Source organism: Rhineura floridana, chromosome 4 (genome assembly GCF_030035675.1).
Source record: "Rhineura floridana isolate rRhiFlo1 chromosome 4, rRhiFlo1.hap2, whole genome shotgun sequence".
Classification (NCBI taxonomy): Eukaryota; Metazoa; Chordata; class Lepidosauria; order Squamata; family Rhineuridae; genus Rhineura; species Rhineura floridana.
This window is the reverse complement of record NC_084483.1, coordinates 75,938,344-76,040,243: the sequence shown is the minus strand read 5'-3', so window position 1 is coordinate 76,040,243 and position 101,900 is coordinate 75,938,344. Positions and strand designations below refer to the sequence as shown.

The window sequence follows — 101,900 nt, the reverse complement described above, 5'->3', positions numbered from 1 at the left end:
CAACTGATTATAAAGCATTTTCTGATGCACAGTAGAAATGGAAGATGTATTGTTTCCAAGCAAGTTTCTGTATATAGGGGTTTTGAGAGCAATGTTTTCTCCTTTAGCACAGCAAAACCCCACTGGCCACATAGCATTTGCTGTCCTGATTGACCGCCAGTCTGTTAGTCAAATGTGAGGAAGTAATACAAGCTCCTCCACTCCAAAGAAGTCAATGTTTTTGTTTAGGTTTCTTGTAACAATTTCTTATACTTCTAACTGTACATTAAAAATGTGGATATTTTACTGAATTCCCACGGCTCCCCCCAAAAAGCCACGAGGAAAGATGAAAGGGATAACTTAAGAGCAAACTCTTGCAGCAATTGCTCTTACAAAATGATCTTGATACGGATTTCTTGGGGTGGGTGGGACTCTACTATTTCATCGGCAGTGTTTCCAATGCACTACCATTCCTGTATTTAGGAGCATGTCTTAATGCATCTGCTTTGCATTGCAACAATCAAGGGAATTGCTACCATTCTTTTTCCAGCTCTAGTGCAAAACTACAATGCAACAGGAACCTCAACTTAATGTGAATGAAAACGGGAAAAGCTGACAAAATTGCCCAGAGCCAGATGCTCAATATACTATTTTAAATTATTCTTTAGGGCACACTTAAAGTAAGCAAATCTTTCCAGTACCATTTAAAATAAAATAACAGTTTTTAAATTTCAGAATGATGTTTAGACAAGAGTTTATTCTTCTTGAAGGTTTGCCAAATAACGATATTGGAATTAAAACAATCAACTTTCTCCCAAGTGTCTTTGGATACAAAGACAGACAAACTCAAAATTAACCAACAAGCTTCATTATGTGTAAGTTGCAACTTCTGATCTAATTCTATAGGGAACAATCTTGAACACTGCAGCAAGGCTTTACAATAACCCCTTCTGTTCATAGCACCACTTATCTCCCTTTTCTCCAGTATAAAGTAGTACAACTACATTACTTTTAATACAGTCTTTAGCCCTCCTCACCCCCATGAGAGGCATGCATGAGAAACATCCAGTTGTTCAGCGGCGAAGAGAGCACCTTTCTTACAACTGCAGATGAGAAGTGCTGAAATACACAGCCGTCATATTTTCCAAGAATTTTCCAAAACCAAGTACTCAAAGTAACTGCTTTTTTAAAAAATGAAGTCCAAACTCACTGCAGTTGTAGCCCACATTTTGAGAACTTCTGTTTTAAATGAAAAGCAGAATTCAATTTTGCACATGTCTAGATAAAATATGGTTTTGTTCTTGGTTCCCTTGACCATATCTAATGCTAGAAGCAGCAACCTGTGAAGTGAAACTAAATTAAGGATCCCTTTTACCAAAAATATTAAATTGCATATGTCATATTCTGTTGTCCTTGTTGACTTAATCACGTTCTTTTTTGCAAAGCACTTTGGGAAATCAATAAACTGGCAGATCCTTATGAGCAAGAAGCCAGATAAACTGGATAAAATGTTCTGAGAATACTTAATGAAGAATCATAATTAGCAAAGATGCCCATCCTTCTTGAAGGTGTAGGTGCAGGTGCAATTCTGGGCCTTTTGTTGATACTCTTTTTGGCTTCTAATGTATTTAATACAATAAGAATTTCACAATAATTCTTTCCTTTTGGTAGATTCAAAGATGAAATCAGGATGAATGAACTTTATCCTCTTGGCATTCATGTTCCTTTTTCACATAGTACCTATTTTGTGATGAGGCACTTGCAAAGGCTGCAGGTTTGGGCACATAGAGTAGGGTGCCGGAAGAAAGCAGGCTGCTATTCCATTAGAAGGAAAAGGCAAGGTAGGCCCATAGAAAACTTCTTCTTTTCCTTCTTTACTAACATCCAGCACCTAATAAGAGCCAAAAACAAGGTGGGTAAAGACTATGAAATATTTATCAGGATCAAACTGGGAGATAGTTTTATGTATTCCTGATCAACTGATCTATCTATTCTATACAATTAAAGTTACATGCCAGCCCTCCCCTTTTAAGTAGAAGAAAAAAGTTAGCAGTATTTCAGAACTGAGCACTGGCACCTGTGCACATATAGGTTGGTTCAGTATGGCTGAACTATTACCATATACTTTGACAAAAGACTGGCCTACACATTCAGCATAGTAAAACTACAATGGAGAGTACTATTTCAGCCTACAATGTGGGGGGGGGGAGGATGTCACTTTTTAACACTTTCAAATTAAGGACTCAGTGCTGAGAAAAATTTCCACAGTAAGCAACAAACCTCTTCCCCTGGTTCATCTGTTTTCTACAGCTACAGGGACATACCTGTTGTTTTTAAACAAATAAGCCACCTAAAAAAACTGGTCCTATCTGTACAATACAGTCCACTTTGCCACCTATTCTGCTTTCAGCCTCAGTGCCCTTATAGGCTAGATACTGAACCATACCAGCCTGCCTGTGTCTTAAGATCTTCTGCTGAGGCCCTGCTCCAAGTACCTTCTTTACTGGAAGTGCACTATGTAATTACAAAGGAGTGTTTTTCCAGTTGTGGTGTGCCAGCTTGGGAATGCCATTCCTACGGAGGTGTGCCTTGTGCCTAATTCTCAAGCATTTAGGTTAGGGTTGCCAAACCTTTTAGGCCCCTGGGTACATTTGGATTGCAAACCATCCCTTCAAGTAATTCTTTCCCACCCGCCCCAGGTACATAGAAAGAAAATGTATATACACATACACTTTGCTTTTTCAAAAGATCTGAATAAAAGCTGGATCCAGCAAAATTAATCTGAGCTTTGAAAAGCACGTAGAGCTAAAAGACCTACTGAAAAAGAGGCACTCTTCCAACTTCCTTCTTCAACTTTGTGCTTTCCCACCTTATGACCCAAGGGGAGCTCAGAGGCTTTGCAGGTGCCAGGGGAAGACCCCATGGGTACCTCACTAGCAACTGCTGTTTAAGGTGCTAGGACAAGACATCTTTATTCACCCTGGCATTTTACGTGTATATAATGTTTCTGTATTATTTCTGTGCTTTTAATAGCTATCTAATTATGGTATGATACCGTTTTATTGTACACCACCCTAAAACCTGAATTTGATGAAGGCCAGTATTAAAATGTTTTAAATAAATTAAAAATTCTACTGAATGCACCCAGGTATTCTCTGAAAGAGAAGCAGCATTGAAAAAAAAGTTAGCAGTACTGCATGTAGACCCAGTGCCGCAGCAGCAATAACAGCTGTTTTTTCTACTGATCCCTACAGCATTGTGCTGATCAGACTGGCAGTTCAATTATAGCTTCATGATGTGGAAAAACATCCAATTAAAAACAAGCACCAAACTTAGTTTCATTAACTATGCAAATATTGTCTGTCTTCAGAGGAAACAGCCACATTATCCTTTAAACTTTCTTTACTGGCAAAATGAGTTCCACCCCAATATACCAAGTGTAGAGTAAGCATAGCCTTAGCTGTATGCCATCTTGGAAAATGATAGGACAAACTGGAGAACCAAGGTTCAGATCAAATCATCAATAAAACAGCTGGCTTGGGCAAAGCGAAGCTAAAGTATGTGGTATGATCAGTCAAAAGAAACAAAACAAAGCTGAATAATTTTTAAAAGCAAAATAATAAGCAATTTGGGCTCAAATGACACTGCTAAAAATAATTGGGTACTGCAAAGCTTCTGGACAGAATGAAATTTAGGTTACAGATTCGAGACCAGCTACAATTGTAGTATTTAAATAGTGGGCTGGATTCTATGAGCAGAATACAATTTGACAGTTCCCCTTCCAGTGCAGGTCACTGCAGCCCCCAAAATGAATTTTAGGGGGGCCTCTAGATCGTCATGGGAAGTACACAGGGGGCAGACTGCACAAGAGTAAAATCTCTGAAGTCAAAAGTTATCCATAGCATGCTAGCAACACCTCTTCTATATGTTGCAGCAAATGCTCTTTTAGAATATGCATACATAACACGGGCTCTTACATTAAATACTGATCTCCAGTTCTTTCTAATTTGCTTATTCGAGCACAATACACTGAAGAAATATATAAAAGAGATGCAAGGATGACAGATTCATTCACGGAGCAACCATATGATGAAGAACCAGAAATTTTAGAATGTGAGGTGGAAGCTAGTCTTAAAATACTTGGAAGAAACAAATCACCAGGAACAGATGGCATACGAACAGAGTTGCTACAAGTTACTGAGACTAAATCTGTCCAAATTTTGTTCAACAAACATGGAAAACTAAATGGCCCACAGATTGGAAGTGTTCAATATATATCCCAATTCCAAAGAAAGGGGATCCCAGGAAATGCAGTATTTATTGAACTATTGCCTTAATATCCCATGCAAGTAAAGTAATGCTCAAGATTCTACAACAAAGACTCTTACCAAATATGGAACAAAAAATGCCAGACATCCAAGCTGGATTTAGAGATAAAAAAGGTACCAGAGATCATATCAAAAACATACGTTGGATAATAGAATGGATCAAAGAATTTCAGAAGAAAATCACCCTGTGCTTTATAGATTACAGCAAAGCCTTTGATTGTGTAGATCATGAAATACTATGGAATGCTTTAAAAGAAATTGGGGTGCCACAGCATCTAATTGTCCTGATGCACAACCTATACTCTGGGTAAGAGGCTACTGTAAGGACAAAATATGGAGAAACCGACTGGTTCACAATCGGAAAGGGTGTGAGACAGGGGTGTATTTTATCACCCTATTTGTTTAATCTATATGCAGAACATATACAGAAAGCAGGATTGGACCAAGATGAAGGAGATGTGAAAACTGGAGGGAGAAATATCAATAATTTAAGATATGCAGACGATACCATACTACTAGAAACCAATAATGATTTGAAACGAATGCTGTTGAAAGTTAAAGAAGGTTTGTGTGAAATCACAAAAGCAGGACTACAGCTGAACATGAAAAAACTAAAGTAATGACAACAGAAGATTTATGTAATTTTAAAGTTGACAATGAGGACACTGAACTTGTCAAGGATTAGCAATTACCTCGGCACAGTCATTAACCAAAATGGAGACAATAGACAAGAAATTAGAAGGCGGCTAGGACTGGGGAGGGCAGCTATGAGAGAACAAGAAAAGGTCCTTAAATGCAAAGATATATCACTGAACACTAAATTTAGGATCATTCAGACCATGCTATTCCCAATCTCTACGTATAGATGTGAAAGTTGGACAGTGAAAAAAATGGGTGAGGGAAAAATCAACTCATTTGAAATGTGGTGGCGGAGGAGAGCTTTGCGCATACCATGGACTGTGAAAAAGACAAATAATTGGGTGTTAGAAGAAATTAAACCAGAGCTATCATTAAAAGCTAATATAATGTAACTGAGGTTATCATACTTTGGACACATCATGAGAAGACACGATTCACTGGAGAAGACAATGCTGGGAAAAACAGAAGGGAGTAGAAAAAGAGGAAGGCCAAACAAGAGATGGATTGATTCCATAAAGGAAGCCGAAGATCTGAACAGGGTGGTTTATAACAGATGCTACTGGAAGTCGCTGATTCATAGGGTTGCCATAAGTCATAATCGACTTGAAGGAACATAGGAACAATACATATTTGCTTCCATCTTTTCTGATTTCCATTATTTAGTTATGTATTATTAAAGGCTTCCTTCTATTTCAAATATGTAGTAGAAAAGTATGATTCTAAATATTTGTTCTCAAAATCACTGATAACTTAAGGAAGAAATCAGTGTAAAGCAAACTTCCTGTTTACAGGCACAGCTTGGAGAATTTGTTATAACACAAGATCAATACTTGAGACAGTCTTAAAGGAATACCCTGAACAATGTGGCAATGAAAATAAAGTATTTTCTGCAAATCACCTAAACATACATTGAAACAATGTAAACCCATGCTAAAGCCTACTGCAGTGATCCTACCTAAGTTTTCATCAGGAAGCAGCACAGACGCACAACATAAACTCTGTCTCCTGCTGTTTCTGCTTAAGCACATGTATTAACACTTTATAAATGTTCAACCACAGCAATAGAAAACTATACAAGGTTGTACTACCGTGCGGCCTGCAGAACAGGATAGCACTTTTTACTTTTATCCAGAAGAGCTTCTTCAAACATAATGTGTAGTAGTCAACTTAGAAAGCTAACAATTTACTTCAAACAATTTGTGTTTCCTGTTTTCTTAGAAGTTGAAATCAACTGCAATGGCTGTTTCATCAAAAATATGTCCTAGTGTAACAGCAGTTCTGTACAAAGTAACACCACTCGGAGTTACTTCAAAAAAGAGCTTAAATCACTGACCTGGATACATGCCGAGGGTTCATTTGTCCAAAATGAGTAACCACCAACTAAATATATTCTGCCATTGTGGACAGCAACTCCTGATTCATTTTGGCCTGAAGTAGAAACAACAAATCGTGTGTGTGCAAATATTTCTTTACTACTGAAAGTCAGACTTCTATACTGTCAGATGCTGTACATAGATTCAAATGTAGCCAGCTGTTGAAATGGGAAGCATATGCTGTAATCCCTCTTCACATTCTACAACTGAGCCAACAGCCAGGCTCACTGGTATATTTCCAAATGTTTTGAATAATCTAAAACAGTAGAGCATGCACATATGGACAGTGTGTTCTATTGGCTGCAAATTTCTCCTACTGCACACATTTTTCTGAATATTTAAATTTATTCAAACAAGTATGCCACTCTTCAGTGCTTCTATTCCCACAATGCATACAAAAAATTACCATTGTGAGGTGAGAATAGGGATAACCTATAATCAGATGGGACTGTATAAGCTGTGTTCTTGCACAGTAAGATACAAGTAGTCTCACTGGTTGTGACAGCACTGCTCACTTTTGGGGAAGGATACAGGGGGCACCTGAACTTGTTTTAAGAGGTCCCCATCCTCTGTCCTTATAGATGATTATCAATAATCAGCCAGCTATGAGCAAAAGGCAACAGTAGTGAGTACTGTTGCAAGACAGACAGAGAAGGACTCGAGTAGGCAGCAACCTTTGACCTTGATACATTGTGGCCATCAGTTGTTTTTGCAGTCCCACACAAAAAGGAGGCTCTCGAGTCTCTAACACAGCCTTTCCCAACCAGTGTGCCTCCAGATGTTACTGGACTACAATTCCCATCTTTCCTGACCACTGGCAATGCTGGCTGAGGCTGATGGGAGTTGTGGCCCAACAACATCTGGAGGCACACTGGTTGGGAAAAGCTGCAGGTTCTCATACATGGCAGAAGGATGGCTTGACAGATCAGAAGTTGTGTATGTCTAGGGTAGAGCCGAGGAAGAGTATAGTGTTACTGTCACTCTGCCCTTTTAATTATATTAGATCCAGATATTTCCAGTTGCATTCTAAAGCATCCAGCAGTGGGCTCCTGTTGGACCACTGCTTTCATGCCAGAACTTCCATGAAACTGAAAGTGTTTTGGATCCCTTACAAATCAGCAAAATCCAAGGAGCAAGCTCAAACTGCAAATTAAGTGAATTACGTTTCTAAGATTTGGTGACTTCTCCTGAATGTTTCCTATACTGCCATATTCTGCTTTTTAAACAAAACACTTGCCTGTCAATAGACTGAAGCTGCAGCGTGTCCACTGGTCAGTGTCTATATTGTAGGAGTCTATATGGCGGACAAGAATCCTATCATTGTTATAATCCAGGTCATTGCCTCCTAAAACATACAGCTTCCTTTGAGCAGCTGCCATGGAATGGTAGACTCTTCTCTGTAACATGGGGCTGCGGCTAAGCCATTTATTCTGCAAATATAAACATAAGAACTGGGTCTCATTAATTTCTACATAATAGGGGGGCAAGGATTTTCCTACTTACTGGGGTTCAAGCTGGCTTATGTTATTCAAACATATATCCATAAAACCACATCAAGCTCTTGTTTAAAAATGAAATTTTAACTGCATTTTCGTAGTTTGATTACTAAAATCAACCAAACGAGATTTTAGCCAAATGCTCGCAGAAAAGCCTTTTCTCAAGTCTCCTTTTGTGACTTCTTAATGTGCTCCGTCAGTTCCATAAGTAATCGTGATATTTTTGTTCAGTATAAGAAGACATGAAACAAATTTGCTATTAAGAGGAATGGAGTTTGGTGAGCGTCAAACAGTGGAAGTCAGAAAACAATTGCACCATATAGCCCCCATAACGTATAGCTATCCATTTTACAGTGTAGTATTTGACAAGGAGGAATTAATATTTGCATTAGCAGTCCAGTCCCCTGACACAGAACTATAGACACCATCTGCTTTGCAAAGCCTGCCCGCATCCCCTGATTATATCTTAGCTTCCTCCACAGCAGCGACTGCCAGGTAAGCTGCTAAGCACTGCAAAGGCAAAGAAACAGAGGGGCCTGGTGGGGTCATTCCTAATAAGCCAGTGTGTGAATACTAATCAGCAGTGGAGAAGCAGAGGTCACCCCAGTCTGCCTGTTGGCAGGTAGCTATGTGCTCAGTGGCAGATGGTAGGCATTATCAGCACTCCACAAAGGCCTAGCACAGAGACAGGCACTAGCACCAAATTATAGAGTTATTGAGATTCTGTGCAAGACGCAAGCAGATGTGAGGTTCTTCCAGTGCCCACCGTATACAATATGCCAGCAGAATTTTTAAAAAGAGCATGTGTGTAAAAACATGAAGCAGACCTCATTGTAAGAATGCTAACACATACTCTCTACCTTTTAACTGTTTCTGTTTTAGCTTTGGCCCAATAGGAACCAAAGGATACTGAGGGCCATGGAGTGGGAGGATACGGCTCCTGAGCCTCAAAGGAAAAACATGATACACATGAAAAATGGGAGGGTTAAAAAATTAAATAAGCAGGATATCACTTTATTCATAGCAGAGCTGAAACTTACTGCTATTGACAAACATTTGCATACAAAATAAATCCTATCCAACACACTTCGTACTGAGACAAGTTAATTGGGCTAGATCTTGCTGCAAGAAATGTGTGTACTTATAAGGGCTTTAAGATGGCTCAACAGACTACTAGAATTCAAACCACTATTTATCCAGCAAATGGGAATGAAGGATACACTCTGTCTGTCTAAGGCTAGAATTAGAGATTACATAAAAGAGGTGGCTGCTGCTGAATAAGACAACTTCTGCGGCCATTTGGTGAAACTTCCACCCTGTTGTGTTTCTCCACCTACACCAGAGATGTGAAATGGGAGCACTGCCATAACATCACAAGGCAAGTTCACACAAATGTTATTCGTTTGCAATAAATATTTACTACATTTATATCCACCCTTTCCTCAAAGTTGTAAATATAGTTCTTCCCTCCCTCCCCACTCTCCATTTTATCCTCACCCTCCTGTGTGAGTAGGTTAGGCTGACAGAGACACACTGGCCCAAGGCCATCCAGTGAGTTTGAAACCAGGTCTCCCCAGTCCTAATCCAACACTTTAACCTAGTCTTCCCTAACCTGTTGGACTACGACTTTCACCAGTCCTGACCATTGGCCATTCTGGCTAGAGCTGGTGGGAGGTGGAGTCCAGAACATATGGAGGGCACAAGAGTGCTGAAGACTGTTCTAACCACTACACAAGAGGAGCGGTGCCTTCACCAAACATGCGTTTTGTGTCTTTTGCAGTTCCATCGCCAATTAGGTCTTCTTAACTGGCTTTATTTTATCAGAAGAATATTAACTGAATGATGAAGAATCTAGCCTACATGTTGCTCAGCAAGTTACACTGAAATAAACTAACAATACTCCAAAACACAGTTAAGCATACTTAACCTCACTAATTTGGGCATGGACTGTAGCTTAGTGGTAGAGCATCTACCTTGCATGCAGAAGGTAGAAGGTCCCAGGTTCAGTCCCCTACATCTCCAGGTAGGGGTGGAAGAATACCCTGCCTGAAACCCTGGACAGCCACTGCCACTCAGTGTAGACAATACTGAGTCAGATGGACCAGTGGTCTGACTCACTGCAAGTCAGTTTCATATGTTCCTATTATTTCAATGGCATTAAGGGCACTTAACACTAAATTGGACTGTGGACATTGTGTTTTAGAATGGCAGCTTTCCTAGAATATATTTTGGACACTTGTTATTTGATGTCTCTAGATTACAGATACAATGTGACAGCTGCAATGTATGTACAAACGCAACTCCATGTCTACCCAGAGAATTTACCTTTTCTATGTTCTACATGCACTCAGTTGAGAATCCCTATGCTTATACAAAGCATTTATAGGCTGTGTTAGGATGCAGTAGCTTAGCACAATGTGAACTAGTCTGGGACTCTGGTCCTTCTCTGGTACAGCCACAAGGAGGAGACTAGAAACTTGTTTCTCTTTTAACTAACCATGGTTACTTATGTCTGAACCCAAACTGTAGTTAGTGTATAGCACGATTTAGGAAAACAAAGTTCAAAACTAATTTACCCTCCTGCCTTGTTTCCCTAAACCATAGGTAAGATTAAGCACAGTTCCGGGTCCAGCCACAACAATAAATCACAGTTGAAAACAACAGGAAATGCTTCTGATCTCACTGAGGAAATGCTAGAGAAGAGGGGTGCCAGCAGCCAGAGCTGGTTTGTGATCTGGTTCCACTTACTTTCAGCACTGGGCATGCAGTGGGTCTTTGTAAAATTTCATTTTCCCCAAACTACCCATGCTTCTAAAATCCTGGAAAATGAGCCGTAATCATTCTGACCTATAATCATTCTTTTTTGACATGACAATATTATTCTGCTGTATATATATTTGACGCTTGAATTTCAGCTTGCTAAATAATGTTTAACTTGTCCTAAATTAGGCAGGTAAAAGATGAATAGGCAAAGTAAAACTAGCAGAGGAACCATAGCTCAGTGGAAGAGCAACTGTGTTGTATTCAGAAGAACCCCAGGTTTGATTCTTGGCATCACCAGTTCAAAAGCATCAAGTGATGGGAAAGACCTCTCTCTGCCTGAGATATCCTGGAGAGTTCCTGGCAGTCAGTGCAGGCAATACTGGGCTAGATGGTCAAATTATGCAACCTCGCTTATAATGCTGATTCCTATGACACTCACATTTAAATCTTCTGGTTGCAGCTTGTATCATGGGTAAGGTGTTGTTTTTCTAAGTATGTTTACTTATTTATAGGTGTACCAAGTGCTGCAACATACGCATAGTCCATGATGTTAAGAACTGCCTTTCTGGGTCAGATCAAAGGTCCATCTAGCACAGCACTCTCTTTCCAACAGTCACCTGCAAGATACCTCTGAAAGCTCAGCAGCAGAGCACAAAGCCAGCAACTATTCCTGTGGCTTGTTTCTACCATCTGATGCTCAGTGATACTGCCTCCAAACATGAAGTTAAATGTGTATTTCCTCAGCTTCTGCCTTGTTACACATTCTGTGGCACCTTATTAAACATTATTAAATTAATAGTTCTAAGTGTAAGAGCAGCCTTTCCCAACCAGTGTGCCTCCAGATGTTGTTGGACCACAACTCCCATCTTTCCTGACCATTGGCAATGCTGGCTGAGGCTGATGGGAATTGTGGTCCAACATCTGGAGGCACACTGGTTGGGAAAGGCTGTGTAAGAGGCTATAGCTCTGGGGTAGACTTATTTCCTTAAGTTATCCAAGGTTCGATTTTAGGATTTCTGGTTGAGAAATCCCAATAAGCTGGGCTGAAGAAAATTCTAATCTCAGCAGGAGCCCTTACGCTTCCAACTATTAATTTATATTTAAAAAGTCATGATCTTTGTGTCACCGTAAAAATGCAGCACCAACCTGTGGAGGAATCCCCGAGTTTCTCTCCTCAGTGCAAATCTGTGGAATACAAGTTATGCATACCCTTCTTGTATGTCCATCTAGCCTTATCAAGGCAGAAGTTACTTGAGCTTCAGAGCTCAAGTAACTTACAATACAGGGACAGAAACTGCTGGATGTGGATATCAAGGCATGTACAGACCACCTGTTTCCAGACTGTCCTGGTGAGCTGCTTGCTTGTATTAATTTTTAAGGGGTGGGGGAGGGAAAACAGGTCTGCCTTAAGGCCTGTGGGGATCCTCCAATGCACAGCAGCTGGCGTTTTATAGAGAGAAGGATTGTACCTCAATGCATTCACCTGAGGTAGAGTTGGGAATGAGATGCTTAATAATTTGACAGTGCCTTTAATTGCATGTTTGTTTTACATTAGCTTTGTGTAAATAAATACTTGTAGTACATAAACTTACTTGTGTAGGATCATACACCATCAGCCGGTTCTGATATTGTGCTGTGTTTGTTACTCCTCCTGGTAACAGATGTTTACAGTGTTACATGAACGTTAAACACAGTTGGGAATGCATTAAAGCAAATTACCTACCATCAGGAAACATTCTGTAAATTTTGCCATGGTATATGTAAAAAGATTATTATTTATGCCAGGTTTCACTTTCCAGCTTTCTTATTCATCTAGGTAACAATATACCCCATATTGATTCATTTGACTCAAACCACTACTAGGCAAAATAACTCATGCTCTTGTAAGACTGAAGCATACATGAAGGACACTTAGTCCTATTTCTTGTGCTGAGGCCCGTCCTCTGAACAACAATTAAAACAAGAAAGGCCTTTTACAGTTAAAGTAAGAATAGCAGTAATAAATAAGTTGCATTATGATACAAATATTTGCAAGACATCTGTCGGCAAGAATAAGGCTGTCCTAAGATTAAATTTGAGGTATATTATATTAGGACAGAGAGACAGTGTACACTTGGATAAATGGCAGGATAAAAATAAAGAATGATATATGCTGAAAACAGCATCATCTGTAACCAGCCACTCCACTACTTCTGTGATGTTGCAGAATGTTGATGAACATTCTAACATTGAGAGAAAAAGGTCAATTGCAGAAAGCCGACAAGGTGTGTATGGGAACGTGTTACTTTCTGCATGTAAATTAATTTTAAGAAGACCACAGCTTCTTCATGTATCAACATCAGTCACAAATATCCACTGAGATAAATTAGGTCTAGTAGTTCATTTGGTACACTTCTATGTCACCATTTTCCAGTAGATCCCATTGCTTAAAAGGCTACACTTAAGTTCCAGAGTTGGTTATTAAGTAACAGCAAAGAGGATGACAGACTAAAAATGTGGTTACAGGGAGTTAGGCAAAGGTGAAAGGAAAGGAAAAAGAGAAAAGGGGCTTTGTACTTTTACAGAAATGCTTAGAATGCAAGGGGAGTGAGAAGGGAATGGGATAAAGATTAGGCTTAAAATAGGTGAGATTTGATCAAGTTGGCAATGAGGGCAACACTGGAAGGGGGAGGGAGTTATTGTGAAAAGAAGAGCAGAATGTATTGGCATCTGGAAGATATTGCATTAGAAACTGGAAAAATGGTTGCTCAAGTCTTGTGTGTAACTGCTTTTCTACTTCACTATAACCTCAAAAGCCACCGTTGGGCCAAAAGAGATACATCAAAAGCTGCTCATGTTTTATATTAATTTTCATTTTAAAAAAATAGGTACAGAGAAGTGTGATCAGTAGTGGGACACAGAAAGGGGTGGCATTAACCCTTTCTCCCTGTATCACCGTCCCCTACTATGTACTCCAGGAGCTAAAGGGTCTTTGCTACCAATGGCAGTTTACCTCCTGGGATGGGGAAAGGGGAAACAGCCATTTCAGAGGGGAATTTTAATTGGCTTGCATTAAATCCTCCTCCCTACACACCACTGTCCTGCTCCTATTTTCCCCCTCTGCAGGATAACATGGAACAACAATCAGGTTTTGTCAGAAGAGAAGAGGATGTGCAGTTGCAAATTTCCAGCAGGGAAGGGCAGTGTTTTTCTTGCTTTGGGCCACTCATTCAAGGCTGAGGAGTTTAAAGCAAGGAAGCTGAAGAGGATCATCTTTCTTTTCTTTGGGTCCTCATATCCCAACAGAGTGCAAATCCTTATGACAAAAGCAAAGGGTGATTAGGGAAACTTTCACATAGAAACAGTGTTAGTAAAAGCAGGGTCCAGGAAGAAAAGAATCTGAAGGACAAGTTGGCTAAAGGGGAAGTATGAGATATTTTTTAAACTAAATTTAAAATATCGAAGAGTAAAATGCTTTTCTCTCCCAACCAAGAATGACCTCAACTAAATTTACGTGAAAGCATACAACATGCATTGATTTGTACCTGGGACACACTTCCTCTGCAGATTTCATTTTTATCCCACCCCCCCCCCTAAAATCCTTACATTCCTTTTGCCTCCTGCCCTTTAAAAGATTTATATGCCCAAATGAGATGCTATGGATTTACATACAGATTTGACTACCAAAAAAAAAAAAATAGAACTGGAATTAATAACACAGCTTCTATGTTTTAATCTTCCCTCCCCCCTCTAGATCAAATACCCTTGCCTCCAGAAGAATTCCTGGCTTTGAAAGCCATCAAGCTGATTTGTCTGCTCTTAGGTTAGGCTGCCACATGCTGCTACACTGCCCCCTGCAATCACCGCATTTGCAGGAAGATTCTATGCCTTCCTTACCAACAAGTACATTTTATAGATTGGCGTTTTGCTGTCTCCCCTCACTCTCCACCTTCTCCCCAGGGGAGGGTAATATGCATCTTAACAGCTTTCTATAGATTCATCTGCCATTAACTATGCCATTTCTTATCAGCATCAATTTTCAAAAACCAAGTTTATCCTAACTCTGAAGTGCTACAATGAAAGTTTCAATTTTTAAAAAACCCTACCAAAATTCAAATTTAACAAGCCCATAACGCCCCTGCAAGCGACCACTTTAAGAATACTCTAGGCAATGAAGGAATAGAAATAAAATGTCTCAAAAAATAGCAGAGAAATAAAAGTTTAAATGGTACCAGAAAAAGTGATGTTTTCCATCATAAAATGGGACAATCAATGGCAATTGCTTTTACTTCTCTGTACTGCTTTCCAAAAGGAGAAAGAGAGAATGATAATATCAGTAGAGATGATATACGGGCGCATTTAAAAATAAAATCTACAATGAAGTCTTTTAGAAGCCAAGCAACCTGTAAATAGCTCATATGCTTTCAAATGCAGAAGGAGAAAAAAAGTATCAGTAAATGATTGTAAAAATGTTGGCTTGCTGATTGCTGGCGGAATTTATATATAACTACTAGGATAAATAATGCACTACATAAGAACAACTACACTATGTTGGATTAGTAGACTATTCAGTCCAAAATCCTATCTCTGGTGCCGTGAAATGTGTTAACAGAGCACACCATTCCCTGCTATTCATTCCTAGCCTCTACAAGTAAAACATTAGGCTGGTTACCTTATCCCATTTCAGTTGTTGGCATTCCTTCATTTCTGAATGCCATTAAACCTTAACCATTATTATTTGATTACCGTAAACTTCCTCAAAGCAACCAAGTTATGTGTGGAAGGCGCGTTATGTTGCCCATTTTTAGACTTATCTTGTGCTGATTTTAATGGATGTCCTTTCATTTATATTTTATGAAAATGTCAGCAGCAGTTGTCTAATTTCATGTGGAAAGTCTTTCATACCTATGTTTTTTTTTAAAAAAAAGTTCATGAACTGTGCATTGTACAGCTAAAAAGGATATGGTATCTAGTGCTCCACTTGCGCTAGCACCATAGAGCAGACTGAAGAGAGGATGATGGGCAGAGAAGCTTTGTGCAGGAGAGGATAAGAATGTAATGAAGAGCTTTTCTAGATCAGGCCATGGTTCATCTAGTCCCACATTCTGTCCTCAGTACTGGCCAGCTTCATGCTGGGGAAGCTTGCAAGAATGCCCATGCTCTGTTGTCGCATCCCACAGTCAGAAACACACTGCCCGTAATCTGTTTCCAAAATGTGATAGAGTGGTGAGAGTGCTGGACTAGGACTAGGATTCAAATTCCCACTCAGCCATGAAGCTCACTGGATGACCTTGAGCCAATCACTGTCTCTACCTAACCCACCTCACAGGGTTGTTGTGAGAATAAGTTGGGGAAGGGAAGACTATGAACACTATTTTGTGCTCGTTGGAGGAAAGGTGGGATATAAATGTAATAATAAACTAAAAATAAAATTAACAATAACTTGAGCTGAAAGATCCACTCATGAAAGCCTTCTCTTGGCAATTTCACAAAATGGTTCATGAGATGGCAAGGGAGAAGTTATGGGGAAGAGAGAACAGATGTGTTGCTAGCCATTAGTGACATGACAGGCACTGGAATGTTACTCTGTCCCACAACTTCCAAAATTCCCACAACCCCAGCTAGGTGTCAAAAAAAGAACATTTTCCCATTGCAGGATGAGGCCTGGGAAAATGTGATCTCTTCATGGATGAAAAAGGGATTTCTTTGAGGGAACATGTCTGGATCCCATATAATAAGCAAAACTCAGCCGTTGTTAGGCGTTGTTAGCTGTTGTTAAGTATAAGGCAGCCTACCATGCGGAGTGAATCCAATGTGTCAGTCCTATATCTCCATGGTGAAACTGTTACAATTCTCTATGGCTCAGATATTGTGCCTGTTCCCCTTATTGCATGATGTGAGTAAGTGAGGAGAGGTATGTGTGCTCATGGTCTCAACCACAAATATATTCTTAAAAACTGCTCCTCTGACCAAATATGAGGAACAGAATTATCATTTCCGGTATGTCTATTAGCAAGATACTGGAAAGGAACTTCAAGGATATCACTGCCTGCCAGCTGATGGAGAGCAGCAGTAAGGAGAGGGTCCTTTCATATCATGCTCATGGGTTCCCTTGAAGCACATCTGGCTAACCACTTATGAAATGAGTTATTGGACCTGATGGACCTTTGGTCCAATACAGAATGGTTGTGCTTACATTCTTAGTATTACCTTTCTCCTTTTGTCTCATGTCTCTCAGACTGTAAGGCAACATTATAAAATGTAAAGCTTGAGTGTTTTGGCAAAAAGGTTGTGCTTAAATGCAACAAAGACCAAAGAAAATGAATCAGAAAGACCTGCTTGGACCTAGAATTTCATGAGATAATAATCTATTGATTATTTGGGGGTAAGTAGATCCTGCCACAGCCAAATCTATATGGCATTGACACACATCATCCAGCTATAACAACTATAAATTCCACTAAAATTATATTCACTAATGGGCAAAAAAACCCTTGTGATTTAAGAATGTACCTGTAGCCAACAGATATTTCTATCAAACTTTTAAAAGCATGGAAATTGGGCAGCTATAGTGAATGTACCAGGGGAGCAGGAGACCTGACCTCCTCTCTTGGATGTTCTACTGTCCTACAAAGTTGTAAACATGCAAACACAATTTGGGCTGGTCTTTCACAGTCCAATCCACTTGCTGTGTAGCTTGGAAGAATTTGGTAATGTGTGCCTCTGAGCATATGGTGAGTGGTGGCAACACCTGCCATCTCCAGAGATGGAGAATTATATTTTTGATATATGTTTGTTGGTGTTCCTCTCACTGTGCTTCTTTCCTGTGTTATTACTGTTTCTACAGAGAATCTAACCTAAAAAATTATAATTCTTTTATTCATCCTAGAAATCTGTGTCAAATTTATTTTTATTAATTTCAAAGCCTATTTATTGGTCAATGTCATATTATGGTGAAGACAGACTTTTGTGTTTCAAAACTCCAGTTAGGGTGCATTAACAGTTGAATCTGAAATTGCAGTTTGATGTAAAATGAGACTGATTACTATATGTCGCTACTTAAGCAATGAATCTAGCTGAAAAAAACAAACTTGGCTTGCCCAAGATGCATGTATTCAGTCTGCTATGCGTAAACCATTCCACTTAAGGAAAAGTGAGCATGGTCAATTAAAAACATAGAGCACACCTAGAATTTTGCTAGAATATATTTCACCTCCCACTGTTTTATCTTGTGCAAACTGAGACACTCCTCATGTCCACTGGAGTTATTCCAAAATTATTTTTGTAGCTTTTTTTAGTGGAAATTTTGCAAAGTGTTACTGTACTTCACATATTCATAGAAACAGAAAGAGAGGGGAAGAGGGGGTGGGAGCAGGCGGGAGGAGGAGGGGAGGGCAGGGCAGGTTTGATCATTTGCATGCTTATTGAGTTCAGTGGGATTTACTCCCATGCAATCATGCTTAGGATAGGTGAAACTGACCAGGGGGGAGGAGAAGGTGAAGGAAGGGAGGGCTGGAGTGGCCAGAGGAGGAGGAGGAAGAAGGAAGAGGGGAGAGGAGGAAGAAGAGAGAAGGAAGGGGGAAGGAGAGGGGGGGAGAAAAGCAGGTCTGATCATTTGCATGCTTATTGAGTTCAATGGGATTTACTTCCATGTAATCATGCTTAGAATAGGTAAAACTGACAGAGGAGGGGGAGGGGACAGGGAAAGAGGAAGGGAGGAGGAGGGGGAGGGAGAAGCAAAGGAAGGGGAAGGAAGGGGGAAAAGGGAGGGGATAGGAGGGGGGAAGCAGGTTTGATCATTAACATGCTTTTTGAGTTCAATGGGATTTACTTCTGTACAATCATACTTAGGATAGGTGAAACTGACTCGAGGGAGGGGCAGGGAGGGGGAGGAAGGAAGAGTGTGGGAAAGGGGAGGAGATTGGGTGTCTGGGCACTGGGCAGAAGGGAAGCCCCTCTCCTTTCCAAAAGGAAAACACTGTGAACAGTATCCATTGTTTTTCAAGGTTTTCCCCACCTTTTTATTCTACAGCAGACACATGTAGCCTCCCACCCAAATTTAAACCAAAGCTGTCCCTGGCCACATCCACACTAGACATTCATGGCTTCCCCCAAAGAATCCTGGGAAGTGTAGTTAGTGAAGGGTGCTGAGAGTTGCTAGGAGACGCCCTATTCTCCTCAGAGAGTTATAATCTCCAGAAGAGGGGCTGTTTGTTAAACCACTCTGGCCACTGGAGCTCTGTCAGGGGAATAGGAGTCTCCTAACAACACTCAGCACCCTTCACAAACTACACTTCCCAGGAATCTTTGGGAGAAGCCATGACTGTCTAAAGTGAAATAAAGGTCAGGCATGGGTGTAGCACCCTGATTAGCCAAGCCAAGCAGCTGAGCGTCTGGCTTTTAGAACTCTGACAAATGGTTCTTACTGAGCATGCCCGGCATTAGAAACTACTTCAATGTTAAATTTCTTAAATGAATTAAAAATCAGCCAGGCATTTTTTTTTAACTTTGAAACTGCAGAAGATGAAGGTCAGATATTGGGGCAAGGTCATTAACAGGATTACAGTACTCTGTGAACATGGCTGATTTTTAATTAATTTCAACAAATTATGAGACCACTGAGAGAAAAAAGTCCAAGAGGGGCCTGGATTTCTCTCCCTCGTTTTACACTTTGAATTCTGACGGTTGTGTGTATCGCCATGAAAACTTACGAGAGCTATTCAGAAAGAGTTTCTAAGTTCAGGACTATAGGTTTTGTAAGGTTTTGTTTTGAAATGGGCTTGTGGGAAGTAGCAGAATGGCATGGGGGTATTTTCAATTTAATATTGCGGAATGTGAAAAATCCGTGCTGGCTATAGTATACAGTCACTCTTGTGGCTGTATAATACCAACATTTGTGTCAGGTAACACAGTGCTGTTTAAAGAACAAAGAGGTTGTTCTGTTGGTATACAAGCAGTGTAGAGTGACTACTGATGCTGCAGAAGCTTCAGGAGACTTGGAAAATTCTTCAATTTAATTATACCAGAATGAGCTAACTTGACATACTTGGATTTAAGCCAATTTAGTCCCATTGACTTCATCTAAAGAATTCTCTCTCTCTCTCTCTCTCTCTCACACACACACACACACACACACACACACACACTCACACTCACACTCACACTCACACTCCCCCCCCAACCTTGGGTGGAACGTTAGATTAAGAGAAGCAAATAACAGGTTAACAATGGAACTTGCTGCCTTTAGACAGCTTGCCAAAGTGTAAAGACAGCAGTGAGAGAAGGAAAAACTGACTCCTGGAAAATATATTGATCAGGGCTAGAGTATTTTTTTTCCTTTCAAGTGTTAGGTATTATAGCTCATATTGTATTTCCTCATTCAGAAATAGATCATTAAACATGAAACCAGAATGGTCCAGGTGCATTTCAGGACTATTTTCTTGAAAACTTCATATTTAAAGTATGAAAAGTGGGCAGCTCTTTGCAACCAAACCAAATCAAATGCTTAGCAGGACCTGCAAAATTTAGCATTCAATAAAACCTCAAAATTACCAGTCAGGTGATAATCAACAGGTGCATAACTAAGGAGGCCTGAAAAATTCCACACAAGACAGCCACACCAAGAGTATCACCCCAACTCCAAATGTAAAATCAACCAACTTTATGGACATGGGCATCAGTTCCATATTCCATTTCTGTTAAATACTTAGAATAATGTATAAAACATTCTCACTTTTGGAAAATGGTACTCCTATTCCTAGGTTCACTTTTCTTCCCAGTACGAGTATGTTTTTAGTTCACTTTGTTGTTACCTACTTTCTCATTCTACTTCAATTTATTCTCTTTCCCAGTGCCACTCATTGCCATCATTCTTCTGCTGAACCCATTAACTGTATAGAAACACTTGCACTGTAAACCTATTTGCATCAGGGATCTAAGTATACATTCATTTTCTACCTACCTAAAATATAAAGCTTTTTCTTAAAAAAACCTGAGCTGTTTCTTTTATTTCAATTGTAATTGTTCTTTTAAATTTTATATATCTGCACAGCACCTTGTCTCCCTTTCTTTAGCTGTACTATTTCCCTCTGCTACTCGTTTCCTTGGTGTTTAATACTTAAGGCTCATAAGCATTATACTAACTCTCCCGCTCCTCTTTCCATCTTAACTTGGTTTCTTAAACCTTGATCTACAGTGAACGAAAGCTAGGTCCATCATTTCCCAGACATCTTCCCTAAAACCGATTCTGACAATACTTTGTCATTGCATGAAACTTTTCTACCTGATATCCAAAGAAGACCATCCACAACATATCCTGCATGACAGGAAAGGGATCTGTCAAAGGACTGAACAAAAGTCCATTTGTTCTTCTTGGGGCAGTAGCGCTCAACTGTAGGCAAAACCTGACGCAGTTCATTTCTGCCTCCTACTGCATAGAGGTATTCATCCACAGCTCCCAACACAAAATGTTCCCGGCAGTTCTTCATTGGACCTATTTCAGCCCAAGAATTATTACGAGGGTCATATCTACAAGCAGTCCGAACTGCACAAGTGCGGCCAGTAGCATGCTCTACTTCACCACCTGCTACAAAAAGGAAATCTCCCATTACAGCAACACAGTGGTGGCTTCTTCCTACCGTCATGGGAGCCAATTCACTCCAGTTTGCAATCCCCGCTATATAAACATTCTCCTGGTCTACAGGATTGAAGTATCGGAGTTCTTTAACTTTGCATATCTCCCGTTTTTTCCCACCAATGATATAAAGAGTGTCCGACTGGAAGCGAGGTTTTGTCCTTCGGGTCTGCCAAACTGGCTGTGCATAGATACTCTGGTGATACACCAAGGCCTCGTTGATAAGCGCTGTTGCAGTTTCACTAGCTTGGACAAGAGGGTGAGAGAGGGCTACTGTATGCAAAGTATCCATGTCCATAAGCCCAAATCGAACATGCTGGAGAAGTTCATCCACGTATTGAAAACGACAATTGTGTTCTAACCACCTTACAGCTAGCTAGAAGGAAAGAAAAAAGACAAATAAAAAATCAATTACCTGCATTAGCCACAATTCAGTGTGAAACTGCTTGCACTCCTAAAAGTACTGTATATTTGCATTACCTTATCAACAACAAATTATACTCCCAAATTTCATCTGCTGCATACAGAAAAACATTCCTTCATCTTTCATAAAATAATTATGACTATCTGTAGAATATATGTAAGGTAACAGGGCTGTTGGCTTGTAACTCAATGTGAACATGCAGGGGACAGCCACCTTGCATTAATGGTGACAATACATAGTAAATCTGGAGCTTTTTGTAATGACTAAGAAACATAGATCATATCAGAAACCAATCTGTTAAAGCAATACGGACAACAAAGACTGTGGCTGTGTTCCAAAGCTCTATAGGTCTTAGTTTGTGCAGGTACATCCTGTTCTCAGTTGTCATGGCCTGTGTGCAAAAGTCTTGTGCATGCATACACAGAGTACTCACTAAAGACAATGAACTAAACTACACATATCTAGTATCAGGAAAGTGAAAACTAGAATGTTTTGTGAGAAACACAAAGGATTGGAGAAGCAAAAATGTTTGGAATCATTACTATTTGCCATGATGAGCTAGACATGATTACTTCTTGGAATAGCTAACAACAGAAAAAGAGGTAGTAAAAAGTGACAGATTAGAGTATCTTCAACATTTGCATGCAGTATTAAGAGTGCACTTATATGAAAATATCAGCCATGAGATGTATCGTATGATCATCTAGAGGCTATAAAGGCAATGGGTTCCAGACTAAGTAGAACTCCGTTCCCACTGAAGTCAATGGAACAACCTAGTCATGACTTTAGTCCCACTGAAATCAATGGGACTAAAGTGCAACTAACTTGTTCAGTTGGTTCCAGACTGGAATTATGTGTAGCAGAGCAGTTATTATGAAAGACATACCTACTAATCAAGTTGAAAGTCACCTGCATCCTATTTTGTGAACAAGGCCAGGTTCCTTTGTGATTAACACATTATACCACATTACCCATATTGTACAGTATTATAAGCAATGACAAGGGTCAGCAACATATGCCAAACCATGGGTGCAATGTGTGAAGACAGATACCATACCATCTTGTTTGGCCTCTCAGCTGGCGTTTCTATATTACCTTCTATTTTTTAAAAGCGTGTGAGAGAGACAGAGTGTACACACTCAGCTTCAACAACATCCTATGAGACATGCTGCTCTTGAAGTAAATATGCTGCATAATAATTTTCTACATTCTTATTCTACAACTTAAAAAAAATTACTAAGTTAGACCCAGGTGATAAACAACATGCTAAGGTAAAGAGAAAATTAAAAGGAGTGTTCTCCTCGATCTGTTGTGCCTTTGAGCATAATCTGAGGGGAAGAAGGGAAGCAAAAATATAAAAAAAGGCAGAGAAAGCTAAAGCGAAGGTCACAGAGTGAAAGAACTTCCTCAGGGCACAGAATAAATTAAATCCCAACGAAAAAATAAAATGCGATTTCCTGAGTGCAAGGCACAAACTCAAAATGACAATGATTGACAGCCAAACTATATCCATGCAATATCGAAGGCTGCACGTTCTCATTTACCTCAGTGTAGCCAGCAAGCGCCCATTAAACATCCGTCTGATGCCCAAATTAACCTTCTTGGCAAACTGAAAGAGGCACAAACTATCATAATCAACCTTTCATTATCACAGCAGCCTCTAGTTAAGGGGTCAGAATAATTGTGCCATCAGAGCCCTGATTGTTTTCAATCAACAGACGGCTGGAGTGACAGCTCAGTGATGGAGTAGTTTGATGAAACTGCACCAGGCCTAATCAGAGCAGATGAAAGGAAGGCATGATTGGTGCAAATGAACAGTCGTGCCTCTCTTTTTCATTTACAATCTGAAATTACTCTTAAATTTACAGGTTTTCCCCCCTCCCTTATGAGTACCTCAGAAAGAATATTTGACTTATTATGAGTTCTGACAGTGCAGAGTTATAAAACACAGGTAGGATTTCTCCCACCCCCTTCATCTAAGTGGAGCCTTTAAGTGTGTATTCAGCATAATTTTGACAAAATTCACTCTTGAAAAGGTACAAAATGACTGAAGATTTTCAATGACCTCACCTTTCCGTACTGTTTGATTAGCAGGACAGTTTATTACAGCTAACATCATTCACAGAGACAGGAGATGGGTTTTTTTGGGGGGGAGGCATGGAATGACATCAGCAATAATTGATGGGCAAAAATCTCTTCTAAATATTTTCTCACCAAACTATTGCCATACCCAGTTTTCAAGGCTGCCGCTTTCATCCTGCTTTCCCTCTTTGGGAGAAATCAAGGCAAAGATTACTCATCAAATCCAGTAAGAAGTCGATTACTGCATTCAACATATTTAGTATGTAAGCTTTTGGTTGGGCTGCAGCCAGTCCAAGATTTACAGATTTGCTTACTATAATAGCTGATAGCAAGCAATAATTGCTTACGTTGTCTTTGCATGTGTTACCAGCTTTAAAAAGTCAAACTAGAACTAATTATTTTAAAAAGAGGACCAAAATATTCCAGTTATGCCTAAATCACTCCAGAGCCTTAACACCTAAAGTCTCTTACACAGCTCTGCATAATTCTAACAAGATATCCTGAGATTCCAGTAGCTATTGAAATAAAAGCATGAAAAACATAAATTAAAGAAACGCTTTTTGCACTGCTGAACAGAGTAGGTTTTTCAAGTGGCAAGCAGCAAGACCCTTTACTTTGTGTTCTTGAGCTTCGTCAGATACCTGGCCAATCATACACCTCTACAGTATATCAGTATTCAGGTCAATGCAGCAAAACAAAAGAAGCCTTAGCAGCAGAGATTAATTTGTATCGTTTGTATCCAAAGAAGGGCAAGCATAAGGAGAAAGCTGAAGCTAATTCAAAAGATCTCCACATCCCATAATTTCATATTCATTTTGTACACAGCCAATAAATTGAACCTATCTTTTTGTGTCCTTTTATATCCAAACAATTTTAATAGTAGCTATACCATATCAATGTGCCCTCAGACTCAATAGTTCTGACAGGAGTGTTAATGCAATGAAGCTATTATAAGGTGTGCATAGTTCAATCAAAGTTAAACATATTTTAAGTCCCATTGAGATTTCCATGGACAACACCATGTACTTCCCTCTCCCCCTATTGAAACCAGTGGGATTTAAAGATGTTCAACTGTGACTAGATTGCACCCAGTGGAAATTACTGTAGTACTGTATACAAAAGGGCATTTCTATAACCAAAAGTGTTCTAACTATTGAAAGAATAGATGTAGCAGCCGTAATAAATAGCTGTAAAAACTGGAGAGCATCAGAGCAAATTATCTTTTGTGAAATAGTCCTTACTCTCATCTCATATACTCAATTCTTAAACGGCTTGCAGTAATCACCTGCTGTACATTGCTGGGTAGAGTGTGAATTGGTCCAAAGGAGGTCTCTAGGAAGAGCTGTGTAATGGGTACTGAGGACCTGATGTCCTCCTCAGCATCCATCACTGTTTCCTTAATTTGGTATAGCAGAATCTTCTATATTAATCATGTTTTACATGTGTGCAAGTGTCTGTTCACCATCTCCTCCTGAACCATTTGTTTCCATCCCCTTAATCTCAACTTTCTGATATTGCTTCTCCTGCCTATATCAAGATATACTGCTTGGGGAAACTGCAGCTCTTCACCAAGAAGACAACTCCCTAGGTGCTTCTTCCTACTAGGAACACCACAAGCAAAATAGATATCTTTGTTGCATCAGCAGCCAACTACACCAACCATGACATTAATATCAGACCTATTTGCATGCCAACAATCAAGCACACCTCATGCTAAGGGGCAAAGACTTTAATTTTTAATAGGCATAAAAGTAAAAGGTCAATGAATGGGAACACACAACAAGTGAGCAGTACAGCTACTCCAACGCACATTCTCACTTTTTGCTAGTGTTAAAAAAACTGCGAGATTCTGCCTGGGAGCAACACAGCACAGACCAATCTCTGCAGACTTTATTGGTGCTGTCACCTTTGAGGACACAATATGAGAAGTTTTAAAAAGTTCATACCTTGTGATTTTAAGAAGTGGTGCTTGAGAGAGACATACAAGAATACAATTGCAGAATTAAAAATAGCTGCTCTATAAATACTTTCCCCCCACTTTTGTTTTTCCCTAAGAAGTCACCTATGAAATTTCAGAGAGAAATTGAGAAGCAGGCACTGGTGCAGCATGAGGTACTGCTGCCAGAAAATAAAAAGGAGAGGAAAGAAAACAATTTGTAAACACACACACACCAAGTGTTGATGTGCTTTACGGGTTATAGAGTTTCTTTCACTCAATAAACAAGGCCCTCAGTTCAAGCAAGAACTCCCTGTGATTTCTAGGACACGTGCAGGTTCTTGTCTGTAGAAGTATTCAATAGATGTTTCCTGTTTCAGTTCACAGACTGTCTATCTTGAAAAGCAGTGTGTTTCTATGTACCTGCATGATCTTATTCAGACGTCCTGCTCAAAGTACTCCCAACTTCTGGAGCAACAAGAATCTTCTCATCATGGCCCCTTGTGTATAGTATTTCTTCCCCTGCTCCTTTCTTTTGAGCTTCACAGAGAAACAGAAAATGCTGCTTGTCCTGTCAGCTTTAAATATACCTTGATGCTGTTTGCTAATTTTGAAATGCATTTTTGGTTGCTATACTTTTTTAAATAGTGATTTTATATTGATCTTTATATTTTAACTACCTCTGGAATCTGTGATTAAAGATCAGAATATTATTTAAATTACATACCTTACAAAAGTATTAATTCTCACACACAGTGAAATCAATAGTTAATAGTATTGTGTATTTTGGTAAAATTAACATTCATCTGGACATGTTAAAAATTATTATCCCAAATTCCATTCCAGCAGGTCTTTAAATTGTCTGTAGAATTCTCCAACTATCCCACCAGTTCCTGGGGAACCTTTTCATTCTATCTCAGTGGCAATCCAAGAAAATTCCTTAAAATGGGTTCATAAATGTTTTTTGCCACCACTCACGCTGGCCGACACTGAAGCACAGGGAATAACAACTGCTAGAAAGGTTGTGAACAACGAAGCACTTATATTCAATTCACATGGTCTGCCAATGTGGGAAGATGCATAAATACTGGGAAACCATTTTTTTTTAGGAATGATAAAAATAACAAAACAGGGTATTATCATGTCCCCAGTACTGATATTGTTAAACATATGGGAGGAGGAAACGGTTGGGGTTTTCCACAGGTCTTTGATTGGCTTCACAATGGCAGCAGCCAGGATCGAGATTGTGAAGAACTGGAAACAGGCTGATCAGGCAGAAAACTGAATCAACCACCTCTAGTATATTGCAATGGCTGAAAAACGGATTAGCAATGGAAAAATTGTCAGCACTGGACTGCAGTATGAGACCCGTTTGTACATAGGAACATAGAAAGCTGCCTCATACCACATCAGACCATTGGTCTATCTAGGCAAGTATTGGCTACACTGACTTAGCAGCAGCTCTCCAGGATTTCAGACAGCCCCTCCCAGCCCTACGTGGAGATGCCAGGGATGGAACATGGGGCCCTCTGCATGCAAGATCGAGAGGATTTTTGCAGAACTGAACATTCCTACTTTTCACATCTGGTTTGCAGGAATTATTAATGCTGTACTTGGCTGTATTCATGTGTAGTGCCATCCTGCTGCTTTTAAAAAATAAATTAAATTTTAAAAGGGGGAGGAAGAATAATCATCCCATACAGGCGAGTAACTTGCAACATCCAGAGAACACGTAAACTCTCCAGGGGCAGATTAACAATTCATGAATTTTGGGTCCAGAGGAGCCAGACACAAACATCAGAGCAGATGAAGGACCTCCACCTGGACCTAATTGCTCAGACTGCCATCAGCACGCCAGTTAAAGGGAAATCCCTCCTTTTCTAGTCATTGTCTTTCTGCAGTCCCTTAACAAGTTCTCATTTGTGGCTTTTGAGGGTTGGTACACAGGTTAATGACACCTGCAAGAGCCAGGTTTTTTTTAAATGACTAAAACGTATTGCATGTTTGGCTGGGGGAGTGAACTCCTGTGCAAACTACTACTTGGCTATGAATGCGCATTGGGCAGCCTTTGGCAAGTCACTATTTCTCAGCCTGACCTACCCCATAGACTTATTGTGAGGCTAAAATGGTGCGTCAAGCTCCTTGAAGAAAGGGCAGGATGCAAAATGTTATAAATGAACAGTTTATTATAAGACTACCCTTTCTTCTTGTCTACTCCATTTCAATAGCTACATAATAAGATATTCGATTGCAGTTGTACAGTTGAAGCACATTATGAGCTGCCAAGGCAAGGACTACAGCTCAGCACCACAGGAGATTAGAGCCAGTAATGGTAACTGCATGAACATTCATGCATTTCCTGATCAGCAGGTTGCAGCAGCCAATTTGGGTTCTCTTTTCCTCAAGGTCTTGGCAGATAGATGATTACTAAGGCTGTTTTGTAGAACTTTCCGTTTGGCACAAATGTGTTTTTCCTCCCTTGGGCTGCAACCTCCCTTCTCTATTAGAGCCCAAGTTCATAACAAAATAGTTTGTACTGCACGAGCCACAAAGTGTAAAGCCTAACTACACATGCACGCTCACACACACACACTTTTATTTGATATCCTCTGTTATCTACAGTTAATATTGCCAGAGTTTTTCCCCATCAATATCCAGTTTCAGAGTGGCTCACAAATTAACAAGCCTACTTTAAGAGTCTAGCTTTCCGAATTCTTCTCCTAGTCTCCAGTATTGCTCCAACATTCAGATTCTCTTAAATACTTCTTTCCAATTTGCTCACTAACTTTTCCCCTCCACTTCTTCAGTGTCATATATACAGTGATCTATGGAGAGGAAAAAAGTCAGCAATTATAAAATGGATGGTCAGCAGGAAAACCTAGTGTCAAATGTTGCCATCAATCAAAGTTGCTATGCTAGGCTTGTGATTTCCAACTATATATATATAGAAACTCAACATTTCCTACTGGTCTCTTGAAATCTTAAGAATGACCAGCACAGATAAACATTAACAGAATTTCTGACGTTTACCATGACACACATATGGGGAGATGTAAAGTGCAGAGGGGGAAAAATAGTTTTACAAGGTGAGACAAGGAGTCATAACAGAAATTAACAGAAGTTAGTCAATTCAAGAGCTCATCTGAGTCACCTTTTAAAGAATGAGTTTTCCCACAGTTTAAAAAAAGATAGCCCAAGTTTTATCCAACTGCAGGCATATCTCCTCAGAAGTAAGTTCCATTGATTTTAGTGGGATTTACGTCAAAGTAAATAGATTTAGGATTGCAGCCAATGCCACAGGACCAAACATATTTTTCAGAAAGACATTATACGACTCTGAGGCTTGTCAGATGAATTGTACTTATTTCCATGCTACATGTATATCCGGCCTTTTCTCCTCAAAGTAGAAAATGTACTTCTTCCCCTCATTTTGTCCCTCAATGTTGTAAGACATTAGGACAGAGGAAATACTGGTAGATCTCTGGATGACTTCCAACAGATCTCTAAGGGTCTCTGGCTTCTTTTTTTAACAATAGCAACAACAAAATAAAATTTCCAATCTAATTTAGGCTGCTGGAATGAAGAAAGCTAACCAGGAATGGATTATTATGCGAAAAGACTGTGAGCTCAGTTGCATTCTAGTACCCAAAAGAAATGCCAAGGCTCGGAATATGTCCAGAGACACCCTGTTCTAACTGTGACTTTTGCACCTGGCTCTGCATAGGAGATCTTGGGATTCCAGCAAAAATTAAAGTCATCTGACAAGCCTGAAGTCTGCCCATCCTGGGTTACATAGATAGCAATTGGTCCAAGGTCATACCAAGGCTTTTAATGGACATTCTGGAATGGTGTTCAATGACACAAAGAGATGCATCAGAAAGGAGATGCAGACCTGCGCACATTAGATTTCATGCCTCCTCCCTGATGGGTTTTCGCCGAGCCTTAAAAACCTGGCTATTCAGGCAGGCCTATGGGATTTCTGGGGTGGACTAGTTTTATGATGTATTAATTGAAGGATGGTTTTAGATTAATTGATGATTGTGGCTTGTTGTTTGTATATTGATTTGTATATTGTATTTTGTATTATTGTATGTCGCCTAGAGTGTCCGTTAGCTCGGACAGATAGGCGACTAACAAATAAAATTTTATTTTATTATTATTATATATATAGATCCAAGCCTTGGATTCTGGGCTTAAATTTTGAAATTGATATATGCTGGCTATTTAACCAAAATGATTACCTAAATTTTGGTGCCAGAGAACCAACAGCTGTTCTCATTTTCAGTTTCATTTCAAACACATTTCAAACTTTTAACTTGTTTATTCTTATGTATTCATTTCTATACCATAAGCTCATATAAAACATTTATGTGGTATTCCAGACCCAGGATAAATTAGGTGGGGGAATGTTTCTGTAGGGGGCTAGTGCACTCCAAAAATTCCTTTATTGCTCACAGTAGTCATGAAGATGATAGACATTAAATAATGAAAACAAGGGGCAGGGCTCCAAAGTATCACAATATAAAACTGCAGTTTAACATAAACCTATCTTTTTACTGAAGCAACAACTTATTGCCACAAGGTAAAGGAGGACAGCAATGTCATCCTGGGCTCCCTTGAGATGAAGGGTGGGATATACATTTAATAAATAAAATTTAATAGTCCATAATGCTAAGAAGGAAATAATGCACATTAAATCAGTGTAGAAAAGGCTCAGAAGGACTACATATATGCATGTATCCCAGTCCGCTATTGACCAAAGAAGACAGAGTGCAAGCTGTCCAAGCACCAGAGAAATTAGGTGTGTCTAAATCCCACTGAAATCAATGTGCTTAAAACCCATTGATTTCAACTCAGTTTAGTCCCCCAGTCCATTTCCAGTTGGGCTTAGCTCCCCCTAATTGTTTTCAGCATTGTGTATTGCTCATGTGTGGGGGCTTGTGGGGTGATTTACTAAAGTCAGAACACTGCATCAAAACAGAACACTGCATCAAAATTAGCTCATTGCACAAATGTTTGTAAGTTTAAAATACATTTGATAACTAAGTTCAAGCTGCAACCAAACCTAACATTAAGAATTTGAGTCCAAGATAACACTTAACTCAAATCCTTGGCTCTATGTAATAATCTCCCCCTGAAGTTCCCAAAGTAATTGTGCCTTGTACTAGGGTATCTGTCTGCTCAACTGTCCCCTCACCAATAGCTGTTTCCTTCCCTGAGAGGTGAAAGATAACTTGTTTAAAACAAAGGATGGATTCTATCTGTCAACATGAACTACACACATTCAGAGATAGTCCTGCTGCCTCTATTCTCTTCTACCACAGACTACAGTACTGCCTCAGACCTCCACCCTTATATGCTTCCTGTGCTGTTTGCTCCATGTATTATGATTTCTCTCACTCCTGTTTTTACGAGTGATACAATTGATATTCATTTAAAAATAAGGCTGTAATATTAGCAAGAGCTGTGGACATAATATCGTCAGATATGGTATCATTCCCCCAATGCAGAAGGAGCTTCTTGTCCTTACAGAACCACCCAAATGTAACTCCCAAATTACAAGAGGAACAGCTTTTGCCACCTAGGCTTCTGCCAGGTACAAAGCAGCATTCCTCAAGGTACTACGGATGGTTGAAACCCATGGCACCAGGTTATTAGCCTAGAGTTTGGCATTTCCAGCAACACAGGATGAAGAGAGGGAGGAAAGACTGGCACAATGCCACAGGACAAATAACTGAGGGAGACAGAATGAGCAAGAGAAAGTCAGTGAGAGCCAGGCTAGCAGTTGAAGCTTTAAGAGAGTTTTAAGTTGAGACCTATCTCAGTCTGCATCTGTGTTAGAATTGCTTTTAATATGTTTTCTTTAATAATATGTTTTTAACTTTTTTTAAAAAAAGATGTTTTTAAAGCTTTTTAACAATGTTTTTAACGCTGTTTTGTTTTAATGTATTTTAAGGTCTTTTTATGATGTTTTAAAGTGTTTTTAGTGTTTCTGTTTGTCGCCCTGGGCTCCTGCAGGGAGGAAGGGTGGGATATAAATCAAATAATAAATAAATAAAAATAAGAGAGAGGCTCATGCAAAGGATTCAGCTAAAATATGCTCCCAAATGACAATGAGATCTTATGCAAGTGTCTATTCCACAAAAGGCAATAATTTGTTTTTAAGCAGAGAGAGGAAGGGAGAGACAGCAGCACAAGTCTAAAGTGATGACATTCTGTCTGCCCTGTCTCCTCGCCTAGGATACTCAGGATACTAGGATACTAGTGGATACTCAGTGATAAGTAAAAAACATGCCAGACATGCTCAGACTCAGGGGCATGCTCTTCATTTCTTAAGTGAAACAAATCTGTCTTGTTTGTGCTTGATCAGTGTGTGGATTAGGAATCTTACTGATGCAAGTCGGTAGGAAGAGGGGGGGAAGCCAACTTGTGCTAGACCTATGATCTGTCACAACAGTCCTGACTATTACTGCTGCTTCAGTGGCAATATACCAGATGCCACTACATTGATGCACAACATACAGAAGTGCCTAAATGAGCATCACATCATTAGAAAAAGCCAAATGTATGTGTATGTCACCATCACCACCACCATTATATTATTATTTATATATCACCCCTTCTCAGTAGAGGCCAGGTTGTGATGATCTCACCACAGGTGGCAATGGAGTTTTTTGGGAGTGGGGGTCATTTTAGGTTTTGCGAAATGCTTTTCATATGGGGATTCACAGTAAGACCCAAAGGCCTGGTCATGCATATATTAATAATTAAATTTTATTTTTATTTTACAAAAAAACTGTGAATTTTAAGATCACTTCCATGTGGTTACTTTTAATTTTATTTATTTAGTTATTAATATCCCACACATGCACACAAATAGCCCACACTAAAACAGAACTAATAAAAATATATCAGCAGTAAAATCAACATAAGAGAGTTTGCCTATTGTTAGTGAACCAGGAAAAAAACATAATATGCCTTTCAAAATAAAAAAGGTCTTCAACAGCTGTTTAAAGTGTAAAGAGAATTTCTAAGTGCAGTATCACTGTCATGAAGCCCCCAGGCGTGATACATAGTGTACCAAGCAGATGTCCTCTAAAGATGGACCAAACACCAGGGGCTCTGAAGCTGATTTTAAGACTCTGATAAGTTTGTATGGGTGAAGATGGTCCTTAAAGAATATAGCCTAGGACCATATTAGGACTTTAAAAAGGTATCAAGTAGTATGAAAACAAAATCAGTAACCAATGTAATTGATGTAGCATTTTTCATTATACCTCATAACACCAGATATAGGTGCCATGAAGTAATGACCACACGTGGCCTTAAATACTGGGAGTGGGAGGTAGCAGAGAAAGCAACAAGTGTCCACTCCCATCCTCCTTAAATGGGTCCCCCAGGTTACAGACTTACTCAACCAAATAAATCACAATAGACTGGCTTTTACCCCATGGTTGCCAAGGACTGCAGCCTTAATATTTTCATTAGAAGCAAATATAATATAATCAATAAAATGCATTTAGCATTCTCATTTATTCAAATACACCCAAAGCATTTGGTTTAAAGGGTTTACTTGAACTTTTCAAAAGTGTTTATTAATTATCATCACTACTTGCAACAAGGGCATATTTCACAGCAACAAGAAAATGCAGAAGTATATACTGAAAGGCTGTTTACCCACAACTCACTGGTTAGTTGCAATAACTACTGTGAGTAGTCAGGCCTCACTAGTATCCAAAAAGTCAGATAAATATTTTTCTTCCAACTACCTAAAGCTGAATATACATTGGCTGTGAGTCATCATTTTAGTGACACAGTGGAGGAATTATTTATGCCTAGGCAATATTGCTATCCACTCCAGGGGTCCTGCCCTTGGGAAAAGAAAGGAGAAGAGACACCATTAAATTTGTGGTCGATGCTTATTGGAAGCTCAAACAGTGGATGATGCCTTGGGGGGGAATACTAAAGCAGAGTTATTCCTGTGCATGTACATACACAACATGGCTGCATATGGCATTGCCAGTGTCACACTGATTAATGTGCTATAGTAACCAAACAGTAATATTCCTAATAAGCTTTCTTAATACCTATCTTTCCCCCCCCCTCCCAATTTGGGACAATTTCTTCTTCCCTCCCTGGTACCTCTTGCTCTGTTGTTGTCCTTTAAGACACGGGATGGGGATTTGTCAAAGTCAATGAGCACTTTATTAAAGGGAGAGTGCTCAGTAATGAACAATTCAGCAATCTAATGAGATTCTGCAGCTCTGTCTCCAGCCTGTATATCAAGTTTCACTTCTATAAAGCACCCTGACACTAATCCTCTGGCATACCCAATCTTCACCCTGGGCTGAATATTAGATTCTTCCATGGTATATTGCATTACCAGTATAACCTTAGCAAAAATGATGAACTTAACTACACTTGAGGCAACAGAGCAGGACTGATTTGATTTTCCTCTACTGGGTTGACTATGAGAGAATTACTTATTTACTAAGATAAAGCAAAAACAGTTTCTTATTGCCCATTGAAAGCTTGAATTGGCAAATATTTATGTGTGTCTTAATTCATTCTGGAAGACCAGGAATGAAATATATATATTTTTGCCCACAGCAGTAAAATAGCTTAAATATTCTACATAACGGCATTAGTAACCGTTAGAGAGGCAATTATGATAAAACCTAAAGTGGTCAGCGTACAGTTTGCTGCCACTTAGAAAGCAGCACATTTAACCACTGCTAAACACAGTACTAGCTCCAAGTGTAAGAGCAATAGGAAAGACACACTTTTCTTCACTGGGCTTTTCCAAACAATAAAAAACACCCTATGTTTTTGTCCTTCAATACAGGAACAGTGACACATTTTATGAAAATATAGCATAGCATTTGCCTCACTGGGACATGGTTAAATTGTTCTCCTGGAGGCATGAATTTTATGCTCACCACTCTGAAAAAAATACTCATTATTCAGTTCCTTCAAAACAACAATAAAGCACCCAGACCAAGACCCTGGACACCAATCACCCCCTTGCTACAAGCAGTTTACACAAGTAGCCCTTCAACCTGGCCCAGTTTGGATTTCTCATTAAAGCACCGTTTAGCATGATGAGGATGAACTCCAGCATGTCCACTATGTGCCAAAACATTCTTCTTTGTATAGTCACCCCTTTGCCAATAGTTAAGTGGTTCTGCTTATGATACCGCCAAGGCACCTAGCAAGAGCTAAGAGCTCCTCGTGTCTAGACACTCTGGATGTTCCTACTAAAAAAATTCCAGCTTGCAGGCAGAGAATATTGCCACTTTAGCCTAGTTCAGAAAGTTGGTGACCCCACACAATTCTCAGTGATAGGATTCTATTTTTCCCTGTAGTGATCCCTCAGTGCACAGCTGCAGTCAGATTGCATGCCAATACTTTTCTTCTATTGTTTCCTCAGCATACATGGTTTGTTCCTAATCATTTTGTTCTCTGTAATGCCTATTTCTCATCCAGTTTAGCACATGCTCCAATTATCTTTGCTCTTTACCTGCCAGATTTGTTCTTCACTCAGTGACGTGAGTCGGTCACTCTTCAAGACCTCTCGGAGGAGGCAGTAGGGTAGCGCCAGGACTTCTTCAGGGTGGCTCTTCTGTAGCTCAGAGAGGTGTTTCACTAAAAAGTCAACTACCGCCTTTTCCAGCAAAGTGAGGTTAAATAGGTCAGCAAGTTTATATAGGTCCAAGTAATTAAAGCTATTTAATTCCTGGTCAGATAAAAACAAAAACATATTTTTAGAAAGTATACAAACTTCAAACAAAAGCATAAAAACTGTATCTGCAAAACTCTGCAGTATATTCACACAGTGCACATTTGGTATGGAAGAGATCCAAATGAATCCCAAATAGGTCCCCACCTGGTTCCCATATTAAATCATCCATTCACCTACAGTGCAGACAAAGAGACACAACATTTCCTATTCGCAGAAGAACAAATGAGGGACAGATTAGCCAGTGTCCAAGTCAACTGACTTGGTCCATTAGATTAGTTATTTCATTTCTAACAAGGAGATTTGGGAGAAAGCAGCAAGGGTTGTTACACCTTCTGAGGCAGCAAGAGCTGTGCTCTTTGGGGCAAAGAAGATGACTCAGGGGCTTTAACTGTGCATTAACAGAAGATTCCTTAGGAAAGATTGCCTGCCTTAGGGTGGTTTAGGGTAGAGATATAGGGGAGGAAATTCCACTTAGTCAATGGGATAGCATCTGGAAAATGAAATTGCTACAATCTGTTTCTGCGTATATCAGAAAAAATAGATTAAAAACAACCCACAGATGGTATTATACACAGTTGAAATTAATACATATGCTATGAACAATGTTCCCAGACCTTTGGAGAAGGTTTGAAGAGGTTGTGGCCAGCAGGGCACTTAACATTCATCTGTGATGGGAGTGTCCATGGATAGTGAGTTTTGGGGATAAGATACTCAAGGAGATGAATACCATAGCTGGGAAAACTGTTAAAACAACAACGTTAATGCTGCTTTCATTGTTACTTAAGAGGATGGGATTGTAGTATTTAAGGACCTGATTAGATTCATGTTATTTATAGCCAGACTTATTCAACTGTGGAAGAATAATAGGATCTATGGTACAGTAAACTTTAGGAAAATACCACTGTGGAGAATGTACACATCAAATCCAAGTCATCAAGGAATAAGAAAAACAGGACTTTTTTGCAGAATAGAATGTTTTATTTTTCATCGTTAGAAAACTGAAAGTACAAGGCCACAATTTAGTGTTCAGAGAGTTTATCATTAGTTGATGGTGTTTATGATGTCTTAAGTCCCTTTGTCTGGTGACAAAGATAACGGTGATTAGTTTAATAATGGGGAAAATATGTTACCCCAGTTGCCATGTCACTGTAGTTGTTGGGCCTTTTCTTTGGCCTAGAATTTCATTTGCTTACTGTTCGATACATGTAAATAACTGTGATTCTCAATAAAGTTATTTTTAAAGAAGAACTACAGTGGGGGAAATTACTTAAGCTAAAGAAGCCCTTCTCCTACTTAAAAGGTTGTCCATCCACTTACAACTACATTTTAAGGGATATGCTTAAATTACTTATTACATATGAATCCCTACAGATGCCCATCAACATCAGTGAGGTCACTAAAGGCACATACTAGATTAGATAGATAGACAGACAGACAGACTTGAGAGAATTTGTATTAGGAGAGTTAAATATAAAAGGAAATTGTTGGCAGAATGTTGCTGCTTTAAAACCCAGTCTTGCATTTAGGAACATAGGAAGTTGCCTTATACAACAGAGTCAGACCTCTGGTCCATCTAGCTCCGTATTGTCCACGCTGATTGGCAGTAGCTCTCCAGGGATTCAGGCAGTGGACATTCCGAGCAATACCTGGAGATTCCAGGGCTTGATCTTTGGACCTTTCACATGCAAAGCAGATGCTTTATCACTCAGCTATGGCTCCTCCCCCTTTAGGCACTAGCATGTTTGATAGCCATAGATGATCAGGAATTCTATTGAGGCAAATGCATAGAATTCCATGCTGGTGAGTGGTTGTCTGATCTCTCAATTTCTCCTGCACCTGTCTACTTGGTTTCTGTGCTTATCTTGGAAAAAGGGAGCTCATCCCTCAGCAATGACCCTCCTCTGCCAGGCTGTTTAGTAGAAGGTTATTTTCTTTTTTACTAACCTGCTAAAGGTCTAGTATCCTGAATTTTCGTTCTGGCAGTGGAGGATGGAGCTCCTCTACATTGTGGCCACTACGGAAACACAGGCTGCTAGCCTCTTAGCAGGCTCATAAAAAAAAACTTAAGGCTTCTAACTTTTGTGTGCTTATTCACAAGGCTGATAAAACCTATATCTCATTACTTTTCATTTCGGAATTCTATTTCCATAGAGAGCCGTTATTCCCCTCCTACTTCTGGAAAGGAGAGTCTAATCCAAACCACATCTCTGATTTGGTAGTCTGTTTTCTTCTGCCAAAAGAACTGAACCGGGAATCTGCAAAAGCAGCATGTGTCACATGAAAAACGGTAGCATCACATTAAAAATGGGCAACAATTGGCATGAGATATCTTCTGCGAAGTTTTTTTCCCCTTTTCTCAGAACTCCATGCCCTAGGCACACAATTCACAGTTAAGGTCTTAAACAAAACACCCATTCAACTAATTCTGTTTCTTTAACAGTGTACTCCACACTTCTGGAAATTCAGGGGAGTTTCAAAACCAGATTGTGATATGGTATGGGAATTTGCTGTTCAAAGTCAAAAAATCATATGGGGACAGCCAGGTCACCTGAAGCAACTATATAAATCCTGGTCAGTGTGAAAAGTTGTATCATCAACATTAGCTATCACAATCTTTCCCTACACTTTTTATCACATTTTATTCTTGCATTAAACCAGTAAGGCAAGTTAGACCATGAGAGAATGAGTTGGCTGTGTGGAGCTATGAATCTATACCCCTCCCAAGTTCAACAGTATTTATGTACCACACTGGCTTCTCTATGACCTAAGCTTTAACCACTGGTCCTTAACCACATGTTGTCCCTATTCTACATGTGGTCAATCTGATAAACAATATGGAGTTTTAAAATATCTCAAACTTTGTCTCACATTATTATTTTAAACAGCACTGAATCCTTGCCCACTCAGGATACAGAACTTCTGAATTCCACCAGCCATGGAAGCTAAGTATATCAGCCTCCTCCAACAAAATTCACCCCATTGTAATACCAATCACTTCTTCAGCTTAAAATTATACACTGCGATACACTGCTATCCAGTTGATGAAGCTGCATGCCAAAAAATGTCATGCTGAGATTGTGAGATGTATATTACTGATAAGATAACCCACCTTCCAATCAGCGATAGGGCTTTTGGAAGCATAATGACATGACAGAAGTATAGGAACTGACTGCAAGAGTTGAACTTTTTTTTAGTACTCCCCCCCAAAAAAATACATTAAGGCAGTTATTTGAAACATAATGATCTAATCTGCCCCCTTAAAATACATTTCAAAACGAAGTTATAGGAACAGGCATATTTTTAAGAAGTCTACTAAAAAGTCACTCAGTTTAGAAATTCAGTTATAGTTGTTAGGTACCATCCAGGACAGATAATAACTTGTGATAGCAATTTTACTTTTAAAAGCTTTATCATTAAGTATGTTGCACTGAAGTTAAGTGAATAGCAATATTCACATGGGAAGGTCTGGACTGTCAACTATTTTATTTATTTTTCTGTACACGATCAATATAGCTCCATTCCAATTTTGTGTATGACTGCAAATTCAGAGGGACACACTGTTTATTTATTTATTCTATTTCTATGCCGCCTTTTGGCCAAAGGCCCTCAAGGTGGCTCACAAAAAATTAAACACAAATACAAAATACACATCAGAAAAAAATACAGTGCACAAAAATTCAAACAAAATATTAACATTGTTTAAACTGTTGTTTAAACATTGTTTACACACTACTGAATAATGTTGACAATCACTTAAAATCTGATTGTCAGAATCCACCGATTTATATCCCAATCAGGGGAGGAGGGGATATATATCCGTCTTTGAAAATTCAAATGAAGTATATGGGATTGTAAGCATTCACCATATTTTGGTCATTCGCTGTAAGAAATAACAGGTTCAGTAGGGGCAATATTTACATTACTAGAGCATACATTACCACTTCTCTATTGCTGAAGGAGCTAGATCCCATAACTGGATACTATGCCTGTCCAATTACACCTGAAGGCAGAGCTTGGAAAAGTTACTTTTTTGAACTACAACTCCCATCAGCCCAATCCAGTGGCCATGCTGGCTGGGGCTGATGGGAGTTGTAGTTCAAAAAAGTAACTTTTCCAAGCTCTGCCTGAAGGAAACAACCAGGTGGTTGTAGTGACTGTGGTTCTTTTTCATACCAGTGCTGTCCATTTTTTTGCCATGGGAAGTAACCACATTAGTTACCCCACTCACAAGATTATTTCCAACAGGTATTACTGAAGTGGTACGGACTGCAACTGGCAACTATTCCCCTGACATCCATACCATGGCAGTACTTTTATTACACCAATCAAAATACCATAAAACAGTTTGTAAGCTTTTGGGTTCTCCAAAATAATATTGCCATAATGCAGATTTTGGCTTTTTTTTTATGGTCCAACATAGCTAAACTTTCGCTTTTTGTGTGACCTGGAAAATACTGGATTTAGCCATTTAATAATGGGATCTTAAACTAAAGGAAGACGGATCTTGTACCACCTGAAGATGTGACTTTGTTATCTGAGGGTCGCTACCCAATTTGGCTTTTTATCCAGCACATAATCTAAAATTAGTTTCCACCTCAGTTAATATGAAGATTTCCTAGATTCTCTTTATTCCTGTTTTCTACCTATCAAGGAACCCATGTTTTACCCAGGGATGGAGACAGACCCGGGCAACAGCTGTTTTTGTAGCTCCAGAGACAGGGAATCATACATCTTTTTGTTTCTTCCTCCCAGTAGGTAATTGGATTCCTGGATAGGAATCCTCCAGCATTCTGCATTAAGACTCTTACCAGATGCAGACAAATGGATGCAGCCAAGTTTTTTTTATCTGCACGCCATCGCACCCTAGCTGGGTTTACTATCTAACTCAATGAAGAGTTGGGGAGATCTCTAAAGACTGCACACTATTTTAATCGGCCTAATATAGGTACTGTCCTAATATGGTTTTTGGAATCTTTCTTATGGGCCATTACGGCTACAGGAGCTATCACAACTCCCAGCCAGGAGGCAGTAGGGCTGGATAGGGTGATGGAGCTACTGTCACATCCATAGCCCTGACACTCACACTGGCCACAGCAGAAGTAGGGCAGTATTTTACCTAATTTTTGCTGTGCCAGCTCCAAGCTGGCATAGCAGAGGCATCCTTGTGTGGCTACTGGACTGGCTTAGGGCCAGTCACACATCCATTAGACCCATCTCTGCCTCTTCCTTGTCCTATTTTGGGGGCTTACACCAGATATTGCCACTGGGAACGCCATAAGTAGCCTGCCAGAATACAAAACAGGGCCTATCACCAGCAGGAATGGGATGAGGGAAATCTCTGCTACATCCAAACACACAAAGAACACTATGCCCCTTTACTTTTTATAGTGATCTGGCAACCCATACAGGGTGGTCACTTATTTATCAGCAAAACAAGAAAATGCATCACCCAAAAAGAAGAAAAAAGACAAAACAGATTTCTTACTTTATATGTATAAATGCACATTTAGACATCTAACCATATTGGGGAAGACTGCAACTGTATGGCCTGTGTGCCTATCCAGGTGCTAACGTTTGGTGGCTGACTTCAAGGCTCCTAGTCTCCCTTCTTATGGCTCTTTATCATTAAAACAGACTTGGACTAGACAGCATTTCAAACAGAAGAGCGTCACCAGTAAAGTAGGACACATGACCATCTTACTGGGCCTATGGCTGCAGTTTTTTCCCCCCCACACACATGTAGATTATCTGTTTTAGATAATTCCATATCAACAGCCCCCTGCTTAAGATCCACATCTACCCATCACAGCATTCTACACTGTTTTCTTTCTTCAACCAGACCAAATGGTCAGCTTTCTCATCCCCATTTTTTTATGTTGTTACTCCCTTTGCCATCTCTCAGTTAGGTTTGTTATGCTAAAAAAAGCTCAGAGGGGAGCAATTTCCCTCAACTTGTCCTCAACTCTTGCACTAGCTCACCAGACTCCCAGATCTCCCTAGAGGGCCAGGCAGATAATTTATAGGCCCACTGCCAACCATCAATTCTCAGTCACCATTGGTAACTAGGATCCCTGCAGGCTGCAATTAATTATATCACTGATACCTATTGGGTATCATTGTAAGAAAACAGAGCATGTAAGAGAGAACGACAATACTAAATGTTGCTCTACTGTTGCCCATTCAAATGGCACAGCCAAAGCATGTTTAACCCTGCTCATTTCACACTGGAAAGTTAAGCATGTGTGTAAATCTGTACCATTTAAAAATCTGTGACACAACTGCTTGGCTTTGATTGGATTATGCCCCACTTCTTCATTTAGCGAGTTGGATTGAGACTTCAATTCTGCCAGGGAGAGCATCCTCTGAGTGGAATTCTGCTCAGAAGACATTCCCACTTGGAAGGTGGGAGAGGCAAGTCTTGGCAGTTCTCCCCACCTACTGAAGCTCCCAGCACCACCTTCTATACTGTACTGGAGTGTCCTGCAACACTCCAGAACAGTATGAAGGTGGCCCTGGAGGCTACAGAGGAATCGCAAGTTCTCTCCTGACAGTGGGATTCCTCCAATGGATCAAAAGACTTCGATGATCAGAAGGATCTTTTCCTGCCTACAGAAGGGAAAGTCTGGATCCAATGTACTGTTTGTATTACTATTTATTCATGCAATGAGTGGCATAGACAGTTAAAATATGAATGAGCTTACATAATTAAATTATGTTTTAATTAGCTGCTGTTTTTATCTGCTATACTCCGATTTATTTTTAAGATGCTGCTTATTTGTGACTTAGTTATTTTTACCTCTGGATTTCAGGGCTCAATGACACAGTGGTTTACTGTTTGGTGCTACTCACATCTCCTTTAAATTTGCATGGTTCACACAACATTACTGGCAAACAGAAACTATCACACAGTTTGGCCCCTGTAAATCCATACTAACCCAATCCACTGATAATACAAAAAGGGGAGGGGAAAAAAGTTCATTCCCTTTCTCTAGTGCTTACAGACACTTTACTGCAATGCTTTTAGGTGGGTGTGTCAATCGTTCCCTCTTCACACCCACTCCCTCCTCCTCCCTTTGTTCATTGTATTTCCTGTACGCTGACAAGCAACTTCCGGTTGCTCTCCTCCATTCTACTGGCCTTTTTTATGTTGCTGCAAATGGTGCCTTTATTTTATTTTCCCCCTAACTTGTACACAAAAGCACAACACTGCTCAAACAAAGATTTGTATTTCAGCTGTATCCCACCAGAAAAAACTCAATGTTCGCACTTCTGCATTTATTTGAAAGGAAACTACTGCAACTGGTAGAACAGACTGAGCATGCCTGGTCACCTAGCAACCAGAGGCAGTGGAAATATATAATTAGAGGGCAGGGCCACAAGGGAAAAGTGAGACTAATCCTAAGAATGCCAGCTTGTGTGAATGGGAAAAAGTGACTGGCAGCTAACTTTTGAGCAGGAACTGCAAACAATGCAAATGAAAAGCAAAGGTAAAAGAATTGTATTTCCTACAAAGAAATGCTCCCATGTAAATGAGCCCTTATTCTTAGTTGTCTTAGGCATTTTTTAAAAAAATGGAAAGGTGGAGTATAAATATAAAAAAGTGAATAAAAAAACTGAAAAAATTACACAGTGCTTTACAATTTTTGCTTTATGAAAATGCTCTCATACGTTATCTTGTGAATGTGCATTGATTGAATTAATGCTAAAATAGAGCTTGAAAACAATCACCTTTATGCTATAAGTCTTAATGAAAATATCATAGAAACTTTTTCACTACTACATCTACAACCCTCTGCATACTTACCTGGGAATATGTCATAGAATTCATAGAGCTGGAAAGTACCTCAAAGGCCATCTAGTCCAACCCACTGGTGATCAGAAAATGCTGCTAAACTCAGTGGAATTTAAAGGAAATATGCATAGGCATGAACTACAAAGATATTATTACACAAAAAAATCCTACACAAATCTCGTGCATTTGTAATGACTCATATAGCTGTAAATTATATTACATTATAGGTCTGAACATATAAATTATATATGGTAATCGAGACATAAATTACAGTGTATAAGAATACACTTTTCAACATTCTATTTTAGCATTATATTTTATATCCACTTGTTTTTCTTTATATGTTTAAGAAACTGCATGTGCCACAGAAAAGGATGTATGTAAGTAACAGCCTGATAAATGAGAGTTAATCACAAGCAAGTACACAGCAGAGTACAATATACCTCTGTTCCTGTGTGCTGTGCTATAAAAAGAAAAGAAAAACACAAGGAGAACTAAGGGGAGAGAATGCATTTCTTTATGACCTTATTTGAAAGATAAACTCCTTGGGGAAATACAATTTATTCAGATTATCAAGACCCTGCTGTGCAAATCTACAATCTGGGAGCACACTACAGAGATCAAAAAATATTTACTTTATTCTGTTGGGTATAAAAGCTTCTAATGAATGCATAATTAAGACAGGAAAAAGTGTATACAGCTTTAGAAATTCCATTGCTCAGCCAAGCCATTAATATCCAAGACATCATACCCAGTTGCTACTCCACCTGCTTTATTTTTGGATTACAGAATAATTATAAATCAGGCATTATGTGATTCGGGCCCCAAATACACACATGATGCACTAATGTTGGGTTTGGTGTCCCTCCCTCCCTCCCAACATTTCCAAGTAGAAATGATAATCAAATGCTTAATATCAAAATGTGTATATACTACAAACTACCGGCTAGAGATACAGAGTTTTTCTACATATCTGAATAACAAAAATGGCTTTATCTTAACTGATTGAATGGGATGACAATGAATATTTGCTAAGAAGGAGTAGGTAATTTATTACAATTATGTGAAAACCATTCATAAAATAGTATGAATAGATGTTAACTTTTACCTCCCCCAAATACACACACAGAGAAAGAGAGAATTCGGCAAACCAACCCTACCCCTGTTAAATGTCAGATATTTATTTGAATGTAAAATCAAACACCTTCTGAGTCTTAGATTGAATAAGATTTGGTGGAACAAGCATACATATCAGACAACCAGTTCTTTTCAAAATCATTACAATTCCCAATATTTCATATCCTTTGCCATATCATAGCTGTATCAACCCTGCAAAGGCTTAATTGCAAACTTGCATCTATTGAAACATTACATAGGTAAACACACTTCACAGGGCAAAAATCAACCATGCAGCTCTCATGCAAACCCCACTGACATAAATAGGATATATGTAAGAATTTAAAGTGCTCTTGGGTATCTTCCATACATTTCAACTGGTATTTAGGAAGATAATTTCCTAGGAGATTGTGTCTTGGAAGCAAAGGCAAACATCACAATAGCACTGTCACATCATCTATAAATAATACAATAATTTATGAGCCACTTGTTATCCTAGTCCAATAGGAGGCACATAACACTCCTTCTAGCAGAAAGGGTGGGATAAAAATTTAACAACACAAATCAAATTATACAATAAAATATCAAATCAGATAAAATAACACTAAATAAGCACATAAAGGGGGCTACAATAATCATATAGGGATAAAAATAAAATGCTCAAACCCTGTTAAAGTGTCAAATCAATATGGTCTTGACAATATAAAAAAGTGTTAAAGGGGTGGGTGCAAGGAAACGTCTTTGCCCAATGCCAACAAGATGTCACTATAGATGCCAGGTGGGCCTCTCTAGGGAGAGTGTTTCACAGCTGATGGGCATCACTGAAAAACGTCTCCCCCAGAAAGTGTTATGGTAATCATGGTTAACTGAAAATGGGACAAGATGAAAGGAGATGGGGTACAGGAGGGAGGAAGGCGGTGGCTGCAAACCCACAGAATACTCCTGATCTTTTAACTATGGTTCAGATTGAGAGAATCAATCCTGTCAAAATCATTACAATTCCCATTATTTCACATCCTTTGCCACATCTTCACTGGTTTACATCCTTTCCACATATAGCACCCTTTGCATGCTCCAGAATGCAACAAGAAAGGGCAATTCACAAGTGAAAATCTGTTTACACACACAGTTCCTGTTTGCTTCATTGAGGCAAGAGTCTTCTGAATTATTTTGAAAGCTTCTTGACTGTAGCAATACAATACAGTGTTGGTGTCCTCTAGATAGCTTTTATGATCTATTTCCTCATGTCTAATTGCCCGCTTCAAGTCATGCCTTGCCCTGCTCCCTACCAACTCAGCCCTTGCCTAAATATGCTAACAAGAGCAGATTATTCAAATTAAATATGAAATCTGCATTAATTCATTCTAAGTGTTGAACGTGTGTTGCTGTTTTTTGGTGCAGATGTGGGTTTTATTTTCTGTAGGCAGGAACATATATATATATAGCAAAGAAGTCCTATGGAGCACCTAATAAGTTCCCCACTTTACTAAAAGCAAAGCAGATTATCACTTCTATTTTAGGCTGCTGAAAAGAATAATCACTCAAAACCCAGCAAGCATCTGACAGACATCTGAAGATGAACTTATTCTTTTCCCATCTTAATCTTTCCAAGTAGCTCTTGGATGAGAAACAAGATTTAAAATATGAAGGCTACTCATTCTGCAGAGATGTCTATTAACATGGATAAAAACCAATTTAAAATTTTTGTGCATGTGGGTGGATAGGAGTGGGAAAGCTGAAATAAAATATTCCTCCATTTCCTTCCAAGAGCTAAAGGGGCTACATGCATCTGGTACTCATATTTCTATTCTCTCACATTAGAACAGCAAGTCTCCTCTTTCAGGTCACGTATCCCACATAAAAGTGCTAAACTAATGCCGTTTAATGACAAATTAATGTCCATGAATAAAAAATACACCTCTAATAGCATAGAGTAATTTGCCATTACAATATCATCATTGGACATGCCCCTGGTTTAATACGATGTATTTAATTCATAACTTAATGACTGATATATAAAAAGAGAGAGATGAACCCTGCAATTACATTTATGCGAGTCTGTCACCTTATTTGTAAAACCTTAGAGTCATTTACATTCAAATTAGAACAAATGAGTGATTTCACAAAGTGCAATGATAAATGACCATTGCTCCACAAGACAGGGCTGTATTTCCTGTGAAACCGTTAACAGTTTCCCATTATTTGTTAAAAATTACAATGCATATTGCCCAGTGTTGTGTGAATAATGACTTTTTTACTGATTAGGTCACAAGACTAATATGGAGCAAAATAAATAATTTCTTTTCATTTTTGTTCTTTCTGACGCTTTAATTTATTCAAACAAGTGGACTCACACTGCCACCTACTGCCTAGTGGTGAGCATTGTGGGAATGCCAGCGTCTTAAGACAAAAAAAGAGACATTTATAATACCTATTTTGTTGCTTTAAAATCTAAAACCTTCCCGCTTACACAAGTCACCTCCCTCCACTCAAATCCCAGCTGGTAATTTTAGGACACTTAATATTTGCACACACCAACCAGTTCCTTTTGCCAAAATAAACATAAATTAAGTTATAAGGTTGATGAAAATATATAGTGTACACTTCATCGTCATTCAGCAAAGATCTGAATAAAGGACATCAACAAGCAGTTCTTAGGTGAATGTCCAATGAATGTTTATCACTTAATGTGCCACAAGTCAAATACCACAGACAATGCAATGTGACTTCCCTGCCTTTGACTCCTTTTTAAAACAGACAAGGAGGAAAACTGTATATTATTTTATTATTATTATTTATTAAATTTATATACCGCCCGACTAGCAATAGCTCTCTGGGCGGTGAACATAAAAGTATAAAATCTGCCACTTTAAGCAACTGCTACCAGTCAAGACCTACCCTGCAGATTACTATCTGAAATATCACCCTAAACCTAGCACTTTTCAATCAGCAGCTGTTCGCAGGTTCAAGTGGATTAAACTGTTGTTCTTGATTTTTTAAAAAAATAGTTATTATATTTATAAATCAGCTCTGCTCACGGTCGGAGTTTGATTCCAACAGAAGGAGGAAGTCGAATCTCCGGTAAAAGGGGTCGAGGTCCACTCAGCCTTCCATCCATCCGTGGTCAGTAAAATGAGTACCTGGCATATGCTGGGAGGTAAAGAAAGGCCAGGGAAGGAACTGGCAATCCCACCCCATATATACGGTCTGCCTAGTAAACGTCACAAGACGTCACCCTAAGAGTCGGAAATGACTCGCACTATAAGTGTGGGGACACCTTTACTTTATAAATGCTGTAAATAAATAAATGAAATAAAGACCAACTTTTATGTTGTGGCCACCATGTGTAAGACACTGGAAATGTTTCTGTGTAATGGCCATAACTTAATAATTAGCCATGAATTAAAATATGTTGATGAAGCATACGTTGTCATGTTCTCTGGCCTCAATCCCTTGTCTGACTCAAAGGAAGATCCAGAACAGGAATTGCCTGGGGAGCCATCGCTCATCACTCCACGACCATCCAGGCCAGAGAACATCACTTTACCTAACTCCTGTGACTCAGAAGGCAATCCTCACCATCTCCATGCCATAGCAACCAGTGGCTGCAGAACTGGACAATGACCAGTTATGTTAAGAAACAGACAGTTCCTCAGAGGGGAGGTGATTAATAGAGGGTCCAGACCAGCCAACCTTCTTAAGGCCTCAGCATGTTAGTAAGCAAGTTCCAGCCAGCACCGCCCATAGTAACCTGTCCAGGGTCCTGACAGGCCAAGCTTTTCTCTGCTCTATCAAATTTGACTTTGACCTATTGGCTGTGACTCTGCACTTATAGTAAGTGCCATTGCTTCAACTCAGTCTCCCCTGGGAACCCAGACTAAGCTAGAATAGGCACATTTATTATGAGGTACATGCATGAATCGCCCCCAAAATAATAAAAATATAATAAAAATACTAGGTAAGGTACAATCCATGCTAGCTTTCTACAGCATTTCTGGCATGGGGAGGGTGGAAACAGGGCAAAAACTTGTATAACACAAATTCATATAAGTCTTTGGGTGCCTTTGAGTCAGTTCTATAAAGGAGAGATTCAGTTTTGTAGGCTTTAAATAGAGGAGGGGAGTTTTTCCTAATAATGTCTTAAGGTATGTTAATACTCTGAAAAATTAACCTGTTCCTTCCAGCAAGAAGTTGTAATAGAAGGGCAACAGACTCAGAAGAGTTTAGTTTCTGCTTGCTCTTTGTGAGTATCTGATAACCTCAGCATTTTGAAATTAAGAACCATGCTTCTCAGAATACAATATTTTTATATGTGCAGTGAAGCACAATAACTGCAAATGCATCTAGATTCTTGATTTAGGGAGCAATCCTAATTCTCCCCAGCCCAGAAGGTCTTTACAGAGCAGCAAGGCCACTGCTGTATCTAGCCCTGTAACGTACGGCAGCCAGGGTGGAAGGTAAGGAGGGGGGCAGGCAGATAGCTGTACCATTGGATGCTGGGGCAGTTCAGCATGCTCAGCACCACTCTCTTCCCACCCCTGGAAAGACTCATTCAGCAGGTCAGAGAGCTCTGTGCCAGCAGAGTAATGTGGCATCACTCAATGGGCAACAGTCAACAGGAGCCCCCACCATTAGATCAACAAGAAGGTAGTCAGGCATCTCATAATTTGTGAAGTTGTAGGCACCCACCAATGAGTGCTCAAGATGCTCTGTAAACCACATTTCACAAAGTATTCACTTGCTGGAGCACAGAAGAAAAATATTACAACTCAGTGATGCAGGTTTTTGCTGCAAAGGACAGTTTCCCAAAAATATTTGGGAAATATTTCCCAGATACTGGGCAGTATTCAACTAAATTCTTGTGCTAGCACAAGGATTCACACTAGTGCAACAGGATTTTTCCCCTTCTCCACCCATATGCGGCCCACACCGTCCCCAAATCTGCTCCGGAGGTTTGGACAGAACAGATTTAGACAGCTCACAGGGGGAGGAGAGAGGGGGAATGTACCACTGCACAAGGAGAAATCCTTGTGTTGACAGAATGTTTATCTTATCGCTACACTGAATATAACCCATAATTTTTAAGATGACTGCGAAAAGCATACATTCTTAGCACTGCTACTTTTGAAAAGACACTCTGCAGGATCCCAGTTAATATCCTTGTCTAGCTGTACAGAATGTATATAGCCAATACTGACCATCTTTAGCCTAAAGGAGTCTAGCTCTTGGAGTTCACAAGTAGGTTCCTACTGTTAAGCCACAGTAGTGGCCATGGATGTAGCCTATCCCCACTCCCAATTTATTTATTATAAGCATTTTTATACCTCCCTTCAAACCTATTCCCACGATGGATTACAAAAAGAACAGACAGTATGAATATAAATAAATTGAAAAGACCACAAAATAACAGAACTAGTAGAAGACAGTCATCAGGATTAAAAGTGAATCTAAAAAGCTTAGGAAATGGAAAATATATTTGCCCAGTGCCAAAAGGACAAACAGGTAGGCAGCAGGCAAACCTATCTAGAGAAGTGTTCCATAAGTGGGATGCCACCAAGAAGATGGCTCTGTCTCCGATAACTACCTGCATCAACTAGAATGTCAGGTGTCCTCTTAAGATCTTAATGGACAGGAAGGCACATAGATAGATAAAGAATCAGGGTACCTAAAGGGCCACCTAAGCTATGAAAGGTCAAACATAGCACTATGAATTGGGTCTCAAAACAGACTAGAAGCTAGTGCAGTTGGCACATTAACGGGCTCATAGGCCCAGCTCCAGTTAGTACAGGATATGGCTATTTAAATGACAAAATGAAGTGCCTAAACAATCTTCAAAGACAGCCACATTTATAGCACATTACATTAGTCTACTTTGAAGGTTACGAGGGCAGTGATCTGATTTCCACCCCTTCCTCAAAAAGATCTATGTTGCACAGGTTAAAAGGCTAAAAAAGATGACCTATTCATATTCAGCAATGAAGTCATAATCAAGGTATTTTGCAGTTTTCCATCTATTGTCATATAGCTGAAGGTGCTCGCCCTAACCTCTCAGCTAATCCCACATGTAACAGAATCTTTAGAATTAAGTTAAGAGTAACCAAATAAAGGGAAGTATCAGAAACCTTATGCTTACCTGGATAAGATAGTGAGAACATAACCTAAGCATTTCCAGCAACTGCAGATGACTCCCTGCAGCAAGCACATCCTGGATCACACCTGGTTCCAAGAGTACCTATATTGGGAAATACAAATAAATAAAACTTGGAAGGAATTTTTCTTTGAATGTGCTCTGAACACTATTCAATGCAGTATTTGTAGCTGTCAATTTTTTAAAAAAACTCCAGGTGAACAATGTAAAGTTTTGCATTTTGTTTGAAAACCCTTTGAAATAATTTTTTCTCACAACTTAGTAAACTCTATTGAGAAAATTTTTCACATTACATGCAATACACAGACAAAGTTAAAAGGGCAGCTGACACTGTTGTGTCTCCTCACAATAGGCAGAAGGAAAAGAGAACCACTGATACTTATTTCTATAGCCAGCAAAGGTAATTAAATTGTACATATTAAATCACTTTCCTTCCAGCCAATTCATACAACCATTATGCTGAATGGACTGTTTATTTCTTTACTCCAAGTTTTTTCAGCTGCCCATAGTGAGGGAAGTCATCTGATATTCACCTTGTGCAGAAGCTGCCAATTTTGCTTACTTACCATAAACCTGTAAAAATTTATCACACCTTTATTCCTCAACAAAAAAAGGTTTTTGATTGCATACATGCCCACCTTGTGTGGATATTCACCAGCATGTTCAACAGCATAATATGTTCATATTATTTGTTTTGTTTTGTACAGAGCCAGCTACTTCACAATGCCATGGAGATATCTCCAAGGTTTTTGGCATCTGCATGAAACTTTTCATGTTAGAAGCTTTGTGATCCGCAAGTGAACTAACGTGTACACACAAACAGAGTTGTCTGAACATATTTAACATAACAGCACATTCCAAACAGTTGTGAGAGAAAGAAGAGAGTAGACATAGGAAATATGCAAAGTATCCTATATTGAAGGAAAAGATATCAAAAACAAAAACCTAGCAATACATTGACATCTGCAGAACTGGGAGATGACCAGGATTTTCTGTCCAGTCTATGCAACCATACGTATTCCTAAACTCAGACACAGGTGAAATTCAGGCATATTCGCTATGGGCGGTTTAAAAATGAAATAAAATAAATAAATAAATAAATAAGTTCACACTACAAGAGAGTGTATGATCACTTCAGAGATTTTTCACTTGACTTCCACTTAGTGCTATTTCCTTGAAGTAGTAAGAGTCTGTAACATGACGTCAAAGGCCAACAGTTTCACATGCTCAGATTATTAAGGGAACTAATGTAAAATATGGACACTCTCGGTCCAGACTAAAAAGATTTAGGATCAGGATGCCATTATCAAGTACACATCATACATGACTCTTTTAGGAACAAATTACTAATCCAAAAAGCAGTGTATCCAGTGTTATATCCACTGAGAAACAAACAATGGTTATTTACATTTCAACATTATTTAGGGGGAAAGGGTTATTTCCATTCATATTAGTAGTTTGAAAGTTGTTTTAATTTATGTGCAAAGACATGTAAACTGCTACATACATTATTTAGATACACAGCTCATCTTTTGAGCAGAAATACAGTATAGAATTGTGTCGTGCAACAACCAATTCCATCAAATAAATGAAATGGACTGAAGTTAGGCAGGCAGGCAGGCCACCCTGCAGAAATATATTTTCAGAGCTACTAAAAAACAATAACCATTAAAAAACAGCAAAATACTATTTTAAAAACAAAAACACCCAACAAATATTAGAGGAACAAATCCAACTGATGCTTAAAAGGCCTTGGGAAAATACAATAGTCTTCACCTGTCACTGAAATATCAACATAAGTACCAGGTGAGCCTTCCTAGGGAGAAATACCAGAAATGAGAAGCCTGTATCACTGGCCTTAACCCACCTATGATAGAAGGTAGGGGCCTCTGATCTCAGTGCATGGGAAGATACATTTGGGTAAAACTTCTCCAGGCACCCAGATGCCAAGCCATATAAGACCAGTTCTGAATTGTGCTTAGAACCAAACGAAGAGCAAAGCAGTTTTAAAACTGGGAAGATATGCTTACTAACACTAGGAACCAAGCAGCTATGTTCTGAACTAAATGAGACATCAAAGGAAACCCTGCATATAATTCACTGCAGTACTCCACATAGAGTTAACAGGGTGCAGATAATTGACAAGCAATCTCCGTCCAGGAGAAGTCGTAGCTCAGGAGTAGTCAATGTGGTGTCTTCCAGATGTTGCTGGACTCCAACTCTCATCATCCCTGACCAGTGTGTCATGCCGGCTGGGGTTGATGGAAGTTGGAGTTCTACAACATATGGAGGGCACCACGTTGGCTACCCCTGTTGTAGCTGGTGAACAAGGTTTAGCTGGCAAAAGGTGCAACATGCCACAGGGGCCTTCAGTAGTGAGAATGGATCAACCAGTGGCAAGCTTGATCCTTTAAAGCTGATGTTTGGTCAGATGGAGCAGACATCAACAGTACCTTCTGAAAAGTCCTAGATGCATACACTAAGGTCAGGTTAAGGAAAGGACTGGCTAAATATAAAAGAAACACATGTAATCATACAGTGAAAAACTAAACATGAATTCAAAGCATAACCTAACATCTTAACTTAATATATTAAAACTTTAAAATATAACCTATGAGCTCTAGAATGTACTAAATATAAATACTAAAGATTATTATATAATCTGTACGGAGACTATTATTTTTGTAGTGAGAATTTCCCACAACCTGTAAATTTGTGTCTAACAAATTTGTTAATGCTTTTTTGGCAATCAATTCTAATGAATCTTGCTTCTGCTGAACGGGAATAATGAAGTATTTCCCCATGGATTTCCTGTTCCCATTTTTAATATCCAATCCCTGCAACACCAACTGTTTTCACTAGAGGTCTCAAGACACCCACTTTATACAGAAAGAGAATGTTTCACTTTCCTATTGTTGAAAGAAGTAAATGAAAATGAGAAATAGCTGACATATTTTAAAGAGAGATCAAAGTTTAAAGAGAAATACCTACCCATTTGATAAACTATTTCATGAACAACACAACCCAGCATGGACTGCTAACTGCTTGTAGACCATGAATAGGAGGGCTGACTCACAATGAATGAACTGAAGTGTGCCTGCAATAGCACACTGTGCATGGCATTAATAGGGATGGGGCATTTACAATACAATCCTATGCATGTCTACTCAGAAGTATACCCCATGGACTTTTTGGGACTTGTTATTCTGTATAGGACTGCAGCATTCTTTCTCACTCTTCCTGAATGGTTCCCCACACCATCAATAGTCCATCCCCATAAGAACTTGTCAGGTACATTAGCCTGAGCAAAAGTGACTTGTCCAAGCTCATCCAGTAAACTTTGTGGCCAAGTGGAGATGTGAATGTGAGTCTGTCTTCACTCACAGTAGCTCTCTGTAATGAACCTATGATGTTCACATATATATAGGGCCAGCCCTAGCCAAAAATGCACCCTAGATTAGTGTCTTCAGTGTCTCCATTTGTTCAGCTCTCACTACCTTATATTTATTGTATTTGTAACCCATTTCACAACTTTGATATACAGTATGTATGATTTACAACTATCATACAAGATGAGAAAATATGCATATAGAGAACTGATCACATTCACTCACATGCACACTGACTGTTCAACAAACACTGATGTTGAAAATTACCCCCATGATTTAAAAAGAAAAACCCACAAACATCAACACAACATGTAAGTCACTACTGGCAGCTAACAAGTGAAAACGAACTGTTTCTACTATGTTCAGCTGAACTGGTATTTTTAGCTGAGAGATCAGTTGGGAGTTGATGCAAGGAAGATTCTACCATGTGACGGGGTGGGGTGGACTGGATGACCTTTCTTTACATCTTTCATTTATTACAATAATGAATGTTTAATATTATTTTTTTGAATAGTGAAGAAACCCATCTTGTTATTATTTGATATATTTATACAGCAAAAGCACATTGAAAACAGAGTATAGGAGCCTACAAAAAAGATTCTCAAGAAGTTATTTACTGACAACATAAATCACAAAAAAATTCTACCTACCCATCTTTTAGCCAGACGAAGCCATTTTATTTACCTCTCATTTGTTTTATATTAGCCTGTCACTTGACTCAAGTTTGAACGATTTAATTTTTTTTTATATACTTATGATAACAATGGCCATTTCATTTTGTATCTGGGAGTCCTACATATCACTTGGGCACAAGTAACTAGGGATAGGGGAGAAATTTAATTCAGTTTACATTTAAAGCCAAAGCAATCAAATTCACATTTTCCAAAACAGTATGAGAACAGAAACACAGCCATCCTTCAAAATTTTCACTTATCTGAATTTCGCAATGCAGTTCTCCATCCAATCTTCACACAAAAATGCACATATTAGAGGAAAGCGTGCATAAAATAAATTTATTAGTGAAAATAATGTACAAATATGCATTTATGTTACAGGAAATTGCTTGCAAAATGTGTAGTTAGTAAAAACTGCATACAAAAAATAGGTGAAATGCTGAAGAATTTTCATAAGGATTTTTTTTAAAAAAAATCACAAATTACTGCAGAAATGTGGAAAACTGTATTTAAGATTGGAAAAGTGAAAAACCGAGAGTACCAAAATTGACAGATCCTTCCATCCCTACAAGCAACTAGAATGAGAGGTTTGCCATCACAAGCCAAATTATAGTTTGTGCTAATGATGAATTACTGAGACAGCCCATTCATCATCTAGGCTCACTAGGGGGAAGCAAGGGAAGACACAGTGGTTTTGTGAATAAGCATGGAGAAACTTGTTAACAGATAAAAGTAAATTTAGCTTCACAATTAGTCTTTGAAAATTCTCCAGAAGACAGCTGGCCAAACACTGTTCATTTGCAAGTTACAATACAATGGAATTTTCAGGTTGTTTCCGTAACATGTTTGGGTATGGACCGTTATTTTGGTTTTTCAGCCAATACGTATAAACTAACTTCGAAGCAAGTCCCATTAAATTTTCTTCCGGGTAAACCTAATGAAGACGGGGCTGCGTAATAGCTTCATCAGCATCAAAACAAAAACAAAACAGAGACAGTAACTGAGTCATCTCCCCCCAAGGCAGAAGAGTAGGCTATCGGACCATATGAGTCTCAGTTTTCCTTTGAGTAAAGCATTATTAACTTTTTGCCTCCATCAGGGCTGCTGTGTAGAGTTGCATTTTAATGGTGGAAGCATTGAAAAAGAAATGGACTGCCTTCAAGTCGATTCCGACTTATGGCGATCCTCTGAATAGGGTTTTCATGGTAAGTGGTATTCAGAGGTGATTTACCATAGCATTAGGCACTCAAAATTCTCTGTTTCAGAAAGAAAACATCCTATTCCCTTGGTAATACTGTACTGATGGACCAAAATTTACTGTGACTAAGAGTTTTCAGAGCAGTGTGTAGGAGGCACATGCACAAATCCAATTATTTGTTAATAGCATCTCTGGCTTACACCCACGCAATACTTTGAAATCTTCACCATTAACACTTCAATGGTTTTGAGTCACCTCATGGGCACAAGGCTTCTCACTGCTCTGACAGCAGCTACTAACATTTGAAAGAGCTGTCTCTCGGGGAAGGCATTCCAGCAAATGCAAAAACCTCCTAGGCTCTGGCACGCTTGGTTACAATAATGCAATCTATATCACTAACAAAAAAAAAGGATTTAAAAAGGCATGACTGAATCCAAAGGACTGTACACTTATGTCAAAATGTGCTCAAGCTGAGTATGATTATAACTGAACTTTCAAAGGCCAGCCTATATCACTAGTATTTTATTTCACTAGTAAAACTCCTATTGTTCACATAGTCCATACAACGCAAACGCATCATGTAACCATATTTTGAAAAAAGTACTTGGGTCAAGCCAGGAGTAGGAAACCTGTAGCCCTCTAGATATTGTTGAGCATCAACTTCCTTCAGCCCCAATCACCATTGGCAATGATCAGGATGATGCCAGCTGCAATCCAGTAACATCTGGACGGTCAAGGTTTCTCCACCCTTGACTGAAGCCAGTGGGGTCAAATCACCTTAGAATATAGAGAATTTTCGCTCTCAGTTGAGTTAGGAGTTCAAGACAACCCTATTACACTGATCTAGATAGCAACATTAAGGTTTATGTATTATTTATTTATTTTATTATTCTACTTAGATTCCACCTTTCCTCCAAGGAAGTCAAGGTGATGTACAAACATGGTTCTCTCCCTCCTAATTTTATCCTCACAACAACTTAAGGTAAATTAAGCTGAGACACAATGACTGGCCCAAGGTCACCCAGTGAGCTTCATGGCTGAGCAGGGATTTGAATCTTGGTCTCCCAGGTCCCATTCTAGCACTCTAACCACTACACCACATTGGCTCTCATTTATTTAGCAAATACATCAGCCTGAAGTCATAGCAACAAAATATACATTGGGTTGGATTCAGAAAGTACAAGAAGTTCACTTGTGCAATGCGTCTTTCCCCCCTCCCAGATCCCACTGCAGGTCCTTCCAAATTTGGTCCTTCCAAATTCCAGTCCTAAGGCTCAATTACATTGTGAAATAGTGTGGGATGTGGCAGAGCCTACAATAGGATGAAGTTGAAGATAATTGTGGATCCCCTTGCCCAAAATGTAAGTACTTTCTACTCATGCAAGTTATCCTTATGGATCCCAGCCCTAATGCCTTGCATGTAACATGACAAAAACAAGCAAATACAGTAACTACAAGCAAAAATTATGGCAACAAGCCACAGTTCTATTTCAGTTACCATTCATTTATACCCTTTTGGACATTTTAGTTCTACATTTTGATGCAGCCAGTGCCAAAGAGGCCGTTGCCACAGAAGCAATAAGTTATCTGTGGGTTACTAACTACTAGAGCAATCTTTCCCAACCTTTGGATCCCCAGATGTTGTTGGACTACTGTTTCCATTAGCCCCAGCCAGCATGGCCAATGGTCAGGAATGATGGGAATTGTAGTCTAGCAACATCTGGGGATCCAAAGATTGGGAAAGGTTGCAGTAGAGGAATCTTTTTTAAAAATAGCTCCAGAAACGTCATTCCACTTTAAACCCATTCTTTGAATTAACAAATAATAGTGTTAATTAACAAACTTACCTGATCTATTTAATATTTTTTGCCCTTATACAGCAATTTCTATTTGGGTTCCTGCAAATCCAAAGTGAAAAGGCTACAGGCAAGGCATTGTAACATTCTCTACAAATTTTGGTTATTCAGTCTTAGAAAAAGTCTTGTCCCCCCCCCCAGAACAACCAGAAATATAAACATAGGGCAGTGTTCAAGTAATGAGTCCCATCAGCACAAGGATATCCACTTGCACAACCAATTTCCCTCCTCTCTTTCCCCCGTGCACCCTGCACCCTCCCCAAATCTACTCTGGAGGATTGGGTGAACCCTAGAACAGATTTAGGGGACCTGTGGGGGAAGAGAGTGTGGGGAAAGTTCTGCTGTGCAAGCAGAAATCTTTGTGCTGATGTGACACTTAGCACTACACTGGATACAACCCATATATATCAAGTTTTGCTATGATCTCATTAATCAAGAGAAATTTCACATTACTGTGTCTTGGATTCAAAGAGCTATATGAAGCATAACCAAGATCTTGGGTATGCCTTGTGGCACTTTTGAATTTTCCTCCTTTGAAAAGGAGTCTTCCCACCAGCCATATACTATTTCAGCTGCTTTTGAAAGTCATTGCAGTTTCTCAAGTATTTTACAATGTGGCATGTAGGACTGCTCTTTCAAAGCACGCACACATACACACACATACAAGCAGAGGGTGATAGATGTGCAGTTCTTTGAATCCTGGCCAATGTGTTTTTACATCTTCCCTGAAAGAGAAGTTTTATTATTTTATTATTTTATTTATTTATCAAATTTGCATTCTGCCCTTTGAAATGAAATGTATACTTTTGTTTAAAGTATGCACACCAGCCTCAAGGGCAAGTAGTATCACTTTACACTGCAACATTTTGTTGCCGGGGCCCCTTGTAGAGTGCTTCTCTTCTGGGTTCCAGCCACTCCATTCCATCCCTCCCCCCAGCAGTCAAGATCCTGTGTCTGCTGAGAAAGTTCAGTCCTCATTGGGCTATTATGGGGATTCTGCAGTAATGTGTCCACTTTTTACAATCTATCAATTTGGTTGTATGAACTTGCCCTCACGCTTCTTTCCTAATTCTAAAGTGGCCACGTATGTTTTGTATGCTTGTTAAGGGTTTTAGTACAATACCTGTCCAGTGTATGCGAAGTCCAGAGCTTGCTTTAAACCTATGCTTGTGATGCCATGTAAATTCACCTCATCTGCGCCACTTTCAATCATACAAAGGCTGAACATTGCCTAAGAAAAGAAATAAAACATTTGTCTATGTTACATTTATCAAACTTGGATTTCCTATTAAATATCACGGACTACTGTTGCTAACAGAGCTTGGAAGATTACTTTTCCAAAGTAATAAATTACAGTTACAATTGCATGGCCCAAAAAAGTAGTAATTACTGTTACAATTACAACTGCTCTGAAAGTAACTGATTACTTTTTCTCAAAATTAATCACTACAATTACATTTAGTTACTTTTTTAAAAAAAAATGCCTGCAAGGTGCTAGTTTTGGCTGCTGCACATCTAAGTAGCCTGAAACAACATTAAAAATAAACACACATATACAGAGGTAGTAGAATAATTCTTTTTATCCATAAGATAGCAATGGTGGTCTCTCCGCTGGGAAGGGAGGTGGGGAGGGAGGCAGAGGTTAAGATTAAACTGAAGATACATAATTGCCATATATTAGCTAGTTCTTTCAACGTCAAACCAAGTACAACACCACCACCACCCTCAGCCAGCAAGCATAATCTCTCTCACTTAACCACCTCCCGGACCCTGCCCGGCCACCAACTAAGGGACACTCACCCAAGCAAACCTTTTCCTGAGATGCAAAAAAAGTTAAAATACTGCAAATGCAGCACAGTAGCCAGAGAGGGTGATGGAGGCCACTTTGTGTGCCAAGTGCAAACACAGTATTCACACACACACGTTGTCATCTTTCACCTCCACAGTTCTTTATCTCCATTCTGCTGCTGCCTCCTTCTTCTCCTTTATCACTGTTCTTGCCCTCCGGCTCCTTTTTCCCTCCACTCCATTCTTCACCACGTCCATCCATTTTTTAAAACAATTATTTTCTCCACTCCACCCCGTCTCACTCTCCACCTCCTCCCTCGTTGCTTCCTACCCAGCCAAGGAGCATGAGGGAAGAACGATGCTGCACTCCTCGTTCTATTACAATCAAAATGGAAAGGAATTACCCACTCATTCCTCAAAAAAGCAATAAATTACTTGTAATGAATTACTTCCAAGCTCTGGTTGCTTGTTTGCTAGTTTCATTTATTTATTGTATTTATATACCGCCCCATAGCTGAAGCTCTCTGGGCAGTTTACAGTAACTAAAAACATTAAAAACAAATATACAATTTTAAAACACATCTTTTAAAAACAATTTAAAACACAATTTAAAACACAATTTAAAAATTTAAAACAATTTAAAAACACATGCTAAAATGCCTGGGAGAAGAGGAAAGTCTTGACCTGGCGCCGAAAAGATAACAGTGTTGGCACCAGGTGCACCTCGTCAAGAAGATCATTCCATAATTTCCCTAATTAAGACACAAAGTGTGTGTCTTACTGGCTGGCTGAGGTGGCTTGGAATACCCAGTGACTGCAGGAGGAAGGGGAACACCACCATCCCTTCCAGGAAAAGAGAGCCATTTGCTGCTGCTGTCTGCCTGCCTGCCTGCTTGCTGCTGCTGCTCGGCAACCACCACCACCACCCTTTCCTGGTTGGACTTCTGCTCTGCAGGAGTCACACCTTGCAGGACCAGGCCCCAGGTACTCAGCCAGCTGTGGCTGATTTTTTCCACCTGTCCCTTCTCTGGAGGGGATACATAAGCCTGCTGGCTGAGGTGGCTTGGGAGACCCAGTGCCTGCAGGAGGAAGGGGAACACCACCATCCCTTCCAGGGAAAGGGAGCCATTTGCTTTTGCTGCCGGGCTGCCTGCCGGGCTGCCTGCCGGGCTGCCTGCCGGGCTGCCTGCCGGGCTGCCTGCCGGGCTGCCTGCCGGGCTGCCTGCCGGGCTGCCTGCCGGGCTGCCTGCCGGGCTGCCTGCCGGGCTGCCTGCCGGGCTGCCTGCCGGGCTGCCTGCCGGGCTGCCTGCCGGGCTGCCTGCCGGGCTGCCTGCCGGGCTGCCTGCCGGGCTGCCTGCCGGGCTGCCTGCCGGGCTGCCTGCCGGGCTGCCGCCACCACCACCACCACCACCACCCTTTCCTGCTTGGACTTCTGCTCTAGGGGGGCCATGCCTTGCAGGACCAGGCCCCAGGTACTCAGCCAGCTGTGGCTGATTTTTTCCACCTGTCCCTTCTGTGGAGAGGATACATAAGCCGGCTGGCTGAGGTGGCTCCTGCTTTGTCTGTCTTTTTCTGGGTCTTCAGTTATGTGCCTGGGAGAGAGGACTCAGAACCAAGTGGGGACATTTGAGGGGGGCCCAATTAGTGTAGTGATGGGTAGAGGGAGATATGCCGTTGTGAGGACTTGCCAGGTAAGGGGAATGCGGCCCAGGCAATTAATGGCTGTGCCTTGTTCCGGTCCTCCCCACACCCGCAGGTTTGTTGGTTGCCCTATCAGCCAGCTCTCAGGCCTCCGGATGCTGCTCCTAAATGCCAGATCGGTGCATAATAAGATCTCCCTCATTAATTGTGGATGAGGCAGCCGATCTGGCATGTATAACAGACCTGGGTGGGTGAGGAGGGGGGGAGTCAGTCTCTCCCAGCTATGTCCACCAGGGTACCTGGTCCAGCATCAGGGTAGACCTGAGGGTCGGGGAGGGGGGTTGCTGTGGTCTATAGGAGCTCCATCTTGCTCTGCAGGCACCCTGTCCATGTGACTACTGGTCTGGAGTGTTTGCACCTTATGTTGGGTCAGCGGGACAGATTGAGCATTGTTGGTGTATGTGATGTTCCTGCTTATAGTGTAAATATGGTAAGTGCTGTTTATATAGAAGACGTATGGTAAGTGGAGTGAAAGAGGAGGGGGGAGTACATGAGCAGTAAAATGCTGGATGATTGGCTGAGCGTTTGAATGGCTGGGAGTATAAAGGGAAGAATGACAGTTGAATCTGGGTGGATGTTGGGAGTGTGGAGAAAGAGGTGTTTGAGGGTGGAGGTCAGGAGTGTGGAGAAAGAGAGAGTTGGAGTTCTGATTAATAATAAGTCAAGTACAAAAGAGGAATAGATGAAACCATACGCTTGTGAAACATTCTAAAACTAATCTTGTTATTTCTGATATTTAATAAATACTTATTTGGTTTACCAAAGGCCTGATCCTTGGCTGGGGGATATACATACCAGAAGGGAGGGCAAGGTAATTACCAAGGCTGAACAGAAACAGTATCTAATGGTGGCAGCGGTGAAGGGAGGAATAATAACAATTCAAGTATCCAGAGCAACCCAGAGTTGTATGCGTTATCTATAAAGATACAAGGGGGTTGGGAACAGCATAAGCACGCAGTCACAAAAGTAACCAGCTAGAGAGAGACTCAGGCAAAGTCTCTGGGAGTATTGGTTATAGGACGTGACTGGTGGTGCTGCCTAGCAGGGGGATCTAGTGAGATCTGTGCTAGAGCGGAGTGAGAAACCATATAAAGGACGGTCCGGAGTGGTGGTATCCCTGGTGGTGCCTAGTGAAAGGCAGTAGCCACAAGCAGGTGGGAACCTGACAGGGAGAACCAGGGGAGGGCGTCACAGTGTACCGCCCACCCCGCTGCCCAACAGACTCCCTAGCTTAGCTGATGGAGGTGGTCTCGGGTGTACTGTTGAGATCCCCCAGACTGTTGGTTCTGGGGGATGTCAACATCCATGCCGAGGCCACCTTATCTGGGGTGGCTCAGGATTTCATGGTTTCCATGACAACCATGGGACTGTCCCAATATGCCATTGGCCCAACACATGTAGCAGGGCATACTCTAGATTTGGTTTTTGCATCTGGACATGGACAGATCACTGCTTGCTGAAGTTTAGACTTACAGTGGCTTTTCCCCTCTGCAAGGGTGGGGGACCTATTAAGTTGGTCCACCCCCAGAGACTAATGGATCCGAATAGTTTCCAAAGGAGTTTTCCGGCTGATAGGGCTGGCACTCCTGTCGAAACCCTGGTTGAACTGTGGAATACAGAAATGACCTGGGCAGTTGACACGACTGCTCCTGAGCGCCCTCTCCTGTGTAGAGCTCGTACGGCTCCATGGTATACCCCAGAGCTGAGAGCGATGAAACAATATAGGAGACGGTTTGAGTGCAGATGGAGACGAACTCCTAGTGGATGCAATTATACACTGGGAAGTGCCTATGGTAAGCTGTATTTAGGGGCAGTGAGGGCAGCAAAAAAACAATATTTTGCTGCCACTCAAATCATCAATTTACCGCCCAGAGCTCTTCAGAATTGTCCAGGGGCTATTACACTCTGGCCCCAGGGACATGGTAGAACCATCTGAGGCCCGCTGTAATGAATTTGCTAGCCACTTCCAGGATAAAATCTTTAGCATCTGCCAGGACTTAGACTCCAGTGTTATAGCAGGTGAATCAAGCGAGGTATCCAGAGCGCAGCCTTGTCCTGATTTCTTGGATGAGTTTCAGTTGGTACAGCTTGAGGACGTTGACAAGGTGCTTGGACAGGTTCGTGCAACCACTTCTGTACTGGATCCTTGCCCTTCTTGGCTAATAAAAGCTAGCAGGGATGAAACAGCCAGCTGGGCCAGGGAAGTGATTAATGCCTCTCTGTGAGAGGGGGTGGTCCCTGGCTGCCTGAAAGAGGCAGTAGTGAGACCACTCCTGAAAAGACCCAGAAAATCTTAATAATTATAGGCCGGTAGCAAATGTTCCATTCCTGGGCAAGGTCCTGGAATGAGTGGTTGCAGGCCAGCTCCAGACACTCTTGGATGAGACTGATTATCTGGATCCATTTCAGTCAGGTTTCAGGCCTGGTTTTGGCACGGAAACAGCCTTGGTCGCCCTGCATGATGACCTTTGTTGGGAGAGAGACAGGGGGGGTGTGACTCTGTTGATTCTCCTTGATCTCTCAGCAGCTTTCGATACCATCGACCATGGTATCCTTCTGGGGAGACTAGCTGAGTTGGGAGTGGGAGGTACTGCATTGCGGTGGTTCCACTCCTACTTGGCAGGTTGCCTCCAGAAGGTGGTGCTTGGGGAACATTACTCGGCACCCTGGACTCTCCAGTATGGGGTTCCGCAGGGGTCAGTTCTGTCCCCCATGCTATTCAACATGTACATGAAACACCTGGGTGCGGTCATCCGGGGCTTTGGAGTGCGTTGCCATCAGTATGCTGATGACACGCAGCTCTATTTCTCCTTTTCATCTTCTTCAGGTGAGGCTGTCAATGTGCTGAACCGGTGCCTGGCTGCGACAATGGACTAGATGAGGGCTAATAAACTGAGGCTCAATCCAGACAAGACTGAGATGCTGCTAGTGGGTGGTTCTTCTGACCAGATGGTGGATGTCCAACCTGTCCTGGATGGGGTTGCACTCCCCCTGAAGGAGCAGGTTCGTAGCTTGGGGGTTCTCCTAGAACCATCTCTATCACTTGAGGCTCAGGTAGCCTCAGTGGCACGGAGTGCCTTCTACCAACTTCGGTTGGTGGCCCAACTACGTCCCTATCTGGACAGGGATAACCTGGCTTCAGTTGTCCAAGCTCTGGTAACCTCCAAGATTACTGCAATGCACTCGACGTGGGCTGCCTTTGAAGACGGTTCAGAAACTGCAGCTGTGCAAAATGCAGCAGCCAGATTGGTAACAGGGACCAGACGGTCCGAACATATAAAACCGATTCTGGCCCGCTTGCATTGGCTGCCTGTATGTTTCCGAGCTCAATTCAAGGTGCTGGTTTTGACCACAATACCTGATGGAACGCCTCTCCCGATACGAACTCACCCGTACACTACGTTCAAGATCAGAGGCCCTCCTCTGGGTGCCTACTCCAAGGGAAGCTCGGAGGGTGGCAACAAGAGAGAGGGCCTTCTCAGTGGTGGCCCCCAAATTATGGAATGATGCATGTGACGAGGTGCGCCTGGTGCCAACACTGTTGTCTTTTCAGCACCAGGTCAAGACTTTTCTTTTCTCCCAGGCATTTTAGCATGTGTTTTAAATTGTTTTTATATTGTTTTAAATTTTAAAATTGTGTTTTAAATTGTTTTTAAAATATGTGTTTTAAATTGTATATTTGTTTTAATGTTTTTGATTGCTGTAAACCGCCCAGAGAGCTTCAGCTATGGGGCGGTATACAAGTGCAATAAATAAATAAATAAATAAATAAGTGTGTTAATATTGTGGTTATTAATCAGAATGCTATCTATTCTAAAGGTAATGTATACTGGTTTCACTTTATATCACAAATGTCTGATCATTCAGAAAGGCTACTGGATTTGGACTTCCGGGAAGGGTGACTTAGCCTGTGCCTGCTTTTGAGACGGGCTCCTGCCTCAAAAGAAGCTTATTCAGATATATCAGTCAGTTTTTTCTTTTTTTTTTGACTGATTAAACTTCTCCCGGGTAGGGAGAAACGAAGAGATTAACCTCAAAGCCTATTTTTGTTGGGACGACCAGATCTCATTAATTTATGGGACGAGGTCCAGCCGACGAAGGTGGGACGGATTTTCAACAGCAAGCTCTATCTGTTAAGGTGAACGTTCATCTTATCTTCTAAGAGAGAACGCACTAACAGGCAAGCACCCTTCTTTCTATATTTTTCTTTTACTTGACTTAAATTGTTGCTGTTTAAAAGAGATTTGCCAGATTGATCAGTTTTTGACATCTCACTGGGGAGCCATAACTTCTCTCTGCTACGCACTAATTAATAGCTTATCTCTGTTTTTGTTGCAAAAAGCTGTCCTGGATTTGCATTCTAAAGATATACACAGAAGAGGGATTTCTATTCCAGATTTTTATTTTGAAAAATATTATACTGTTTTGAGACTACTCTCTTTTTGGTCTATTTTATTTTGACGAATCTGTTTCTTGACGATTGCCATTAATTGTTTCGATCCTGGGAACTGCATTTTGTTTACTTAACTATTGGAGAGATAAGGCTGTCTGCTCTGTTTATACTGTGATGTCACCAAGTTTGGAGTATTAACCCAATTGTTGCTGAAATAAGAAGTGGTTTTCCTATATTTTTCTTTTAAAATGGCAATTAAGAAAGTGGCTGAAAATCTGGAAATAACTATGTTTCAGAAAATAATGGATGAGATTGAGATAATGAAAATTGAATTGAGTAAAATGAAGCAGGAGATTAAAGATATAAGGGTCCCTGTGAGAGAGGTGACCCTGGAAGGGGTCCCTGTGAGAGAGGAGACCCCGGAGATTGGAACAGGGGTCCCTGTGAGAGAGGAGACCCTGGAGACTGGAATAGGGGTCCCTGTGAGAGAGGAGATCCCGGAGATTGGAACCAACGTGGAACAGGAACAAGATTTGGAGTCTATGGACTTTAGAAATAAAATCTATTGTTTGGAACTCAATGTTATCTCTGAAGAAATGAATGAAGATTCTAGAGATAAAGTTATCAATGGCATGGATAATCTTCTGGACTGGAATGATGTGATGGAGCCCAATATAGAGAAAATCTATGGAATTAACTGCAGCCATGTGACAATGGAAAAACTTTTAAGAGATGACCCAGTGTATTTTGAAAAAAAGAACAGAGATATGATTTTACAGCAGTATTTCAGCAACCTATTCAGAATGGATGGCAAGAAAATATTTGGGATAGAGGTAATTCCCATCAGACTCTTACTATATGACTATGGCTTTGACAGCAAGATTATTATGGAATACTGATAATGGAAGATTGGATATTGAAATTACTGGACTTAACAAGACTACTGAAGATGGAAGATGGAAAATGGAACTAATAGAGATAATAGAACAATGGCTACTGAAATTATTGAACCTAACAGATTCTGATGTGATGGATTAATTGAAATGTTTATTTTGACTATGGTTATGACAATAAGATTATCATAATTAGTAATGAGATGGATTAATCGATATGCTTATCTGGAAAAAAAAATTGATAGATATATTTCTTAAAGAATTGAAACCTCTCTTTGACTTTTTGTGGAAAGAATAAAGTAATGTTTATGAGATTTGATGATTAAGTAAGATAACTACTGGAGGAAAGTGATTTTATAATATGACTTAAGAGACAGGATTGTTATATATTATAGACTTATAACTGATTTGATCTTTGACAAATGGGAAGTCAATATTTTACTCTTTATTTTTTATTTTTGTTTTTTCTTTTCTTTTTTTCTTTTTGTTTAACTATTTTTGATTTTGTTTTTTGTCTTCGAATGTTTTATGATTTTGTCTTGTATGTTTTATGAAAATCTGAATAAAAATTATTGAAAAAAAAAAAAAAAAGAAAGGCTACTGGATTTGGATGGTCAAACTGAAAAGTAGTCCCTTACTCCCTTAGCCACGAAATCACTGTGTGGTCTCAGGCAAGCCTCTCTCCATCTCTCAGCCTCAACCTCCCCAACCCCACATCAGCTCCAATGGGATAACAAAGCAATATTTCTAAGAGTATATATGAAATGCTTTGAACACTTAAAATATACTATATAAATGCTAAGCATTACTATTTCCATTATTCAGTTAAATAAAATAATACTTGTAAAAGGGCCATTGTTGTCTTGCAAACCACAGCTGCTGCATATGCAAGTGAACACAGAAACATAAGAAGAAGCTGAATCAGACCATTGGTCCATCTAGCTCAGTATTGTCTACACTGACTGGAAGTAGGTGTCCAGGGTTTGAGGCAGCAAGTTTCTTCCAGCCCTACCTGGAGATGCCGGGTTTTGAACCTGGGATCTTCTACATGTGAGGCAGATGCTCTACCACTGAGCTATGGCCCGTCCCCATAGCTGATGGGAAGCCCTACTGATCCCTGCTGGATTGCAAGCCTGTCAGCAGCTCCCTACACTCCTACAGATAACCACATGCAGTTATAGCCGAAATGCAAGCTATATCTGCTGAAATTCCCTCTTCTCCAAACAACTATTAAAGGTGCAGCAGCCCAGTTCTCTTTTTCATTACGCCACCCTAAATGGGACTCGTGACAGTATGAATTGGGCAGAAGCGTTTAAAAGTCTTACAATTACAACTACTCTGTGAGCCTAATTTGCAATTGTACCGCAACTGGTAGTTACTAATTAAATTCTATGCCATTTAAGCTTGAATGAAAACAGTCATTCTTTTCTATTTGTAGTATAAAATAGTAGATACAGTACAAAAGAGGTTACGCTTTTAATTCACTGAAAACTCAACTACTTATAATCCATCAACTTAATATATAAAGCAATGCTTTAAAAACCACAACTGAAAACACAATTTAATGACTTCATAACCTCGAATAACATGTATTCAGTTACCTCTTTTTGTCCTTTGCACATTATTGAAGTCACCATTGTCAATTACAGCCTAACAGTTCTTTCAATTATATACACAGAGAAATGTCCGATTAGCCATGCTACAACATGAAGATAGGTGAACTTTTCAACACTAGAATATACTGCAGATAAAACAGACCATTTTTGCTTAAAAAAATAAATGGCATGTAAAAGTTTTAAATACTACTTCATTTTCTTTCAGCCTTATCCATTTAATTTTCTCCTTCCCCAGCCCAGTTGGATTTATTGGGCTTAGAAATCTCATCTCTCTCAAGATATTAGAGAGTAATTCCCATCATCCCTGACCACTCACCATGCTGGGGCTGATGGATAACGTCAAACAGTGTTTGGATGGCCAAAGCTCCCCATTTCTGCTTTAAGACATTAGGTCTAGCATATTTATGCTCAATCAGAAAACATTTCAATGAATGGTATCATGCTCTTCACATTCAGATGCTTCCCTTACCAATTTTGCCATTAGAAAGACATTAGAAATGCATCCTATGCATTTATACACATGAAGCTGAGCTGATACAATTACTTGCCCTTTGTTTTGTTAAGTTCTTTCAGGACTTGGACAACTGTCTGCTCACTCCATATTGTTCACTCTTGAACAATTTGTGTCCCAGTTCTGTTTTTCAGAATTTGTTTTAGTTAAACTATATCTAGTCATAGGTTACAGGAGAAAAGCGCAGAGTCAAGGTAAACTGAGGACAAAACTGGGCAGAGATCAAAGGGTCACTACAATGAACATCCCAAAAGATGGTGACATAAAAGAAGGCATATAAAAGACAGATGTAAAAGGGTGGGGTGAATATCAGAAAACAAAAGAGTTTTGGTGGCCTTGTTGGCACCAAAACAAGAAAAGGCTACCTGAAACATGTATCAGAATGATGAAAAGCCAGGGAACAAAGGTTGGAATTGAGGAAGGTAGCAAAGGAAAGAACTAGGCATGTTTAGCTTTCAGAAGAGGAGACTGAGGGGGGATAGGATAGCAATCTTCAAGGACTTCAAAGGTTGCCACACTGAGGAGGGCCAGGATCTCTTCTCAATTGTCCAGAATGCAGGACACGGAATAATCAGCTCAAGGACACCAAATTTCCACTGAACGTCAGGAAAAACATCTTAACTGTTAGAGCCAGAGGTCTGTAGTCATCCAAGGTCTCAAGGGGGGGTCTTAGACCCTTTACTTTTTTGGGAACACGGTCCTGGCAGGGTCCCTATGTCTCCAGTGTCTTATGAGCCAATCAGCATAAAGGGGGAATATGTAGGCCACTGAGAAGAATCTTCTAACTTGCTTCCTTGTCCTTTCCTGCTGATTGGAGCCAATCAGAGTGAAAAGGACGCGAGTCAGCCACTGAGAAGACTGTTATCAGTAGTTAACACTCTCCCCTTTCATGCTGCTTGGCTCCTGTTCATATCTGTTGTTGTGGGGGGGAAGCATTAACAAAGATCTCATTCTCAAGCCAGCAGCAAAAAGAAAAAGGGGGAGGAGATGGTGTGGCTGTGACTATCATTAAGGGACCCCGTACTTCTGAATTTGCCACTACATTACTGATTAGAGCGGTACAACAATGGAACCAATTACTTAGGGAGGTGGTGGGCTCTTTAACACTGGAGGCATTCAAGAGACAACTGGACAACCACCTATCGGGTATGCTTTCATTTGGATTCCTGCACTGAGCAGGCGGTTGGACTTGATAGCCTTATAGGCCCATTCTAATTCTACTCTTCTACGTTTCTATGAAAAGTAATTTAGAGAGAACTGGGTCAGAGTGAGAGTCCACATAAGATATGGAAAACTGCAAAGGCGAGGAAAGAAAGAGTATCAGAGAGAAAACAAGGAGGAGCCAGGCATTCATATTAGCAAAAAGAAGACAAGAGATAGAACTAGGACAACAATAGATACTAAATACTCAGTGGTGGTGAAAAGAAGAAAGGAGACAGGGGAGTAGGAAGGAGAAAGAAGAGCAGCTTTTTAAGAAGTAGAGGAGCAACAGTTGCAAAGAAGTCAGCTGAAATGGATGCAAGAAGTTGTGAGGAAGGCAGACAACAGGGACAGAATCAGGAGGAAGGTGATGAATAGTGCGTGGAGCCTGAGATTTATTTCCAAAGTGAAGGAAAAGCAAGTAAAAATGAAAGTGATGTAACACATAATGTAAACAGGGAATCGCAATGAGTAAATGAAAGAGTATCAAAAAAGATGTTTGCAAAGTGAAATCTATACACAATATTAGTGTTCCAGCATAAATAAAACAATACGAAGGCAGATCAAATTACTAAGGACACTGCATTTTTTCCATTTTCAATTATAAAGCCATACAAAGAAGTATGATCAACCTTCAAATAGGTCTTCATTTCTTGATGCACAATAAGCATTAAATTTCTAGTAAGAATTAGAGAATGCAATGAAACTCAACTGAAAACAGCAGCAGCATGTCACAAGGACTATTCCCACATCATTGCTGTTAAGTGAATGGTCAGTATTGAGGCAGAAGTTGGGTTTAGGCAAGCATTTAACACACATGCCTCCAGCAAAGCGTGCTGTCACCTGAGCATGTGCTTTTAGCATTGTGGCAACAGTTATCTGTAATTCTCTTCCCTTAGAGGTGAAGCAAGTCCCAATTTTGTTATTTTTTCAACATTTGTTGAAAACTGTTCTCCCACTCCACGCTGAAAACAAGCAGTTCTGGAGGGAGGTTGCAAAGCCCACCCTATACTGATCTTTTTTTAATGTTGAAGGGATCAGCATGGGGCAAGCTTTCTGAGATGGTCCCACACACTAGCTGACATCATCAGTGACATCAGCTGATAGGTGGGTGGGTGTAGTTTTGGAAAAATCATCTCAGTGGGTAAATTGGACCCCCTGGCGGGCCAAGATTGGCCCACAAATCAGAAGTTCCCCACCCACTTCTGTACTTCATTTTTTATATTTTATTGTCAGGTGGAGTTGTTTATTATTAAAGATTGTAAGCTGTTTTGTAGAGAAAGATCCTCAAAAGCAGGGTATACATTTTTAAATTAAATAAATAAAAACTTGCATCACCTTCAGTTTGTAAGCAGCAGAGCACACTTTTTAACAGAACAACAAAATCAAAACGTAATTAATTCCCATAAGATGTCCCTGCAAGCTCAGAACCTTGACCTTTTGCAGAGAAGTGACAGAGACATTAGTAAAAGCCACATTCTATTCATTCTCCCCACAACCCTGGGCAATAAGTTCAGCAATACACACTCACAGGTAAGCAGTCCTTCAAGGCTTCTACCCTCAGGAAGGAAACATGTGGTCAGGTCACTGATATGATTTCTTCCTATGCTAACATTCTCCTTTGTACTTGCCAGACAATAGTTTCCAAGAGGAAGTCTTCATCCACACCCACAAATTCACTCATGCACCCAGTTCTCGAACAGCTGGTGAAGAAACCACAGTGGAACTACTCCCACACCACTGCTGGTAAGTGAAAGATCAGCACTGAGGCATGGGCTGAGTTCAAGCAAATGTTTAAAATGCTAAATGGTATGATGAAGGCAACATATGGTGATTTTGCCTGCCAGGACGATGACTAGTCATTTGAGTGCTCTGACATTCTTGGCAAGATCACAGCTCATTGCCTCAACTCAAGATTTCATACTTTTCCAGGATGGAGTATTACTGTGAGTTTTGCCCCACCTTTCTACAAAACTATTCAACTGTGAAATCAATAGTCACAACTTAAAGAAAGATCAGACTAGAACAAGAAACTAACACAATGGTAGCTGTAATTACTCTTGGTTAAAAAAAAACAGGTTGAAGAATACCCATTTTTATCTTCACCACACACCTAAGAACAAGCAGCAATGGGAATGGTGTACCAATCTTGTGGGTGCCACTGATGAAAAGACCATCTCACAGGTACCCACCCACCACACAGCTGATGACAGTGGAATCTGAAGAAGAAGAAGAAAAGTTGCTGGGCAGCCTCATAGGAAGGAAGGAGGGAGGGAGATTCTTAAAATAGTCTGATCCCTGGCTATGTAGGACTTTAAAGAGTCAAAAACAGTACCCTGAATTGAGCCCAGATTGGTTATAACCAGTGAAAAATGTTTTTACAAAATTGTAACCAGAACCCTTGCAGCTGTATTTTGAACCAAATGAAACCAAGTGTTCTTCAACAGCAGCACCAAGCAGATCACATTACAATAGTCTAGATTGAGGTGACGAGAGTCTGAATGAATGATACCAGGTCTGGTTTCCCTGGTTTCTCCAGGAAACGATTGGCATACAAGATGCAGTTGGTAGAACACATTCCCAGCCACCACTGCTAGCAGGCCATCCAGGAAAATAGCCAGATCTGGAATTACTGCTGCTTCAGGGACAGTGCAAATCCACCCTGTCTCCCTTATAGTAAGCTGCAATCTTGTTAACAGTCTCTAACCATATCCACCACCCTTCTAAAGGTATTTTTTTCAAAGAAAGTTTTTACTCAATTTTTTAACACGTATACCACCTAAAATTAGCTTTGCTAATATGAAGTCTACAACATTCCTCTTTCCTTCTGCTTTCTGCTTCACAAGAAATCTGTGTGCTGGAGAAAGCTCCCTTAAATTTATATAGACAGTTTTGAAAGCAACAAACAGAACTTCACTCAAGCTTGCTCTGGATCCTGTTAGTCACCTAAAAATATATGAAAGTAATTGTGATTAAACAAACAGAGGTTTTTATTGTATTAACAAAACGTTTCAGCTTCCGCCTTCATCAGCTGCTAACATACAAATGCTGTTACCAAGGTGGCAGTTATAGAGCTTTGAGGATGGAATGCTCAGAGGGGCTTCATGTGCAGAGGCTAAGTAGTGGTGGTACTGTCCTCCAGGTTCAGGCCATGTGGTGCCAATGTGTCCAGGGAGTATATCCAAAAGTTCTCCCTTTTAGTCAATGCTGCTGGATCTGTTGGCATCTCTATCACTATTATAGAAAAGTCCAACAGGCTGTGATCCTCAATGTTCAAATGTTTTGCAACTGGTTGCTCCACTTTTTTTTGTTAAGATTGCCAATTTGTGGTTTCTGAAGCGTGTGTGTAGGTCAGTTGTGGTTTCTCCTACGTATTGGATATGACATACTGGTCTTTTGCATTCGATGACATAAAATATATTGCAGGAACTGCAGGTGATGTTCTGTTTTATGTAATAGGTCCCCTGTCCTAGTGATTGTAAAAGTAGCTGTCTCCCTGAGGCACACAGGTGATACAGCATTTGGAGTGACATGGATGAGACCCAGGATTGGTGACAGGTGACTTAAGTACAGCTCTCACTAACAGTCTGCGCAAATTAGGAGGCTGGCAAAATGCTACAACAGAAGGCCTGCTGATGGCTCTAGCAAGATTTTCAGAGTTTGCCAGCAATGGGTAGCTCTCCCTGATTGCTCGGTGATAGTTAGGAGATGCTGGATGGAAATCTACCACAAACAGAATCCGTTGCTCTCTGCTCTGTGACACCACAGTATGATGGATGAGGTTTTCTCTGGACAGAATGGAGGCTCAGTGGATGTTGCAATCAATAATATGTGGAGGATATCCTCTTAGAAAAAGGTGTTCTTTAAGTTCACTGATCTTTCTCTGGTATTTATCTTCAGTGTTGCAAATAAGTTTGATTCTCAGAGCTAAGCTATACACAATGCTTTTCTTTATATGCTTAGGATGGGAGGATTTCCAGTTTAAATAGGTGTGGGTATCAGTGGGTTTGCTGTAGAGATCAATGGCTAATTTGTTGTTTTCAATGGTGAGAAGAACATCCAGTAAAGGGATGTCATTTGAACTATTAAATGTAAACTTAATAGATGGATGGATAGAGCTGATGTAATTTTTAAATTGTTCTAAACTCTCTTTACCATTTGTCCAGACCATAAAGATGTCATCAATGTATCACCACCACATAAGTGGTTTGTTGATGGCCTTTTTGAGGATCTCCTGTTCCAGTTTACCCATAAAGAGATTCGCATATGATGGAGCCATGGAAGTCCCCACAGCTGTGCCTTGTAGTTGCAGGTAGTTTTCTCCATTGAATGTAAAGTTGTTGCAAGTCAGGACTAGTGTAGCTAAAGTTGTGAGAACCTCTGTTGGAGGATTGTTCATATCTCTAGTGTTAAGGAACTCATTCACACACACACACACACACACACACACTCCTCTCTCTCTCTCTCTCTCCCTCTCTCTCCCTCTCTCTCTCTCTCTCTCTCCCTCCCTCCCTCCCTCCCTCTCTCCCCCTCCCTCCCTCCCTCTCTCTCTCCCCCTCCCTCCCTCCCTCTCTCCCTCTCTCCCTCTCTCTGTCCAAGTGCCCACTGGCACAATCTGACATCTGTCAACAATCTAGCAGAGATCAATACAATTAAGTCTACTACACAACACATCTTACAGTCCTGTATTAGCACTGTTACAGCTGCGGCTTTAACATATCAGCATTTCACATCCCTTCCCCCTGCAATTCATAAAGACTGATTATGAGCTCTAGAGCACATGAAAGCTTGCATGTGATATTATAGTTGGTTTTAATAAACATAGTACCATACTATACATTTTGGATTTTTTCCCTAATGGACTAAAACAGTAATCTATGCTTTTTGTGTGTTCAATTTACAGTTTACTTGAGGAAGTTATTTTCCTAAATAAAACTAGAAAGACAACTACACGTTTTCTTCCAGATCAAGTCACAGTTATGCTAAATTCCTAGAACACTTGTCTTTTCAGACCTTACGGCAATTTAAAAATAATAATAATCCATAAGTTCCTCTTACTGAAAAACTACTATTAATTCAACACTGAACAAAGCATACATTGTAAGTATTATCTCAAAGAGCTACAAAGTAGTTAATATAGTTCAGTCACATTGTTTTTAAGTATGGAACAGATGTCCTAGGCTCACACCCACTGCCAGTAACTGCATACACATCATATTTAGTAAATACATGCATACATATCTACAAACATGTAAATGCCTACCCATGAATACTATGTATTTGTCAAACCACTGAAAAATAAATCCTCCCATTGAAGCTATAATCCTATATTCACTTATCTGTTACTAAGTCCCACTGAACCCAAGGGGGCTTACTTTTGAGTAAACAAAGAATTGAACATTGGCAAAAAAAATAGAAATATATCAAATCCTAAAATAACTCAATGATTTATGATCTAAAAACATACCTGCAGGTACATAAACATAGTAATATATTAACTTACTCTGAAGTAGTCACTGCATGCTGCTAGGACTGCCTTGTGAGCATGGAATTTCTGCTCTTCTGCTATTAAAGTTATATCACAGAGTATCCTGTCACTTCTTTGTTGGTTCAGAGCAGCCAAGACAGTATCATTATGAGAACTGGACTGGCAAAGCCTCTGGCCCGTCAGCATATCTTGAAAACTGCAAAAGATGAAGAAAGAGTTACATCAAAATACCAACAGTGAAACCAAAACCTTGGGTCAACATGTGCAGCCCTGTAGTTCTCACTGCTCAGAGAACTGGGGCATGAATTCATATAATTACTTATACAGCATCATCTATGTACATGGTGCTTTACATGGAACACATATGGCAGGGACAAGTTAACAAAGGAAGGGGTGAAATGCAGCAGGAGGAAAATGTGTTTATTTTAATTACGCATACTTTGGTTTAGTTATCCTAAGGTACAGAGACTGAAGTTGTGGTGATGCAAACACTTCTTGGGAAATGTGAGTTTTGAGGAAGAACTACAAGGAAAAAAGGGAGATCACACAGAGGTGTTCAAGGAGGCAGTGCCAGCCAAAAGGGACATCAAGGGGAAATGGGCGGACCCACTTCAGGGAGCAGGAAACCTTGCTGAGGGTGATAGAACTATCATAGCAAAGGTTATAGGACGGAACATGTTGGTGGATATAAGAGCAGAGAGACAAGGCCATGGAAAGTTTTTCAGTCAAGGACAAGAGGCTTGTATAACATCTGGGAATGGGTGCCACTACTGCAAAGATGAAAAAATAAGCAAATTTGTTTCCTGAATTTTGGGCTAGGGAGACCTACAAATTTATAAACAAACCAAATATCCCCACTAGATTGACAGATGCTCTATTATCTAATCAGAAAATAAAACACCCAACTGGCTTTAAAAACTAATGAGAGTTAACACACTTAATTATGTAACTATGTAATCATTTCCCTCTGACCTCACTGTTTACAATCCCCTCCCCCCACCCCCAGACAATTGTAACTCAGAATATCTCTTAACACATCTGGAAAATGGGCCACAAAAGCCTATGCCACAATAAATTCATTTGTCTTTTAGTGTGCCATAGAACTATTTATTTTGCTCCAACAGACTAAGGCTGCAATCCAATACATGTCTACACAGAAGTAAGCTCTATTGGGTTTAATGGGACATACTCCCAGGTTAAGTGCTTATTCCTCACTTACCTGGGAATTAAAGGAACAGACATGGTTAGGATTGCAACTTAATCCCCCTGGAGACTGATATAATGAAGGAAAACACAGCAGTCACTGCACATGCTCAAATGTTTTGATTTGTATCATTTTTCAAAAGACAAATGGTTTGAGAACAAAATCAGAATCCAATTCTCTAGCAGCCGTGAACAGCTAACAGGTTATGCAATCTTAAATCTGTTTATGCAGAAGAAAACCACATTACTTTTGTTGGAACTTACCTCCAAGTTTTCATAATTAAGACTAAATGCTTTGACAGGTGCTTGTTAGACCACACTTCCTATCTAATTCTTTTGCGCAAAAAAAGGCCCTTCACAAATATATCAGTGTGAAGGGCCGCCAGGGACCACCCCACTGCCCCCCTGGAGTTCTCTCCTGTATGGATGCAGGATTGGGTACTGGGTCAGCAGGGCTTGCTGATGAAGAATAGCTGGGAGATAAGCCAGAAAAGGGGAGAGACACAGCTGTTGACAGTGAGGCTTCAGAGTTCCATATAACTGAGGAGGAAGGGAAGGGACAGAGACAGCTTGACAGGTGTTCCAGTTGAGCCAAAGCATAGCAGAGTAAAGGTGCTGGGAGGTAACTTGAGAGTCTGGCAGGCTACAGGGAAAGGTGTGAGGCCTCACCCTAGGCCTAACAAGGAACTGCTGGAAAGTATTCACTGTGGGAAGTGTTGTGCGATTTAAAGATAAACTGAACAGTCCTGTGGTCGTAGCTATTTGTGTGCGGAAAGAGAAGGACCAGGGGCATGGGTACCCGGCCTTTTGATATCCCTCTGCCCATGCAAGTTGAACAGTCAGTGTGGTCATACAGCCCCCCCGCAACTAAATTAAAAAAAAATAAAAAGCAAACTAACACACAGTGGTATGAGCTTAACAATTATTCTAAAGTACTGTAAAAATATGAAATTTACTTAATAATTATTTTATAGTACAAGGATGGAGAGATGGTATCTGGAGCCAGTGAATATATTAAGAGCATAGACCCTGGATACCTTACTTTCCCCACCTGAAAATTTCCATGAGGTATGGGGCCGAGAAATCTATCCTGAAAGCTTAATAGGAACAAACCTTGACCTACAGCTCATAGAACTTTGCAGAAGGCTGTTGCCTGCTATATAATCTTCTTCAGGTTAAGGAGAATACAGCCCTTCTTTTCATGTGCTTTGCTTATAAAGGAGGAGAAGGTCTTTCCACAGAAATCTTGTATTTGGGAACTAAGGGATAATGAGAAATGGGATCTCATCACACAATTCTGCAGCACATCTCTGTTGTTCTTATAGTACAATTATTGCCAAAGACCCAGGGAATTTTTAAAAGATGAAAAAGATTTAATTAAGGATGAGAGATGATGAAATCCCACTCATTCATCACAAGAGATATGCTCGTTACATCACCCTAACCCAACATAGCGGACTTGGGCAAAAAAAGAAAATGGACTACAGCTGTGTGAGCAGAATGAAGCAAGGCAAATATGCTGCATGTAATGAGAATAATAATAAGGCAAATAATAATGATGATGATTGATAACCTTCAGTTATTGATATTATTCTTAATACTTTTGTACTGACTATGCAATTTTAGTATCTTATCTTATATTCAGTATTTTACATTGTAAGCTGGCTTGAATATTAATTTTAGAAAAGCAGGGTATAAATATTAAATCTAACCTAAATCTAATCTAATATGTCATCACAAAATTGTTACTTATATTTGGAGTTATTTAGATACCAGTACATGGGATGTGCAATGATTTTGTTTTTTCTTCCATTCATTTTATAGTTTCAATTGTTTCCAATAACTTTCATAGAAATTCTTAAATAAAAAGGGCAAGTTGGAGGGGTTGAAACATTACTATTATTACTACTACTACTATTATTACTACTAGAATTTATTACCTGGCCTTCACTCAGAGGTCCCAGGGCAGGTTACAACAGTTTAAACGCTTAATTAAAAATAGTGAAAAACAACCTAAACATCACAGAACATAGAGTGAGCCCTAACAATACACATCTCAGGTGTCGAAAGCCAGGGTAAAGAGGTGCATCTTCAGCATTCACTGAAAGTTGTACAATGAAGTTGCCAGACACACCTCGGTGGGAAGAGAGTTCCACAACTTAGGGACTGCCTTGCTGTAGGAAAATTCATGGACAGGTATGATTTGGGGGAAAAGTTTTACATAGTTTGGCAATCAGAAGTCCGGTAAAACCTCCCAACACAAAAAATGTTAAAGTGTTAAAGTACTAGAATATCTTTCTAAATATAATACTGCCTTCTTCATCTGTTAAATTACTATTGCCAGTTTCTGGCAACACTTTTTGCTGAAATATAAATATGAACAAGCCATATAAGATGATTTGAAAAAAAGAACCTCCCAAAACTATTTCATAAGCAAAGGGCGTATTGGCCCCAAAAACATATTTTGAATTTCTCTTGTCTGTCATTCAGATGTAAAGCCTACAATGGAACATACATTCAAATGAAATGACTCTTCTGCTTTCTATTCCATGTTAACACATGTACACAACAGGTCACGTATAATTTTCTTAGTTTAAATCTGAGCCTAGTTCTGTGAATTTAATAGTTTCTGCTAAGCATGACTGTATTTGATAATGAAGTTGAACTGGGGGGAAGGAGGATGTTTCAGATCTCCTCTCTCCACCTCTCTGTTTGTTTTTAAGAAGCATGCTTAGAACTGCATATGAAATACATAAAGGCACAGTTATCAGACATATGATATGTGTAAACACAGTTATCAGATATATACGTAAATGCACAGTTATTAGACCAACCATCCTGTAAAAATGACCTCCTGCTATTTTCTACATTATTCCCATCACAGTAACTTTCCCAACAAAATTAATTGCCTTAATCAAATCAATTTGGGAAGGGGTGGAGAATCTCACTGTCCCTTCTCTTTCATTGTTCTTCACCTACAATAAAGACAATATTTAAGTTTAAATGGTAATAAGCTGGCTGGTCCCATGAAGATCAATACAATGCAGCTCAGTAATCTGCCTTTTTTTCCATTCCAGCATTAACAGGAAGCCAAATCCTTTTTGTGTTATATGTTCAATGTGCAAATGAGCTGAGAAAAAAAGGAACAATCTTACAGCATAAGTAAATATTTCGAAGGGGAAAAGTTACAGTGAAAAATCATGGAAACCTATCACAACAGCAAAAATAAATCCTCATGGTCATGTCTCTGTAGAGTCATTTTGATGCAATATTAATGGATGCAATTTGCCATGCTGCCATCCTGTAAGGTAGTATTCAGTAAGAACATAAGAAGAGCCTGCTGGATCAGGCCAGTGGCCCATCTAGTCCAGCATCCTGTTCTCACTGTGGCCAACCAGGTGCGTGGGGGAAGCCCGCAAGCAGGACCCGAGTGCAAGAACACTCTCCCCTCCTGAGGACCCACGCTAAAGGAAAACTGGCAGGACAGCTCCCATGAACCATACCTGAGGCACACCTCAGACGGCATCCTTCAGCTTTGCCCTTCTGAACCTCTTGCTTCTTAATAACTTGCAAAGAAGGCAGCACACATTCCAGCTACAGAGAAAAGAAAGAAAAACAACCGTTCAGTTAGAAATAAAAGGCAAATTGTCGTCCAGGTCATACAGAAAATTTACCACTTCAAAAACAACCAGTATACAGATTTGGGGCAAAGAATACTAATGTATTCACAGAACAGATTTGCTGCAACAATTGGAAGAAGTGATGGAGCCATGCTAAGTAATACAAACTCCATATCTTTTTTGTGTGTCTGTAAATTAAGATACAGACAACAGCATAAATAGAATACTTCACTGACTGATGGTTGCATAGCTTTCGGTTTGTCAATATCAGCTTTATTTGTATACTACCTTTCTGTATATACTGAAGATGCTTTACATCAAACTGACAAAGTATCAAAATAAAAAATTAGAAACAATTAGTCTGCAGTAGTTCAATAGTTAGAACACAACAAATACATAATAAAATGACACATAATTAATTCAATAACAACATTCCATTAAACAATGAAGCAAAACATACAATTTATAATTATTAGATCAACATTTGGAAATGCAAAACAGTTTGGAAATGCAACAGCAAAAATATTCCAACAGGCACAGAAATAACCAATTAATACACATTACAGAAAAATGAATGATTATTAAAAGAATCCACAAATCAAAGTGCATAATTAAGAGCCAACAAGACTGTATTAAAAAACTTGTCCCATTCACAAACTTCATTGATACTCTACCTCATTAAATATGCCTTCACATTCTCATGTCTCTCTTGCTCTCACCAGGCGAAAAGACAACCAACTTTCCCTGTCCTCTCAGGGGAAATTAACAGATTGAGAGATTAAATGCTAGGCTATCCCTACTCTCACCAGGGTCCAGTTCATGCTACACTGAGAAATTATTATGTATTATATGTAGCTGAAACAAGGACTCTGAGAAACAAGATTTATTCCATGCAAGGTACTATACAATTTTGCATCATCTGTACAGCATCGTTTCCATGATGCTCCCACAACTGCATCTTTTCCATGATACTCCCACAAATTATTTCAGTACATTGCTAATCTCTTCCAATCATTCTGAATCTTTTGGAGTCCAAATTGAGCAAGAAGTGTGAAAGTTATAGCTTCAAATTCTTTAAATTTGATTTTAGAACTGTTTAACTGAAAAACTGGAAGGTTTATTGCAGAGATTACATAGTCCTCAGTGGGTTCCAATGAAATTCATTTTCTGAATGCTCTTCTGTTTCTTCCAGTTCACCTCACAATCCATATCAGTTTATTTATTATTTATTTATTTATTATTTGATTTATATCCCACCCTTCCTCCCAGTAGGAGCCTAGGGCGGCAATAAAAACCCCACTTTAAAACATCATAAAAACAGACTTTAAAATATATTAAAACATCTTTTAAAACATTTTTAAAAGCTTTAAAAACATATTTTTTAAAAAAGTTTAAAAACATTAAAAAGCAATTCCAACACAGACGCAGCCTGGGATAAGTATGTATGTACTGCCTTCAGGTCGATTCCGACTTATGGCGACCCCATGAATAGGGTTTTCATGAGGCTGAGAGGCAGTGACTGGCCCAAGGTCACCCAGTGAGCTCCATGGCTATGTGGGGATTCGAACCCTGGTCTCCTAGGTCGTAGTCCAACATCTTAACCACTACACCACACTGGCAAAGGGCTCTACTTAAAAGACTTGTTGAAAGAAGAAGGTCTTCAGTAGGCCCTGAAAAGATAACAGAGATGGCACCTCTCTAATATTTAAGGGGAGGAAATTCCACAGGGTAGGTGCAGCCACACTTTCCGTTTCCTATGTTGTGCAGAACAGACCTCCTGATAAGATGGTATCTTTAGGAGGCCCTCACCTGCAGAGCACAGTGATCAACTGGGTATATAAGGGATATGACGGTCTTTCAGGTATCCTGGTCCCAAGCTGTATAGGACTTTGTACACCAAAACTAGAACCTTGAACTTGGCCCGGTAGCTAATGGGTAGCCAGTGCAATTCTTTCAGCAGTGGGGTGATATGTTGGCGACACTCTGCTCCAGTGAACAGTATCGCTGCCACATTTTGCACCAGATGCAGCTTCCAGACCAACCTCAAGGGCAGCCCCACATACAGCGCATTACAGTAATCCAGCCTGGAGGGTACCAGTGCATGGACAACAGTGGTCAGGCCTAAAAGTCCAAGAACCAGACTCAAATAGAGGAAGACTGTATGCAACAAGGAGGGGGCAACAAAGAGATGGAGCTGAAAAGCCAGATGATGCAAGTCTATCAGTAATTATTCCCAGATGAGTCTTACTAATCAAGGAACATCTGCAGGTGCTATTTTGAAGTTTCCTTTCAGAGTGCTGGTGAAACAGTCATTCCAACCCCCCTTGTTTTCCACATTCCAGAACAGAAGTCTTTCAACAACAGGATGTTTAGAAATCATCCATCAAGTACCCCACTCTGCAAATTCCAAAAAGATTTGTTTCCAGAGACTTTAAAAAAAATCTCTAGAAACATTCAAAATGACATGATTATTTACTGCATGTGAAATGTTTCCAAATTCATCCCATGCAGAAGTGGCTGAATTAATTGTAACCTCTACTCTCACAGTGAACAGAGCATTATTTCCCATCCTGTTACCTAGATTTATGAGCCAGTATAGGGAGGGACTCAATAAAGCTTGATACAAACATTAGTGAATAGCCCAAAACGAACACACAGGTAGTCCCAAAATTTTACTAAAACAATAGTAAATGCGCTGCACATTTTGAGTACAGGGTGAATCTATATAACCCTTTCATTTCTAACTTAAGAAGACTCTGTCAAATCTTTGAATAATTATGTAGATTTGTGTCTGGTGTTTTTCAAGGGCACAGAGAAAGCCCTCATGTGAGGATTTTTCAGAGGTTACAATGAATGTATGTACGTTAGGGGGAAATTGAGTTTTTCATTATAATGACACTTCTGTAGATCTATTCATAACATGTGTGAAGAATGTCTAAATGGGCTCAAGCCTCAAATGAAGAGAAACCAAGTGATAAATAGGCATGTGTGTGCCAGCCCTAAGGCTCAGCTTACCATGTGACTTGAGGCTATGGACAATCAGCAATATGCACAACTGATACATTTAAATAAACTTTTTACATAAATATACTTCTTAATTGCAATTTATGTCAGAAATAAAACAGGCCCTTCACTGTCATTCTAGTTCTCATATCGGAGTATGGTTTATATATGCAGCACAGTGGCAGAATGAACTAAACCAGAGGTAGCCATCTGGTGCCTTGAGATGTTGCTGGGCTACAACCCCCATCAAGGCCAGACTGGTGGGAATTTAGTCCATCATCATCACCATCATCTGGAGGGCACCATATTGGCTACTGCTTATTAAACCATGGACAGATTTCTCTTCTGAATAACAGAAATTCAGCACAGTAGCAAAATGGCTGAGCTAGAATCTCTTTACCTTTGTGCTTAGCTTCATTTATGTAAGAAGTTGTATTTGATTTTAATGTGGCGTAACATTCAAAATTGTGGCCCTTGCTATTAGCTATACACTTCAACCCACCATCTCGGGAAATCTACCACTTCATTCTACTGCATATGTAGACCCAACCTAACAGGAATTAGCAAAGAGAAAAGCAGAGCTGACAACATAAAGCATTATGAACACAACTTATTTTTTCCCTTTCAGAAGGGATTGTTGCCTGGGAGATGAGGTGGTCATTCATATTTACACCATAATTGTGTGGCCCTTGTCATCCATCTCCCCATCACCTGTATTATTCTATTAGACAAGCTATTCTAATACATTATGCTGCAGCGCAAATGTAAATAGGGTCTGTCCTAAAAACAGCTTTATGTACTATGTGCCAGCACTTTAAAAACCTAGTTCTGGGACTTCCAGGAAGGGTGATTCGCCTGTGCTGCCTCTGAGACAAGCTCTTGTCTTAGATGAAGTTTTTTCAGCTTTAATCAGTCAGAATGTTTTTTTTTTTTGACTGGTTAAGATTTTCTCCTGGTCAGGGAGAAACATGAGATTAACCACAAAGCCTGTTTTTGTTGGGAGGACTGGATTTCATTAATTTATGAGAGAAAGTTCAGCCAGCGAATGCCGGACGGACTTCCATCAAAGCTCTTGCTGATTAAGCGACACGTTTATCTTTTCTTCAAAGAAAAACGAACTAACAGGCAAGCATCCTTCTTTCCATTTTTTTTTACTTGGTTTAAATTGTTGCACCAAAAAGAGATTTGTCAATGAATCAGCTATAAGGAACTGGGTGAGTTAAAAAATTTCTCTTTCACTCACGAAACTAAGGAGGAAAGAAATCGAAAAAAGCTTATCTTTGTTTTTATTGCAAAAAGCGGGCCTGGAAGTGCATTCTAAAGATATTAACGGAAGAGGGATTTTTATTTCGAGGAGGGGAAAAAAATAAACAAATTTGATTTATGAACTTTGGAGTATTTTTTTTTTTGTCTATTTCATTTTGACGAATCTGCTTACTCACGACGCCACTAACTGCTTGAAGCTGGGAACTAAACTTGTTTTGTTTTCCTGAATATATAAGAGATAAGACAGGCTGTATTGATGTCTGCAAGCCTGAAACATTAACCCAATTGTGGCTGAAATAATTTTTTGTTTTTGTGGTTTTAAGAATGACAACCAGGAAAGTGACTGAGACCATGGAAGAAATTATGTTTCAGAAAATAATGAGTGAGATTGAGATAATGAAACAAACCCTGAGACAGGGCAGACAGGAGATGAAAATTGAACTTAGCAAAATGATGCAGGAGTTTAAAAAAATAGGGGATTCTGTGAAAGAGGATTTTGATGGGATTAGAGATGAGAAAAGAAAAATTAAAGGGAAGATACAAGCCATGGAGACTGGAACAAATGAGGAATTGGAAAAAGATCTGGAGTTTACGGATGTTAGAAATAAAGTTTACTGTTTGGAATTCAACGTTGTCTCTGAAGAAACTAATGAAGATATTAGTGATAAAGTTATCAACGTCTTGGATAATTTTCTTGACTGGAATGATGTGATGGAGCTTGACATAGAAAAAATCTATGGAATTAATTACAAATATGTGACAATGGAAAAACTCTTAAGAGATGAGCCAGTGCATTTTGTAAAAAAGAAGAGCAGAGAAGTGACTTTACAACAATATTTCAGCAACATATTTAGAATTGATGGCAAGAACATATTTGTGAAGGGGGAAATTCCCATCAGACTCTTGTTATATGACTATGGCTATGACAGCAAGATCATCATGAGATACTGATAATGGATGAGTGGATACTGAAACCACTGGATTTAACAGGACTATTGAAGATGGAAGATGGAATTAATATTGATAATGGAAGTATGGTTATGGAAATTAATGGACCTAATAGATTCGACGAGATGGATTAATCGATATGTTTATTTGGATTATGGCTATGACAACAAGATTATTATGGGATACTGATAATGGAAGAATGGCTACTGAAATTACTGGATTTAACAGGATTATTGAAGATGGAAGATGGAATTAATATAGATAATGGAGGAATGGCTATTGAAATTACTGGACCTAATAGATTTGAATCAAGATGGATTAAGCGACATGTTTATTTGGAGAAAAATTGAAAGATATATCTCTCAAGGAATTGAAATCTCTTTTGGACTTTTTGTGGAAAGAATAAAGTAATGTTTATGAGATTTGATGATTAATTAAGATAACTACTGGAGGAAAGTGATTTTGTAATATAATTTTAGAGACAGGATTGTTATATATTGTAGACCTATGGTTGATCTGCGACAAATCGGAAGTCAACATTTTATTTTTTTTGTATAATTGTTTTTGTTTTGTGTTGTTTTTTTGTTTTTGAAAATTTGAATAAAAATTAATAAAAAAAAAACCTAGAAAGTTCTGAGGTAATATCTTCAGAGTTGCACTCTAATGCTTACTATTGATAGTGTCAGTATGACCAGCAATTACTGCCTTAATAAGTCCAAGCTTTCCCGTGTAGGATATTTGATTCCAGCTGCTTTGATCTACTACCCAGCAGTGAGCGAACACTGCCACGGAAAGGGCAGGCTGACTTGAAAAGCACATTCCACTCCAGGAAGGACGTTATGACCAGATTAAAGCTATAATCTCACCGGCACAGCACATTCCATGAAACAACACTGAGCAATTTCAGTCTTTCAAAACCACTAGGAGACATAGTGTTGTGATTTGTCAGGAAATGAAAATATTGCTTTTTTGTTGCAGAGGGAGGAAAATCTGCTTCGTGCTAACAAAGTATCTTTCTTTTTTAAGCCTGAATTATGTTATCCCCTAAAAGTCATACAGGTGATAGCTACTTTATGATCTCAGCCACACCATGGAAAAGAATTAAAAGTGAAGTGGAGGGGAAGGTGGAGAGAGAGAGATGAGAAAGAGGTTAAATTTATTTTGGTATTATTCTTAAGTGTGTGATCATTGTTGTTTCAAAAGATTAGGGAGCATAACATCGCACAAGGGTTTTTTTAAAGGATTATAGGATTGGGGGTGGTTTGGATGCCATCTGTAAGCACCCTCCAATCCTGTAATTCTGTAGTAGAGAAACGTGTTAAACTAGTCAAGCCAGTTTCTTTGTTAAGTTGATGGGCCTGGTTTACATGTCTGAAGACTTGGTGGAAAACAGAAGTGTTGCCATTGGAACTAAGGTAGCCTTCCTCCCTCACCTGGCTGGAGGCCACCCACCCCTCATCAGATGTTGTCTGGGAGATGAGGTGGCTGGAAAGAGTTACAAAGGCTTGCCTTGCTCTCTGTGCTGAATCCAAAGCTAGGGCTTTTGAAAGCTGCCCTAGAAGCCTAATGGGAAAGCAAGATCTGCTGGAGTGCTAATGCTGTCAGTCCCTTCCATCTTATGCTCAGGTTGTATATAGGTGTAAATATAACCATGTAGCCTAAAGACATCACAGCCTCTGCTGACCTTCACTCCAGGGAAACCAAACCCTGGGTAAGAGCTTGAACCTTGGAAATCTCTCACCCCAACAGTATGTTCAAAACTATATTGTGAACAAATGAAAGGGTATTTAAACCCCATGAATTTAAACATTTACTAAAGTTCAAGCTGGATACACTTGCTCATTTTATTGTCAAAAATTAGTAAAGAGCCAGGAATCTGGCCACATTTATTGGCCACATTTATTGCATGTAAAGCAGACTGTGATGGAAAATGTTTCAGACATAGTGACATCAACCTGCTCGCAAATGTTGAGAATTATGTTTATACAACTTCAATCATAGAATCATAGAGTTGGAAGGGGCCTATAAAGCCATCAAGTCCAACCCCCTGCTCAATGCAGGAATCCAAATTAAAGCAGTCCCAACAGATGGCTGTCCAGCTGCCTCTTGAATGCCTCCAGTGTCGGAGAGCCCACTACCTCTCTAGGCAATTGGTTCCATTGTTGTATGGCTCTAACAGTTAGGAAGTTTTTCCTGATGTTCAGATGAAATCTGGCTTCCTGCAACTTGAGCCCATTATTCCGTGTCCTGCACTCTGGGACGATCGAGAAGAGATCCTGGCCCTCCTCTGTGTGACAACCTTTCATGTACTTGAAGAGTGCTATCATATCTCCCCTCAGTCTTCTCTTCTCCAGGCTAAACATGCCCAGTTCTTTCAGTCTCTCCTCATAGGACTTTGTTTCCAGTCCCCTGATCATCGTTGCCCTTCTCTGAACCTGTTCCAGTTTGTCTGCATCCTTCTTGAAGTGCAGAGACCAGAACTGGACGCAGTACTCAAGATGAGGCCTAACCAGTGCTGAATAGAGGGGAACTAATACTTCACGCGATTTGGAAACTATACTTCTGTTAATGCAGCCTGATATAGCATTTGCCTTTTTAGCAGCCACATCGCACTATTGACTCAACATCATTGTTTTTGATCATAAAGTTCAAAAATGTGTATTACTGCTCACAAAGACTAGGAAACACCAAGTGGCTTTCCAAAGTAGAAATAGAGTGGATAAAGCAAACATTATTTTTGTGCTCTTATATACTTGCTGTCAAACCAGATCTCAAGTATAGGTGGAGAGAGCTCAAGGACTTTTTCCATCTTCCCAACTTCAAATAATCCTACAAGCCAATGATTTTTATGGTCAAACATGGTATTAAGTATTGTTTGGGGGTATGTAGATTAAAATTTCCTGTTAATTACCCATGAAAAGTCCATATATACCACCATCCATTATCAAATTCCAGGGCAGTTTACAATATATATTAGAACAGCATATATTCTAGCAACATTAACTCAACATCAATACAACAACCATAGTATGAAAATCTAAAAATATCTGTCTACTAAGACAATCAAAGATAGCCAGTGTGGTGTAGTGGTTAGAGTGTTGGACTATGACCTGGGAGACCAGTGTTCGAATCTGAATGCCGCTTACCACCCTATTCATAGGGTTCCCATAAGTCAGAATTGACTTGGCTGTCCATTTTCCCCCCCAAGATAATCAAAGAATCCCTGGAATTCCCACTTTAATAATGTAGGTGTAGTTTTTCTCCATGCAGAGGATTGCTACTTACCCCTCTCATTATTTTTTTTTAAAACAAATCTTGCTCCTGTGCTTTTGTGGCACCTGGCCCAATTAGCACATGATGCTTTTCTTACACACACACACCCATTATCTTCATGTCAAGAAAAGTGTTACCTGCTAAATTTCTGTATGCCCAGCTACTGTTAAAGGAACCAGAGTAAGACCAGGAAAAATATGGCAGACCAAGCAACATTAGCAATCTCATATGGAAGACATGCACTACTATGGGAGGCCGACTATCCTCAGCAGCAAGAATACAACAGAGAAGTGAAGAAAGTGGAAGGAGACACAACAAATAGAGTAGGGAGTGGTCAATAGCCTCCTGACCTATTACTTGCATGGCTGCTTCAATTCCTGTTATTGTCAAAATTAGAAGTTAACATTCCCAGATATCTCCACTTAAAAGGGTAGCAGGTAACGGAAAAGGCCCCTGTCTGAGACTCTGGAGAGCCTCTGTCAGTAAAAGTAAGAAAGAATTTGACTACATGGACAACTGGGAAGCTGCCATATACCAGGTCAGACGCTCTTAAGTTTTGTCTGTGAAGAGGGAACAGGAGTATGGACCTCCCTCTGTTCCTGTACTCCTTTTTTAAGTTATCAGATCACAGCAAGAACCACCACAAAAGCGCCACTGCTCATCACAGAGCAGCCACCTATTTCTATCTAAAAAGCACAGCATGAAAGTAGCATGAAAAAGAAGTTGGGAAAGTGTACTTCTGCACTCAGGATGTTTTGAAAAATATAGAAGGAAGGAGAAATCCCTAGAGAAGCAGTGAGGACTGCTTGGCTTTGTTTACTATAGGAAGCTGCCTTAGGCCAGGTCAGACTATTTGTCTTTCTAGTGTCTATTCCATCTGGTGGCAGCTCTCCTGGGTCTCTGGCAGAGAGAAATCTTTCCCATCACCAGCTAACTCTGGAGTCACCCGTGTGCCAATGTCAGGGTGGCTGCCATTCTATTAGCTTCCCTCCATGCCCCATGGCTGACCAAATGATCTCTGTGGCTGCTCTGATAACTGCTGAGACCTAGTTCCTTTCTGCTGGGCCTTCTAGGAACATAGGAAGCTGCCTTATACTAAGTCAGACCATTGGTTTATCTAGATTATTGTTTACACTGACTGGCAACTACTCTCCAAGTTTTCAGACAGGGTTGTCTCCCAGTCCTACCTGGAGATGCCCAGGATGGAGCCTGGGACTTTCTGCACGCCAATCAAGTGGTCTAACACTGAGCTATGGTCTTTCCTTGTCTGCACCAGCTCCCCTTCTATGCTGTTTGGACAAGCAACAGAAGTGATGTTTGGGACTGGTGCAAGAGAAAGAAGAGATGAGGAGACAAGAGCACACTGACCACTGCAAAGTTGGCCATTGTGACAATGGAACTAAAGGTAAGACAGGGCAGCTGCTAATGGAAGTGCCACGAGGGGAGAATAAAAACAGCAAGACCTGAGCAAAGTAGATGGGGGATAAAACCAAGTGGGGTTAGGTTGAGGGGAGGAGGATGTGTTGTGCATGGGGAGGGGCTGAGAGAGAGAACAGGTTTGGAGGGCAAGCTTGTCAGAGAGACCAATAAGAGAAATTTGGGGAGGGTAATCCTGAGAGAGTGTACATTTGAGTGGTGATCTTCCGAGAGAAAGGATGTGCATATGTGTATGGGGAATGATCCTAAAAGAAAAAAGATGTTCCTGTTGTTATAGGTGGTTCCAGAGAGACAAAGGATGCAAGTGTGCATATGTGGATCAGTTGGGGGGAAGAGAGATTGGGAGTGGCACTAAATTGGCTGGCAGCGGTGAAATGAGTAAATCAAGAGTTAATTGAACAGGAATGTATTGGGATAATGAATTGGGGGGGGGGGAGTGAGCAGCCTGGTCCCCATGGCAGCTAATTGCGACCAACCAGGCCCAACAATGACAGACATTTTATGTTTCTCAAATTTCCAAATAGGTCTATTAGCCCAAAAAGGCTAGCAACCCCTATTTTAACTGGAATTGCCAGGGAATGAACCTGGGACATACTGCATGCAATGCATGTACTTTACCACTAAGTTATGTCTCCCTTCCTCCTCATGTTAATGAATGTAATGTCTTGTACTCAATGTCAAATAGTGTATACAAAGTGCGCACTGTAAAAAGAGGGATTTATTCACAGTAAGTACAACATCCTATGCACTTCTGCACAAGACCGTCAAAAAGTGAGGAACTAGTCCTATAATACAGAACATTTAAGGCAAAACTAGTTGTGGCAGAGGCAGGGCACAGGTGAGGGACATTTAGCCCTCCTTCCTTCCCACCATCCCTCTCCAAGTGCTTTTCTACCAGTCAAGTTAATCTCTGGTACTGGAGTTTTGGTAAGGAAAAAAAAGGACTGGGGAGATCGACAGGGAAGTAAACTAAACTGTGGGCAGGAAAGTGTTCAGCTGTGTGTGCCCCATTTGTTGTTAAAATCAGACACAGCTCTAATTTTTTTTTCCTATATAATTGAGACGTACATGTTTATGTAACAGGACATGCATTTTATTTGGTATTTTGTACTGAGCAAGAAGAAGAGATTATCTGTGGCTGGGAAAGCCTATGGTAACTCCCTTAACAGAGAGTTACCTACATAATAATTACCTGCATAATAATTACAGCATGTATTGGTGTCTCAACTGAAGGTATATCTGGATGAAACCAATTGTGTCAATCCTTTTCAGTCAGGGCTTTTGCCTGATTTGGGGGCTGAAACAGACAAGAAGACTATCACAGCTGGAGTCTCAGCAACTTTAGAGACCAGCCGTCACAGTATCCTTCTGGGTTGCTTGCCATGGTTGAACTGGAATGCAACTTTGCAGTGACTCCAGTTGTTCCTGGAGGTGCTGGGGAACTATTGTTCCACTTTGTACCTTTTGGTTTACAGGGTGCTACATAGATCCATACTGGATCCCATTCCACACTCAGAACAAAAACATGACAACAGAAGATTTATGTAACATTAAAGTTGACAATGAGGACATTGAACTTGTCAAGGATTATCAATACCTCGGCACAGTCATTAACCAAAATGGAGACAATAGTCAAGAAATCAGAAGAAGGCTAGGACTGGAGAGGGCAGCTGTGAGAGAACTAGAAAAGGTCCTCAAATGTAAAGATGTATCACTAAACACTAAAGTCAGGATCATTTAGACCATGGTATTCCCGATCTCTATCTATGGATATGAAAGTTGGACAGTGAAAAAAGCGGATAGGAGAAAAATCAACTCATTTGAAATGTGGTGTTGGAGGAGAGCTTTGCAGATACCATGACTGCGAAAAAGACAAATAATTGGGTGTTAGAACAAATTAAACCAGAACTATCACTAGAAGCTAAAATGATGAAATTGAGGTTATCATACTTTGGACACATAATGAGAAGACATGATTCATTAGGAAAGACAATAATGCTGGGAAAAACAGAAGGGAGTAGAAAAAGAGGAAAGCCAAACAAGAGGTGGATTGATTCCATAAATGAAGCCACAGACATGAATTTCAACGATCTGAAGAGGGTGGTTCACGACAGATGCAGTTGGAGGTCGCTGATTCATAGTGTCACCATAAGTCGTAGTAGATTTTAAGGCACATAACAAATGACAAGGCTCCTTCTCCCTCCTCTGATGAGAAATGTTTATAATTGTGAAACTTAAAAACAGTGTCAAAAAAAGTAAAACATGCGCTGAACAGGCAAATTTACAACTTTCAGAGAGAGTTTCGACAGCTGATTACACAGAGGCAGGTTGATGATCTCTCCATACTCAGTAAAAGAGGGCAGGAGAGAAACACAGGGCACCTCCAGATGACCTATTCACTGAGCATTCATTCTGATTTGTTTGTGAGACAGTTATATGACAATGAACATTCATCTTGATTTGCTTGTGTCTTCCCATTGGTCATTCATTCATCCCACACTTTTCAATGCATTTCCCTATCACCAAACCATAAAAAAATCCATTGTTAAGTGGATTTTTTTTCCACTACAGCAACAGAATGCTTTACTCCACTTTAAATATGGAAACCTAAAGTTGTGGAATGTGATTGAATCACTTCCACAAAATCTTGACAGCCTGGAAGCACCCAGCGATAGCTATTGGGGAGGGACAACCAAAGTAGTTCTCTTCTATGACGGTCCAACTGTTGAATTTCTAACTGCAGGCATCAACTTGGTGGGATCATAGCATGTATACCCTAACCAAAGGATGCTCCATCTTTGAAGGCGCAGAACAAAAATGTATATCACAATTCCTACCTAATCTAGAAGGAGAGCCAATGTTATCCAAAAGAGGCAACAGCAAATGGAATGGATAATTTACTGGGCAATAACTTTTATATGGAACCATGAGAATACAAACCATCCCCTAAAAGGATGAAATTATTAACATCTTCATGCTTAACTTCTCCAGGAAGTGTCAGGGGAGAAGGGGAGACAGAGACAGACAGATTACCAGTACTTAATACTAGTTAAGTAATTAGCATGGGCATCTGTAAAATTAAAGTGCATGCAACTAACCCTGGCTGATAGGAGGCTCAGCTTTCAATCCCATACAGTATTAATTCACACAGAGCATAGTTAAACTATGGAATTAGTTCCCACAAGAGGCAGTGCTGGCCACCAACTTGGATAGCTTTAAAAGAGGATTAGACAAATTCATGAAGAATACGGCTACAAGTAGCTACTAACCCTGATGGCTATGTTCTACCACTACTGCCAGAGGCAGTATGCTTCTTCTGAATGCCAGTTGCTGAAAACCACAGGAGGGGAGAGTCCTGTTGCACTCAGGTCCTGCATACATGCTTTCCATAAGTATCTAGTTGGCCACTATGAGAACAGGATGCAGGACTAGACAGACCAATGGCCTGATACAGCAGGCTTTTCTTATGTTCCTGAACTGGCTAAATCAATACATTTGTGGTTTTTTGTTTTTTTTAATATCTTCCCTAAGTAGCCCAAGTCCAGGAGTTGATTAATACAACTGTTTTGACCAGGCAGAATCAGAGTTAATGTCAACTTAAATTGAATATTTTAGGCAGGAGACTATTCTGAAAGGTTCACCTTGTGTCCAGATTGGTAGGTAACTAGTTGACCCATATTTTAAACACCCTTCAATTTAAAAATTGGGTCAGCTGATTATGGGCTGGCTAGTGATCTAGTGTGCAATGACCCACTCATACAACTATTTCTGCATGTGTGAAAAAGTCACTGTAGGCTAACTTCATCCCAGACTGAATTTGTGTTTCACACAACTGTAAAAGGCACAGGAGCTTTGCCAAGGAAAAAAAGGTGGGCAGCAAACCCTGTTAGGGGATCAGCGACTAGAAACAACTGGGCCAATTCAGACTCCTTGAAAGATGTTGTTCCTCTCCTCCACTGTCAACCTGGAGGTCAAAGAAGTACAGAGAAAGTACTGTCTGGAGCAACACAACTTACAGACACCATTGGCCCACAATCTTTACTTTTCAAAGTGGCTTTCCAGAAAACACTATTGATACACACTCAAGCTAGTGCTGTAGCATATTTGGAACTCTCTGGGAAAGATCTAACAATTCTATGGAGGCTGGGAAAAGATAGTAAAGTTGTAACAAATGAGAGATTAAAGAAATATTCAAACACCACCAAGTGTCACATACATGGAGAAGGTTCCCAAAACATGGTTTGAAGCTAAGCAGGTCTTGGTGCCTGGGCAAGACCAGTTTGGACCACCCCCACCCAACAAACAACTGGCCTTTTAGAACTGTAATACACTGAATAAACAGTCCCTTGGCTGTTCAGATTTCATACTTTAAATCAAACTGACATATGAATATTCAAATAAAGTAAATTTCACTTCTCAAAACTTATAGGAGTCAATTAACACACAGGTGTTCATCTCCACCACGTGAAGAGCATCAGCTTTCATTTCTGCACCCCAAGCAGTTTAAAGGCACAAGTCATAACTCACCTAACAATGGGATCTATTTTCCTATTAGCCAGCCTGAGAGCTGCAAGCTACAAATTGCTTACAGCAGAATTTAAAACAGGAATGAGCAGCATGTGACCCTCTAGATTTTTTTAGACTCCAGCTTCCATCCCTCCCAGCCACCAGTCAATCATCAAGGATTATTGGAGCTGTAGTCATACAATATCTGGAGGATGACACAAGCTCCATCTCTCATCTGAAAGGTTTCAGTGCAAAAAACCACTTGTGGATTGTAACACACACTCCAGAGCATCCTGCTTCCGCTACTAAGCAATCTTGTTTTCTTATGTGTGGGGAGCAAGATGCCTAGATTATGGATATCAGAGTGATCACAAGCTAAGTAAGAGGAGGCCTCTATACCTTTACTAGTTGTACAGAGGAGACAATGACAGCAGAGTGCGACTTTTCTCACCTCCTGCCCCTCAAGTGCACAAGCCGCACCTGCCAAAATTCCCATTCCTTCCCAGCAGTCTTCCTTTGCTTGTCAGGTTACCTGCTGAAGAAAAAGACAAGCAAAGGCCCCATTCCCAAACGCGCTTACTTAAAAGTACCTCCCTTTCTTATTTCAGTAGTAGTGTGCTTCACGGGAGACTGCGATACTAAACATGAGTAAGACGTAAGCCCCCTTCAACTCAAGTTGTAAACGCATTTAGGGTTGAGGCAGGCGCGAAAGCCGCTGTTTGAGGTTGCCCTGGAAACCGAGCAGCACAGACGGGGGAAAAAACCCCTCGTTATTGGCTGACCACAAAAGCTCCGCTCAATGATCTGGCGAACTAAAGTGGACTTTTTTCATTTATGCGGTGTTGGGGCAATTACAGAGACTGAGGCGCCGCTGCTGTCGACGACGACGCGGCCTCTTCCTAAGCAAGGGCCACCATTCCCGCAGCCCCGCGTCCTTCCAACGTCACCGGGGGGGGGGGACACTTATTTTTTTTCCAAAGGCGACGCTTTCTTTCCCCCCTCAAAAAAGGTTAATTAGCCCGCCGCTTCAGGTTAGTTTAAGAGCAGTCAACTAAAGCAAGCGGCCGCGTCCTAATCCGCAAGGGCTGGCACGCTCACCTCTCAAGGAGACACCGAACGAATCCAGCCGAGCACCAACCCCACGCCCCGCCTAGTTGCTCTCGTTTCTGGACTGTTGTGTCAAGACAAAAAACGAAGTCGAAGGAAGAGGCTCTCAGCGGTACTTCTTGCAGCAGGACAACAGTGAATGCACTCCGCTTGCTGGTACGCGGCGGGAGGAGGCGATCCTCTCTCACTCTCTCTTTCCCCCTTTCCTATTTCCCTCCCTCCTCCTTCTAGCCGCACAGCTCTCCGGGTCTCCTCCTTGCGAGTGCGCAGGAGCGACGGCAGGAACGCATTGTTAGTCGCGGCAAGTTGGAGGGCGCCGAAAGATACACCTGCAGGAGGAGGAGCCTGAGGCCACTTGGAGCGGAAAAGAAGGTAGCGAAATAGGGGGACCTTTCGCTGTTAACCATCATCGCCCCTGCTGCTGCTGCTGCTGCTGGCGGCTTGTAAATCTGGGCTGGTTGTACCCCCAGCTGCCTTACTGCTGCCCTCTCCGTTGGCCCTTCTAGCGATCTAGACTTCTCCCCACATCCCCGAAGTCCCAAGATATTTTGCTGTTTGAAGCGAAAGATAAAATTAGAATAGAAGGAATCACGCGAAGCTTCCTTGGTCTATCTAGCTCAGCATTCTCCACATCGGGGGTTCCCAAATTGTGGTCTGCGGGCCAGCAGACGTCCACAAGCTTCATTCAGGCGGCCTGCGACACGTCCACATGAAATATATTGATTTTTAATTGAATTTTTATTGTTTTTTATTTCTTTTATTGTATTACGATATGAATTCTATGGAATGCACATTGTAATACAATAAAATACAATATAAGAAATAAAAGCAGCAATAAAAATACAAATTAAAAATCATACAGTGTCTACCACAGTGCATTACAATTCCTGCAACAGGCAGATGGATTATTAAGTAGTCCACCAAGGCCATCAGCAATCTTCAAGAAGTCCATGGGGGGGAAATATTTGGGAACCAGTGATTACATTTACTGACACAGCAGTTCTCCAGGGTTTCAGTCATGGAGTCTCCTAACCCTACCTGGCGATGTCAGGGATTGAACCTGGGACCTTTTCCATGCAAATGCTCTCCCACTGAGCTTTGGTCCTTCCCCAACCAGACAGATAGTTGAATTTTACATCAGCATTGGCGAAGGACAGCATCCTGCCTTGAACTTGAGGACAGCTGGCTAGCTTAGAGGACACAAACCAGGCCAAGTGGCACACTCACATCTGTCCTCTAACACCTCATCACTCAGCAAATTGGCAAAATAAAATCAAATATTAAAAACAAGTCAAAACAAAATATCTTTAACAAGTGTCTGAAAAGTTAAAGTTGCAGCCTGGCAAATCTCCGTGAGGAGTGTATTCCACTCTTGATGCCAGCACTGAAAAGACCTGTCTGATCTGATGCAGGACAGCGCAGAACATCCACTGATGAACTTAACTGATGGGCAAGCTTATGCAAGAGCAGGCAGTCCCTTCAGCTACCTAGCTCCAAGGCACTGAACTGGCTACACTACAGGTATCTGGATGGTGAATGTCATCCATATACTGATGACTGTTCAGGCCAAACCTCCAGATTATCTGCCCCAGATTATCTGCAGAAAAATCACTAAGCTCTCACCAGCATAAAAAGGAAGAACAGGCAAGACTGGAACCAACACTCCACATAGCAGTTCTCTAACCATTCAAAGGCAATTCATTTATTATTGCAAATGTTACTTTGCCACAAGTACATGGGTCAAATGTAGTGGAGACTAGAGAAGGCCATACCTGAGTGGTAAAGTACATATTGTGCATGCAAAAGGTCCCAGGTCCAACACCAAGTGTCTCCTGAAACCATGGAGAGCCACTGCCAATCAGTGTTTACATTCAATACTGAGGTAAACAGATGAATGGTCTGATTTGGTACAAAGCAGCTTCCTGTGTTTTTGTGTTTTTTCTTGAATTATGTTCCTGCATGTAAGTTTTCTACCCTTTGAAGATTTTATATATGAATACCTTTAACCAGTGGTGTTTCTGTTTTTGTACGGCTTCTATGCTTACTGGAGAAACTGAGCATATCATTGTGTCTCTACACCAGGGAATGCATTCCCTGCTAAATTTCTGCTTGTTGGTTGGCTGTTAAAAGTACAGGTGCCCTGGTCAAAAATAAGTTGGCAATTCTAGGAATGAAGTATCCCTAATTACAGTATGGTCATATAGATTCCAAGTGACCTTCATTGTCACTATTAATTTTTCAATTAAAATTGAAATAATTTTTCAAATTGCCTTCTCTTGTACTGGCCCATTAAAACCTTTAAAATGTGACAAGGTAAATGGATTAAAGTATGAAACCTCTAGTTGCTGTTTTCTAATTTGCTCCAGAATACTATTGATGCAACAGGTGAAATACCTGCTTCCAGAATTCCAGTGTACCCAAAAGCAATAAGGTGTAGCCAACACAGTTACACCAAAGATCAAACACTGCCCTTTTCCTCTGTAAAGTTGCTATATTAGGCACTGCATGTAAGGTTGGCAACAGAGAGAAATAAAAAAAGACAGTTCTGATCCTGTGCTTTATCTCAATGTATTAATTGAATCCTGCTATTTTTGAGAAGCACTTGGATGAATTAATTGGTACAAAAATCCATTAATTGGTACAAAATCCTTCCTCTTACAACACACCTTTTAATTAGAGACCTTATCCCAGTCTGTGTCTATTCTGAAATTGCTTTTTAAGCTGTTTTTAAAGTTGTTTTTTAAAGATGTCTTGTTTTGATATGTTTTAAAATCTTGTTTTTAGAATGTTTTAAGGTTCTTTTAGTGTTTTTGTTTGCCGCCCTGGACTTCTTCTTGGAGGAATGGTGGGATATAAATATAATAAATATAAGTGAGACTTTTGTCTGGAGCCTGCTGCGAGGGAGTATGTCAGTAACTTTGTGTCAATTGCATTGGCTCCATTTTTCTTCTGAGCCCAATTCAAGGTTTAAGATTAGAGCCCCAAATGGCCAGTACCTTGGAGCTTAGGCTAGCATTTGCATCCGGAGTTTGGAACTCCTCTCAAGAGATGGATCTTTTCCCCCTGCTTGCTCTTGGCCCTGCAATGTGAGGACCAATTTATTTCAGGGAGCACTTCAGAATGAGGGTTAGGGTATTTGTTTGTTTTTACTGTTTTTTAAATGTTTTCGCTAGTGTGTTGTTCATATATTGTCCTTCTGTGTATCTTTATTTTTAAGATTTTTATCATATGACTTGTGTATATTTCTGGTTAGCAGCTTTGGATGTTTACTTTTAAGCATAATGGTGGTGTATAAAAGTGGTGGGTTTTTTTGTTTCTTTTTTTAAAAAAAACTTGCACTTCATTATTCTGTTAGAGCAGCCTTTCCCAACCAGTGTGCCTCCAGATGTTGTTGGACCACAACTCCCATCTTCCTGACCATTGGCAATGCTGGCTGAGGCTGATGGGAGTTGTGGTCCATCAACATCTAGAGGCACACTGGTTGGGAAAGGCTGTGTTAGAGGCACCACTATTATACTCAGGACCTTACCAGCATCTTTCACACACATTTTTCAACTAGCTTACTAATGACTTGGTTAAGTTTCCTTACAACTTCTCCTTCTTCAACTGCTTACTCAGTAATAATTTCACTGACTTCATTGTGACTGATCTGTCAAAAGTTTGGGAATCCTAGGCAAAGTTCATCTGCTTAAGCAGCTGTGTAAATTGGTTCAGCAGCTCTCATGGTCTAAATTAAATTATGAAGAATTAAGCTAAGGTGCTGAACATTATCAAGTCCTTAATTTGACAAAGGATATACCTTACCACACAGGGAGACAGAACAAGTTAGCCAAAATAATGAATCCAAGAGAGCATTGCAAATGTATTAAAAGAAGAAGCAAATGAAGCAAAAGATTTCATTACCTGAGACTATTCACAAAGCTTCATATAGTAGACACTGGGCAGTACTGCTGCAAAAGACTTTAGGAAATATGGTATATTAACATTTTCAGTCTGTCATTTTATCTCCCTTTGAACTTTAAGATATTTTGTAGCATGCATTAGGGCAGGAGTGGGAAACTTTGGCTCTCCAGATGTTACTGAATTACAACTCCCATCGGCCTAGCAAGTAAGGTCAGGATGATGGGAGTTGTAGTTCAGCCACATCTGGAGGGCCAAAGGTTCCCCATGCCAGCTTTAGGGTGCATATTTAGTTCACATTGGGCACCTGCCAGAAATGTGGCTGTCTTCCATGTTGACTGATCATATGTCTTAGAAAATACCCACAACTCCCCTTTATCTACACATTGCAGAGGAAATTTGGTTGCAGTGAGAAATATATCTTTCAAGTGGGTTGCCTCGTCATTTGTGGACCTTGTTCCAATACCCCTGCTATCTAGTAAGTACTGTTAAGTGTGTGCATGTGATGAGAGAGGGACTGTTAACCTCTGTGTACATCCCATACTTTTAAAGCACGTGAGTTTCTGCAAAGAATCCTGGGAACCATAGTTTATCCCTCACAGAGCTACAATTCCCAACTCCTTTAACAAATTACATTTCCCAGCAGGGTTGCCAGGTTCATGGCCAGAGACTGATCCTGTATCTTTAGGAGAAGGGAAAGTCAGCCAAGTGCAGGTGTTCTTGCAACACTGTAATGAGAAAAACCACAAGGTAGAATTCTCCCTTCCCCTTGCACAACTTTTAAAGATATAGAAGACCTCTTGGAGGCCGGGCCTGGCAACCAAGAAGTATTCTGTATCTTTAAAAGTTGTGCAGGGGGAAGGGAGAATTCCACCTTGTAGTTTTTCTCATTACAGTGTTGCAAGAACACCTGCACTTGGCTGACTTTCTCTTCTCCTAAAGATACAGGATCAGTCTCAGGCCATGAACCTGGCAACCCTATTTCCCAGGATTCTTTGGGGGAAATAATGTGATTTAAATGTATGGCATGCATATGATAAAAGTGTGCTGCCTTCAAGACCTCCCTCATGGCAATCTTATTGCTAAATGGTGGGGCATAGAGGACTTAAGATACCATGTTTATATGGATCAGCAGGGACAGGCCTCCTAAAAAGACACAGTTATTCAAGACTGGTAAAATGATTAACAGATGTGCACTTAACACTTTGATTAATCCCATCAGTTAAAATCTGGTGCTCTACCCATCTTTACATGCTGTAGCAATGAGTAATTATCAGCTGCCTGGCTAGCACTTTACCCCTGGAAGAATGAGTGGGTATATTGTTCATGTACAGTGATAAGGTACAAATAAATCACCAATACTTCTTCCTGAGATAAAAAATATGGACAAGCCTTTACATCTTCAAAAGCCACCTGTAATCACCTACACTAGTCGTGAACATCATGCCGAATGATGATGATCTGTTAACCAGCATGGGAGAGAGTAAATAGCTGTCATGTGGCTAGCAGCTGCTTCAGGTTCTGACACAACTGACACTGCTATAAAAATAATACATATTGCAAATCAATAAATGTGTTTGCTCTCACCACTCAAATAAGTAAAGACTGAAACTCAGAGCTAAAAAGACAGATGGTACTTCATGGGCTCTCTGCTAGATTGTTTTTCTTTATTAATTACTTCCTACTCATATCTCTAAAGAGCACTACTAATGGTGCAATCCTAACCCCCAAATACACCATCTGGGAGAGGAGAGGTTAGATGAGGATGTGGCTTATCTCCCCACCCCTCAACTGAGTTGGCCTTAAGCTTGCATAAATTACTTAGCCAATGTATCTCTACTTACATTGGGTGATGGGAAGCTCTGCTGGTGTAAGTTACATTGGTATAAAGGGCAAAAAAGAAGCACGTCAAAGGTAGGAAATTAGTCAGTTGGAACAGGGAGAGAGATAAAACAAAGTTATGTTGCATTCACTTGCTGGGTCCTGGCCACAGAGCTAAGTGTAACTTACACCACCAAACTGCAGGTGTAACTAAAATTCACCCCATAGGAGTCAATGGGAGGGCAGAAAATGAAGGTTTATATTGCCCCCCCCCCTCGGCTAAGAACAGTTAGGATGCAGCTTAATTTACACAGGAGATACCCCAGCCTTCTGGCATATCTGCCTGAATAGGATTGCTCTTCCCATGTTCTGCTCTGGAGACAAATTGTCTTTGGATAAATACATCATTTCAACATAAATGAGGATTAAGAGGTGATCCTTACTCACCTGAAGGCTTATATGCCAGATGCAAAAGACATAATTTCCATGAGTGTGTTTGTCAAGATGGTGTGAGGTTCAGAAAACGGCAGCCAGAAAGAACAAATAAATGGAGCAACTCCCAAGGGAGAAAGGTTATATTTGTTGAATTTATATCTTGCCCTCCTTCTGAAGGAGCCCAGGGCAACAAACATAAAACAAATCAGCAAGAAGAAAAACATACTAAAACAGCATTTACAAT

At 40.2% G+C, this 101,900-nt stretch overlaps 1 protein-coding gene across 6 annotated transcripts; it reads right to left on the bottom strand.

The window, feature by feature from the left end:
* Positions 1 to 733: 733 nt before the first annotated feature.
* Positions 734 to 95,838, bottom strand: KLHL32 (kelch like family member 32). Of its 6 annotated transcripts, XM_061623385.1 has the most exons (12): positions 95,492 to 95,833; positions 94,845 to 94,928; positions 79,844 to 79,934; positions 75,153 to 75,333; positions 58,671 to 58,778; positions 50,416 to 50,514; positions 35,153 to 35,368; positions 20,840 to 21,566; positions 12,171 to 12,229; positions 7,557 to 7,749; positions 6,280 to 6,374; positions 734 to 1,870 (listed from the first exon to the last, which is right to left on the bottom strand). In XM_061623385.1, the coding sequence occupies exons 3-12, from the start codon at positions 79,864 to 79,866 to the stop codon at positions 1,709 to 1,711; spliced, it is 1,863 nt and encodes a 620-aa protein (XP_061479369.1). In that variant the 5' UTR covers positions 79,867 to 79,934; positions 94,845 to 94,928; positions 95,492 to 95,833; the 3' UTR covers positions 734 to 1,708. The 6 variants fall into 6 exon arrangements, with proteins under 6 accessions (XP_061479369.1, XP_061479368.1, XP_061479370.1 ...); XM_061623384.1 differs by lacking the exon at positions 94,845 to 94,928; XM_061623386.1 differs by lacking the exons at positions 35,153 to 35,368; positions 94,845 to 94,928 and having other exon boundaries at positions 95,492 to 95,834.
* Between the last annotated feature and the right edge of the window lie 6,062 nt (positions 95,839 to 101,900).

Excerpts from the sequence above, each read along its gene's own strand:
- KLHL32 (XM_061623385.1), bottom strand. The coding sequence starts at position 79,866 with ATGCCGTCTGAGGTGTGCCTCAG. Across the intron at positions 58,779-75,152 it reads CATGCAGTGACTACTTCAGA|GCAATGTTCAGCCTTTGTAT; the intron begins GTAAGTTAATAT and ends TTCTTTTCTTAG. Across the intron at positions 7,750-12,170 it reads TGGTGTATGATCCTACACAA|AATAAATGGCTTAGCCGCAG; the intron begins GTAAGTTTATGT and ends TTATATTTGCAG.